General features: G+C 39.2%; 16 protein-coding genes and 1 long non-coding RNA gene across 17 annotated transcripts; 5 read left to right on the plus strand and 12 right to left on the minus strand.

Moving 5' to 3' along the window:
* The first annotated feature begins 19,340 nt into the window (after window positions 1-19,340).
* Window positions 19,341-26,989, plus strand: LOC138355406 (shematrin-like protein 2). Its single transcript, XM_069310297.1, has 5 exons — window positions 19,341-19,510; window positions 19,621-19,816; window positions 21,409-21,488; window positions 26,043-26,114; window positions 26,746-26,989. The coding sequence occupies exons 1-5, from the start codon at window positions 19,499-19,501 to the stop codon at window positions 26,923-26,925; spliced, it is 540 nt and encodes a 179-aa protein (XP_069166398.1). The 5' UTR covers window positions 19,341-19,498; the 3' UTR covers window positions 26,926-26,989.
* Window positions 26,990-34,448: 7,459 nt separating this feature from the next.
* LOC123767837 (neuropeptide-like protein 33) lies at window positions 34,449-35,740 on the minus strand. Its single transcript, XM_045757881.2, has 2 exons — window positions 35,398-35,740; window positions 34,449-35,065 (listed from the first exon to the last, which is right to left on the minus strand). The coding sequence occupies exons 1-2, from the start codon at window positions 35,410-35,412 to the stop codon at window positions 34,739-34,741; spliced, it is 342 nt and encodes a 113-aa protein (XP_045613837.2). The 5' UTR covers window positions 35,413-35,740; the 3' UTR covers window positions 34,449-34,738.
* A 1,720-nt stretch (window positions 35,741-37,460) lies between these two features.
* On the plus strand, window positions 37,461-39,403 carry LOC123767836 (uncharacterized). Its single transcript, XM_045757879.2, has 2 exons — window positions 37,461-37,713; window positions 38,434-39,403. Exons 1-2 carry the CDS (start codon window positions 37,699-37,701, stop codon window positions 38,767-38,769), a joined length of 351 nt encoding a protein of 116 aa, XP_045613835.2. The 5' UTR covers window positions 37,461-37,698; the 3' UTR covers window positions 38,770-39,403.
* Window positions 39,404-42,801: 3,398 nt separating this feature from the next.
* On the minus strand, window positions 42,802-44,609 carry LOC123767835 (uncharacterized). Its single transcript, XM_045757878.2, has 2 exons — window positions 44,595-44,609; window positions 42,802-43,128 (listed from the first exon to the last, which is right to left on the minus strand). The coding sequence occupies exons 1-2, from the start codon at window positions 44,607-44,609 to the stop codon at window positions 42,802-42,804; spliced, it is 342 nt and encodes a 113-aa protein (XP_045613834.2).
* A 1,768-nt stretch (window positions 44,610-46,377) lies between these two features.
* On the plus strand, window positions 46,378-47,645 carry LOC123767834 (uncharacterized). The gene is made up of 2 exons (XM_045757877.2): window positions 46,378-46,580; window positions 47,304-47,645. Exons 1-2 carry the CDS (start codon window positions 46,566-46,568, stop codon window positions 47,643-47,645), a joined length of 357 nt encoding a protein of 118 aa, XP_045613833.1. The 5' UTR covers window positions 46,378-46,565.
* Window positions 47,646-52,801: 5,156 nt separating this feature from the next.
* Window positions 52,802-53,515, minus strand: LOC123767833 (uncharacterized PE-PGRS family protein PE_PGRS24-like). The gene is made up of 2 exons (XM_045757876.2): window positions 53,501-53,515; window positions 52,802-53,167 (listed from the first exon to the last, which is right to left on the minus strand). The coding sequence occupies exons 1-2, from the start codon at window positions 53,513-53,515 to the stop codon at window positions 52,802-52,804; spliced, it is 381 nt and encodes a 126-aa protein (XP_045613832.2).
* A 9,135-nt stretch (window positions 53,516-62,650) lies between these two features.
* Window positions 62,651-63,314, minus strand: LOC123767831 (keratin-associated protein 19-5-like). Its single transcript, XM_045757873.2, has 2 exons — window positions 63,300-63,314; window positions 62,651-62,953 (listed from the first exon to the last, which is right to left on the minus strand). Exons 1-2 carry the CDS (start codon window positions 63,312-63,314, stop codon window positions 62,651-62,653), a joined length of 318 nt encoding a protein of 105 aa, XP_045613829.2.
* A 4,618-nt stretch (window positions 63,315-67,932) lies between these two features.
* LOC123767830 (H/ACA ribonucleoprotein complex subunit 1-like) lies at window positions 67,933-68,704 on the minus strand. The gene is made up of 2 exons (XM_045757872.2): window positions 68,690-68,704; window positions 67,933-68,250 (listed from the first exon to the last, which is right to left on the minus strand). The coding sequence occupies exons 1-2, from the start codon at window positions 68,702-68,704 to the stop codon at window positions 67,933-67,935; spliced, it is 333 nt and encodes a 110-aa protein (XP_045613828.2).
* A 3,683-nt stretch (window positions 68,705-72,387) lies between these two features.
* Window positions 72,388-73,123, plus strand: LOC123767829 (acanthoscurrin-1-like). Its single transcript, XM_045757871.2, has 2 exons — window positions 72,388-72,402; window positions 72,746-73,123. The coding sequence occupies exons 1-2, from the start codon at window positions 72,388-72,390 to the stop codon at window positions 73,121-73,123; spliced, it is 393 nt and encodes a 130-aa protein (XP_045613827.2).
* A 3,234-nt stretch (window positions 73,124-76,357) lies between these two features.
* LOC123767828 (keratin, type II cytoskeletal 2 epidermal-like) lies at window positions 76,358-77,940 on the minus strand. The gene has a single exon (XM_069310206.1). It carries the CDS (start codon window positions 76,902-76,904, stop codon window positions 76,560-76,562), a length of 345 nt encoding a protein of 114 aa, XP_069166307.1. The 5' UTR covers window positions 76,905-77,940; the 3' UTR covers window positions 76,358-76,559.
* Window positions 77,941-80,475: 2,535 nt separating this feature from the next.
* LOC123767827 (keratin-associated protein 19-4-like) lies at window positions 80,476-81,203 on the minus strand. Its single transcript, XM_045757869.2, has 2 exons — window positions 81,189-81,203; window positions 80,476-80,829 (listed from the first exon to the last, which is right to left on the minus strand). Exons 1-2 carry the CDS (start codon window positions 81,201-81,203, stop codon window positions 80,476-80,478), a joined length of 369 nt encoding a protein of 122 aa, XP_045613825.2.
* Window positions 81,204-84,362: 3,159 nt separating this feature from the next.
* On the minus strand, window positions 84,363-85,102 carry LOC123767826 (acanthoscurrin-2-like). Its single transcript, XM_045757868.1, has 2 exons — window positions 85,088-85,102; window positions 84,363-84,725 (listed from the first exon to the last, which is right to left on the minus strand). Exons 1-2 carry the CDS (start codon window positions 85,100-85,102, stop codon window positions 84,363-84,365), a joined length of 378 nt encoding a protein of 125 aa, XP_045613824.1.
* A 7,003-nt stretch (window positions 85,103-92,105) lies between these two features.
* LOC123767824 (uncharacterized) lies at window positions 92,106-92,848 on the minus strand. Its single transcript, XM_045757865.2, has 2 exons — window positions 92,834-92,848; window positions 92,106-92,456 (listed from the first exon to the last, which is right to left on the minus strand). The coding sequence occupies exons 1-2, from the start codon at window positions 92,846-92,848 to the stop codon at window positions 92,106-92,108; spliced, it is 366 nt and encodes a 121-aa protein (XP_045613821.2).
* Window positions 92,849-97,307: 4,459 nt separating this feature from the next.
* LOC123767823 (keratin-associated protein 19-4-like) lies at window positions 97,308-97,903 on the minus strand. The gene is made up of 2 exons (XM_045757864.2): window positions 97,889-97,903; window positions 97,308-97,670 (listed from the first exon to the last, which is right to left on the minus strand). Exons 1-2 carry the CDS (start codon window positions 97,901-97,903, stop codon window positions 97,308-97,310), a joined length of 378 nt encoding a protein of 125 aa, XP_045613820.2.
* Window positions 97,904-115,512: 17,609 nt separating this feature from the next.
* LOC123767513 (uncharacterized) lies at window positions 115,513-119,877 on the plus strand. Its single transcript, XM_045757198.2, has 2 exons — window positions 115,513-115,557; window positions 117,880-119,877. The coding sequence occupies exons 1-2, from the start codon at window positions 115,513-115,515 to the stop codon at window positions 119,875-119,877; spliced, it is 2,043 nt and encodes a 680-aa protein (XP_045613154.2).
* A 4,755-nt stretch (window positions 119,878-124,632) lies between these two features.
* LOC123767822 (uncharacterized) lies at window positions 124,633-126,118 on the minus strand. The gene is made up of 3 exons (XR_006774017.2): window positions 126,063-126,118; window positions 125,664-125,918; window positions 124,633-124,823 (listed from the first exon to the last, which is right to left on the minus strand). It is a non-coding gene; the product is annotated as an uncharacterized lncRNA (long non-coding RNA).
* A 1,764-nt stretch (window positions 126,119-127,882) lies between these two features.
* Window positions 127,883-129,005, minus strand: LOC123767512 (keratin-associated protein 21-1-like). The gene is made up of 2 exons (XM_045757197.2): window positions 128,919-129,005; window positions 127,883-128,329 (listed from the first exon to the last, which is right to left on the minus strand). Exons 1-2 carry the CDS (start codon window positions 129,003-129,005, stop codon window positions 127,883-127,885), a joined length of 534 nt encoding a protein of 177 aa, XP_045613153.2.
* Window positions 129,006-130,942: the final 1,937 nt, after the last annotated feature.

A 130,942-nucleotide genomic window follows, 5' to 3' on the forward strand; every position in this document is an offset into this window, starting at 1 on the left:
CATTTTGCGTTATAATGTTTGAGGCAGTGATCTGGTAGTGGAGCTCTTGGCCCAGGTAAGGAGGAGGAGCCCGGGGAGGGTGATGAGTCCGTGAAGAAGGAGGCGTTTTGAGAGGTATGTTGGATCGAGGGTGGGTGGAGGCGCCTTGGGAGGTATGGTGGGTGGAGGCGCCTTGGGAGGCAGGGTGGGTGCATGCGCCCTGGGAGGTAGGGTGTGTGGATGCGCCCTGGGAGGTAGGGTGTGTGGATGCGCCCTGTGAGGGAGGGTGGGTGGAGGCGGCGCCTTGGGAGGGAGGGTTGGTGGAGGCGCCCTAGGAGGGAGGGTGGGTGGAGGCGCCCTAGGAGGGTGGGTGGGTGGAGGCGCCCTAGGAGGGAGGGTGGGTGGAGGCGCCCTAGGAGGGAGGGTGGGTGGAGGCGCCCTAGGAGGGTGGGTGGGTGGAGGCGCCTTGGGAAGGGAGGGGGGAGAAGGCAATAACCGTTCATGTGAGAGTTGTGTACACCTTCATATGTGAAGACATTGCAAGACATTGCACCACGAGTCCCCAAACCATTCAACGTATGAACAGCAGCAAGTGACACAATGGATACACCACAGGCAGGCACTCCGCAAGGTAGAACTAACCTAAGAGTTTAACAGGGCCGTCCACTCACTAAAATAATTCAACACAATGCAGAAAGTTGGACACTGCTTAGGGAAATGGAACGCAGCATCTTATATATAGACGCCAACTCAAGAAGGTCAATCAAGGGAAGAAGATAGAGATATTCAATTACAAAACATACCAGGTCATCTGAGGTGACCAGGTCAACGACGGAGCAGCAATTACAGTCAGGAGAAACCCACTACACAAAATATTCGATAATTTCAAGGAAAACTTCCAGGCTGTTGAACTCCAAACGATCTTTATTGGAACATGGTACCAAACACCAGGATGGCGCTACCTTCCCATAGTCAACATGAGACTAAATATAAGGAACAGATCCGCCTGTATTCCGGAATATCTGAATGTAAAACACAGAGCCCTGGAACATGGCAATCAGGCAGGAGAAGTCATACACAGAATGGTAAGGATCAGAAATATGATACAAAACCTGGACACTGACTTCCCAACATCCGTCAGTGAAAGTCACACTGGCAAACCAGACATAATATTATCAAACAACCAACACTTTCTAAATACCCGCAACCACCTACTAATAATGCTGACCATATCTACGAACCCAATACTGAAACCCAATCTTCCAAGACTGGAATAAATATCTACTGACTTGCATTGCTTCAACATAATCTAGGAATGAAAGCTCACACAATTAAGTGTATTTATGAACTACATATATATACAGAATATTGGAAATATACGCTTTTCTAGACGAAGAAAACAGGCGTACGTTGATGTCAGTTTGAGTGCTCTAGTGTGATAGAGGCGTACACATTCTACGCTGGCTACACATGGGGGTCGCCCTATGAGTAGCCAGCGTAGAATGTGGGCAATTCACAATTTCATAAATGTGGGCATTTGTGTTGCTCACGTGGCCACCCACAAAGTGAGGTGATTCGATGAAATAACTATGCCCAAGCTTACCACAAAGTGCCGTCGAGATGGTGGGGATATAGCCTCGTTGTTGTTGTTAAAGATTTAGCTACTCAGGACGAAGTGTCCATGTAGCACGGGTTATGGTGAGCCCGTAATTGAGTTTGGTTATACATAATAACCTTTTTCCTGTGATATATTGCCTCGGCTACCAACGTCTTTTGAACAGTCACGGTTGGTCACGTGGTTAAGGTACCATGTACGCCAGTTGCATAGTGTTCCTGGCTGTCTGGGTTCGAGTCATTTCTGGGGTGTGGAGTTTTCAGTTGCATATATGCTTGGGAACGATTCAAGCTTGTTCGCATTTGTGTTACTCACATGGCCCAACAAAATAAGGGGATTCGATGAAATAACTATGCCCAAGCTTACCACCAAGTGCCGTCGGAATGTTTGGGTTATAGCCTCGGCTACCAACGTCTTTTGTACGGTCACGGTTGGTCAAGTGGTTAACGTACCATGTATGCCAGTTGCATAGTGCTCCTGGCTGTCTGGATTCGAGCCACTTCTGGGGTGTGGAGTTTTCTGTTATATATATAACAATCTTTTGACGCAAGTTACATAATTATTAAATATATATAAATGCGTATATATAAATACATATATATATATATATATATATATATATATATATATATATATATATATATATATATATATATATATATATGTCGTACCTAGTAGCCAGAACGCACTTCTCAGCCTACTATGCAAGGCCCGATTTGCCTAGTAAGCCAGGTTTTCATGAATTAATTGTTTTTCGACTACCTAACCTACCTAACCTAACCTAACCTAACTTTTTATGCTACCTAACCTAACCTAACTTATAAAGATAGGATAGGTTAGGTTAGGTAGGGTTGGTTAGGTTCGGTCATATATCTACGTTAATTTTAACTCCAATAAAAAAAATATACCTCATACATAATGAAATGGGTAGCTTTATCATTTCATAAGAAAAAAATTAGAGAAAATATAATAATTCAGGAAAACTTGGCTTATTAGGCAAATCGGGCCTTGCATAGCAGGCCGAGTACGACGTTCTGGCTACTAGGTACGACATATATATATATATATATATATATATATATATATATATATATATATATATATATATATATATATATATATTGTTTAAGAGCCTCATTTTTACCGTACCTGAGTACCTGGAATTTATCACTGTTAAACATCATGTTATTTTCTGTTGCCCAGTCGAAAACTTTATTAATATCTGCTTGAAGTTTTTCAATGTCTTCAGCCGAGGTAATTTTCATGCTGATTTTTGTGTCATCTGCAAAAGATGATACTAAACTGTGACTTGTATTTTTGTCTATATCTGATAAGAGAATAAGGAAAAGCAGTGGTGCAAGCATTGTACCCTGAGGTACAGAGCTTTTGACTGCGCTTGGACTCTATATTATTGACTGTTACTCGTTGTGTCCTGTTTGACAGAAAACTGAGTATCCAGCGTCCTACTTTACCAGTTATTCCCATTGACCTCATTTTATGTGCTATCACTCCATTGTCACATGAAGGCCACCTGTTGTCTAACTGACTTGTACTTTGCTTGTAAAAACTTTAGTCTTACAATATAGTCTTACAACTGTAGTGTTGCACATGTGCGTGTTAACTAACACCCGCGAATGGCCGTCTGCTCAACAATTGGGGCGTTCTAAACGCTTGATCAAAGTGTTTAGCAATTCCCTCTCAGCGATAACTAATCACTAGCCAATGAAACCTTCGAGATTTAGAGCTTGGTTTGGTAATGGTCTATCAACCACATGAGAGTTACTAAGACCACCACAATAACTTACTGACCAACCATTAAATATACTCAAGTCCTGAGCATAGTCCAGAACTAATTAAATCGTGGGGTTATGTACAGAGATGATGCTTGACTGTCTTAGTTTGATGAGGAAGAAGGTGTTCTGTATAAACACATATTACTCTGAAGTGGGACAGATATTTTTAAGATTGACGTAAACGTTACATATATTTTGACAATAAAAAGCCGATTCCATGAGGTCTTTCTTGCTAGTCATTCATTTCATTTTTCTAATTTGACACCCAAGTAAAATATCCGTAGAATAAGCAGTCACCATGCAGAGTTCCCTGAGACCATCCCTCGTTGGTGCCTGAGACCAGCCCTCGGTGGTCCCTGAGACCAGCCTTGGTGGTCCCTGGCGGTGTCTTATATACATTATATTCTCCATATCTGCCACTTTACAGCAGGCTGGATCCCCTCACCTCGGTCTCATTGCTGCTCTGACGTTTTGTGTCGGGAGATTCGTGTCCTCAGTTTTCCTCACTTTAGCACTCTATTATTGTTCTTGTGTGGGTGTCTCTTTATTATCAATTTCGTTCACCATGGTTAAAGTCTCTCATGGTTAGAAACGTTGACATCGTCCGGTTGACAGTTTTTGCTGCTCTCTGATTAATATCTAAGTTACCCTTATATTTTGTCATAACATTCCTGCCCTGTTCTCCTCTTATTCATTGGGAGGCTGTAAATAACCATCAGTACTTTTATCTTCCATCCTGATGTTATCATTCATTTTATAACATCTGTGATTAAAAGTTTGCATTAGCAAACATTCATTCACAGATATTCATTTATCATTGGAGTAAATGTTTGCATTAGTATACCATAACTTGAGGCTTTTCCTAGAAATTCTGCTTCTCTCTTACTTGCGATTGAGTAGGTTTGGGTCTGATGGTCCAGAGTGGAAGAACTCGAGACCTGGATGAGAGTTGGGGATTTCTGAGTCGGGGTACTCACCTAGTGGCGCTTGCGGAGGTTGAGCTTAGGCTCATGGTCCTGCCTCTCAACTGTCAGTCAACTGGTTTACAGATTCCTGAACCTATTGAGCTCTATCATATCTACATTTGAAAGTGTGTATGGGGTGGGGAAAGAATAGTTGGGTGGAGAAGTAGGTAGGTGGGAAAAGAGTAGGAGGGTGAATTCAGTAGGTAGGTGAAGGAGGAGAAGGTGGGTGGGGGAAGAGTTAGATGGGTGAGGCCGCATTGAATATCAAGGGACGACTTTTTTTTCTGTGGGGGGGGGGGGAGGAGTAAAGAGGATGGAGAGGTATAGGTGAAGGGAAGTTTAGAAGTGGGAAATACAGTGAGAGGTATGAAAGCAGGCGGGCTGTCTGCCTTGCTGACACGATGTGTGGGGTGTTGGCAGCTAAGCTAAGCTGGCTCCCTCTTGTCAGGGAGCATGTGAGTGTGTGAGAGGTTCTTCACATGTGTTTCACCATATATGGATGTCTATAGATGAATACTGTGTAGCATTCATATATACACACTCCGATGCTTCCGCACATGTTGTTCTGTTTAAGGCTCTATATTTTATTATTATTATTTATTGAGTTGTTCATACATACACATATATACATACATATACGCAATTATGGGGGAAGGATATCTGGTCAGTTTTTCATCTGGGAATTATGTACTGTGGGGCGGGGTTTTCATCTAGTGAATCAAGGCTCTTGGGCCACCAGCTGTGGGAGCGGGGCGTCTCATCTTGGGCCACCAGCTGTGGGAGCGGGGCGTCTCATCTTGGAGCAATCTTTCTAACATTGGGTCCTCTAACATTTCGATGGTGGTCCACACCCTGATGGCTTGGTGCTGCAGTCTGATGTTTAGTGGCTGTATGTTCAGGAGTTCATGGAGCTCCTGGATTGTCTGATCATATGGTGGACGGTGTTTTGCTGCTCTCCTTAGCGCATTATTTTGCACTGCTTACAGTTTCTGCATGTTAGTTTTCTTTATGGTGTGTAGTGGTACTGGGGGATACTCTAGATGCGGCCGAACTAGAGCCTTATATAGGTGGATCTGAATGTTAGTACTGAGGCTTCGGAATCTCCTCAATTTTCCTAAGGCTGCTTTGGGTTTGTTTAGTCGGTCCCTTACATGAATTTGTATCCCTGTTCTATTTATCATAAGTCCCAGTATTCTTCCTACCTCCGCATATTGGATCGGATGGTTATCAAGGATGATGGGGTCCGGGTTTCTTTTCGCAATGTGTACTATCTGAAACTTTTGTTTGTTGGTGCTACTTTTCCATTGCTTCTCAAAATTGTTTATGAGTTCAATTGCTGCCTTGGTCTTGTCGGCTAGTAGCGGCTTTGATGGTCCCGGTTGGCAAATTATTTGGGTGACATCGTCAGCGTATGTGATGTATTCTTCATGTTGGGGTTGGGGTAGGTCAGCTATATATATGTTGAATAGAGTGGGGAAGAGGGACGACTGATGCGGAATAATTTTAAGGCTGATCTGCTTAGTTACTGAGTCACGCCTGATACTCTGAAATGCCAGTGTATTCAGTGAATGTTGGTAGCTGGTTTGGTCTACCTGGTCTGATCTTGATCTGTTATACTTGGTCTGATCTACCTAGTCTAGTTTACCTGGGCTGATCGACTTGATCTGGTCTACCTACTCTGATCGGCCATACTAGCACTCTGGAAACACTCAGGCAGTCGAGTGAAACACGCACGGTTTCCCAAACCTGGCCAACCGTACCAACGCACATATAAAACATAAATACTCGTCGAAGAGATCAATGCAGCTGTTATTGTTAGTGAATGGCGTATACACAGCAGGTCATTGTGTGAGTCAGACGCTGTTGAGGAAAGCGGCAGCGATTTCCTCATTCACTGTAGAAACGACAAAGTTTCTCAATAAAACTGTGAACACTGTATATTATTTTGATTATATATATGTTAACGAAATTGTTAATGCTGTAATGAACTTGTATATCTGAAAATATTTGTTTACTTGCGTCTTTCTAAATGAAATATGCATCACATAACGTTTTCTATAATATGGGAAAATATTGATTGTGAATATGCCTTCATGTATTGATGTGTATGTTTCGGTGTGTAGATCTATGTATATGCTTCTTTAAAACTGGCCTACGAATGCTTCTTTACATAAGCCTATAAATGCTTCTTTACATAGGTCTATGTATACTACTTTACATAGGTCTGTATATGCTTCTTTACATATGTCTATATATGCTTCTTTACATAGGTCTATATATGCTTCTTTACATAGGTCTATATATGCTTCTTTACATAGATCTATATATGCTTCTTTACATGGGTCTATATATGAATCTTTACATGGGTCTATAAATGCTTCTTTACATAGATCTATATATGCTTCTTTACATGGGTCTATATATGAATCTTTACATGGGTCTATATATGCTTCTTTACATAGGTCTATATATGCTTCTTTACATAGGTCTATATATGCTTCTTTACATGGGTCTACCTTAGGTTTACTTTGAGGTGATTTCGGGGCTCAGCGACCCCGCGGTCCGGTCATCGACCAGGCCTCCTCGTTGCTGGACTGGTCAACCAGGCTGTTGGACACAGCTGCTCGCAGCCTGACGTATGAGTCACAGCCAGGTTGATCAGGTGTCCTTTGTCTATACATATGCTTCTTTACAAAGGTTATTGAATATGATCGAAAGGGTAAGAATAATGATTCTAACACGAATGTTCTCAATATTTCTTATGTATTTTTTCACTGTGGAGTGTAATTGAAAAACTAATTCTTCAAAGTTCATTTTCACTGGTCTGACGCCTAGGGAAGCGTTTCGCAAGTCACTTCTTCCCTTTACAAAGTCAAGTTTTTACATGCAATGTCAAGGCTTATATTCGCTTGAGGTGAAGTGATACAGGACATGATTGAGATGAACAAGTAGATGAAGGGCACATGGGGATTAAAGGTACTGCGTATTCGGTCTTTTTGCTTCAACATTTTCTGTGTTGTTCAGGGTCTTGAAGTGAGTAGAATGTAATTATGTGTTAATTGGCTGTTGATTGCTGGTTTTGACTTTTTGATGTGTAGGGCCTCACTGATGTCGAGTCTCTTGTTGTCGTTGTATCTGTCGATAATTTCTGTGTTGCATGTTAAGATTTCTCTGGTGATGGTCTAGTTGTGTGAGGAGATTATATGCTTCATGACGGAGTCCTGTTGTTTGTGCATTGTTAATCACCTAGAGAGAGACGTTGTTGTCTTGCCTATATACTGAGATCTTTGGGGCTTACAGTAGTCCCCAAGTGGGCATGTGAAGGCTTAGACGACGTTGGTTTCCTTTAAGGCTTCCAGTTTGGTGTCTGGAGAATTCTTCATGAGTAGGTTGGCTGATTCTTGTTTTTTGTAGTAAACTGTTAATTGTATCTTCTGATTTGTGTCTGTGGGGATAACGTTCCTATTAATAATATTTTTCAGGGCACTTTCCTCCGTTTTATGAGCCGTTGAAAAAAAGTTTCTGTAAAACAGTCTAATAGGAAGTACAAGTGTTGTGTTAGTTGATCCTTCAGAGGTTGCATGTCGTTTCACCTTTATTTTAATTATGTCTTCAACGTAGCCGTTAGAGAAGTCAGTGTTGAGTAGGACCTGCCTTACTCAACAGAGTTCTTCGTCGACCTGCTTCCAACCAAAGCTGTATGTGTGAGAGCTTGGTCAACACAGGTGTTGACAACACTCCGCTTGTACCTGTCTGGGCAGTCACTGTTGGCATTAAGGCACTTTCCAATGTTCGTTTCCTTTGTGAAGACTGCAGTGTGGAAGCCACCATTACTTCCCGCGACTGTTACATCTAGAAAGGGCAGCTTCCCATCACTCTCCATCTCGTAAGTAATGGATACAGGTCTATTCTTTACATAGGTCTATATATGCTTCTTTACATAGGGCTATATATATGTTTCTTTACATAGGTCTGTATATGCTTCTTTACATAGGTCTATATATGCTTCTTCACATAGGTCTATATGTGCTTCTATACGGAGGTCTATATATACTTCCTTACATAGGTCTATATATGCTTATTTACAGAGCATAATATACTTATTTACTTATAAGTAATTATTTACTTATTTACTTATATACTTATTTACTTACTTATATATATATTTACTTATATACTTATTATATATACTTATTTACAAATATATGCATATTTATATACATATTTATATATGCTTCTTCATCTAGGTCTATATATGCTTCTTCATCTAGGTCTATATATGCTTCTTCATGACTTTATGTTAGCGTTAAACTGTGCTTATTCCTAAAGTATTCTTGCTGGTTGATCAGTACACTATTGTGGAGATCCCAGAAAACTCTCCAGAGGTTAATAAGCTGTGAGCCCAACACTAAACCAAATTACTACAAAAAAATTAGCTTGTTTGCTTGGGTTCAGTGACTGGCCGAGGTCAATACTGCAGTGACGGCTGGGAAACAGCTGGTACTGGTGACGACATCACTGCTGCTAGTATAAAGGTGGAGCGAGACAACGTTTGAGTCAGTCTGAGCTGCACCTCCTAACCCTCAACATGTTCAAGGCTGTAAGACACACAAAATAAGCTGTCTGAATACTTTGTGAATCTTAACAACGTTGTGTTCAAGTTACAGATGAACTGCTATCTTGAAATTTTATCTCCTTTTTTATCCGCAGGTGTTTGCTGTGTTGTCCATCTTCCTGCTTGTGGCTTCTGCCATGGCCAGCCCCATGCCCGAGCCTGGCCATCGTGGAGGATACGGAGGTGGATATGGCCATGGCGGCCGTGGAGGTGGATATGGCCACGGTGGACGCGGAGGTGGACATGGCCACGGAGGACGAGGAGGTGGATATGGCGGCTATGGATATGGTCGTTGAAGGATCCTCTGATGGTCATGTCTCTGTAATTTCCGTGCCTGTAGCAACCTCCCTTAACCTCAGTCTTTTGTTTAATAAACACAACTCAGATATGAAAGAGCTTCTCAGATTTTACCCTTATTAGTGAACTTTGTTTCTTTATGGTTTTCACACAAGCCATAATTCACTATAGAGCCTCACCCACAAGTTCAAGAACTCTCGAAGACTGCAGGACATAAAAGCACAAACACTATCTGGAGACTTCAGCAGTAGCTGCAATGACTACTTAATGTACATTTGTATAAGGTGTTCTAAATGCCCGAAACGCTATGCGTGCTAGTGGCTGTATAAGAATATAAGAACTCTTGTATATATAGATAAATAAAAAATAAAAAAAAACATTTAAGAATTTTGCGTAAGGAAACAACCAGTTCAATTGGTAGCAAATTCTAGATTTATTGATTTTTGCATTTTGTGTTTAGCCACGGTACAAAATTCACTAAAAACAATACAAAAAATCGCAGGGTGATTAAGGCCACCACAACACCGTACTGAACCAATAACAAGTACATTTTACTTCTGAATATAATTCAGTATTACATAAACGGTGAATATTCTCTGAGAAGTGTCAGGGAAAGGTCAACCTTCTAGAGGTTACATCCTGGGAAAGATCACCAGTTAGTCTAGAATCGAGAGGGACCTCGTACAGGAGGGAACCACATAACTTCCTCGACTGGTATACCTTTATCCCAACACACAGGATGTATATTGTATATATATCCTGTGTGTTATATACCTGTATATACATCCTGCAGTCTTGCACATGCACGTGTTAACTTACACCCGCGAATGATGGTTTCCTCAAGATTTGGGGAGTTCTAAACGCTTGATCAGTGTTCTGCTATTTCCCTCTCAGCGATAACTAGTCACAAGCAAATGAAGGCTTCGAGATTTAGAGCTTTGTTTGGTAATGGCCTATCAACCACATGAGAGTTATTAAGACCGCCACAATAACTTACTGACCAACCATTAAATATACTCTAGTCCTGAGCATAGTTCAAAACTAATTAAATCGTGGGGTTATGTACAGAGATGATGCTTGACTGTCTTAGTTTGATGAGGAAGAAGGTGTTCTGTATAAACACATATTACTCTGAAGTGGGACAGATATTTTTAAGATTGACGTAAACGTTACATATATTTTGACAATAAAAAGCCGATTTCATGAGGTCTTTCTTGCCAGTCATTCATTTCATTTTTCTAATTTGACACCCAAGTAAAATATCCGTAGAATAAGCAGTCATCATGCAGAGTTCCCTGAGACCATCCCTCGTTGGTGCCTGAGACCAGCCCTCGGTGGTCCCTGAGACCAGCCCTTGGTAGTCCCTTTCGGTGTCTTATATACATTATACTCTCCATATCTGCCACTTTACAGCAGGCGGATCCCCTCACCTCGGTCTCATTGCTGCTCTGACGTTTTGTGTCGGGAGATTCGTGTCTTCAGTTTTTCTCACTTTAGCACCCTATTATTGTTCTTGTGTGGGAGTCTCTTTATTATCAATTTAGTTCACCATGGTTGAAGTCTCTCATGGTTAGAAACGTTGACATCGTCCGGTTGACAGTTTATGCTGCTCTCTGATTAATATCTAAGTTGCCCCTATATTTTGTCATATCATTCCTGCCCTGTTCTCCTCTTATTCATTGGGAGGCTGTAACTAACCATCAGTACTTTTATTTTCCATCCTGCTGTAATCATTCTTTTGTTACCATCTCTGAATATATTCATTTAATCAATAAATATTTCCTTAAAGTTTCAACCCTTTCTGTTAAAAGTTCCAAACGTCTAGAGTTTCTGTTTTCTTCCCTTCCTTATGATCCCTTAGTCAACTTTGTGAAAGAGAATACATGCACTCCCTTGAATATTATATTGTAGAATGCCCCATATTGACTGACCTTCGCCCTCCTGGGCTGAGATATGCTAAACTTTGTAAATACTATATGAATACTGGAACACTTGGTGATATATTGGGCTTGTATCCCAAGATTGACTATGTAATACATCTGTTATTCAATGTATTGTACCTATACAATATGTAATATATCTGTTATGCAATGTATTGTACCTATACAATATGTAATACATCCCCTTTGCAATGCATGTACCTGTAACCTGAACTTGTAAAAGCATGTTAATCACCTTCAGTGGTTAGGTGTTTAATATCACACTAGTTTCTATAGAAGCTATCTTACCCTGTCGGTAGTAGTGACATAGATGTATGTATATACATGTAGATATGTGTAGGTATATGTGTATATGTATATGTGTGTGTGTGTATGTATTTGTATACATGGTATGTGGAAGCTGGTCAGAATTGCATTTCTCCTTTGTAAACGCACATTAATGACACTATGTAAAAAGACACCTCGAACACTGTTTATGAAGGACAGACGTAAATCTGTGTGTTTATGTTTGTAGGTTAGCTTAGGGTTTTAAGGTTAGCTTAGGGTTTTAAAAGTATTACAATCACCTTCTGTGGTTGATTACTCAATAAATCACTGAATTACATGTTTAACAGATCTCTAACATTGTCCACAGAGGACAGAAGAAAATGTATATATGCTGATTAGCATTATAAATGTGTGACCACATCTGTATTAGAAAATAATAATAATAAAGAAAGTCCCTTGGGACCAGTTAAATAAAAAAGATTTTCTATGCAGGTCTGATCTCAACTCGTGCTATTACATCAGGATCTGCTTCCCTGAGATTGTCTCGGTGCGTCCCTGTGTTTCCCTGAAATGTTAGAGTAAATGTTTGTATTAGCATACCATAGCTTGAGGTTTTTCCAAAAATCCGGCTACTCCAGAGTGGAAGGGTTCCAGACTTGGATGAGAGTTTTGGATTTTTGAGTCGGGGTTCTCCCCTAGTGGTGCTTGTGGGGGTTGAACTTCAGCTCTTGGTCCTGCCTCTCAACTGTCAGTCAACCGGCTTACAGATTCCTGAACCTGCTGAAGTGGTGCTTGTGGGGGTTAAACTTCAGCTCTTGGTCCTGCCTCTCAACTGTCAGTCAACCGGCTTACAGATTCCTGAACCTGCTGAGCTCTATCATATCTACATTTGAAAGAGTCCACCTCCACCACATCACTGCTTGGGTGATCGCTGGTAGGTGGGTGGGGAAAGAATAGTTGAGTGGGGAAGTAGGTAGGTGGGAAAGGAGTAGGTGGGTGAAGGAAGTAGGTAGGTGAAGGAGGAGAAGGTGTATGGGGGGAAGAATTAGATGGGTGACACCGCATTGAGTATCAAGGGACGACTGATGCGGAATAATTTTCAGGCTGAGCTGCTCAGTCACTGAGTGACGCCTGATACTCTGAAATGCCAGTGTATTCAGTGAGTGTTGGTTGCTGGTTTGGCCTACCTGGTCTGATCTTGATCTGTTATACCATGGTCTGATCTACCTAGTCTAGTTTACCTGGGCTGATGGACTTGATTTGGTCTACCTGGTCTGATCGGCCGTGCTAGCACTCTGGAAACACTCAGGCAGTCGAGTGAAACACTCACCGTATCCCAAACCTGGCCAACCGTACGAACTTACATGTAAAACATAAATACTCGTTGAAGTAGCTGATATTGTCGGAGAACGGCGTATGCACAGCAGGTCATTGTGTGAGTCAGACGCTGTTGAGGAAAGCGGCAGTGATTTCCTCATTCATTGTAGAAACGACAAAGTTTCTCAATAAAACTGTGAACACTGTATATTATTTTGATTATATATATGTTAACGAAATTGTTAATGCTGTAATGAACATGTATATCTGAAAATATTTGTTTGCTTGCTTATTTTTTAAATAAAACTTAACCACATAACGTTTTCTATAATATGGAAAAAATATTGTTTGTGAATATGTCTTTATGTATTGTTGTGTATGCTTCGGTGTGTAAATAATATATATATGTATATATGTATATGTATATATATATATATATATATATATATATATATATATATATATATATATATATATATATATATATATATATATATATATATATATATATACGTGTTTAAAATTGGCCTATGAATGCTACTTTACATTGGTCTATATGCTTCTCTTCATAGGTATATTAACCAGACCACACACTAGAAGGAGAAGGGACGACGACGTTTCGGTCCTTCCTGGACCATTCTCAAATCTCAGTCGACTTGAGAATGGTCCAGGACGGACCGAAACGTCGTCGTCCCTTCACCTTCTAATGTGTGGTCTGGTCAACATACTTTAGCCACGTTATTGTGACTCATCGCCTTCATAGGTATATATATGCTTTACATCGGTCTATATATATGCTTCTTTACATAGGTTTACATATGCTTCTTTACATAGGTCTATATATGCTTCTTTACATAGGTCTATATATATGCCTCTTTACATAGGTCTATTTATGCTTCTTTAAATGTGCTTTTTCACATAGGTCTATATATGCTTCTTCACATAGGTTTATATATGCTTCTTTACATAGGTCTTCATATGCTTCTTTACATAGGTCTATATGTGCTTCTTCATATAGGTTTATATATGCTTCTTTACATAGGTCTTCATATGCTTCTTTACATAGGTCTATATGTGCTTTTTCACATAGGTCTATATATGCTTCTTTACATAGGTTTATATATGCTTCTTTACATAGGTCTATATGTGCTTCTATACAGAGGTCTATATATACTTCCTTACATAGGTCTATATATGCTTCTTTACAAAGGTCTATATGCTTCTTCATCTAGGTCTATATATGCTTCTTCATGACTTTATGTTAGCGTTAAACTGTGCTTATTCCTAAAGTATTCTTGCTGGTTGATCAGTACACTATTGTGGTGATCCCAGAGAACTCTCCAGAGGTTAATAAGCTGTGAGCCCAACACTAAACCAAATTACTACAAAAAAATTAGCGTGTTTGCTTGGGTTCAGTGACTGGCCGAGGTCAATACTGCAGTGACGGCTGGGAAACAGCTGGTACTGGTGACGACATCACTGCTGCTAGTATAAAGGTGGGACGAGATGGCGTTTGAGTCAGTCTGAGCTGCACCTCCCAACCCTCAACATGTTCAAGGCTGTAAGACACACAAAATAAGCTGTCTGAATACTTTGTGAATCTTAACAACGTTGTGCTCAAGTTACAGATGAATTGCTATCTTGAAATTTTATCTCCTTTTTTATCCGCAGGTGTTTGCTGTGTTGTCCATCTTCCTGCTTGTGGCTTCTGCCATGGCCAGCCCCATGCCCGAGCCTGGCCATCGTGGAGGATACGGAGGTGGATATGGCCATGGCGGCCGTGGAGGTGGATATGGCCACGGTGGACGCGGAGGTGGATATGGCCACGGAGGACGAGGAGGTGGATATGGCGGCTATGGATATGGTCGTTGAAGGATCCTCTGATGGTCATGTCTCTGTAATTTCCGTACCTGTAGCAACGTCCCTTAACCTCTGTCTTTTGTTTAATAAACACACAACTCAGTTATGAAAGAACCTCTTAGTTTTACCCTTATTAGTGAACTTTGTTTCTTAATGATTTTCACACAAGCAATAATGCACTATAGAGCATCACCCACAAGTCCAAGAACTCTCGAAAACTGCAGGACATAAAAGCACCAACACTATCTTGAGACTTCAGCAGTAGCTGCAATGACTACCTAATGTACATTAGTATAAGCTATTCTAAATGCCCGAAATATTATGCGTGCTAGTGGCTGTACAAGAATATAAGAACTCCTGTATATATAAATAAATAAAAAATAAAAAAAACATTTAAGAATTTTGCGTAAGGAAACAACCAGTTCAATTGGTAGCAAATTCTCGATTTACTGATTTTTGCATTTTGTGTTTAGCCACGGTACAAAATTCACTAAAAACAATAAAAAAAAATCGGCAAGGTTATCAAGGCCACCACAACACCGTACTGACCCAATAACAAGTATATTTTACTCCTGAACATAATTCAGTATTATATAAACGGTGAATATACTCTGAGAAGTGTGAGAGGAAGGTCAACCTTCTAGAGGTTACATCCTGGGAAAGACCACCAGTTAGTCTAGAACCTAGAGGGACCTCGTAATGGGTGGAACCACATAACTTCCGCGACTGGTACACCTTTATCCCAATACCCAAACACACAGGATGTATATTGTATATACATCCTGTGTGTTATATACATCCTGCAGCCTTGCACATGCGCGTGTTAACTAACACTCGTGAACGATGGTTTGCTCAACAACTGGGGAGTTCTAAACTCTTGATCAGTGTTCTTAGCGATAACTAGTCACAAGCTAATGAAGGCTTCGAGATTTAGAGCTTGGTTTGGTAATGGCCTATCAACCACATGAGAGTTACTAAGACCGCCACAATAACTTACTGACCAACCATTAAATATACTCAAGTCCTGAGCATAGTCCAGAACTAATTAAATCGTGGGGTTATGTACAGAGATAATGCTTGACTGTCTTAATTTGATGAGGAAGGTGATCCGTATAAGCACATATTACTCTGAAGGGACACAGATATTTTTTAGATTGACGTAAACGTTACATAAATTTTGACAATAAAAAGCCGATTCCATGAGGTCTTTCTTGCTGGTCATTCATTTCATTTTTCTAATTTGACACCCAAGTAAAATATCCGAAGAATATGCAGTTACCATGCAGAGTTCCCTGAGACCAGCCCTCGTTGGTGCCTGAGACCAGAACTCGGTGGTCCCTGAGATCAGCCTATGGTGGTCCCTGGCAGTGTCTTGTATACATTACGCTCTCCATATCTGCCACATTACAGCAGGCGGATCCCCTCACCTCGGTCTCATTGCTGCTCTGACGTTTTATGTCGGGATGTTCGTGTCTTTTGTTTTCCTCACTTTAGCACCCTATTATTGTTCTTGTGCAGGAATCTCTTTATTATCTATTTAGTTCACCATGGTTAATATCTCTCATAATTAGAAACGTTGACATCGCCCGGTTGACAGTTTATGCTGCTCTCTGATTAATATCTACGTTGCCCCTATATTTTGTCATACCAGTCCTGCCCTGTTCTCCTGTCATTCATTGGGAGGCTGTAACTAACCATCAGTACTTTTATCATCCTTCCTGCTGTTATCATTCATTTGATAACATCTGTGAATATGTTCATCGAAACAATAAATATTTCCTTAAAGTTTCAACCCTTTCTGTTAAGAGTTCCAAACGTCTAGAGTTTCTGTTTTCTTCCCTTCCTTATGATCCCTTAATCAACTTTGTGAAAGAGAATACATGCACTCCCTTGAATATTATATTGTAGAATGCCCCATATTGACTGACCTTCGCCCTCCTGGGCTGAGATATGCTAAACTCTGTAAATACTATATGAATACTGGAACACTTGGTGATATATTGGGCTTGTATACCAAGATTGACTATGTAATACATCTGTTATTCAATGTGTTGTACCTATACAATATGTAATACATCCCCTATGCAATGCATGTTCCAGTAACCTGAACTTGTAAAAGCATCTTAATAACCTTCAGTGGTTAAGTGTTTAATATCACACTAGTTTCTATAGAAGCTATCTTACACTGTCAGTAGGAGAGACATAGATATATGTATATACATGTAGATATGTGTAGGTATATGGGTATATATGTATATGTGTGTGTGTGTGTATGTATTTGTATACATGGTATGTGGAAGCTGGTCAGAATTGCATTTCTCCTTTGTAAACGCACATTAATGACACTATGTAAAAAGACACCTCGAACACTGTTTATGAAGGACAGACGTAAATCTGTGTGTTTATGTTTGTAGGTTAGCTTAGGGTTTTAAAAGTATTACAATCACCTTCTGTGGTTGATTACTCAATAAATCACTGAATTACATGTTTAACAGATCTCTAACATTGTCTACAGAGGACAGAAGAAAATGTATATATGCTGATTAGCATTATAAATGTGTGACCACATCTGTATTAGAAAATAATAATAATAAAGAAAGTCCCTTGGGACCAGTTAAATAAAAAAGATTTTCTATGCAGGTCTGATCTCAACTCGTGCTATTACATCAGGATCTGCTTCCCTGAGATTGTCTCGGTGCGTCCCTGTGTTTCCCTGAAATGTTAGAGTAAATGTTTGTATTAGCATACCATAGCTTGAGGTTTTTCCAAAAATCCGGCTACTCCAGAGTGGAAGGGTTCCAGACTTGGATGAGAGTTTTGGATTTTTGAGACGGGGTTCTCCCCTAGTGGTGCTTGTGGGGGTTGAACTTCAGCTCTTGGTCCTGCCTCTCAACTGTCAGTCAACCGGCTTACAGATTCCTGAACCTGCTGAGCTCTATCATATCTACATTTGAAAGAGTCCACCTCCACCACATCACTGCTTGGGTGATCGCTGGTAGGTGGGTGGGGAAAGAATAGTTGAGTGGGGAAGTAGGTAGGTGGGAAAGGAGTAGGTGGGTGAAGGAAGTAGGTAGGTGAAGGAGGAGAAGGTGTATGGGGGGAAGAATTAGATGGGTGACACCGCATTGAGTATCAAGGGACGACTGATGCGGAATAATTTTCAGGCTGAGCTGCTCAGTCACTGAGTGACGCCTGATACTCTGAAATGCCATTGTATTCAGTGAGTGTTGGTTGCTGGTTTGGCCTACCTGGTCTGATCTTGATCTGTTATACCTGGTCTGATCTACCTAGTCTAGTTTACCTGGGCTGATCGACTTGATCTGGTCTATTAGGTCTGATCGGCCGTGCTAGAACTCTGGAAACACTCAGGCAGTCGAATGAAACAGGCACCGTTTCCCAAACCTGGCCAACCGTACGAACTTACATGTAAAACATAAATACTCGTTGAAGTAGCTGATATTGTCAGAGAACGGCGTATACACAGCAGGTCATTGTGTGAGTGAGACGCTGTTGAGGAAAGCGGCAGTGATTTCCTCATTCATTGTAGAAACGACAAAGTTTCTCAATAAAACTGTGAACACTCTATATTATTTTGATTATATATATGTTAACGAAATTGTTAATGCTGTAACGAACTTGTATATCTGAAAATATTTGTTTGCTTGCTTATTTTTAAATAAAACATGAACCACATAACGTTTTCTATAATATGGAAAAAATATTGATTGTGAATGTCTTTATGTATTGTTGTGTATGCTTTGTTGTGTGTATATATATATATATATATATATATATATATATATATATATATATATATATATATATATATATATATATATATATATATATATATATATATGCGTGTTTAAAATTGGCCTATGAATGCTACTTTACATAGGTCTATAAATGCTTCGTCACATAGGTCTATATGCTTCTCTTCATAGGTATATTGACCAGACCACACACTAGAAGGAGAAGGGATGACGACGTTTCGGTCCTTCCTGGACCATTCTCAAGTCTCAGTCGACTTGAGAACGGTCCAGGACGGACCGAAACGTCGTCGTCCCTTCACCTTCTAATGTGTGGTCTGGTCAACATACTTTAGCCACGTTATTGTGACTCATCGCCTTCATAGGTATATATATGCTTTACATCGGTCTATATATATGCTTCTTTACATAGGTTTACATATGCTTCTTTACATAGGTCTATATATACTTCTTTACATAGGTCTATATATATGCCTCTTTACATAGGTCTATTTATGCTTCTTTAAATGTGCTTTTTCACATAGGTTTATATATGCTTCTTCACATAGGTTTATATATGCTTCTTTACATAGGTCTTCATATGCTTCTTTACATAGGTCTATATGTGCTTTTTCACATAGGTCTATATATGCTTCTTCACATAGGTTTATATATGCTTCTTTACATAGGTCTTCATATGCTTCTTTACATAGGTCTATATGTGCTTTTTCACATAGGTCTATATATGCTTCTTTACATAGGTCTATATGTGCTTCTTCACATAGGTCTATATATGCTTCTTCATAACTTTATGTTAGAATTAAACTGTTATTTCTAAAGTATTCTTGCTGGTTGATCAGTAAACTATTCTGGAGATCCACGAGGACTCTCCAGAGGTTGATAGGCTATGAGCCCAACACTAAACCAAATTATTGCAATAAATTTAGCGTGGTTGGCCTTGGTTTCAGTGATTAGCCGAGATCAATAGTGGAGTGGCGGCTGGGAGGGAGCTGGAACTGGTGACGACATCACTGCTGCTAGTATAAAGGTGGGACGAGATGACGTTTGAGTCAGTCTGAGCTGCACCTCCTAACCCTCAACATGTTCAAGGCTGTAAGACACACAAAATAAGCTGTCTGAATACTTTGTGAATCTTAACAACGTTGTGCTCAAGTTACAGATGAATTGCTATCTTGAAATTTTATCTTTTTTTTTATCCGCAGGTGTTTGCTGTGTTGTCCATCTTCCTGCTTGTGGCTTCTGCCATGGCCAGCCCCATGCCCGAGCCTGGCCATCGTGGAGGATACGGAGGTGGATATGGCCATGGCGGCCGTGGAGGTGGATATGGCCACGGTGGACGCGGAGGTGGATATGGCCACGGAGGACGAGGAGGTGGATATGGCGGCTATGGATATGGTCGTTGAAGGATCCTCTGATGGTCATGTCTCTGTAATTTCCGTACCTGTAACAACGTCCCTTAACCTCTGTCTTTTGTTTAATAAACACACAACTAATATATGAAAAAGTTTCTTAGTTTTTACCCTTATTAGTGAGCTTTGTTGTTTGTTGTGAGCCTTGTTTCTTACTGATTTTTCACACAAGCAATAATGCACTATAGAGCATCACCCACAAGTCCAAGAACTCTCGAAAACTGCAGGACATAAAAGCACAAACACTATCTGGAGACTTCAGCAGTAGCGACAATGACTACCTAATATTCATTTGTAAAAGCTGTTCTAAATGCCCGAAATATTATGCGTGCTAGTGGCTGTATAAGAATGTAAGAATTCTATATAAATAAATAAAATACCATTTCAGTATTTTTGAGTAAGGAAACAACCAGTTGATAGTTAATTCTCAATTTAATGATTTTTGCGTTTCGAGTTTAGCCACGGTACAAAATTGACTGAAAACAATGCAAAGAACTCTGCAAGGTTATCAAGGCCACCACAACACCGTACTGACCCAATAACAAGTACATTTTAGTCCTGAACGTAATTTAGTATTACTTAAACGGTGAATATACTCTGAGAAGTGTCAGGGTATACAATATACATCTTGTGTGTTTGGGTGTTGGGATTAAGGTGTACCAGTCGCGGAAGTTATGTGGTTCACCCCTGTACGAGGTCCCTCTAGATCCTAGACTAACTGGTGATCCTCCCCAGGATGCATCCCACAACAACTCTTTAACTCCCAGGTAATTATTTATTGCTAGACGAACAGAGGCATCAGGTGAACGGAGACGATACTTAAACGTCTCAATCTCTCCTGCTACTACGTGCTCACCATAGCCCGTGTTACTTGGAACTTTTTGTTCCAGGTAGCGAATCTTTAACAACAACAACAACTCTCCTGCCGCGGGAATCAAAATAAAGGCGTCACGGTTGTCACCGGACTGTGATGACTTTGCTCTATGAGCCCCAAGAGCATATACTGACCAACCAGCAAGTATAGTTTAGTCCTGAATAGAGCTCAAGAATAACGTATACTTACTGTATTATACACCGAGAGGTGCAATCCATACATCAGTGTATAAGTCAGTAGATTGGTAGATAGTCAGTCGAAGGTGATATCTTCTGAGGTCACCAGAGTTTGCCAATGCAGGTAGGACTAAACTATCGTTAGTTGTACTGGGCCATAGCGATTTATTAACATCACTAACTATGTAATAGGGTTACTGCCAGCATGCAGAATTATGTGTTACAAAAAAGTCCGGAGGACCACATGGTGGTTGTTTGTTCCAGATAAATAGTGACTAATTTAACAATGCGAGAGTAAAATTGTCTGTTCTTGGAGAGTAAAAAAACAACTAAGATTATTAGTTCATTTATGGTACATGAAAAACAATAACAATGATAATCAACAACAAAAAATAGCTCACGGTGATGGAGAGTAGGAAGATGTGGTGTTAAAGTCCTATATAGAAAGACTTACACATTAATTACACTGTGTAACACTTTTATGTAGTTACACAGGGAATAGCGCTATTTTCTGATTGTTTTTGCTTCCAGAGTATAGAAAACGGCTGTCATTACTCTCAAACTTTTCTCTGACCTTTGCCCCAGACATGTTTAGGGAAGACGTCTTAAAGGTACTTGCTTGTCCATTTTAAAGAATGAAGAACAATTTTTATTTATATTACTTCTAAGCTGCATCACTAATGAACCCATCCCTGCCCTTGTGTGGTAGTGCACAATAGAAAGTTGTTTTCACATATCCATACATTAAAACATTGATTGTAACCATGATATATATGTGCTTCAGCCTACAGTTTAGACCCTTATGTATGACCCTCTGTCGTGCGTAACAGTGAATACCAGCATTATCCTCACTTTAATAATACTTAATCGAAATCCTCGGATTAGGCAAAATTGTAATCAATTTTGTCAATAAAGATGTTAATAAATAAAAACTTGAAGGCTGCCGGTTTATGAAACAATGTTTCACAGTTCTGGATAAGGAGTCGGCAGCCTTCAAGTAACTTCAAGACGTCTGTCTTCCCTAACCTGTCTGAAGCAGAGGTCAGAGCAAAGTTTGAGGGAAATAATATCCGTTTTCTATACATTGAAGACATAAGCCATCAGATAATAACACTACATAGGAACAAAAATGGTGTTGTTGGTCATTGCAGAGGTGGATAGGTACGCTGGTACGTTGCAACATGGTGAGGCAATTATCTTGGTGATGGCGGCACGACCTCAGTAGCACCTGAGTAAAAGTTTTGTGGGGCCTGTGAAGAGCCAAATACTCTATTGTGAGCCACCACTTAAATTGAGACACCTTCAATTAAGAAAATTGTCTCCACATGCTTGTAGGTATTGAGGTTAAAGCCCTCTCAACAATTTACTGACCAACCCCAAGGTGCATTCTTTAGTCAGCATCATGATTTACTGACTAATGCACATTCTCACTATGTATACTAGAAAATAATAATAATAACAATAAAGACAACGACATTTATTTTTATTATTAAATATTTTGCTGAGTTCTACTGATTAAAATAATCTTCAAATTTTGATTAAAAACTTTCTAACTTCAAAATAAACTCAGTTCAACTGTTTAATTATTTCGATCACCCACTGGGGCTGGACGGTCGGTCTCGCTTCATGCAGGTCGGCGAAATTCCCGACGGTCCAAGTGGTTGGGCACCATTCCTTACCCCCGTCCCACCCAAATCCTTATCCTGTTGCCTTCCAAGCGCTATATAATCATAAAGGTGTGGCGTTTTCTTCTGATCCCTTCCCTGTTTAATTATTTACAAATGACACAAAGATTCGTTATAAGAACATAACCTAAAGGGGACACAGGAACCTCTGAACTGATGTGAACCAAGTCTGTCAATGGTCCATTAAAAATAACATTATGTTCAATGTGGATAAGTTCTAGCTACTTCGTTATAGTAGAAACTAAAAAAAATTACTGAAATCACACTATATAAAAATGTAAGGCAAGATTAGAGAATCTTCATGTCAGAAGTATTAACTTTTAAATACAATAAAGTATCTACCATAACTGTGAGGATTTTTTTATTTGGTTTACAAGAATCTTTTTAATCTATGAGATGCATCATCAATAATGGTACTTTTTAAGGCGCTTCCACTAGGGAGGGATATAGTTACACACAAACAGCCCCATTACATAACTACAGAAGTTGATGATCTGGAGAACGACCCCAGAACTTCTGGCAGAGTATTATCAGATTCGATTTAAAATAATAGGGGACCACTTAAAATACCTAAAACTGTATTAATTCCTTGGATTGCAGGCAATATAGATCATCATAAATTATGTCTGGAAAATATTTCATAACGAGACCAGGAGATATGGCAGGAAGTGCAAAATAATCCTAATGAGAGGTGTAATAGGAACTTCTAAGTGCCATTGCTACAAATATTAAGGGTTCAAGACTTTTCAAACTCCCTCTAAATATGAGGGGCATAGCTTCCCAACGTTTTTCCACGTTCAAAAAGAGCTTTATTAGCATTTCCAAAGGATATCTGATCAACCAGGCTGTTATTCATACACCAAACTGCGTCCAGTGCCTTCAGATATCCTGCTTGACAAGACCGTCAACCAGGAGGCTTTGTTCAGAGACCGGACAGCGGGAACATTGATCCCAGTAGGCACCTAAAGGTAACTTTAGGGTAATCTTTTTCTTACAGCATTGCCAATATCCCCCTGTGAGTCCTATATAAGCTTGTCAATACCTTCCTGTGAAGCTCTGTATAACGTTGCCAATATCTCTCTGTGGGTCCTGTATAACGTTGTGGAAAATTCCACTCATCATGTTAATATTATTATTATCTATGGAATGTATTATTCCATATCATATTTATATATCAGAATCATTATGTATTGATCATATCTACTGTATCTACATCAGCATCCTGTATGTTCATTGGTCAAGTACACTACTGGGGTTAATGCCTGTATACTATTGCAGATGTGGTCACAAGAATCTAGAAGCTTCCATGTAATCCAAAACATTATTGGAACCAAATAATAACTTCCAATGATGTATTTTCAAAATCCTTAATAAAGAACAAAAGGTACTATCAAGTACTGTTAATAATCTTTAAATCCACTAAATGATCATCTTGTGATATAACTTTATCACAACAGTCAGTCTAAATAATACAAATAATAATTTTATAATCATTGCCAGCACCTCCACTGTGAAGGGGACGCCATCAGCAAACGCCCGTGGGGCAGAATCGTCTGGGTACCTGGCGGCCTCGTGTTTACATCCAGGAGTGCGCTCGTGTGTAGGGCTGGAGGCTCTTTTCCAGCAAGATATTATACACACAAACTATTGATAATCTTCAGTGATAAGCTCCCTGAATACTGGGAGAGGTTTTGAACAGTATTATAGGGAGGAATTCCTGGTACATATATCCAAAATCAAGAGTGTGGAGGACCACCGGCTAGTGAGACTCCACCACCACCTCATCTACCAAGTGAGACGCAACGACGTGAACTCTATATTTTAGCAAGCAATTAGAATCCTTATAGCAACGCTGTGACATCCAAATCCGCATCATCAAGCTGTCCATATTCATCATTAAAATATAGAGCCTTGTTTCAGCAAAATGCCATCTGGCTACTGCCAGATAGGCTCCGGTTCTCAATTTCAGGATAAGTTATTAATGGTTTTAGAGCGTAGATTAGCCAATTAGCATGCTTTATAGCATTAATACATCCATATATAAATTGAGAGTCGTTAGGCAGCGAGGCAATGCCTCATCATCTAGTAAGTTCTGACTTAATCTTTTCAGTGAATGAGCTACCTATATTGCTGAATATTTATGTCTTGTGTGTATAATCTTTATTATAACTTATCATGCATTTAATTGTCTTATCCATTATCTTAATTTATCAAGTTAGATTATTTTATTGCATATAATAATTTTTGTATGCAAATTTAAATACACCTTGTGTGCAACAGCACAGATATTCCTTAGGACTAGGCTAGTAGAGTGTATAGTTCAAGATCTTAGCTCATGAACCTCACCAGTGCTTGCAGTCATAGAGCTGTTTTATCATATCCATGTAAAATTACATGTTAAATGTGTGGGTGTACCCACAGGTACATTGTGTTCTGCAATTTCTGAGCCAGATCAGTCTTAAGGACCCTACCTGCTACAGCCCATTACCAGTATCAATGTCACAGAGTAGTGGACTTACAATCCAGGATAGGAACCTGGCATACAGCTAAGAATTTTTATGTTGTACTTATTATCAATTTTAGAATTTATTTAATTTTAAATTCATGGTTCTTGTAGCCTCATTTTGTTCCTATGTCATGTTCCCCTTTACAGTTCCTGTTTCCCCTTTAAGTTCCTATTTTGTTCTCTTCCTCTTCATCAATAATACTGGTATATTCCCCCACAAACGTTGCCAATATCTCTCTGTGGGTCCTGTATAACGTTACCAATATCTCTGTGGGTCCTGTATAACGTTGCCAGTATCTTCCTGTGGGTCCTGTAAACGTTGCCTATATCTCCCTGTGGGTCCTGTATAAAGTTGCCTATATCTCCCTGTGGGTCCTGTATAAAGTTGCCTATACCTCCCTGTGGGTCCTGTATAACGTTGCCAATATCTTCCTGTGGGTCCTGTTCAGCATTGCGCACACCTTCCTAGTTATTCTTCTCTGGTCCTGTTTTGTTTTATTTTTCATTTAACAGTGTTCAAAATTTTCACCGTTTTCATCTTTCAACCTTCGTAAATAATTCTCGTGTTTCAAGGATAAGTGAGCCTGTGTAGAGGTTACAGTGTAAATTACATCTTCTGATTCCTAGCCTGTATTTTCCTGTATTTATACTCAGAGAGGGTTACCCTACTTCTCGGTGTATATTCAGTACACTCGGAGTTTACATTAGTTCTGGTCTATATTTGGGATTATATTATAATAAAGTATATTATAGTAAGGTATATATAAATTATATAAATAAATTGGATACATCACTGAAAGCTTCTGTGATATAGTATCTTGCATCAAGATTTTTTTTCCTAAAATCTGAAAAAAACGAGTTTTACTTTCGTTTTTTTTATTGCTTTGTCTAAAGTAAATAATTAAGTGTTGGTGACCTTGGACTCAGTGATTGGCCGAGGTCAATACTTGCAGTGACGACATCACTGCTGCTAGTATAAAGGTGGAGCGAGACGACGTTCTAGTCAGTCTGAGCTGCACCTCCCAACCCTCAACATGTTCAAGGCTGTAAGACACACAGAATAAGCTGTCTGAATACTTTATGATGCTTACGGGCTATTCATGTCCTATGCCAGCCTCTAGGGTGGCTTAATCTTTCATCACTAACTTTATAAGGATATGCACAATGAGAAGTGTATATACCCAGCTTCTCAGAGTATATATATACACTGAGAGTTTATTTTAGTCCAGGAACTATGTTCAGCACTAAAGTATACTTGCTGGTTGGTCAGTAAACTGTTGTAGTGGCCTTAATAACCATCCAGATGTTGATAGGTTTTAAGCCCAACACCAAATAAAAAAAAATCCTTTTGAATCTGAACTATGTGCTGTTCTTAAACGTAAAATACTACCTTCTTCATATGTACACCGAGAGGTGTACACCACCTCTCGGTTTACAGTACATACACTTGCTCTAGTCCTAGAGGATGCTCACAATAGAGTATATAGTATAATTACTGGACGGCCAGTAAGCTGTTAAAGAAGTTGAATGGCCTGAAACCCAACACTAAAAGCAATACTAACTTTAATCGGAGGGTAGAAAGAGCCTAAGCTACTCTATCTCTTTGAGATGTATTTTATTGTTACACTAAATGTACTTGCTCTTGAACTAACTTTAAACGTTGACTCTTTCCTTCAGGTGTTTGCTGTGTTGTCCATCCTTCTCCTTGTGGCCTCGGCCATGGCCAGCCCCATGGCCAGCCCCATGGCCGAACCTGGCCGTCGTGGATACGGAGGGGGCCATGGCGGTCGTGGAGGTGGATATGGCCATGGCGGCAGACGTGGAGGAGGCCATGGTGGTTATGGATATGGTCGATGAGAATCATAATTATAAACATTAACTGCAGATTGTCCTGTTTCGATATAATAAACATCTAATTGTACTTTTATAGTTTTGTTTCCTCCCAGACCATCTTCCTGTTTTGGTAGTACTTATAGTAAGGATGAGGACCATAGTTTATATACCGCCGTACAACGCAGATAGAATATTGAAATCAGTACTATTGAATTTAGACTAACCGGAAAAGGTTTGTATATATGTTGCAAGGACAATCTAATCTGACTTTCCTAGGCCTAATACACGCTATCTGAGACCTAATATAGTGCATATGTGTGCTATACTAGGCCTAGATTATTTAAGTTTGTTTTTTTTAGCTTCAATTTTTTCTGACTCTTATAAAATGAATTGTACAAAATTTTACTAATTGCTTAGTACATCAATGTTTGTACTGTGGTGCACAAAGTTACAAAAGCAATTATTTAAACAGGAGGATGGGTTGCACCTCTACTGTATGCGAATGAAGTCAGCTATATACAAACCTAAAATAACAAAATTACCGAGTGCCGACTGATAGCAGAAAGTTAAGGAAAACTGAAGCACAATGGAGAGGGTGTCATTAATGAAGGCCAGAGGGTATGTCAGAGTGGACCAGAGACGACTTGTGGGACAGATGATGGTAATATGGCATTTCTGATCAACAGTCTGTCACGACAAGTCGACAACTAGCTATGGATTCGTCTTACCAATCTAACACTCCCATAGCTGGCAGACATTACCCTCCATTATAACATGATGACCCGTGTGTAACTTATGAGAGGTTTCATGTGTAGTATGGGTGAGCTGTGATGAAGTGACTAACCTTGGGCCAGTAAGTGAAGAGAGAGCAAGACGATCTTCAGAGATTAGGATTGTGCAAAGACCGGCGAAGAAGCCGGTCAGTGATTAAAGTAATTAAGACAATGCAAAGTGTTACCGACAAATCTCGTTGACTTCAGGGGTCAAAGTTTTCTGATGTATGTTTGCTGACGATTACGAAACACTGATCATTGGTATGTGGAAAACTCATAAAGACATTGTTACGGTATCGACACCATCGTCGGAGTGTTACGTGGCAACTCCAGTGCCATGTATGAGCCTGCACTCAAATTTCCCTAGTATCAGGCAATATGTAGACAACGCCATCTGTTGGTGGTGGCATGGTGTCGGCAAATGGCTCCAGTTTCCTGCCTTAGTTAGGAAGAGAGATCGATGTGGATGACCTCTGGTGGGTGGCGTGTCACAATCAGCGCCATCTAGGTTGTACCTACAAAGCATAATGTCAACTTTCCCGTGAACGAGGGTTACCTCATGGTTTCCCAGTGTCCTGTCCATCTAATTAATGACGTTTTTATGTCCACAGAAGTGACATGTGGAGGCAGTTGTACTGAGGAAGGCAGTTTACCTTGGGCAGTCCACGAACCTTTAGTTTGGTCATGCAAGAAGACTAAGTAGCCGCCGTCGATCTAAGCAGTGTGTTAGCTGCTAGTATACGCAGTGTTGGTGAAGATCAGCGTACCCTAGGATTGGCTATTAAGGGTTGCAGTGATGTAACTAGCGTGAAGTGCTACTAGCAAGCTAATAGAGGCTTCTGCATGGGGTTAGCTACCCTTGTATGAGTTTGTTTGGGACCCTCTGTCAGCGTGTTGCTGAAGCCCTCTGCCAGTGCGTAGCTGGAGAACGAAGGTGGGGTATAGGCGCATCGTGATACTGTGTGGGGGACTGGCCCATGTAAAAGAGGAACTCGCCAGTGTTGTCCAGTTCAAGTAAACAGGGTACTGTGATTGAGTATAACACTGGAGTTGACGAACACTGCTGAAGTATTTGTATCCTGGGTGAAAGAGGCATTACTGTAAATAAGTGTAGTAGTAATCCATATTAATTACACACATTATATATATATATATATATATATATATATATATATATATATATATATATATATATATATATATATACAGGATATGTGGAAGCTGGTCAGAATTTCATTTTACCTTTGTAAATGTACATTAATAACACAATGTAAAAATACACATCGAACACTTTATGTACGGCCGACGTAAATCTGTATATCTATGTATTTATGTATGTAGGTTAGAGAAGCATTTTAAAAGCACTACAATCACCTTCTGCGGTTGATTGTTCAATAAATCTTTAAACTGTGTGTTTAACAGATCTCTCACCCTGTCCATGGAGGACAGAAGAAAATGTATATATGCTGTTGACCAGACCACACACTAGAAATTGAAGGGACGACGACGTTTCGGTCCGTCCTGGACCATTCTCAAGTCGATTGATTGTGTATATATGCTGATTAGCATTGCAAAATGTATGGCAACGTCTGCGATAGAAAATAATAATGATAAACTATTAAGCTCTACCTGAACAGTCGGCTTCTTGTGGGGTTGCATCCTGGTCGGCGGAGGTCAGTAAATCTGCACTGGGTGGGGGCGAACACCTTGATATAAGCCTATCGGGAATACTCTCTGGCTGCCTGTCCCCCAACACAATTATATTGACATCGCAGCCTAGGAATTGGAGCAAATCCAGAAGTTTGTCGTTAGTTACAAAGAAAATGTAAGAACGTTTAATTTGAGCCGTTTAAGGAGGGACTGAATGAAAGGTAACTTGTATCACCTTCGCTGGCGAGCGACTGGGTAAAGCATTTGATAGTACACTGGTATACACTAATATGCTGGTGTTTGTTGCAACTGGTATGTTGGAATATGCTAGTATACCAGTAAACTAATGTATACTAGTAAAGTTCAAATTTCAGGTGGAAAAAAATCCTCAGAAATAATGGAGCAGACGTTTGACAAGCCGCTGGCTTCCTATCCCCGTCGAGGCCATACAGGTATAAATAAACTTACTTTGCACGAAAAGGCAAATAATTATATTGTCAATGACTAAACATCTGAAAGTCTTACAGTGCATCCGTACTCCACTTCCAGTAGACAAACGTTCAAGTTGTGTATGTAGCTCAGTTACGGCCACTTTGGGCCAGTAACCGGGTTCTTTCTGTTAATGTATCTTATAACCTCTTCGTCTTTATCCAACCCCCAAGTCGGTGGTAAGTTTTCAAGAACTGGCTGTGGCAAGTAGTTGTGCAAAGAATAAAGGGGGGGGGGGGATAAACAATACACAATTATACCTTCACCAATATATTAACACCTTCACCACTATATACATATAAGCATATAAAAAGTATTACTATACATATTTACAAAAGTGTCGCTTTCACTCAGGACACTATACATCAGCAGTGTTCATCAAATCCCAGTGAATCCACTTTCCAGGAACACATCGTCCACACTTAAAGGCAAACACCGGCGAGTTCACCTTCCTCAACATGGGTCAGTCCACCCACACTCTATCATCACGATGTGTCAATACCCCATTTCTGCTCTCCAGATACACACTGGCAGAGGGTTTCAGCCACACGCTGACAGGTTGTCTCAAATAATCACATACAGGGGTAGCTAGCACCCTGGCAGAAGTCTCTAGTTGCTCACTAGCAGCACTTCTGTACAGACGCACCACTGTTGTCTCGTAACTCTTTCTGGCCAATCCCGGGTACGTCGGTCCATACCACATTGCATAAATCAGCAGCCACCTCACTGTTATAACCGACGGCAGCCACTTTGTCCTCTCACAGGACCAAGTCAAGAGTTCTTGGACTGCCCAAGGTGAACTGCCCTCCTCAGCGCAATCGCCTCCTTACGTCACCTCTATGAACATAAAACGTCATTAGCTAGACAGACGGTATACTAGCTGACCTTAGGATAAACCCATTTACCGGGGAACTGAAATTGTGATTGCAGCCACAACCTAGATGGCGTTGATCTTGATACGCCACTCCCCAGAGGTCATCCTCATCGACCTGCCACACCCGTTCCAACAGATGGCGTTGTCTGCATTGCACCTAATACCAGGGAGTTGGAGTGCAGGTCCATAGATGACGCAGGAACTACTATTCCCCACTCTGGTGATGGTGTTGATACCGTAACAAGGTCGGACGACTGACACTTAGGACGTCTTCAACGACCAACCCACATTATTTTGTCACAACGCTTTCTTAGAATCTCCACGCGATCGTTTCGCCAGCAGATGGCTGCACATTCGAGTCAGCACGATCGGTTTGAGTGAGTGGAAACAACGCACCAACTTCCTTCCATGTTACGGGAAGCCAAACATGTGCTTACAATTTGTATTGATTTATTTATATATACAAGAGTTCTTACAGTCTTGTACAGCCACTACCACTTGTAAGTGCTAGTAAGTGCCACTAGCAAGGAGGTCTAACGGCTGAGTGGACAGCGCTCGGTATTCGTAGTCGTAAGGTTCCGGGTTCGATCTCCGGCGGAGGCGGAAACAAACGGGCAGTGTTACTTACTTGTAGCCAAGTCTTGTCTCGTCATATGGTGTTGCGACTATGAGGATCGTGTTGATATTGCCACGTCTGTGGTAATGTGATGATCACGTTGATATTAACACAGCGGTCCAGCCACTACTACAGAGTTCGTGTCACTGCTGACCTCCATATTATCAGGGGGTTGCCAAGAAATATTTTTCTAGACTGCTCCACAAGGTAAATATTGTTTTACTTATGTTGTACTTCTCATTAATTTGATTGTTATAATCATCAATATTTATTTGTTAAATATTGATTTTCCGGTAAATAAAGATTTTGTACTACACGCAAATTACGAGCGTGATTGGGATATTCACACGAGATTTTATTCGTGTGAATATCCCAGATAGGGCACACAATAAACTACCACTCACAGGATGACTATTGGGTAAACAAAAAATTACCACTCACAGGATGAGTATGGGGTGCACAAAAAAAAACAGCCGCTACTGGCGGCAACAACAAATCAAATGTTGCGTTGCATCCTGAGGAAGATCAGTGGTTTATATAAGCTTACTCTATAATAAATGAACCACCGTTTATTAAAAAACTTTTGATTTGAATTAAGTAACTAATATGACATCGATGGATCTAACTGGCATTTTGTCCCCCCACAATGGTAAACCATATCAACAACAAGAAAGACAGTGATAATTAAATAGTTTAACATATCAACAGTAAATAGTTATATACCTTAACGTCTCATTTCCTCTCGCTTTTTTCTACCAAAAGGCCCGTCGCCGCGATCATGTCCACCGCGATCCCGATTTACGACGATGTCGCAACCGCTATAACCGTCATCACCATACGCTACCTCCGGCACCAAGGCCACCATGCTCATCATGACAGCATAATTCACAATGAGCAGCTGAGACAATGGCAGTGACAATATCTTGGGTGATCACAGTAATGGAAGTGGGGAGCAGCACCGCGTCTCCCTTGGTCCAGACATTAGATCCTTGGTAGCGTGTTAAGCAGTCAGGAGACGCTGTGTTGGGTGTCGCCCAGAGAGTCAACCATTTTTCCTCGAAAACACATCACTTCCCCCTCATTTATGTATATATGTATATATATATATATGTATAATATATATATATATATATATATATATATATATATATATATATATATATATATATATATATATATATATATATATATATATATATAATGTCGTACCTACTAGCCAGAACTCACTTTTCAGCCTACTATGCAAGGCCCGATTTGCCCATTATAAATATATATACATATATAATGTCGTACCTAGTAGCCAGAACTCACTTTTCAGCCTACTATGCAAGGCCCGATTTGCCTAATAAGCCTAGTTTTCATGAATTAATTGTTTTTCGACTACCTAACCTACCTAACCTAACCTAACTTTTTCGGCTACCTAACCTAACCTAACCTATAAAGATAGGTTAGGTTAGGTTAGGTAGGGTTGGTTAGGTTCGGTCATATATCTACGTTAATTTTAACTCCAATAAAAAAAAATGACCTCATACATAATGAAATGGGTAGCTTTATCATTTCATAAGAAAAAATTAAAGAAAATCTATTAATTCAGGAAAACTTGGCTTATTAGGCAAATCGGGCCTTGCATAGTAGGCTGAGAAGTGAGTTCTGGCTACTAGGTACGACATATATATATATATATATATATATATATATATATATATATATATATAATGTGTGTGTGTGTGTGTGTGTGTGTGTGTGTGTGTGTGTGTGTGTGAGAAAGCTGCATGAACGCGCAAGCCATACATCACTAAGAACTCTTTGACCCGGCCAGGATTCGAACCCGATCAAAGACGATCATTGGTGCGGTGGTCACGACACTGTGTACGTTTAGTGGTGATGCTAGACGGCATGGGTTCGAATCCTGGCCGGGTCAAAGAGTTCTTAGTGATTATATATATATATATATATATATATATATATATATATATATATATATATATATATATAGGGGAAATGCCTGTTGCGTCTTGGGCACTAGTCCAACTTCAGAGGAATTCGAAGAAGTGTTTGACTTGCAACAATGATCGAACCCGTCTGTGACATTCATCAATGTTTCCCACTGTTGTGTTTTTCAAGAGATCCATAACCTTTAAGCACCTTTAAGCACCTTTTTGCATTATTATTTTTGTATCAACCCATGTATATCTTGTAACCATCAAATATATATATATATATATATATATATATATATATATATATATATATATATATATATATATATATATATATATATATATATATATATACAAGTTAGAATATGAATTCTGATATGATCTGATAATAATACATTATTGATCAATTGTTACAAGACCAGTGTTGAGGTTAAAGCTATGGGAACACCGATAGAGCGCCCATATGCTTCCGGTACTCCATTCCCTCTGCCAATTTGGGTGAAGCTTGAAGCTTGGCCCAACCGTCTGGCCTCCAACTTCGAACAACAGACAGATATTCTCTAATAATATCTATATATGATGTGGAATAACTCTAGACTAGCTGCTGACTCGAATATATGGTCAGAACTAGATTACATTTGGTGATTGATCAGAACATTAGTCACAGCCATAATAACCATCCATAGGATGATATGGTGCTCAATACACTGAGAGGTGTACTCTACCTCCAGGTGTATCTACACTGAGAGTTTACTTTGGTCAAGAACTATGTAGTGGCCTGACAGCTGAGTGGACAGCGCTCGGGATTCGTAGTCCTGAGGTTCCGGGTCTGATCCCGGTGGAAGGCGGAAACAAATAGGCAGTTTCTTTCACCCTCGTACGCCTGTTCACCTAGCAGTAAATAGGTACCTGGAAATTAGACTGCCACTGTGGGATGCTTCCTGGGGTGTGTGTAACAAAGACGAGGCCTGGTTGAGGACCGGGCCGCAGGGACAATAACCCCCGAAATCATCACAAGATAACCTTAATAGCCCCTCTAGAGGCTGTGAGGTCTCAAGCCCAACACTTCACAAAGTATTGGTACAGAAGGAGTTAATGAAGAATATGATACAAGAAATATGTGTGGAGAGTTTATTATCATAAGATCTTCACAGCATCAGCTCACAGCATCAGCCCACAGCATCAGCTCACAACATAAGTTCACAGCGCCAGCTCACAGCAGCGTTGCTGTGTCTCCTGGTGATGCCCCTGTAGCCAGAAAATACATCAACTTACAAAATTATTCTCCTTGTAACCAGCATTTTTTACATTAATAAATTGTAATATTATGAAGTTAACATATTTAAGAGGTGTATGAAGTAGCGAAAATTACAGCTTTGAGTTTTGATGATCTTCCTTATTAAAGTTTCTTGTTTTAATTTATATACTTTTATTCTTGTCTGGGATACCGTATATGTTTACACGTAAGATGTGAGTAATATTAAAGATTACCATTTTACTTTCCGTAGCCGCCATAACCACCACCACCACCACCACCTCCACGGCCGCCGCCTCCATGTCCACCTCCCCCACCTCCGTATCCACGGCCGCCGCCGCCTCCATGTCCACCTCCGCCACCTCCATATCCACGGCCTCCACCACCGCCGCCACCTCCGCCATATCCGCCGCCTCCACCTCCAAATCCACGCCCTCCTCCACCACCATATCCACCACCTCTACCACCACCACCACCACCACCACCACCACCACCATATCTACCACCGGGTTCAGGGTCGGCCATGACTACAGCACAAAAGGTGGCCAGAAGCCCCAGGGCGATGACCTGAGAGAGACAGAAGATGACGCGTGGTGAATCATTTACTGAATCAAGGAAATTTAATAAAATAATATTGGTTAATTCCTACTCCATAAAAACACTTTATGAGACAATATAATAAGATCCTGATGGTGTTAATAATGAATGATTTGCAGCAGAGCAATCAGAAAATATTTAGAATAAATACCAACGAAATAGGGTTAAAACTGTTGATGTATTCATATGAAGAAATTTATCATACTTGAAGTGTAAACATGAAACATGTGAGGATTTATGAGTAGTATTACACAACACCCTAAACCCAGGGTATGTGTCGTGAGGTGTGAGACAAGACCCACCGTCTTGGAGACCATAGTGGTACTCGGGGCGGTCCACTGACAGGTGAGGAAGGTGGAGTCAAGTTAAGGCTCTCCTGTGGGAGTGCCAGCGACGACTGTGCCAGATATGGCTCCGTGGCGGACTATATACCGGCACCAGCAGGAGATGACCCGGCACGATTGTCAAAAAAGGCATCTCATACTACAGCATCATCCAGCAAGGCCAGTTTCCCAACGATCTCAAACTGTCTTCACGACTCCATGATATTGTTCAAAGATCATCGTTAAAAGTTTTAAAAGAGATTTTTCATTCTTTCTGTTTCCTGAAGTGTTAAAGATTTCACAATGTATTCTTTAAACTTACTCATCCCATGATTCACTGGCTCGCTATTGTGAAAGACTCTTACTTGTAACTTCATTGACAAACAGAACAAAAATATCGCTGATGTTAACTATATTGGTAAGAAATATTAAATTGTCTGTAAAATGTATAAATGGCGTATAAAAATATCTGAGAATCAGATAAGAAATAACACCAAAACAAATGAACAATGTAAACAAAGTGTGAGAGAAAGTAAGTTTGTATCTGAGTTACTGGAAACTCATGAACAATGTGAACAGTCTCGTCTCTTACATTAAGTATGTATTATCCTCATGGATGAAGGGTAAGGAAGTAGGGGTTGTGGGTTGTGGTGACAGGATATTTTAGTGAGAGAGAGAGTGGCAAGGTCTAACCCACCTTCTGACTAGTGCAAGAGAGTGCCCGGGCTTTACCCAGCTGCTGGTTGCTGTAAGAAACAGTGTCAGGACTTAACCCACCTGCCGGCTACTGTAGGAGTCAGTGCCAGGGCTTAACCCAGCTGCTCGCTACAGTAAGAGACAGTGCCAGGGCTTAACCTACCTGCTGGCTACTGTAAGAGTCAATGCCAGGGCTTAACCCACCTACTGGTTACTGTAAGAGACAGTGCCAGGGCCTAACCCATCTGCCGGCTACTGTAAGACAGTGCCAGGGCTTAACCCACCTGCTGGCTACTGTAAGAGACAGTGCCAGGGCCTAACCCACCTGCCGGCTACTGTCAGACAGTGCCAGGGCCTAATCCACCTGCTGGCTACTGTAAGAGACAGTGCCAGGGCTTAACCCACCTGCTGGCTACTGTGTCGCGGTAAAGTACTAGTAAATAAGAGATGGAGCAAGTTGGTGTGAGGGTTTTGCTTTCTGTGCCTCAAAATGCAGAATATTTTGATTGTATATTATTCAACCATAAAAATACAAATACTCATATCTGATATTTATTGAGGATTTTCTCTACTCTTCATCTGAAGTGAGTTAGGTTAGCAGACTCGCAATTCTGAGATCTCTTGAGGAAGCCAGAAGGCAGGTGTGTGTGTATGTGTGTGTGTGCGTGTGTGTGTGTGTGTGTGTGTGTGTGTGTGTGTGTGTGTTTGTGTGTGTGTGTGTGTGTGTGTGTGTGTGTGTGTGTGTGTGTGTGTGTGTGTGTGTGTGTGTGTGTGTGTGTGTGTGTGTGTGTGTGTGTGTGTATCCGATGTGTCTGTTGAAGGGTACAGGTATGCAATCAAAATACTTTACATTTTGAGCCTGAGAACACTGACATCAGCTTGTTATCAAATTCGGCGTATTTTGTTTACTTGTTCTGGTGTTTATATTGTTGGTGTGATCTGTTCTGTCGCTTATATTGTTCTAGTGTTCTGTGGTTAATGTGTTTTGTAGTTTGCATTGTTCATGTGTTCTGCAGTTTGCATTGTTCATGTGTTCTGTAGTTCGCATTGTTCAAGTGTTTCTGCCTTTCACGTTGTTCATGTGGCCTGTTAGTGTTCATTGCTACGTCGTCAAAAATCTAAACGATTAAACAAGAATATGTTTTTAATATAATGAGTAATATTACAGACTTTTATTTTAATTTTTCGTGAAAGAATAAATATTGATAAAATGTTGATCTGTTGCAAGCCAGCGATACAGATAAGAATGTTTAAGAGTATACCAAGCAATATATACACTTAACCAAGCACGTAGAATTAAAAACCTGATTAAAAATCTGAAAATATCTTTAATCAGGTCTGTGTGAACAATATTATAATGGAGCTCTGATGACAGTTTGAGATCGTTGGGAAACTGGCCTTGCTGGGTGATGCTGTAGTATGAGGTGTCATTTTTGGCAATCGTGCTGGGTCATTTCCTGATGATGCTGATATATAGTCCGCCACGGAGCCAGGTTTGGCACAGTTATCGCTGGCACTCCTACACGACAGCCTTAACTTGGCTCCATCTTTGTCACCTGTCATTGGACTGACCCGAGGACCACCATGGTCACCAAGACGGTGGGTTCACTCTCACACCTCATGTAACGGGGGCCGGGGTAATGTCTCTCTTTCGTTCACTTCCCAGCCCTTAGTTAACTATACTTAAAGATCCCAGAACTCTACTATAGCCTTCAGTCCACTCCTCGTGATCTTAGACGGTTGGTTGCCTTAGATACTACAAACACGAAAACTGTACTGCCCCCCTAACAAACTCTTGAGACCTTCTCAGCTGCCACAACCAAACCCATGTGATAATGATGATTAATTAATTCTATACTCGCTAATCTTTTAATCTCTGGCGACTGATCTTTTTTACTCCTAACCAGGTAAAAAGTACCCGCTCACTCCACTAGCTTGTGTTCAACGTAAGACCACATGATCTGAGATCTATAAGCTTCTAAAACAAACTTAGCTTATTACACTCAAGACACATACCCTGGGCTTTGGATCTTGTATGATACTACTTATAATTCCTCACATGTTTCATGTTTACACTTCACGTATGATAAATATCTTCATGTGAATACATCAACAGGTTTAACCTTATTTCGTTGGCATTTATTCTGAATATTTTCTGATTGCTCTGCTGCAAATCATTCATTAATAACACCATCAGGAAGTTATTATTTTGTCTCATAAAGTGTTTTAAAATGTCGTAGGAATTAACCAATATTATTTTATTAAATTTCCTTGATTCAGCAAATGATTCACCACACCTAATCTTTCTGTCTCTCTCAGGTCATCGCCCTGGGGCTTCTGGCCACTTTCTGTGCTGTAGTCATGGCCGCCCCTGAACCCGGTGGTAGATATGGTGGCAGTGGTGGTGGTGGTGGTGGTGGAGGGGGAGGACATGGTGGCGGCGGAGGGTATGGTGGTGGAGGAGGGCGTGGATTTGGAGGTGGAGGCGGCGGATACGGTGGTGGTGGAGGAGGTGGTGGTGGAGGCCGTGGCTATGGAGGTGGCGGAGGTGGACATGGAGGCGGTGGCCGAGGATATGGAGGTGGCGGAGGCGGACATGGAGGTGGCGGCCGTGGAGGTGGTGGTGGTGGTGGTTATGGCGGCTATGGAAAATAAAACGGTAAACTTGTATATTACTCAGATATTACGTGTAAACGTTTAGAGTATCTCAGACAAGTATAATAGTATATTAAAACTAAAGAATACTTTAATAAGGAAGATCATCCAAACACAAAGCTATAATTATCTCTACTTCGAACATCTCTTAAATATGTTAGTTTCCTAATATTACAATTTATTAATGTTAAAAATGCTAGTTACAAGGAAAATAATTTTGCAAGTTGAAGTATTTTCTGGCTACAGTGCATTACCAGGAGACACAGCAACGCTGCTGTGAGCTGCCTCTGTGAGCTGATGCTGAGGGCTGATGCTGTGAGCTGATCCTGTGAAGATCTTATGATAATAAACTCTCCACACGTATTTCTTGTATCTTATGCCTCAATAACTCCTTCTGTACCAATACTGTGTGAAGTGTTGGGCTTGAGACCTCGCAGCCTCTGGAGGGCTATTAAGGCCACCACATAGTTCTCGACCAAAGTAAACTCTCAGTGTAGATACACCTGGAAGTAGAGTACACCTCTCTGTGTATATATATCCCTGACCGCTAGTGTGTGGCTCTTCAACCTCTGAATGAGTATAATGTCTATTATATTATTAACTGAGCAACCAGTATGCATTGTTGGAGATAAACAAATCCTCTGAATAGCAAAAAGTACACTGAGAAGCAAAATACACCTTTTAGTTAGGTGTCAAGCTTAAAGCTTATGAATTTCAGGAGGGTTATTCTCTGTGGTCACAGAATCCAAGAGTTGCGTTCGTTCGACAATGAATCAACGTTATCAACGATGTTTCAACACTGATGACGATGATTCATTGATGGTCTCAGATTTTGTTCTCACTGGGCCATGCCGGTGGGAACAATTGTTCTTGGCCACACCAAGAACTGACTGACCACTAAGAGTCATATAGCCTAGGATGAGTAAACTTTTTTGTGTATAATCACCGAAAAGTTGGCTTCGTTTTCAGATGCTGGTTATTTTTATGAGAGTATAAATCATTGAAGTTGCTATCAAAAACAAAAAGCAAATACAAAACAAAAATGTAAATAGAAATTTTCATAATTTACGTATAAATACATCCTGGGTTGTGCTCGCTTACTTATTCCCCTCAAGTGCTTTTACTCCTGATAAAAGCCTTTAAAAACAGGTGGTAAGATTTATATAAACAAACACACAGAAACACCCGCAACAAACTCGCAGGAAATACTTACACTTCTCATGTTTGCGACATGCACACACCTAAACACAAATATACAAAGGGCCAAAGCTCAACCCCCGCTACCACAACTAGGTGAGTACACACTCACACACACATTATCCTTGTTTTAGCTTCTGTTGGGAATTATATAGATTTCAACCCGTCCTCAAATCAAGTCTATTCCATCCAGCGGTCGACCCCAAACTGGCATTCATAAATTTTAACATGCTGTTCATTCAAAATAAGAATTTTCTCAAATATAAATTGATATTATTTTATATTACTATATTGTACATATTTAGACACTGGTTAGGTGTTTAGGTTCTGTTGGCGATTATTTGTATTGGTGGTACGCCTTTGAAGCATTTACCAACCCGTACTTGACTCAAGATCATTACATAAAGCAGTCGACCCCCTCAAACGCATTAATAAATTTTGACTTGCTGTTCATTCAAAACAGGAATTTTCGCAAATAAAAATTAATATTATAATATATTAGCATATTGTGCATATATAGGCATAGGTTAGGTTATGTTTGGTTAGATGTTTAGGTTCTGTTGGCGATTATTTGTATTTGTAGTACGTGGGTGAAGCATTTACAGCGTTGTGGTTCGAACTAAATTCGTCAGTGAAGCACTTGTTCCGTAAGTGTTCGAACGTCAGCAGTTGCTTGTGTGTAAACCGCTTTTCATTCATAAACAGGGGGTTTGGTGTGTGCATGGAATCACTTTTGGGTCTTTGTTTGGAGGACGAGCTGAATGACGTCTGATCACTTCCGGAACAAGTGCTTCGCTGACGACTTTTGGTCAAACTACAACACTGTTAATGCTTCACCCACGTACTACGAATACAAATAATCACCAACAGAACTTAAACGCCTAACTTAACCTGGGCCATAACACAGTAAAATGACAATTTTTCAATTTCAAGCAAACTTTATTTGCTAGTTATATATGAAAAAGGCTTCAACTGGTCGAAGTTTCCGCATCGTAGCATAAATAGGAAAGGAGGAAAAAATATTGAACTATGTTTCAAAAAATTTCCAAAATGATAAAAAATTTACATCAAACACAAGTGACAACTGAAATCATATCTATGACTGTCAGCAATCACAATAGCATATAATAAAGTATTTTAATAATTAGTTTCATGTCAAAATTTGTTTAAAACAAAATATTAGATTTGGTTTTTCTCATTTTTATTTATCGGGCGATTTGCATGAAACTTATGCACCTTACGGAACGTAAGCCTATCTGTAGGGTGCCAATTTTGGAGGAAATTGGTTGATGTCAACATCAACCACAGGTGGCCGAATCTATGACTTTATTTATTGTCATTTATTGTCAATAAAACAGAAAATTTCTAGTCCTCTTTCATTTTTTATTCAGTTTATATGAAACTTACACCTTATATGTAGAGTTTACGTGTCTACAATCTCTCTAAAACCCTTTATTCTAAAGTTTATTTATTGATTTTATAAATATTTCCAAACATGAAATATTAGCATAAATTTTTGGGGAAATTTGACTGTTTGTATTAGTAAAACTAAACATGTTTTGGATAATCCGCTTAGACAAATTCTTTATGATATGCTAATGTGATTGAAGTGTGTCATAGAAATGATTTAATTTGAAACTTGTGGTTGTACGGACTGATTGAAAATGTGAAAAATTAGTTAAATTTGTTTCTCCCTTTCTATTTAGGGTGCGATACTGAAACTTGGAACAGTTGCAGCCCTTTTCATATAAAACTAGCAAAAAAGTTTGATTGAAGTTGAACAACTTTTGCTTATACCGCGTTAAGGCCCCTTAACCTGTGCCTAAATTTGCACAGGATGCTATAATTCCCGGTACTTCGGTACTCTCATGATTGAGATCTCAAGTATCTCAAGTCCCGTATATCATCAAGTGTTCCAGTTTTCAGATAGTATTCACAGAGTTCAGCATATCTCATCCCAAGAAGGAAGGGGTGAGGGCGAAAGTTGGTCAATATGGAACATTCAGCATTAATATAATTCCTTTCTGAATTTTGGGGAAGCTGACCAGCCCATATGCATCCGGAACTCAATTTTCTCTACCAATTTGGGTGAAGCTTGACCCAAACGTCAGACCTCCAACTTCGAACAACAGACAGACATTCTCTTATAATTTCTATATATGATGAGGAATAGATCTGGACTAGCTGCTTACTCGTATATAAGATCAGACATAGATTACATTTGGTGGTTGATCAGAACATTAGAATCACTGCCATAATAACCCTACAAAGGATGATATGGTGCTCAATACACTGAGAGGTGAACCCTACTTCCAAGTGCATCTACATTGAGAGTTTACTATGTTCGAGAACTATGTGGTCGCCTTAGTTTTTTATAGTCCTCCAGAGGCTGAGAGGTCTCAAGCCCAACACTTCACTCAGTATTGGTACAGAAGGATTTAACGAGGCATAATATACAAGGATTATGTGTGGAGAGTTTATTATTATAAGATCTTCACAGCATCAGCTCACAGCATCAGCCCACAGCATCAGCTCACAACATAAGTTCACAGCGCCAGCTCTCAGCTGCGTTGCTGTGTCTCCTGGTGATGCCCTGTAGCCAGAAAATATATCAACTTACAAAACTATTTTCCTTGTAACTAGTATTTTTTACATTATAAATTGAAATATTATGAAACTAACATATTTAAGAGATGTTCGAATTAGAGATAATTACAGCTTTGTTTTTTTATGATCTTCCTTATTAAAGTTTGTTGTTTTATTATACATTTATACATGTCTGACATACCGTATAAGTTTTCATGTAAGATCTGAGTAATATTAAATATTACCGTTTTACTTTCCGTAGCCGCCATAACCACCACCACCACCACCTCCACGGCCGCCACCTCCATGTCCACCTCCGCCACCTCCATATCCACGGCCGCCGCCTCCATGTCCTCCTCCGCCACCTCCATATCCACGGCCTCCACCGCCGCCAACACCACCACCATATCCACCGCCTCCACCTCCAAATCCACGGCCTCCTCCACCACCATACCCTCCGCCGCCACCATGTCCACCTCCTCCACCACCACCACCACCACCACCATATCTACCACCGGGTTCAGGGTCGGCCATGGCTACAGCACAGAAGGTTGCTAGAAGCCCCAGGGCGATGACCTGAGAGAGACAGAAAGATGACGTGTGATGAATCATTTACTGAATCAAGGAAATTTAATAAAATAGTATTGGTTAATTCCTACACCATTTTCACATAGTTTATGAGACAATATAAAGTGTTCCTGATGGTGTTATTAATGAATGATTTGCAGCAGAGCAATCAGAAAATATTCAGAATAAATGCCGACGCAATAGGGTTAAAACTGTTGTTGAATTCACATGAAGAAATGTATCATACATGAAGTGTAAACATTAAACCCTTTACAATTGAGAGGATTTATGAGTAGCATCACACAACACCCAAAGCCCAGTGTATGTGTCGTGAGGCATCATCCCGATGGCAGCACAATTCAAAGAACTATACGAATTAGTAACTGGGCATCCACAATGCAAGCTGAGTTGGTAGCAATACTGGTAGCACTCGAAATTATTGATAACACTGTAGTAGACAGCTTAATTATTTCCGAATCCCTTTCCTCACTACGAGCAATAAACAGTTTGCAATCAAGTAATAACGTGCTTGTCTTGGAAGCTAGACGTAGATATATTAGCATACTTAGCAAGAGGGTAAATATAAAAATGTTGTTGATTCCTTCTCACATTGGCCTGCAGGAACATGACAAAATTGACGCCCTTGCTAAGGCTGCAGTAAAAAATGACAGTATTGAACGGAATCTTGAGTAATCCAATAGGTCTCTTAAAAGTGTCATTAGACGAGAACTCCTGGTTGGATTCGAAGAAAGTAGAACAGTGCAAATTGGAGCTAGCAGGTCCATTGTTCATCACAATGAAATGTGTGAAGTAAAACATGTGTATGGGGCAAGTGATAGAGCGAGTAGACTAACAGACATTGTCACAGCTCGTATAAAACTTGGCTACAAGTATCTCTGGCAGTTTGGCTTGTTTAGGGATCTAGATGAAGTAAAATGTAAAGTGTGATGACAAAGACAGGGACTCACACACTCGAACACTATATCTTGGATTGCAGTAAATTGAGCCATTTAGAGATAAATCTAAGCTCACGGTGTATGATATGGCAACCTATCTTATTTCCATGGATAAATTACCTAAAATTCTTGCACTATATCCATATTTCGCTTCCAGTAGATAAACGACATATGAGATTAAGAAATAAGTTGTGTATTGTGAAGACGAATAATTAAACTTAAGCTCCCCTATGACTAATATCTCCATTGGTCAAACAATTATGTATTAGCGATAAGACCTACCATTAATGTATAATGACTTACTGTAAATATAGAGTTCTAGAAATAGCACTTTCTCTGTAACTAGCAGACATGTAACTATAAGGCGTGAAGGATAGATGAAATTGTTTATGTAATAATCTAAGACGAGGTCTGATAAAGATCTTTTGTGCCCTCTGTAACGCTTTTGCGCTACTGCTCACAGGATGAGTAAAAACTAGCCGCCTCCGGCGGCAACAATCAAGGTGAGACAGGACCCACCGTCTTAGTGACCATGGTGGTCCTCGGGTCGGTCCACTGACAGGTGAGGAAGGTGGAGTCAAGTTAAGGCTCTCCTGTGGGAGTGCCAGCGACGACTGTGCCAGATATGGCTCCGTGGCGGACTATATACCGGCACCAGCAGGAGATGACCCGGAACGATTGTCAAAAAAGGCATCTCATACTACAGCATCATCCAGCAAGGCCAATTTCCCAACGGTCTCAAACTGTCTTCACGACTCCATGATATTGTTCAAAGTTCATCGTTGAAAGTTTTGATAGAGATTTTTCCTTCTTTCTGTTTCCTGGAGTGTTAAAGATTTCATAATGTATTCTTTAAACTTACTCATCCCATGATTCACTGGCTCGACTATTGTGAAAGACTCTTACTTGTAACTTCATTGACAAACAGAACAAAAATATCGCTGATGTTAACTATATTGGTAAGAAATATTAAATTGTGTTTAAAATGTATAAATAGTGTTCTGAGAATCAGGTATGAAATAACACCAAAACAAATGAACAATGTAAACAAAGTGTGAGAGAAAGTAAGTTTGTATCTGAGTTACTGGAAACTCATGAACAATGTGAACAGTCTCGTCTCTTACATTAAGTATATATTATCCTCATGGATGAAGGGTAAGGAAGTAGGGGTTGTGGGTTGTGGTGACAGGATATTTTAGTGAGAGAGAGAGTGGCAAGGTCTAACCCACCTTCTGACTAGTGCAAGAGAGTGCCCGGGCTTTACCCAGCTGCTGGTTGCTGTAAGAAACAGAGTCAGGACTTAACCCACCTGCCGGCTACTGTAGGAGTCAGTGCCAGGGCTTAACCCAGCTGCTCGCTACCGTAAGAGACAGTGCCAGGGCTTAACCCACCTACTGGCTACTGTAAGAGACAGTGCCAGGGCCTAACCCACCTGCCGGCTACTGTAAGACAGTGCCATGGGCTTAACCCACCTGCTGGCTACTGTGTCGCAGTAAAGTACTAGTAAGTACTAGTAAGTAAGAGATGAAGCAAGTTGGTGTGAGGGTTTTGCTTTCTGTGCCTCAAAATGCAGAATATTTTGAATTGTATATTATTCAACCATAAAAATACAAATTATTCATATCTGATATTTATTGAGGATTTTCTCTACTCTTCATCTGAAGTGAGTTAGGTTAGCTGACTCGCAATTCTGAGATCTCCTGAGGAAGCCAGAAGGCAGGTGTGTGTGTATGTGTGTGTGTGTGTGCGTGTGTGTGTGTGTGTGTCCGATGTGTTTGTAAGGGTACAGGTATGCTATCAAAATACTTTACATTTTGAGCCTGAGAACACTGATATCAGCTTGTTATCAAATTCGGCGTATTTTGTTCACTTGTTCTGGTGTTTATATAGTTGGTGCGATCTGCTGGTCGTGTGTTCTGTCACTCATATTGTTCTAGTGTTCTGTAGTTCGCATTGTTCATGTATTTCTGTCTGTCACGTTGTTCATATGCTTTGTCAGTGTTCATTGCCACGTTTTCGAAAAACTACACGATTAAACAAGAATATGTTTTTAATATAATGAATAATGTTACAGACTTTTATTTTAATTTTTCGTGAAAGATTAAATATTGATAAAATGTTGATTTGTTGCAAGCCAGCGATGCAGATAAGAATGTTTAAGAGTATACCAAGCAATATATACACTCAAGCAAGCACGTAGAATTAAAAACCTGATTAAAAATCTGAAAATATCTTTAATCAGGTCTGTGTGAACAATATTATAATGGAGCTCTGATGACAGTTCGAGATCGTTGGGAAACTGGCCTTGCTGGGTTATGCTGTAGTATGAGGTGTCATTTTTGGCAATCGTGCTGGGTCATCTCCTGATGATGCTAATATATAGTCCGCCACGGAGCCAGGTTTGGCACAGTCGTCGCTGGCACTCCTACACGACAGCCTTAACTTGGCTCCATCTTTGTCACCTGTCATTGGACTGACCCGAGGACCACCATGGTCACCAAGACGGTGGGTTCACTCTCACATTACATTACATGTAACGGGGGCCGGAGTAATGTCTCTCTTTCGTTCACTTCCCAGCCCTTAGTTAACTATACTTAAAGATCCCAGAACTCTACTATAGCCTTCAGTCCACTCCTCGTGATCTTAGACGGTTGGTTGCCTTAGATACTACAAACAAGAAAACTACTGCCCCCCCTAACAAACTCTTGAGACCTTCTCAGCTGCCACAACCAAACCCATGTGATAATGATGATTAATTAATTCTATCCTCGCTAATCTATTAATCTCTGGCGACTGATCTTTTTTACTCCTAACCAGGTAAAAAGTACCCGCTCACTCCACTAGCTTGTGTTCAATGTAAGACCATATGATCTGAGATCTATAAGCTTCTAAAACAAACTTAGCTTATTGCACTCAAGACACATACCCTGGGCTTTGGATCTTGTATGATACTACTTATAAACCCTCACATATTTCATGTTTACACTTCACGTATGATAAATATCTTCATGTGAATACATCAACAGGTTTAACCTTATTTCGTTGGCATTTATTCTGAATATTTCTGATTGCTCTGCTGCAAATTATTCATTAATAACACCATCAGGAAGTTATTATTTTGTCTCATAAAGTGTTTTAAAATGGCGTAGGAATTAACCAATATTATTTTATTAAATTTCCTTGATTCAGCAATTGATTCACCACACCTAATCTTTCTGTCTCTCTCAGGTCATCGCCCTGGGGCTTCTGGCCACTTTCTGTGCTGTAGTCATGGCCGCCCCTGAACCCGGTGGTAGATATGGTGGCGGTGGTGGTGGTGGTGGTGGTGGAGGGGGAGGACATGGTGGCGGCGGAGGGTATGGTGGTGGAGGAGGGCGTGGATTTGGAGGTGGAGGCGGCGGATACGGTGGTGGTGGAGGAGGTGGCGGCGGTGGTGGAGGCCGTGGCTATGGAGGTGGCGGAGGTGGACATGGAGGCGGTGGCCGAGGATATGGAGGTGGCGGTGGTGGACATGGAGGTGGCGGCCGTGGAGGTGGTGGTGGTGGTGGTTATGGCGGCTATGGAAAATAAAACGGTAACTTGTATATTACTCAGATATTACGTGTAAACGTTTAGAGTATCTCAGACAAGTATAATAGTATATTAAAACTGAAAAATACTTTAATAAATAAGATCATCAAAATACAAAGCTGTAAATTATCTCTACTTCATACATCTCTTAAATATGTTAGTTTCCTAATATTACAATTTATTAATGTTAAAAATGCTAGTTACAAGGAAAATAATTTTGCAAGTTGATGTATATTCTGGCTACAGGGCATTACCAGGAGACACAGCAACGCTGCTGTGAGCTGATGTTGTGAGCTGATGCTGAGGGCTGATGCTGTGAAGATCTTATGATAATAAACTCTCCACACGTATTTCTTGTATCTTATGCCTCAACAACTCCATCTGTACCAATACTGTGTGAAGTGTTGGGCTTGTCACCTCCCAGCCTCTGGAGGGCTATTAAGGCCACCACATAGTTCTCGACCAAAGTAAACTCTCAGTGTAGCTACACCTAGAAGTAGAGTATTACTTAACTGAGCAACCAGTATGCATATTTGGAAATAAACAAACTATCTGAACATATACACTGAGAAGAAAAGTACACCTCTTAGTTTGGTGTCATGTTTAAAGATTATGAATATCAGGAGCGTTATTCTCAGTGGTCACAATATCCAGGAGTTGCGTTGGATCGATAACGAATCAACGTTATCAACGCTGTTTCAACACGGATGCCGATGATTCGTTGATGGTCTTGGATTTTGTTCCCACTGGGCCACACCGGTGGGAACAATTGTTCTTGGCCACACCAAGAACTGACTGACCACTATAAGTCATATAGTCCAGGATTAGAGTAATATTTTTGTGTATAATCACCGAAAAGTTGACTTCGTTTTTGGATGCTGGTGATTTATATCAGAGTATAGATCATTGAATTTGCTATAAAAAACAAAAACAAATACAAAACAAATATGTAAATAGAAAACTTCATAATTTACATATAAATACTTGTTGGGTTGTGCTCTCTTACTTATTCCCTCTAGTGCTTCTACGCCTGATAGAAACCAATAAAAACCAGGTGATAAGATTTATATAAACAAATACACAGAAACACCTGCCACAAACTCGCAGAAAATACTTACACTCCCCAAGTTTGCGACATGCACACACCTAAACACAAACATACACACACACATTATCCTTGTTTTAGCTTCTGTTGGGAATTATATAGATTTCAACCAGACTCTAAAGACGCCCAAGACTTTTCAGCACATTCCCGCTACACGTAAGGAGCACAACTGGCCGACCTCTCACGGTGTTCAAGAGAGAACTCGACAAACACCTCCAAAGAATATCTGATCAACTGGGAGAATTGATCCCCGGAAGCTACACAAGGTAGACACAAAGTAGTAGGTTCTGTTCCCGATATTTTTTATTTTTAGTACATGGGTGAAGCATTTATAGCGTTGTGGCTCGAACAAAAGTCGTCAGCGAAGCACTTGATTGAGAAGTGTTCGAACATTATTAGTTGTGATTCGTGTGAAAAGTATTTTTAATTCATAAACAGGGGGTTTGGTGGGTGCATGGAATGGACTTTGGCCTTTATTCATGAGAACGGGCTGCATTAACCAGACCATCCTCATAAATAAAGGCCAAAGTCCATTCCATGCACCCGCCAAACCCCCAATTTATGAATGAAAAACAATTTACACACGACTCACAACTGATGATGCAACCAGTCCTCTGACCACATCCATTCCATCCAGCGGTCGACCCCAAAGAGGCATTCATAAATTTTAACATGCTGTTAACTCAAAACAGGAATTTTCTCAAATATAAATTTATATTACCATTTTCTACATATTTAGGCACTGGTTAGGTTAGGTTAGGTCTTTAGGTTCTGCTGGCGGTTATTTGCATTTGTGGTATGCTGGGGAAGCATTTACAGCATTGTGGTTCGAACAAAATTCATCTGTGAAGCACTTGTTCCAGAAGTGTTCGAACGTCATCAGTTGTAAGTAGTATGTAAACCGTTTTTCATTCATAAACAGGGGGTTTGGTGGGTGCATGAAATGGACTTTGGGTCTCTGTTTAGAGAACGGGCTGGATGACGTCTGAATACTTTGGGAACCAAGTGCTTCGCTGACGACAATTGTTTGAACCACAATGCTGTTACTGCTTCATCCACATACTACAAATACAAATAATCGCCAACAGAACTGAAACACCTAACCTAACCTGTGCCTAACTATACACAGTATGCTAATATATAACAATATTAATTTAGAGTTGAGAAATTTTCTATTTTAATGAGAACCGTGTTTAAATTGATGAATGCGTCATTGGGTTTGACTGCTGGGTTGCATTAGCTCAGAACTGGAGAACGGACATGGCCACTCGCCGCGCCTGCAGCCCGTCCTCCAAACAAAGATCCAAAAGTGATTACATGCACCCGCCAAACCCCCTGTTTATGAATGAAAAGCGGTTTACACACGACTCACAACTGCTGACGTTCGAACATATCCGGAACAAGTGTTTCACTGACGAATTTTGTTCGAATCACAACGCTATAAATGCTTCACCCACGTACTACAAATACAAATAATCGCCAACAGAACCTAAACACCTAACCTAACCTAACCTATGCCTATATATGCACAATATGCTAATATATTATAATATTAATTTATACTTGAGAAAATTCCCGTTTTGAATGAACAGCATATTAAAATTTATGAATGCGTCTGTGGGGTCGACCGCTGGATGTAATGGACTTGAGTCGAGGACGGGTTGGGCTCGGCAACAAACGTGACGTCCAGCTGGAAAGCTATTAGGACACTGAATCTTTTCATCATGGAAGGTTTTGGCAGATGGGACCAATAAAGATGGTTGTAATAGTAACTGTCTCTCTTACTACCAAAAGTACTAGCTCGGACGTGCTTTAACTGAAATAAGTACTAGTTCGGACTTGGCTGGTGAAGACTATCATGACACAGTAGGCTGGTGTAGACTACTAGCATTATCCTCACTTTAATAAGACCTATCAAAATCCTCAGATTAGGCAAAATTGTAATTAATTTTGTCAATAAAGATGTTAATAATAATAAGTTCGGACTTGCTGATTTGCTCGCTGGCCGCTAGTGGGAGTGGATGTACTCTGGTGTTGCTCCCCATAAAACGACCCGAGCGTGGTGGTGGTGGTAGTTGGTGGCTGTTCCCGTGGCCTTTGTTGTACCCTCCGTGTGCAGGTTATGTTTTTGTTTTACGATCGAGTCATCGCTTCATCTTAAATTATTGTCCTCAGTGGAACTAGAGTTTTCGATGCCTGTTGACCGTACACTGATTGGTGTTATGCTGGTAGATGTGCTACGTGTGCAGATGACCGACCTTTTGGGTGTACAGATGTTTCAACTTCACAGAGTAGTGGTGAAATTACTGGAAGTGTTCAGGCATTTCCTTGATCGGTGAGAGGGGTTGCATTTTCCCTATGCCGGATGGTGCTGGTAGGGTGCATGTGGTGAACTAGAGTGTGACGTTAACATACATGGCGGCGCGTGTTGCACTGTTTGAAATTACGGATTTGCTGTTAACAAGGCTAGCTGTTTAGGTGGTATGAGAAGGTGTTAAGTGTGAGGTGGAAAAGTTTCCGCTGGTTATTGTAAGGGACTGCTAGCTGGCACCGGGACGCTGACGATGTCCCTGACATGGGATATCCAATCGTCGTTATCACTGATGGGGTTCATACTCCACTGCATGTACTCAGGTCAGTTCCGAACATGTTATTGGTGTGGTCTACTGGGTAATCTGGCAGCGGCTCACGACGTGGGAGCTGCTGCTCATGTAAATATCTTCCGGGAAGATGATATTCTGCCCCCAGGGGAAATCTACGGACGTGATGGCGGCTGATGCTGTCTATGATATATATATGTGCTTCAGCTTACAGTTTAGACCTATTTTCTTGTATGTGATCCTCTGTCCTGTGTGCCAGTGAATACCAGCATTATCCTCACATCTCAATCAAGCATCTCAAGTCCCGTATATCATCAAGTGTTCCAGTTTTGTGATAGTATTAACAGAGTTCAGCATATCTCATCCCAAGGAGGAAGGGCAGGGGGCGAAAGTTGGTCATTATGGGACATTCAGCATTAATATAATTCCCTTCTGAAATCTAGGGAACCCGACCAGCCCATATGAATCCGGTTCTCCATTCCTTCTGCCAGTTTGGGTGTAACTTGGCCCAAACGTCTGGCCTCCAACCTCGAACAACAGACAGACATTCTCTTATAATATCTATATATGATGAGGAATAAATCTAAACTAGCTGCTTACTCGTATATATGATCAGAACTAGATTACATTTAGTGGTTGATCAGAATATTAGAGGCACAGCCATAATAACCCTCCATAGGATGATATTGTGATAAACTGAGAGGTGTACCCTACTTCCAAGTGTAGCTACACTGAGAGTTTACTTTGGTCGAGAACTATGTGGTGGCCTTAATAGCCCTCCAGAGGCTGGGAGATCTCAAGCCCAACACTTCACACAGTATTGGTACAGAAGAAGTTAATGAGGTATAAGGTACAAGGAAGTAGGAGTTAATGAGGCATAAGATACAAGGAAGCAGGAGTTAATGAGGCATAAGATACAAGGAAGCAGGAGTTAATGAGGCATAAGATACAAGGAAGCAGGAGTTAATGAGGCATAAGATACAAGGAAGCAGGAGTTAATGAGGCATAAGATACAAGGAAGCAGGAGTTAATGAGGCATAAGATACAAGGAATATGTGTGGAGAGTTTATTATCATAAGATCTTCACAACATCAGCCCTAAGCATCAGCTCACAGCATCAGCCCTCAGCATCAGCTCACAGCATCAGCCCTCAGCATCAGCTCACTGCGGCAGCTCACAGCAGCGTTGCTGTGTCTCTTGGTGATGCCCTGTAGCCAGAAATTACATCAACTTACAAAGTTATTTTCCTTGTAACTAGAATCTTTTACATTAATAAATTGCAATATTTTGAAACTAACATATTTAAGAGATGTATGAAGTAGAGATAATTACACCTGTGTGTTTTGATGATCTGCCTTATTAAAGTTTCTTGTTTTAATATACTTTTATACTTGTCTGAGATACCGTATATGTTTACACGTAAGATCTGAGTAATATTAGAGATTACCGTTTTACTTTCCGTAGCCGCCATAACCACCACCACCACCACCACCTCCACGGCCGCCGCCTCCATGTCCACCTCCGCCACCTCCATAACGACGTCCGCCGCCTCCAAATCCACCTCCGCCGCCTCCATGTCCACCTCCGCCACCTCCATATCCACGGCCTCCACCACCGCCGCCGCCACCCCCACCATATCCGCCGCCTCCACCTCCAAATCCACGGCCTCCTCCACCACCATATCCTCCGCCGCCACCATGTCCACCTCCACCACCACCACCACCACCACCACCACCACCGCCACCATATCTACCACCGGGTTCAGGGGCGGCCATGACTACAGCACAAAAGGTGGCCAAAAGCCCAAGGGCGATGACCTGAAAGAGACAGAAAGACGACGCATGGTGAATCATTTACTGAATCAAGGAAATTTAATATAATTATATTGGTTAATTCCTACGCCATTTTAAACACTTTATGAGCCAATATAATAAGATCCTGATGATGTTAATAATGAATGATTTGCAGCAGAGCAATCAGAAAATATTCAGAATAAATGACTGACGAAATAGGATTAAAACTTGTTGCATTCACTTGAAGATATTTATCATACTTGAAGTGTAAACATGAAACATGTGAGGATTTATTAGTAGTATCACACAACACCCAACTCTCTGGGTATGAGTCGTGAGGTGTGAGACAAGACCCACCGTTTTAGTGACCATGGTAATCCTCAGGTCGGTCCACTCACAGGTGAGGAAGTTGGAGTCAAGTTAAGGCTCTCGTGTGGGAGTGTCCAGCGACGACTGTGCCAGACGTGGCTCCGTGGCGGACTATATACCGGCACCAGCAGGAGATGACCCGTCACGATTGTCAAAAATGACATCTCATACTACAGCATCATCCAGCAAGGCCAGTTTCCCAACGATGTCAAGCTGTCATCAGAGCTCCATTATCATATTGTTCGCACAGACCTGATTAAAGTTATTTTCAGATTTTTAATCAGGTTTTTAATTCTACATACTTGCTTGAGTGTTAATATTGCACGGTACACTCTTAAACATTCTCATCTGCATCGCTGGCTTGCAACTGATCAACTTTTTATCAATATTTACTCCTTCGTGAAAAATTGAAATAAGTCTGTAATATTATTCATTATATTAAAAGCATATCATTCATGTTTAATCGTTTAGTTTTTTGACGACGAGGCAATGAACACTGACAGAGCGCATGAACAATGTGAACGACAAAACACATGCACAACAGAACACATTAGCTATATGAACGACAGAACATATGCACAACAGAAAACAGAAAAAATATGAGCGACAGAACACACGACCAGCAGACTGCATCAACAACATGAACACCAGAACACATGAACAAAATACACAGAAGCATAGAACAAGCTGATGTCAGTGTTCTTTGGCTCAAAATGCAGAGTATTTTGATTGTATACATGTACCCTTCAATAGACTCATCGGACACACGCAAACACACACACACACACCTGACTTCTGGCTTCCTCAAGTGAGTTCAGAATTGCGAGTCTGTTAACCTAGCTCACTTCAAATGAAGAGTAAAGAAAATCCTCTATATATAATGCATCAGATATGAGAATATGTATTTATTATGATTGAATAATATACAATCAAAATATTCTGCATTTTGAGGCACAGAAAGCAAAACCCTCACATCGTCTTGCTTCATCTAACAGCCTTTTTTGCGTCCCCTTCTAGGCACGTTGACCTGATAACATTAGTTCTAGTCTTCCAGTAATATGTTACTGTTACTATGTACTGTACCGAACAACTATTGTTGCAACTATGGCTTAATGCGGTGCTATGCATCTCTACTGGTACTGTATCTGCGACTCAGTAGCCAGCACCTGGGTTAAGCCCTGGTACAGTCTCTTATAGTAGCTAGCAGGTGGGTTAAGCCTTTTCACTGTCTCTTACAGTAGCTAGCAGGTAGGTTAAGCCCTGAGACTGTCACCTTACAGTAGCCAGCAGGTGGGTTAGGCCCTGGCACTGTCTCTTACAGTAGCCAGCAGGTGGGTTAGGCCATGGCACTCTATTTCACTAAAATATCCCGTCACCGAAACTTGTTATTTCCCTACTTCCTTACCCTTCATCCATAAGTATAATATATACTTAATGTAAGAGACGAGACTGTTCAGATTGTTCACGTGTTTCCAGTAACACAGTCACAAAGTTACTTACTCTCACACTTTGTTCACATTGTTCATATGTTTTGGTGTTATTTCTTTCCTGATTCTCAGAACACTAATTATACATTTTAAAATCAATTTAATACTTCTTTGCAATGTAGTTAATATCAGCGATATTTTTGTTCTGTTTGTCAAAGAAGTTACAAGTAAGAGTCTTTCACAATAGTCGAGCCAGTGAATCATGGGATAAGTAAGTTTAAAGAATACATTAGTGAAATCTTTAACACTCCAGGAAACAGAAAGAATGAAAAATCTCTATCAAAGCTTTCAACGATGAACTTTGAACAATATCATGGAGTCGTGAAGACAGTTTGAGATCGTTGGGAAACTGGCCTTGCTGGATGATGCTGTAGTATGAGATGCCTTTTTTGACAATCGTGCCGGGTCATCTCCTGCTGGTGCCGGTATATAGTCCGCCACGGAGCCATATCTGGCACAGTCGTCGCTGGCACTCCCACAGGAGAGCCTTAACTTGACTCCACCTTCCTCACCTGTCAGTGAACCGACCCGAGGACCACCATGGTCACCAAGACGGTGGGTCCTGTCTCACACCTCACAACACATACCCTGGGCTTTGGGTGTTGTGTGATATATACTACTCATAAATCCATGAGTAGTATCCACATGTAGTAGAATAAATCCACATGTTTTACGTCTACACTTCAAGTACGATAAATATCTTCGAGTGAATTCAACAACAATTTTAACCCTATTTCGTCGTCATTTATTTTGAACATATTTATTTTGTTCTGCTGCAAATCGTTCATTATTAGCACCAACAGGAACTCATTACATTGTTTCGTTAAGAGTCAGACAGTGTTTTAAAATGGCGTTGGAATTGACCAATATTATTTTATAAATTTTCCTTGTTTCAGTAAATGATTTGCCACACGTCATCTTTCTGTCTCTTTCAGGTCATCGCCCTGGGGCTTCTGGCCACCTTCTGTGCTGTAGTCCATGGCCGACCCTGAACCCGGTGGTAGATATGGTGGCGGGGGGTGGTGGTGGTGGTGGACATGGTGGCGGCGGAGGATATGGTGGTGGAGGAGGACGTGGATTTGGAGGTGGAGGCGGCGGATACGGTGGTGGTGGCGGAGGTGGACATGGAGGTGGCGGCCGTGGAGGTGGTGGTGGTTATGGTGGCTACGGAAAGTAAAACAGTAAGCTTTAATATTACTCAGATATTATGTGTAAACATATACGGTTTCTCAGAAAAGAATAGGAGTATATTAAAACAAGAAACTTTAATAATGAAGATTATTAAAATCTTTAATTATGTCCAATTCGTACATCTCATAAATATGTTTGTTTCATAATATTAGAATTTATGTAAATAAATGCCAGTTACAAGAAAAATCATTATGTATTTTCATGCATTTTCTGGCTGCAGGACGTCCCTAGGAGACACAGCAAGGCTGCTGTGAGCTGCCGCTGTGATCTGATGTTGTGAGCTAATGCTGTGAGCTGATGCCGAGGGCTGATGCTGTGAGCTGATGCTGAGGGCTGATGCTGTGAGCTAATGCTGAGGGCTGATGCCGTGAGCTGATGCTGTGAAAATCTTATGATAATAAACTTCTCGCACATATTCCTCGTATCTTATGCCTCAATAACTTCTATACCAATACTGTGTGAAGAGTTGGGTTTGAGACCTCCCAGCCTCTCGAGGGCTATTAAGGCCAACACATAGATCTCGATCAAAGTAAACTCTCAGTGTAGATACACCTGGAAGTAGGGTACACCTCTCTCTATATATCCCTGACCGCTAGTGTGTTGCTCCTGAGTGATTATAATGACATGATACTACTTAACTGAGCAACCAGCATGCATATTTGGAGATAAACACACTCTCTGAGTATATACACTAAGAAGCGAAGTTTGGTGTCAGGTTCAAAGCTTTTGAATCTCTGGAGAGTTATTCTCAGTGGTCACAGTATTGCTCAGTAATCACAGTAAATCAACGCTATATCAACACTGATGACGATGATTCGATGATGGTCTTGGATTTTGTTCCCACTGAGCCACACCGGTGGGGACAATTGTTCTTGGCCACACCAAGAACTGACTGACCGCTATGAACCATATAGCCCAGGATGAGTGTAATCTTTTTGTGTATAATCACAGAAAAGTTGGCTTCGTTTTTAGGTATATATAGATGCCGGTGATTTATATCAGAGTATAAATAATTGAATTTGCTTTAAAACACTACGAAACAAATATGTATACAGAAAACTTCATAATTTCCTAATTCCTGACTCAGCAGGCTGACTCAAGTGACGAGTCAGATGGAGGGAATGACCCTCTGTCAACTCTCATCAGTAGTCAAGTGCACTCTCGTCACCCCATGGTAACAAGATCTCGCACTGTACAGTAAAGGTTAAAGTAACTCCCTTAGTTAGTATTATTTAGGATTCATTACACTTTCCTGTTGAGGTAATGATGTGGATTTCTTAACTGTGCTTAACTCGGATAGCAGGCTTTACCTTGCTCTGGGGTTTCCAACTTCCAACAAACCCATAGTTATATCCATGCTTCCGCTATGTTGTTATCTGTCTTTTCCCAGGTCGGAATTGTACACCTGCCCAGTTGTTCCAGCCACACGTGAACCCAGTAGGGATGTCAATCCTAATCTGAGAAGATCAAGGGGGAGGCACGTTACACATAGTCCTCCCCGACCAGACCCAGTAACTAGCCAATTGGTTACTTGGGGTTGGTGACAATACACCAGTCACCCCACGTCATTAACGAGGTTGTCTTGGCTCAGTATGCTGTCTACAATGATGCAGTCACCAGATGTCAACGTTTTAGACCATCGTGGGTAGCTGTCTCGACGTCATCCCCACCCACCAGCTGCGTCGTCAAGACTGCAAGCAGACCGGAAGTAAATGTAGGAAAATCGGAGAGGGAACCAGCATGTAGCAGTACTAATTATTCTCGTTGATGGATCCATGGTTACATCGTCTACTGTAACGCAAGCGGAACGAGGCGGACACTAGATGAACGACACGGCCTCCCTACAGAGTACAGTTGACTCGCCATAGAAGGGGGGCCAAAGCGCCTCCCTCGGCCCAAGGTTAACTGTACAAGGGTATACACGAATGATGTTTACGGTCTAGTAGTCTGGTGTCCTCAAGAAACACCTGAAATGAAGTGAACCATTGGTGACTAAAAATTGGGAGCCACTTGTTTTGTCAACACACCACCCACCTCAACGTGTTTCTGCAGCTACTTCCGTCACGAGACATCGTTGGGGGTTTAAGTCCTGCACTTCTGTGGTTCAGTTGCAGCATCCAGTTACGGGCTGTCACTGGTCACTCAACACTCAAGTATCAGACAGTCTGTTGTCCTTCAGCGGTAACTAGAATGAAGTACAAGAGCACCAGGATTATTTACAGCAAACAACTGATGGTCGTTGGAACTACAATCGACTAATCGTCAGTCTTCTAACATCATCATCGATTTTTTGTTTGTGTGTGTGTTTATGGACAATTGTGGAAAAAGAAAAGTAAATGTCATCTTTGCTCAATAATACTAATGTAATGCTTCGGAATACCTAGGAACGTGAGTTTAGAAAAATAATGTTTAAATGTTGAAACTAAGAAAATAAGTACGTAAAATTCTGGAGGAAGGAAATATGGAATTTTTTAAAATAACACTGTCTAATGAAAACCTATTGCGCGGTGCCTACAACAACTGGTACTACGAAAATTCAGTTTTTTTATTTTTTAGTTTTTGTAGTGATATTCCTGCGCGGACCCTGTGCTTTGAGGGCAAGAGGGGCGAACTTTATAAACATTGACACTTAGTGATAGTGTGAACATTTTATTGCTGTAATTTCAGCTAAGAACTGTGATATTAGACGTAGTATTGATAAATAAATAAAATATTGTGTTTTATCAACCTGTCCTCTTAAAAAGAACGTCGCTTTTGGCCGTTTGTCCGTATGGCCGAATTTGGACGTAATTTGGAAATGAAAAAAAATGAAAATAAATTTGGGATTTTTTTTCCAACAACAGTAAGTTAAGGGTCCTCTGATAGGTTAGGTGGGCAGGAAATTCTCATAAAGTTTCAAAACGTTATGAAAAACGTGAATTTAAAGTGTCCTCTTATAACCTCTGCGCGTACGCCGGACGACTCAAATAGAAAACGGAACAGAACGTCACTTTTGTGAGTCGATTTCATTTCAAATTACGTCCAAATTTGGCCATAGTGCGCATACGAGCCAAAAGTGACGTTCTTTTTAAGAGGACGGGTTGGTTTTATTGGTTACTCACAGAGAATATCACGTGGGACATTACATTTTGAATAAAAAGAGTGAACACATGGATGAACTTTGTGGAGTTCAGTGTTCCTCTCCTGAAAGACTGAGATTTCAGTCTGTGTTTTAAATTCTCATGTTCTAGATGGATGGAAAACGTGGATGGCTAATGGAGAGCCAATGATTTTTGCTAGCTAGCTTATGCTGAAAGATTAGGGATATTGCATTTAGTTATATCAGTTTAGGGATGGGATGTTTTTTCTTCATATATATAATTGTGAAAATTACTGGGCTGTCAACAGGATAGTCGAGATTCACATCCCTGGATTTGCAATTGTGTATTAATGATTATTGCTGTACAACCTGCTGGTTGTCATTGATTGTTAGATAGGATAGTTTTTGTTATTTTTGGAGGCTTTGGTTCAGATTGTTAGTTAGAAAGTAATGGATTGGGATAAGAAACTTCGTGCTAAATAGTTTAACACAAAGTTTCTTAAATACTTGAGCGAGGGGGTTGTAACAGTAGAACTGTTAATATAGAAGGTTATCTTGAGATGATTTCGGGGCTTAGCGTCCCCGCGGCCCGGTCCTCGATCAGGCCTCCTTTTTTGTTACTCACCCCCTAGGAAGCAGCCCGTAGCAGCTGTCTAACTCCCTGGTACCTATTTACTGCTAGGTAATAGGGGCATCAGGGTGAAAGAAACATTTTACCCATTTGTCTCCGCCTCCACCGTGGATCGAACTCGGAACCTCAGGACTACGAATCCGAAGCGCTGTCCACCCAGCTGTCAGGCGCCAATGAAGACCATAGATCTAACATTAAAAGTTGTTGCTCACTAGAAAGGAGGATACGCTCTTTGTAAACATATGGAGTGAGTTTTGGTGGTTGACCTGACAGGCTTGGGTCCCCCCCCCCCCCGAGGGATTAGAGCTCACTGTGTAAACAAGCATGGTTAAGTACTTATGTTAAAAGTAACGTCGATTGATAATAAAGAATATGCCTCGTATGTAATCAAAGAAGCATGTGACTTCAGTAAGAATATGGTATCTCGTTACTTGGAAAATATGTACCTACTAGCTTGCTTGTTAATAGAGTTAAATTAGTGAAATGCAAGTGCTATTGAATATTGTAATTAGCCTGCCTCAAGTATCTAGATAATTCCCAATTGTTTTGGGAATTATCACCTTTTGGGAATATAAGTCACCTTCAGTGACGAGTACAGGATTTTACTTAGTAATCTTCTTCAAAAATTAATTTGGCAACTGAGCTAAGGTCAGCCTCATCGAGGTCAGTGGAGAAATAAGTCAGTGTGGACTGGGTAGCAACTGGAGGCGGTACTGCTCCCTGGAGCCGAGGCAGAACATCTAGGCCTGACTGTGGTATTTTACTAACCATAGTTATTTTACTGCGTGTCTGAGTTATTGCAGTTGTAGAATCCACATTATTTGTTGAAGTCAATTATCATTTGCCTCAGTTAGGAATATATTCAGTTTAGGAAGTCTTCAGATAGGGCGTGTTTTTTTTTATTTTCATTGATAATCTTTGATTAATAAATTTTGTTTAGAATTTATAGTGTTTAGTGGAATTTCTCCCCCCAATTGGGAGCCGGTCGGCCGAGCGGACAGCACACTGGACTTGTGATCCTGTGGTCCTGGGTTCGATCCCAGGCGCCGGCGAGAAACAATGGGCAAAGTTTCTTTCACCCTATGCCCCTGTTACCTAGCAGTAAAATAGGTACCTGGGTGTTAGTCAGCTGTCACGGGCTGCTTTCTGGGGGTGGAGGCCTGGTCGAGGACCGGGCCGCGGGGACACGAAAGCCCCGAAATCATCTCAAGATAACCTCAAGATATAACGGTTATTTTACATTCTGTTGATGGGCTCATGTCCCCATGCTTGGGACTAGCACCCTCTGTAAGCCTGCAAGGAGTTATTTAATACTTCAGAGAATCCCTTTGTACTTTGGTTTAATTCCACATTTAATGTAAATCTTATCCCTCCATTTCTGATAACTGGGGATCCATTTTCGGGGTTTATGCCTGATTGACGGTATCCTGCTTCACCGTCAATTGAGGGAATTACTCAGTGGGTAGATGTTGCAGGCTGCATCAACCAGCACATCCTTATAAATAAAGGCCAAAGTCTATTCATGCATTTGCCAAACCCCCCCCCCTGTTTATGAATGAAAAACGGTTTACACACGACTTACAATTGATGACGTTCGAACACTTCCGGAACAAGTGCTTCGCTGAAGAGTTTTGTTCGAACCACAACGCTGTAAATGCTTCACCCGCGTATTACAAATACGTATAATCGCCAACAGAACCTAAACACTTAATCTAACCTAACAAATGCCTAAATATGCACAGAATGCTAATATAGAGTAATATTGATTTAGATATGAGAAAATTCCTGTTTTGAATGAAGAAGTTAAATATAGAAGTTATTATGAAACGCGTTCAGGCGTCGTGTCAGACTAGAAATAAAAAATTAATTTTGGAGAATTGATTTTTTAATTACCATCGACAGTGAAAAGAAACATAAGAAATATTGAGAAAATTAGTGTTAGAATTATTAATCTTATCTTTTCGGTCATATTTAACAGCATATGTTTACAAGAAAGACTGCTACCAAAATATACTTATATATATATATATATATATATATATATATATATATATATATATATATATATATATATATATAAACATATATGGGGGTGGTAGGAGAAAAGCACACAGAAACTGTATTGGAGGGGACCCACATTCCCTCCAATGCGTTATGTGTGGTTTCCTCCGAGGCTATGGGTCCCCCTTCTTCCAGCCAGAGGTGGTACTCCCTTCCCTATTTAAAAATATATATATATATATATATATATATATATATATATATATATATATATATATATATATATATATATATATATATATATATATATATATATATATATTATTGTTATGATTCACAAGGCAACTGTTGATAGAACTTTTTTTTCAAATAATATTTTATGATTTTTGGGGAAGGTAATAACAGCCCAAGTTTATATAAAAAATATTTATTTACATAAAGAATCGGTGCTTCCCGGCATAGTAATAGCCGCAATCGTGTTCATCTCCAGAAGATGATCTGCAATACAGACATATCAGAGACATCAAGGTCGACCTCACATGGTTTTGCCGCACCTGGTAAAATATGTTCCTAACGAAGATATAATAACTTTTTTTAATATTTTATGTATTAATAAATTTATCTCCAGATGGAAAAAGCAATGCTTATTAAATTGCAATAATTAGGAACTACTATGGTACAACTGAACAAATTGTGTAATATAATATTCGTTTGAGTAATTCATTTGGGAACTTTTAAGAATTACCTTTTTACTTTCCATAACCACCATAGCCGCCTCCTCCGTAGCCGCCGCCATAGCCACCACCACCATATCCGCCGCCATAGCCACCACCACCATATCCGCCTCCATAACCGCCACCACCATAACCTCCGCCTCCATATCCACCCCCGCGGCCACCTCCATAACCGCCACCGCCATATCCACCACCGCCATATCCACCACCGCCATATCCACCACCACCATATCCTCCACCGCCATGTCCACCACCGCCGGGTTCAGGGGCGGCCATGGCTACAGCACAGAAGGTGGCCAGGAGCCCCAGGGCGATGACCTGAGAGAGACAGTAATGTTTCACACACACAAATAGACCATCCAAATTGTCAATGAAAATTACTACAAACTATGCATTAATTTAGAGCAATTATTAATACAAAAAAAGATAGAACGAATAATTATCCTCTCAGTGAAGCATTATAGAGCAAAGAATGAGTCCTAATTACATAATACTTCCGTTGAAGGATATGAAAACTGCAAATGTCTAAAATTAGTGTTAAAATCATTTGTAAAAGAACGTCTAAGATTGCACGAATTCTCAGATATATCATGTTTTAAGTCATTTCATTGATTCTCTTGATTTTAAAATATATCAGTGTGGTGAGGTGTGAGACAGAACCCACCGTCTTGGTGACCATAGTGGTCCTCGGATCGGTCCACTGACAGGTGAGGAAGGTGGAGTCAAGTTAAGGTTCTCGTGTGGGAGTGCCAGCGACGACTGTGCCAGACCTGGCTCCGTGGCGGACTATATACTGGCACCTATCACAGGAACCAGGCCATCCCCAGCAGCAACAGAGGATGATCTGGCATAATGTTTTACAAAGACCTTACACATCAACAACTATTAAGATCAGTTTTCCGGAAATTTCAGTTTGTCAAGTCGATATTATCATCAATTGTTCTGTTACTTTCTTCCTGTTATTTTTAGAATTTGACTTTGATTTTGCCGCAGGAATAGTAGAGCAAATAATTAAATATTTGTAGTAGAGTTCGCAGTTACCCTGTGTGTGCCAAACTCTCGCTTTCCAGCAGACATCTGGATGGTGTTCGAGCAGACACCTGGATGGTGTTCCGAGCAGACACCTGGATGGTGTTCCAGCAGACACCTGGATGGTGTTCTCAGTAGACACCTGGATGGTGTTCCGGCAGACACCTGGATGGTGTTCCAGCAGACACCTGGATGATGTTCCAGCAGACACCTGGATGGTATTCCAGCAGACACCTGGATGGTGCTCGAGCAGACACCTGGATGGTGTTCTCAGTAGACACCTGGATGATGTTCCAGCAGACACCTGGATGGTGTTCTCAGTAGACACCTGGATGGTGCTCGAGCAGATACCTGGATGGCGTTCTCAGTAGACACCTGGATGGTGTTCCAGCAGACACCTGGATAGTTTTACTGGATGGAACAAGAATTCATGATAACTACGTGATATACAGCTATAACATATTCATTTACGTAATATAATCTAGATAACATGCTCGATAACATCATCAGGACAAATGGGGGGGGGGGACCTTTGACTAATCGCCGGCTTTCTGTTCTCGTCGAAGACACTAGAGAGAGATAGTGGCCCCTCAGGTAAAGAACACACAACTACGTAACACACAACTACGCAACACACATCTACGTAACACACAACTACGCAATACATATCTACGTAACACACATTTCCTGACCCACAGATGATATTTGAAGCTCGCGCGAAAGTCAATTAAAAAGATAAACCAGATGCTCTTGCCAAACAACAATAGTTTTGTCACATGTTTGTAGTAAGAGTGACGGCACTTTCACACACTCCGGGATCTCTTGTTATATGTTTATTTTGCTCTAGAAGTTGATTGGTTGGGAAGAATTCCGCCTTCAGTTGCTATTATATAGAGTATTTTGCCTCACTGTACCAGCGTATTCCGACACATCCTCTTTAAGTGATGGTACTTTTGGTAACTATGTGGTCGATCGTGCCAATATGTAGTGATGGAGCCCAAATAAGCCCTTTTTGAACATTTTTTTTTATTGAGTCTGGAAAAGATAAAGCTAAAAATCAAACATAAATTTCCCTAGGCCTAGTATAACACATGTGTGTATTATATGTGTTATACAAGGCCTAATATATCTGTTAAGATGAGCATGCGGTTCTTGGGATCTTGGGATCTTGGGAGGGTTTGGTAGGCTATGGCTATTAATTATTTTCAGTTGGCGAGATCTAGAAACCTTTTCAGTATCCCCCTAAGGCCAACTACTGACCTTTCTCAGGATGCAACCCACAACAATCGGCTAACTCTAGGATGCCTACAATTCCTGCTAGATCAACAGAGACATCATGTGAGGGCCTATTGGCCCATACTTCCTCTTGATGCTTCTATATTGGTACGGAGTCTTGAAGTGGGTAGAATATAGTTGTGCATTAATTGGCTGTTGATTGCTGGTGTTGACTTTTTGATGTGTAGTGCCTCGCAGATGTCAAGCCGCTTGCTATCGCTGTATCTATCGATGATTTCTGTGTTGTTTGTTAAGACTTCTCTGGTGATGGTCTGGTTATGGGAAGAGATTATATGTTCCTTGATGGAGCCCTGTTGTTTATGCGTTGTTAATCGCCTGGAAAGAGACGTTGTTGTCTTGCCTATATATTGAGTTCTTTGGGGCTTACAGTCCCCAAGTGGGCATTTGAAGGCATAGACGACGTTGGTCTCCTTTTAGGCGTTCTGCTTTGTGTCTGGAGAGTTTTTCATGAGTAGGCTGGCCGTTTTTTTTGGTTTTATAGTAAATCGTCAATTGTATTTTCTGATTTTTGTCTGTAGGGATAACGTTCCTATCAACAATATCTTTCAGGACACTTTTCTCCGTTTTATGAGCTGTCGAAAAGAAGTTCCTGTAAAATAGTCTAATAGCGGGTACATGTGTTGTTCTAATTGACTTTTCAGAGGTTGCATGCCGTTTCACCTTTCTTTTTATGATGTCTTCAACAAAACCATTAGAGAAGCCGTTGTTGACTAGGACCTGCCTTACCCAGCAGAGTTCTTCATCGACTTGCTTCCAGCCTGAGCTGTGGCTGAGAGCTCGGTCGACGTAAGCGTTGACAACACTCCTCTTGTACCTGTCTGGGCAGTCACTATTAGCATTGAGGCACATTCCTATGTCTGTTTCCTTAGTGTAGACTGCAGTGTGGAAGCCTCCTACTCCTTTCCGTGACTATTACGTCAAGAAAGGGCAGCTTCCCATCCTTCTCCATCTCGTAAGTGAAACTCAACGCAGAATTCCGCTCAAATGCCTCCTTCAGCTCCTGCAGACGTCTGCAGGAGTTTTAAATTTTAATAGGAATATAGAGAAAATAGAGTCATTATTGCTACGTATTGGTGTTTGCTAACAATGTTAAGACTATGTAATCTTGCTACATATTGGTGTCTGTTAACTATATAAGACTATGGTATCTTGCTACATACTTGTGACTGTTATTGCAATAAGACTGGATATAAGACAGTGGAGCCAATCTCCTGAATGGGTGGTTATAGAGAAAGGTAACTTTGATTAGGTGCCATACGTCGTCCGTTAATCACTCAGTTGCTCAAATTGGTCTTCGTTTTAATCAAATAATAGAATCTACACACTCTAGCATTTTGGTTAGGCAAAATTGGCTGGAGTTATTATACTGTGCTTAGCGTGGTTAGAATGTTGCGTTCAGATAGTTTAAGAATATTTGCGTTTGCTAGATAAGAATATCCTAATTTGCTAGCCAAGAATATTCTCCATTGCTAGGTAAGAATATTTTAATTTGCTAGGTAAGAATATTTTCACTAGGTAGGTAAGAATATTCTCAACTACCAAGTAAGAATATTGCAGTGTGTACATAGTGTTGCAGATCTCTCAACTGCCATCGTGTTTCAAATGTTAACAAGTGCTAATGTGAGCGTTGGGCACCAGTCATGTATAGCACTTTATCACCAGTCATGTATAGCACTTGAGCACATCCTGTGAGTCCACTTATATAAGGCTTAATTTGGCTTTTTTATTTTACATTTTGTACTTTTGGCATTTTTAATTAAGGATTTCTCTCCTCATTTTAGGCCTTCAATATTACAGCCGCAAAACTTACCAAGATTATAACATTACCAAGCATGGAAATACGTGAAGATATTGAGGGAAATTATCAGTTATGAAAATACGTGCAAATATTGGAGATGATTGTACTTATGTTGATCAAGGTAGGGAACGAAGGTGATTAACAGGCAGGATTTGTTTAAGGGATTGTTTATTTACATTACTCACTGTAGCGTTGAAATCACAAATCAATTGTTCTTGTAGTAGTGCTGCTGTTCAACAGTGGTGCTATTGTTCTAGTAGTGCTATTGTTCTACGGAGTCTTTGTAGTAGTGCTACTGTTGAACAGAACTTTTGTACTAGTGCTACTGTTCAACAAAACACTTGTAGTATCATTACTGTTCAACCGAGCTCTGGTAGTAGAATTGCTGTTCACTAGAGCTCTTGTACTAGTGGTACTGTTTAACAGAGCTCTTGTACTAGTGGTACTGTTTAACAGAGCTCTTGTACTAGTGGTACTGTTTAACAGAGCTCTTGTACTAGTGGTACTGTTCAACAGAGCTCTTGTACTAGTGGTACTGTTCAACAAAACTCTTGTACTAGTGGTACTGTTCAACAGAGCTCTTGTACTAGTGCTACTGTTCAACAAAACTCTTTTACTAGTGCTACTGTTCAACAGAGCTCTTGTACTAGTGCTACTGTTCAACAGAGCTCTTGTACTAGTGGTACTGTTCAACAGAGCTCTTGTACTAGTGGTACTGTTCAACAAAACTCTTGTACTAGTGGTACTGTTCAACAGAGCTCTTGTACTAGTGGTACTGTTCAACAAAACTCTTGTACTAGTGGTACTGTTCAACAGAGCTCTTGTACTAGTGGTACTGTTTAACAGAGCTCTTGTACTAGTGCTACTGTTCAACAGGAATACTGCAGTGGAGCTGCAGCCTCTCAGGAGGGCGGTGACCTGGATTACAAAACATCAAACTATAAGTTCAGGTTAACATGCGTTGAAGGGGTATCTTGATAATATATATACATCTTTTGATAGTGTAGAATATATATGAATACAGCATCTATTGCGGTTATTTTTATTATGATGGACAAATAAATTAATTATATGGTGAGAAATTGAAGTATTTCAATTAACTTTCCAGTTAATTCAAATATTTCTTTGAGTTAACTAGAAAGAAAAGAAGAGATATTTAAGAAAACTTGCCTTTCTACTTCCCGTATCCTCCGTAACCGCCTCCACCACGGCCTCCTCCACCATAGCCGCCACCTCCATGTCCGCCGCCACGGCCACCTCCATAGCCACCACCTCCATATCCGCCGCCACCATATCCGCCACCGCCACCACCATACCCACGCCCTCCTCCTCCATATCCACCACCACCGCCATAGCCACCACCGCCATATCCACCACCGCCATATCCACCACCACCACCATATCCTCCACCACCACCACCATATCTACCGCCGGGTTCTGGGGCGGCCATGGCTACAGCACAGAAGGTGGCCAGGAGCCCCAGGGCGATGACCTGAGAGAGAGAGAGCTGACCATATAAGGCGCCATAGGGTCCGTAAACTACTTTAAACTTGGAAAAACCTTAAAATTTTTGAAAAAATTTAAATTTATAACATAAATTAATTGTATACACACATTTAAATTTATATAAAAAATACTTTCATAAAAAAATTATAAGAAAATTTAAATTTATAAGAAAATTTAAATTTATAAGAAAATTTAAATTTATAAGATAAGAAAATTTAAATTTATAAGAAAATTTAAATTTATAAGAAAATTTAAATTGATATAAAAATATAAATTTATAAAAAAAATCATAAAAATAATTTTTATTTGTTCCATAAAATGAAATAAAATTAAGTGGTACAAAACAATTTACTTGATAGACCGAGTACAACACGAAAGGAACACAGTATATAAGTGAGTTTGGTGAGGTGTGAGACAAGACCCACCGTCTTGGTGACCATGGTGGTCCTCAGGTAGATCCACTGACAGGTGAGGAAAGTGGAGTGAAGTTAAGGCTCTCGTGTGGGAGTGCCAGCGACGACTGTGCCAGACCTGGCTCCGTGGCGGACTATATACTGGCACCATCACAGGAACCAGGCCATCCCCAGCAACAGCAGCAGCAGCAGGGGATGACCTGGCATGATGTGTCAGACTTTATGCCTCAGTACTGCGAAGGCCACACTTCCGGAACTCCCAATTGGTCATGACGATAAATGGTACGATTGTTCTCGATTATTGTGTGAAAAATGTAGCACAGGATTTACGAACATTTGGACAGAAACAAATAGTGTATTGTGAAGACTAATAATAAACAGCAGCTCCACTATGACTGTGTAATATCTTCACTGCTCAAGCAATTGTGTATTAGCGATAAGACTTACCATGCATGTATAATGACTTACTGTTATATAACCCTTGAAATAGAACATTCTTTGTAACTAGCTGACATTGTAATTATAAGGTGTGAAGGATAAATTAAATTGTTTATGTAATAATCTAAGTTGAGGTCTGATAAAGACCTTTTGTGCCCTCTGTAATGCTTTTTTGCGCTACCGCTCACAGGATGAGTATGGGGTGCACAATAAACTAGCCGCCTCTGGCGGCAACAATCAATTTGGACAGGACGTCCCGCTCTTGGTTACAATTGAGGCAGATTTCCTCTTGTGCAGTCCGAGATCATTCTTAAATAATTCATCACCCTTTCGTCCATAATAGATCACCCATTTGCTTACAATAGACCAAGCAATTCCTCACAACAGACCACCCATTTACTCACAACAGACCATCCATTTACTCACAACAGACCATCCATTTACTCACAACAGATCATCCATTTACTCACAACAGACCATCCATTTACTCACAACAGACCATCCATTTACTCACAACAGACCATCCATTTACTCACAACAGACCACCCATTTACTCACAACAGACCACCCATTTACTCACAACAGATCACCCATTTACTCACAACAGATCATCCATTTACTCACAACAGACCACTCATTTACTCACAACAGATCACCCATTTACTCATAAGAGACCACCCATCTACTCATAACAGACCACCCAATTACTCACAACAGATCACCCATTTACTCACAACAGACCACCCATTTACTCACAACAGATCACCCATTTACTCACAACAGACCATCCATTTACTCACAACAGACCATCCATTTACTCACAACAGACCACCCATTTACTCACAACAGACCACCCATTTACTCACAACAGATCACCCATTTACTCACAACAGACCATCCATTTACTCACAACAGACCATCCATTTACTCACAACAGACCACCCATTTACTCACAACAGACCACCCATTTACTCACAACAGATCACCCATTTACTCACAACAGACCACCCATTTACTCACAACAGATCATCCATTTACTCACAACAGACCACTCATTTACTCACAACAGATCACCCATTTACTCATAACAGACCACCCATTTACTCACAACAGACCACCCATTTACTCACAACAGATCACCCATTTTCTCACAACAGACCACCCATTTACTCACAACAGATCACCCATTTACTCACAACATACCACCCATTTACTCACATCAGACCACCCATTTACTCACATTAACAGATCACCCATTCACGCCTAGCGTGTCTCAGTACTGTTCATCACTTACAGCACAGGTTATTCAAAATGTAAAAATTATTGAAGGAGAAGGAATGACCCAATATATTCGTAAGTGTATTATAAATGCAATTCCCGTGGTGTGGTTGGTAAGACGCTCGCCTGGCGTTTCGTGAGCGCTTTGTCCTGGGTTCGTATCCTGGCCGGGAAGCCAGGATAACTGTAGCCTCTGTTTACCCAACAGTAAAATGAATACCTGGTGGTTAAACGATTTGGCGAGGACGTATTCCGGGGAATATTGGATTAAGGACTTGCCCGAAACGCTATGCGTGCTAGTGGCTGTACAAGAATGTAAGAACTCTTGTATAGATATATATAAATAAATAAATAAATAAACCAATTTTTCGGATATAATCTACATCCTTTCTTAAGGTGTTGTATACAATATTCTGAACAAGATTCTTGAAGTTTGTTTTCATAGACGTCAGAACATTGCATACAACACCTTGAGAAGAGATGTAGGTTAAGAAAAGATAAAGGTTACATCCGAAAATTTGCTTGATAATACACTTACGCATATATTGGGTCTTTCAGTCACCTTCATTCAATCACTACGACACTGTAGTAAGTTTTCAAATATTATGTCTCATTAGTCAAAACCCCGTCTGTTTCACCCTGGTGATAAGATTCTTATGAAACCATTTTAACTGCAACTCTTAAGTCTCTATTACTACGATAAAAGTGGGTCATTTTCCTCCAGCAGACAACGAATGTACGCCTTCAGGATATGGACGGTGAATTACATTCTGCATTCAGACTCCAAATCGACTGGTTTTTTTTTTTGGATAGGCGGCTGAGTGAAAGAAAAGTATTGGACTCTTACATGGCCTGGATGTTCGATCGACTTTATTCCCCGCTCTCATCCACGGATGTCATTCATTGATCTAATGACTCGTTTGGTGTGTTGAAGAGACATCTTTAACACAGCTTCTTGTAATATAAATCCCAAAACAGTATTTTTTATGCATACTACATCGATCGTCTATTAGTTTAATAATATTAAACAAAACATTTTGTATATATCTCGTAAAAGTCAATACAATAAATCTGTTGCCAATTACTAATAATGTTTGACGTTGAGTGTTACAAAGTGACAATACTCACATTGGATGACTGTTTCCTTTTGTGTTAATGTGCAAGAGAAGTTGAATCATTTGCGTGACTGACATCTCAATTCTAGTTATTGACAATATGACAGACAATTCACGTTAGGTGTTTCACGCTCTGCTTCATCCTCTTCCGTAAACCAACAGCAGTATGTTGCAGTGTAACCTAACACCTTAGTTACAGTCTAGAACTATAGATATAATCTACCATCTTAGTTATAACATGACATCTCAGTCTCCTGAGCCTTGCCTCAGAGCGTATGTATATATTCATAAGAGCAATTACACTCGTAACTTCTGTATCAGTTTTCCAGACCAAAACAACCATCTTCTGATTTCATATCAGAAAATCGATTTGAAAGATCTAGGGTTCTGGGGGGACCCTTAGTGTAGTAGCTCTGGGGTCCCCTTGGATTGAAGAGAAATAAATCAGAATACGGGTGGAGGTAAAGGATGGAGTAGAGCCGTTTACCCCCCCCCCCCCGTTATAACGGGGGTCATCCCAAATTGTACCACATGGACGAAGAGGATAAAAAGAACATTTCTGAACTTTAAGCACATTCTAACTACCATTCCACACACCAAAAGCGGGAGCAGTTTAGAACAAAAGAGTCTTTTTCTGCTTGAAAAGATCAGAGTTCCGGAAAAGTGGCCTTGAAGGATGCTGAAATATTGTGTTTGTGAGATATCATGCCAGGTCATCCCATGCTGCTGCTGCTGGGAATGGTCAGGTTTCTGAGAGGGTGCCGGTATATAGTCCGCCACGGAGCCAGGTCTGGCACAGTCGTCGCTGGCACTCCCACACGAGAACCTTAACTTGACTCCACCTTCCTCACCTGTCAGTGGACCGACCCGAGGACCACCATGGTCACCAAGACGGTAGGTCCTCTCTCATACCTCACTAATTACTCGACATAAATCACTCTTAATCTTAATATTTATATCTTAATATTGAAGTAAACTTATATCGTATCTCTGATAACAACACTCTATTACCCCGAATAATCGTTAGGCACCTCAGGCTTTTTTTTTAACGCAATTTAAAAATCCTTCAAACAGAGCCTCGTGGATTTAGAATTCCTTCTTTGCAATATATCGCATAAGAAAGAATAATTTATTTTTACCTTTTGTAAATTATTAATTTATATGAAAATAGAGTTTACAGCCACAGTCCATAACATTATGGCTGGTCCGCCATGTGTGATATTCTTGTCTCTCTCAGATCATCGCCCTGGGGCTCCTGGCCACCTTCTGTGCTGTAGCAATGGCCGCCCCTGAACCAGGCGGCAGATATGGGGGTGGTGGATATGGTGGAGGTGGTGGATATGGTGGTGGTGGTGGATATGGTGGTGGTGGTGGTGGATATGGCGGCGGAGGATACGGTGGTGGTGGTCATGGAGGTGGAGGATATGGGGGCGGCTATGGTGGTGGATATGGGGGAGGTGGATACGGTGGCGGCGGCCGTGGTGGTGGACATGGAGGTGGAGGCTATGGCGGTGGTGGCTATGGAGGCGGCGGATACGGAGGCGGTCGAGGTGGATATGGTGGTGGTGGTGGTGGATATGGAGGCGGCGGCTATGGTGGCGGATATGGAAAGTAATAAGGTAAGCTTAATCTGTTCTTAATCGATGACTTCAGGTCGTACATTATTCTACAAATTATTTGTTATTCTTTCTGTAAACGGTGATATGGGAAAATATTTAGTTATAAAACTTTATCCTCCTCATTTCACTTTAACAGTTTATCTTTCCCATTTCATTTTAACCTCCGCATTTTATTCATTTTTACAAAGTTTGCCAAAAGAGTAATTATCCAAACAATTGCAATCCTTAAGCTTACGTTTACATAATAAATATATTATACAACATGCGTTGATGTTAAGATCAACTATCATATATGATGTGTGTATATTTCAGGTCTTCACCATGAGTACCTTCGTCACCGGGCGTCACCAGTCGTCACTGAGCGTAACTTCGATACTTCCACGTTACTATTATATAAATAAACGTATTCTTTAATCCTTTTGTATTCGTTGTCTCCTTCACCTAGACGTCACTAACTACTCAAAGCTCCCTTAACGGGTGAAATAAGCTTTACATTATGATAAATGGAAAAGCTTGGCCATGAACTATACAACTTAGCCTAAATATAGGAATTCAAAATAGAGATCCAAAAGAAATCAGTTGACAAAACTGAAAATGTGGGTAGAAACATGTTAATACCAAGGCTGTTTATGGATTGCATCAAATATGACATGGATAAAGGGTTGGATTACCTCTAGATACCTTACTTGTGTTCCTGGGAAGGTTTAGTCTCAGTTGGGTACTAGGAAGGTAATTTTTTGAGATTCTATCGTATTCTGAGTTTCCATGGTCTAATTGGTACGACAATGGTCTCATATTTTTTAGGCCTGAGTTCGAATCTTTGATGATTCAAATGAATAAAATGCCACTACCTATGGTTTTGTGTTTTCATACGTATATTTATGTCAACCATGTCATTAAAAAATTATAGTATTATAGTCATTATTGGTCGAACGTATGAAAGTCAACTGATGCACCCCAAAACATTCACATTTTTATTTTTAGAAGGCACAAGAAAGAAAGCATCAAAGATAACTTGAAAGGAAAGCATTGTGTGTATATATATATATATATATATATATATATATATATATATATATATATATATATATATATATATATATATATATATATATATAACTGAAAACTCACACCCCAGAAGTGACACCCCAGAAGTTATAGTCCTGGGGACCATTCAGGCTTGTTTGCATATATATATATATATATATATATATATATATATATATATATATATATATATATATATATATATATATCGCCAGTTTCCTCTTTCAGCGCCTTAGTGTGGCGATCCAGAGAGGAAATGCTCACTGCATCCATGGTTCCTGCCCGCCATCTGAGGAGCTGGAGGAACTCTACAAGCTGAGACGAGTAGCCTTGTACCCGGCATGTAACCAATGTAACCAATGTTGTAACCTTTTTGTGTAATGAAATTTTAAATAAAGAGAGTTTATATATATATATATATATATATATATATATATATATATATATATATATATATATATATATATATATATATATATACTAAAAGAATAGGGGTGGTAGGAGAAGACAATATCAAAGTATTCAGTGAGTGAATAGTTACACAAATATAAACTCGGTAAATGACATGTTACACCCTCCATAGTTTTGTATCATCTGATGTCGAACAGGGTTGCCACGTTAAGGCGCTGGCAAAAAAGCCGGCTGCTCTTAGATTTCTTGTTGTTTCGATGAGCTTGGAGCCCAGATTCATGAGAAAGTTCATGACTTCCCTGCTGGTAGCAGCTTCGCCTTCATGACGTGTGCCAGGGCTCAGGTGTAGGTGTCAGCTAGAGTAGACAGCCATGTCTAGTCTCGTACACCATCTGCTTACCGGTCTTCATTGCAGGTCATTTAATTCCAACTAAAGTACATACTTATCTATTTGGCATGTTAACTTTTCTCCTCGCATGTCCTTCTGACAGATTGGTGAGTCTTCAGGGCGGACCTCCAATATTGAAATTTAGTTTGAATAAAAAATTATAATTATAATTAATTCGTATTGTTTTCACTTGTATGTCACTTATTTTGGTTGTTGTTTTAATTTCTCAGAATCATCCATTATGAAGACCTTCCTGTCTTAATATTTTGGTTTCAGATAAATGTTGTACTATGATCTTATATTTAATTTTTTTAGTAAATCAATATATATTATCTACTTATAAATATTTAATTCTGTATTTCTTTATTTATTAGTTCCTGGTAATGATGTAAAAATACATCGATACTTCGATATGAACATAAATCTTCTACATTTTAAAGCTTTCTTCCTGCCTTCTACACTTTGTAGAAGGCAGGAGGTATATACTAATGTTGTTATATAATGATTGAAGGAGAGACAAGTGGCGTGCTATTTCTTGGATTAAATAATAAACTGAATTAAACCGCAAATCCTGTATTTTTGTAAAGTATTTTGTAAATTGTGATGTTTTTGATGCAATCATCCAGACGTTTACTATTTACATACCTGTTAAAATTAGTCAAAAAATGACTGTCACTGTTTCTCAAAACAGTTCTTTAAATATATAACATAGATCTTACTCAAACTTTAGGAGGTGAAGCAAAATATTGTTTAATAGTTTTGATTGATAAATTCCCTTCCCTTTGCCTTAGCTTCAGGTGTATAAGATAACGTTCCTATTAGTCAACGTGTTGTATAATTAATTCATAAAGACAAAAAATTCATAAAGACAATTCATAAAGCAGCAAAAATGATGCTATTATAAACATTAAATACTTCTCAGCTATATTTTCGTCCTGACGGTATTACATTATCAAAGTTAAAGACTTGAACAGCAATAACGACCAATTGAAACAAATGAAAACGTCTGAACGAGGATATATAGAGGAAAAAATAAAATGAAGCAATAAAACAAACCATGCTTTTTTAAAGACTTTATCAAAGTATATGAATAAAAGGGCTCTTATTTGCAGGGCAATTATGGGTACGGCTTCTGTTTTGATAACTCTGTTTTTTTTAGCATCGTTATTTCGTTATTATACCCAATGATTTTTCTAGTTATCGTGGTTAGGAGCACATTTCACCAATTAAGGGAGCTTTGAGTAGTTAGTGACGTTCAATTGAAGGTGATAATAGATACAAATGGATTACAGGATAAGTTTATTCTATATAATAGTAATGTGGAAGAATCAATGTGACGCTCGATGACACTCAATAGCGATAGATGATGAACGTAATACTTCTGACGACCTGAAATATACAGCCAGAGTGAACAAACCTCATCTTACTTAATGTCAATATGCAAATACATATTTAAAAATATTTTTGTTATAATTACTGCGTAAGGCAAATTTTACAAAATTTATTTATGGTAAGATTAACAAATAGTTTTAGAAATTATTTAGGTTCTTATGTCAGTGATATGAGAAATTATTAAGCTTACCTTATTACTTTCCATATCCTCCACCATAGCCACCGCCGCCGTGTCCACCGCCACCATATCCCCCTCGACCGCCTCCGTATCCGCCGCCTCCGTATCCTCCTCCACCATATCCCCCTCGACCGCCTCCGTATCCGCCGCCTCCGTATCCTCCTCCACCATATCCCCCTCGACCGCCTCCGTATCCGCCTCCTCCATAGCCACCTCCACCTCCCCCATAGCCACCACCTCCATAGCCGCCGCCACCTCCATATCCACGACCTCCACCATATCCACCACCGCCACCATATCCACCACCGCCACCATATCCACCACCACCACCATATCTACCGCCGGGTTCAGGGGCGGCCATGGCTACAGCACAGAAGGTGGCCAGGAGCCCCAGGGCGATGACCTGAGAGACACAGGAGTATCATACATGGCGGACCAGACATATTATGGACTGTGGCTATAAACTTTGTTTTGCGATAAAGAAATATTTTGCAAAACGTTGCAAAATAGGTAATTAAAAAATTGCAATATATATTAGAGAGAAGGATTTCTAACTCCAAAAGGCTCTGTTTGAAGATTTTATAAATTACATTGAAAGAGCCTGAGGTACCTAACGATTATTCAGGGGCAATAAAGTGCTATTATCAGAGATACGGCAAAGTTTAGTTTAACATTCAGTCAAAATGGAATTTAAGTCAATTTTCAAGACAATGCTGATTATTATTAGTGTGAAGTGAACCCACCGTCTTGGTGACCATGGTGGTCCTCGGGTCGGTCTACTGACAGGTTAGGAAGGGGGAGTCAAGTTAAGGCTCTCGTGTGGGAGTGCCAGCGACGACTGTGCTAGACCTGGCTCCGTGGCGGACTATATACCACCAGCCTCTCAGGAACCTGGCCATTCCCAGCAGCAGCAGCAGCAAGGGATGACCTGGCATGATATATAACAAAGACAATATTTCAGCATCCATCAAGGTCACTTCTCCGGAACTCTGATCTTTTCAAACCGATAGAAGATTGCAGAATCTTAAGCAGCTCCATCCTATCGTTTGTGGAATTGGTAGTTATCATTTTGATTAAGGTTCAATAATGAACATTATATCTCTGCGGCCTTTTTCTTCATATGTGCACCAGATTGCATTATTTTATGCTCCTAACTGAGATATTTTATGCTCTTAAGGATTGCTATATTTCCTTAATATTAGTTTCCATTATTATAATATGCTACATAGTCTTAAAGGCTTGAGGCCTTCTTCTGATAACTTACTTGTTTAATGTATCAAGCTGATCAATTTATCGTGTCTTAATATTCGTCCTGAAACCCTATGCAAAATTGGCTTAAAAAACATCTGATACGTGTTCTGAGACTGTATTATCTTGAATTAAAGTGATGACCTTTAGGCCAGTCCCAAAGGCCTTCCATATGGACTAAAATTCATGTATTACGAGGGCCCTCCCTTCCAGGTCCTAGGGCTTTCCCAGAACGCCTTCTTGAGTATTCTTAAAATCATTTTTTTCCTGGATCTTAGTTGTAACCAGTTGTTTTCAGAACTTCATTTTATTCTTGTCCTCCTCACATGATAGAGAACCTTCACAGAATCTTTAATATTGCATCTAAATTTGCTGCTTAGCTTTGTTTTAACATGTATAAAAATCCTGAAATATATTTGTTTTTCCTTGTATTTCATCTGTTTATAGGAACAGTCCAGCAATTTTTAAAACTTTCCTATCTATATATTTTGATTATGGTAAAATTTTATGTGCAATTTTGTTTATATTTTGGTAAATCGATGTAAAATTAAATTTGAATGTTTAGTCCTTAATTTATGCTTTTTACAAATATTATTGCTGTTGTATATTGATTAAAGGAGAGATAAGTTGCTTGGATTAAATGATAAACTGAATTAAGCTACAAATTATGTTCATATATAGGCAATTATGTATATTTGTGTTATTTTTGACTGTTGCAAGAAACTTAAATCACATTTATACAGCACACTTTCATGTTAAAATTGATCAACAATTGACTGTAATTTATTAAAATGCTTTATTTTTTATCAGATGCATTAAATTTACTCAAACTTAATCATATTAAAAATATTGATTTATCGTTTCGAAAGATTGGAAAAATATAGACAAAATTAACATCTTGAAAATTTGTTTATTCACATTTAATAACGTAAAGTGTGAGAGAGAGTAAAAAGTCTCCCGAAGACGTGATGATTTTAGTAATAGCTGATATGCTCTGTACACATGTGGTACACAATCCGTTTACACTGTTACATTAGGTACACATTCCGTCTCCATCGTGCACATGGTGTACACAATCCGTTTCCACCGTATTCATGTAGTATACAATCCGTCTCAACCCTACACATGTGGCACACAATTCGTTTACACTGTTCATATTAGGTACACAATCCGTTTCCACCGTACACATGTGGTACACAATACATCTCCACCGTACACATGTGATTCACAATTCAGTTTCACTTGACAGTATCTCAGTTTACTGGCAGCTCCCAAAATAAAACTATATTGTTCATACGAACTGCCATCGTAGTTGCTAAGTCCCTTCAAGTTTTGTGAGATCTGCGTCTCTATTAAACTTGACATTAATGATAATCTTCCTCAAATCACCTAAAGTTTAATTGAATAGGTTTTATTTTCGATGAGTTATTATGCATTGTATATATAACTAATTCACGAAGACACACACACACGTAAGAATATTTATGAAATCCAAATGAGTACCATTTGTTTCTTGTGAGTTTTACCTGACAAATAATTCGTCATCAAGGATAAGTTATACAAGCTTTATTTTAAATTAGTTAATTTATAATGAACATCATATATTTATTCATCAAGGAATATGAACACAAGACAAAAACCCGCATTTCGGTGTTTATACACAGAAAGTTCACTTAAGTTCAGGACTAAAGTACACGTGTTCATTAATCTGTAATATATTGTGGTGGCCTTAACATACCTTCAGAGGTTGACAGGTCTTTAAGCCCAACTCCAAACTCAATATATTCACATAGGTATTCTTATTGGAATATACATTAAATGCTAATGATATTAACATTATACTCAAAATAAGCGTCAAGATTTATGATAGCTCAAAGAGTATGAGGAAAAATCCAGAGTGTAATGAATGAAAGAAGAGAGTGAACCAAGTCTCCGAGGAACGGCTCTGTTCAACAAACATAAGCAATTTAAGAAAAAAAGTAAAGTTTATCAGACGTTCGTTCTCGTTATCAGCTCTGATTTTGTTAATTATTTTTGGCTTTCTCGATGTATTTGTTTTAGATTGTACTATGAGCTTCTGTCACCTCGCACCTGTATTGTCCCATATATTGGCTGTATAGATTTTCGGGGTTGACGCATTCTTTTCATGGATATTTATTAGAATGTAGATACTGAACATCTTATTCTGTTTTTTATTTTTTGGGCAGCAGATTTCTTCCTTTCAATAAATTGTTCTGCTTCACTGATATATTTACTTCAAGCTTTCGTATTCTTTGTCAAATTCCACATTGTTAAGGGTTTATGTTTGATATTGTTTGGTGGCACATTGTTGGGGAAGACTTTAATTGGAAGAGAAGGTAATTTATCGAAGGTGATAATAAATCAAGCTTTACAAATAAAACGTTTATTTAGAGCGTCGCAGCATCACATTTTAGCATCATCAGAGTTGTAGTCGTGCTTATCTCCTGGTGATGACCTGAGATTTAAGGACAAATTAGTCTTCAAGGTCAACGTCTTATGGTTTGATGAATCTAGAAAAATATATTAAAATCCCAGTGTTAAATATATTAGATTTTTATACTATTTTAACTATTACAGTAAACGAATCTTGAATAGAATAATTATTATGGTAGGTTGTTATATTAATAACTGCACTTACCTTATTTTTGTAATGGTTTGGGGCATTACTTTCCGTAGCCATACCCACCGCCACCATAGCCGCCTCCTCCATATCCACCTCGACCGCCACCATATCCTCCGCCTCCATAGCCACCACCACCACCACCATAGCCACCTCCCCCATATCCGCCACCACGGCCGCCTCCATATCCACCTCCTCCATATCCGCCGCCTCCATATCCACCACCTCCATAACCGCCGCCTCCATATCCACGCCCTCCACCACCACCACCATGTCCACCACCGCCATATCCACCACCGCCGCCATATCCACCACCACCACCACCATATCTACCGCCGGGTTCAGGGGCGGCCATGGCTACAGCACAGAAGGTGGCCAGGAGCCCCAGGGCGATGACCTGAGAGACACAGGAATATCACACATGGCAGACCAGCCATAATATTATGGACTGTAGCTGTAAACTCTATTTTTATATAAATTAATAATTTACAAAAGTTTAAAAATAAATAATTTTATACTTATGCAATATATTGCAAGGAAGAAATTCTAACTCCACAAAGTTCTGCTTTAATTTATGAACTGTGCTGCAAAAGCCTGAGGTACCTAACGATTATTCAAGGCAATAAAGTGTCATTATCAGAGATACGGCAAAACAAGTTTAGCTCAACATTTGGAGCCAAAATGTGATTTACGTAAAGTTTCAAAACAATGCTGATTATTATTAGTGAGTGTCGTGAGGTGTGAGAGTAAACCTACCGTCTTGGTGACCATGGTGGTCCTCGGGTAGGTCCACTGACAGGTGAGGAAGGTGGAATCAAGTTAAGGCTCTCGTGTGGGAGTGCCAGCGACGACTGTGCTAGACCTGGCTCTGTGGCGGACTATATACCGGCACCATCACAGGAACAGACCATCCCCAGCAGCAGCAGCAGCAGCAGCAGGGGATGACCTGGCATGATATATAACAAAGACAATATTTCAGCATCCATCAAGGTCACTTCTCCGGAACTCTGATCTTTTCAAACCGATAGAAGATTGCGGAATCTTAAGCAGCTCCATCCTATCGTTTGTGGAACATGGTAGTTATCATTTTGGTTAAGGTTCAATAATGAACATTATTTCTTTGCGGCCTTTTTCTTACATGTGCACCAGATTGTATTATTTTATGCTCCTAGGGAGTTATTTTATGCTCCTAAGGATTACTATATTTCTCTAGTATTAGTTTCCATTACTATAACATGCGATATAGTCATCCATTTTTGGGGCCTTCTTTTGATAATTACTTGTCTAATATAACAAGCTGATCGGTTTATCGTGTCTTAATATTTGTCTGAATCCGGTGCAAAATTGGCTTAAAAAACATCTGATACGGTCTCTGAAACTGTATTATCTTTAATTAAAGTGATGACCTGTAGGTAAGTCCCAAAGGCCTTCCTTTGGGACCAGAACTCATGAATTACGAGGGCCCCCTTGCAGGTTCTAGGGCTTTCCAGGAACTCCTTTAGTATTCTTAAAATCAGTTTTTTCCTGGTTCTTAGTTGTAACCGGTTGTTTTCATAACTTCATTCTCTTCTTGTCCTCCTCACAAAATAAAGAACCTTTACAGTATCTTCTATATTGTATCCAAATTTACTGCTTTGCTTTGTTTTAACATGTATAATAGTCATAAGATATATTTGTTTTCCTTGCATTTTATCTGTTTCTCGGAACTGTCCAGCAATATTAAAAACTTTCCTATCTTTATATGTTGTTTAAGGTAAAATTATATGAGCAATTTTGTTTATTTTATAGGAAATCGATGTTAAATTAAATTTGAATGTTTATTCATTAATTTATGCGTTTTACAAAATTATTCCTGCTTTATATTGATTATAGGAGAGATAAGTTGCTTGGATTAAATAATAAACTGAATTATGCTGCAAATTATGTTCCTATATAGAAAATTATTTATATTTGGGTTATTTTTTACTGTTGCAAGCAACTTAAATCACATTTATACAGCACACTTTCTTGTTAAAATTGATCAACAGTTGAGTGTAATTTATTAAAATGCCATATTTTTTATCTGATGCATTAAATTTACTCAAAATTAATTATATTAAAAATAGTGATGTATCGTTTCGAAAGATTGGAAAAATATAGACAAAATTAACCTCTCGAACATTTGTTGATTTACATTTAATAACGTTAAGTGTGAGAGAGAAAAAAAAGAATCCTAGCAGACGTGATTATTTTAGTAATAACTGATATGATAAGCAACACGTATCCCCCGTACTCATGTGGTACACAATCCGTCTACCCCTTACACATGTGGAACAAATTACGTTTACACTGTTCACATTAGGTACACAATTCGTCTCCACCATACACATGCGGTACACAATCCGTCTCCATCGAGCACATGTGGTACAAAATCCGTTTACACTGTTCACATTAGGTACACAATCCGTGTCCATTGTAACACATGTGGTACACAATCCAGCTTCACTTCACACTAGTCTCAGTTTACTTGCAGCTCCCAAAACAAAGCTATATTTTTCATACGAACTGCCATCGTAGTTGCTAAGTCCGTCCAAGTTTTGTGAGATCTGCGTCTCTATTAAACTTGACATTAATGATAATCTTCCTTAAGTCACCTAAAGTTGAATTGTATAGATTTTATTTTTGGTGAGGTATTATGCATTGTATATAACAAATTCATGTAGACATACACACGTTAGAATATTTATGAAATCCAAATGAGTACCATTTGTTTCTTGTGAGTTTTACCTGACAAATAATTCATCATCAAGGATGAGTTATACAAGCTATTTTTATATTAATTTATAATGAATATCATATGTTTATTCATCAAGGAATATGAACACCAGGACAAAAATCCGCATTTTGGTGTTTAAGCACTAAAAGTTCGCTGACGTTTAAGTTCAGGACTATAGTACACGTGTTGGTTAGTCTGGAAAATATTGTGGTGGCCTTAATATCCCTTCAGAAGTTGACCGGTCTCTAAGCCCAACTTTAAACCTAATATATTCATAGGTATTCTTATTGGTGTATACATTAAATTTGCAATATACATGCTAATGATATTAACATTATACTAAAAATAAGCGTCAAGATTCATGATAGCTCAAAGAATTTGATGAAAAATGCAGAGTGTAATGAATGAAAGTAAAGAGTGAACCAATTCTACGACGAACTGCTCTGTTAATGAACAAAAGCAATTTAATAAAAAAGTAAAGTTGATCAGACGTTCGATCTCTTTATCAGCTCTATTTTTGTTAATTGTTTTTGGCTTTCTCGATGTATTTGTTTTGAGTATACCATGAACTTCTGCCACCTCTCACCAGCATTGTCTCATAATGGGCTGTATAGATTTTCGGGCTTGACGCCTTCTGTTCATAGATATTTATTAGAATGTAGATATTGAACATCTAATTCTGTTTTATATTTTTGTGCAGATGATTTCTTCCTTTAAATATATTGCTCTGCTTCACTGATATATTTACTTCAAGTTTTCGTATTCTTTGTCAAATTCCACATTGTTAAGGGTTTATGTTTGCTATTGTTTGGTGGCACATTGTTGGGGAAGACTTTAATTGGAAGAGAAGGTAATTTATCGAAGGTGATAATAAACCAAGCTTTACAAATAAAACGTTTATTTAGAATGTCGCAGCATCACATTTTAGCATCATCAGAGAAGCAGTCGTGCTCATCTCCAGCCGATGACCTGAAATTTAGACACATCAGTCTTCATGATCAGCTTTTTATGGTTTGATGAATCTAAAAAAATATATTAAAATACCAGTGTTAAATATATTAGATTTTTACACTATTTTGACTATTACAGTAAATGAATCTTGAATAAAATAAATATTATGATAGGTTGTTAAATTATTAACTGCACTTACCATTTTGTTGTAATGGTTTGAGATATTACTTTCCGTAGCCGCCACCATACCCACCGCCACCATAGCCGCCTCCTCCATATCCACCTCGACCGCCACCATATCCACCACCCCCATATCCTCCGCCTCCATAGCCACCACCACCACCATAGCCACCTCCCCCATATCCGCCACCACGACCGCCTCCATATCCACCTCCTCCATATCCGCCGCCTCCATATCCACCACCTCCATGACCGCCGCCTCCATATCCACGCCCTCCACCACCACCGTGTCCACCTCCGCCATATCCACCACCGCCGCCATATCCACCACCACCATATCTACGGCCGGGTTCAGGGGTGGCCATGGCTACAGCACAGAAGGTGGCCAGGAGCCCCAGGGCGATGACCTGAGAGACACAGGAATATCACACATGGCGGACCAGCCATAAAATTATGGACTGTGGTTGTAAACTTTGTTTTCATATAAATAAATAATTTACTAAAGCTTAAAAATAAATAATTTTATACATATACAATATATTGCAAAGAAGAAATTCTAACTTCACAAAGTTCTGCATTAATAATTTATGAACTGTGCTGCAAAAGCCTGAGGTACCTAACGATTATTCAAGGCAATAAAGTGTTTTTATCAGAGATACGGCAAAACTAGTTTAGCTGAACATTTGGAGTCAAAATGTGAAAAACGTAAAGTTTCAAAACAATGTTGATTATTATTAGTGAGTGTCGTGAGGTGTGAGAGTGAACCCACCGTCTTGGTGACCATGATGGTCCTCGGGTCGGTCCACTGACAGGTGAGGAAGGTGGAGTGAAGTTAAGGCTCTCGTGTGGGAGTGCCAGCGATGACTGTGCTAGACCTGGCTCCGTGGCGGACTATATACTGGCACCATCACAGGAACCTGGCCATTCCCAGCAGCAGCAGCAGCAAGGGATGACCTGGCATGATATATAACAAAGACAATATTTCAGCATCCATCAAGGTCACTTCTCCGGAACTCTTATATTTTCAAACCGAGAGAAGATTGCATAATCTTAAACAGTTCCATCCTATCGTTTGGGGAATTGGTAGTTATCTTTTTGGTTAAAGTTCAGTAATGAACATTATTTCTTTGCGGCCTTTTTCTTCACATGTGCACCAGATTGTAATGTTTTATGCTTCTAGGGAGTTATTTTATGCTCCTAAGGATTGCTATATTTCTCTAGTGTTAGTTTCCATTACAATAATATGCTACATAGTCTTTAAGGCTTGGGGCCTTCTTCTGATAATTACTTGTGTAATGTAACAAGCTGATCGATTCATCGTGTCTTAATATTCGTCTGAAACCCTGGGCAAAATTGACTTAAAAAACATCCGATACGTGCTTTGAAACTGTATTATCTTTAATTAAAGGGATGACCTGTAGGCCAATCCCAAAGGCCTTCCTTAGGGACCAGAACTCAAGTATTACGAGTGGCCCCTTGCAGGTCCTACGGCTTTCCCAGAACGCCTTTATGAGTATTCTTAAAATCAGTTTTTTTTCCTGGTTCTTAGTTGTAACCAGTTGTTTTCATAACTTCATTCTATTCTTGTCCTCCTCACATAATAGAGAACCTTCACAGTAGCTTCTATATTGCATCCAAATTTACTGTTTTGCTTTGTTTTAACATGTATAATAATCATTAGATATATTTGTTTTTCCTTGTATTTTACCTGCTTATCGGAACCGACCAGCAATTTTGAAAACTTTCCTAACTTTATATTTTGGTTAAGGTAAAATTTTATGTGCAATTTTGTTTATATTTTGGTAAATCAATGTTAAATTAAATTTGAATGTTTATTCCATAATTTATGTTTTTTGCAAATATTATTCCTGCTGTTTATTGATTAAAGGAGAGATGAGTTGCTTGGATTAAAAGATAAACTGAATTAAGCTGCAAGTTATGTTCCTATATAGGCAATTATGTATATATATATTTTTTTTAGAGTTGCAAGCAACTTAAATCATATATATACAGCACACTTTCATGTTAAAATTGATCAACAATTGAGTGCAATTTATTAAAATGCCATATTTTTTATCTGATGCATTAAATTTACTCAGAATTAATCATATTAAAAATATTGATGTATCGTTCGAAAGATTGGAAAAATTAGTCAAAATTATCCTCGTGAACATTTATTTATTCACGTTTAATAACGTTAAGGGTGAGAGAGAAAAAATACTTGAGCAGACGTGATGATTTTAATAATAGCTTATATGATAAGCAACACGTCTCTCCGTACGCATGTGGTACACAATCCAATTACACTGTTAACATTAAGTACACAATCCGTCCCCACCGTACACATGTGGTATACAATCCGTCTATCCCGTTCTCATGCAGTACGCAATCCGTCTCCACCTTACACATGTGGTACACAATCCATTTACACTGTTCACATTTGGTACACATTCCGTTTCCACCGTACACATGTGGTACAGAATCCGTCTCTACCGTACATTTGTGATACAAAATCCGTTTACACTGTTCACATTACGTACACAATCCGTCTCCATTGTACACATGTGGTACACAATCCAGCTTCACTCCACACTATCTCAATTTACTTGCAGCTCCCAAAACAAAACTATATATTTCATTTGAACTGCAATCGTAGTTGCTAAGTCCGTCCAAGTTTTGTTAGATCTGCGGACTATATATTGGCACCCTCTCAGGAACCTGGCCACCTATTAAACTTGTCATTAATGATAATCTTTCTCAAATCACCTAAAGTTTAATTGTACAGGTTTTATTTTCGATGAGTTATTATGTATAGGAAATTACTAATTCACGCAGACACACACACGTTAGAATATATATGAAATCCAAATGAGTACCATTTGATTCTTGTGAGTATTACCTGACAAATAATTCATCGTCAAGGATGAGTTAAACAAGCTATATTTTACATTAGTTAATTTACAATGAGCATTATATTTTTATTCATCAAGGAATATTAACACCAAGACGAAAACCAGCATTTCGGAGTTTATGCACTGAAAGTTCACTTAAGTTTAGGACTAAAGTACACGTGTTGTTTGTCTCGAATATATTGTGGTGGCCTTAATGTCCCTTCAGAGGTTGACGGGGTCTCTAAGCCCAACTCCAAACTAAATATATTCATATAGGCATGCTTAGTGGAATATACATTAAATGCTAATGATATTATCATTATACTAAAAATAATTGTCAAGATTCATGATAGCTCAAAGAATATGATGAAATATCTAGAGTGTAATAATCGAAAGTAGAGAGGGAACCAAGTCGCCGATGAACTGCTCTCTTTAACGAACATAAACAATTTAAGAAAAGAAGTAAAGTTGATTAGACATTCGTTCTCGTCATCAGCTCTTTTTTCGTTAATTATTATTGGCTTTCTGATATTGAAGTGAAGGTAGTAAAGGTAATTTGTCGAACGTGATAATAAACCAAGATTTACAAATAAAACGTTTATTTAGAGCGTTTCAGCATCACATTTTAGCATCATCAGAGTTGCAGTCGTGCTCATCTCCTGGTGATGACCTAAAATTTAGGGACACATCAGTCTTCATGGTCAGCCTTTTGTGGTTTGATGAATCTGGAAAAATATATTAAAATACCAGTGTTAAATATATTAGATTTTTATACTATTTTAACTATTACAGTAAATGAATCTCAAATAAAATAATTATTATGATAGGTTGTTAAATTAATAATTGCACTTACCATATTGTTATACTGGTTTGAGATATTACTTTCCGTAGCCGCCACCATACCCACCGCCACCATAGCCGCCTCCTCCGTATCCACCTCGACCGCCACCATATCCGCCACCACCATATCCTCCGCCTCCATAGCCACCTCCACGACCACCTCCCCCATATCCGCCCCCACGGCCGCCTCCATATCCACCTCCTCCATATCCGCCGCCTCCATATCCACCACCTCCATAACCGCCGCCTCCATATCCACGCCCTCCACCACCACCGTATCCACCACCACCATATCCACCACCACCATATCTACCGCCGGGTTCAGGGGCGGCCATGGCTACAGCACAGAAGGTGGCCAGGAGCCCCAGGGCGATGATCTGAGAGACACAGGAATATCACATATGTGGACCAGCCATAATATTATGGACTGTAACTGTAAACTTTATTTTCATATAAATTAATAATTTACAAAAGCTGAACAATAAATAATTTTATACATATGCAATATTTTGCAAAGAAGAAATTCTAACTCCACAAACATCCGCTCTAATAATTTATGAATTGTGTTGTAAAAACCTGAGGTACCTAACGATTATTCAAGGCGATAAAGTGTTATTATCAGAGAGATACGGCAAAATTTAGATCAACATTCAGAGTCAAAATGTGTTAAGTTTCAAAACAATGCTGATTATTATTTGTGAGTGTCGTGAGGTGTGAGAGAACCCACCGTCTTGGTGACCATGGTAGTCCTCGGGTCGGTCCACTGACAGGTGAGGAAGATGGAGTCAAGTTAAGGCTCTCGTGTTGGAGTGCCAGTGACGACTGTGCCAAACCTCGCTCCGTGGCGGACTATATACCGACACGCTCTCAGGAACATGACCATCCTCAGGAACAGCAACAGCAAGGAATGACCTGGCATGATATCTCACAAAGACAATATTTCAGCATCCATCAAGGCCACTTTTCCAGAACTCTGATCTTTCCAAAGCGATAGATGATTACATAATCTTAAACAGCTTCATCTTATCGTTTGAGGAATTGGTGGTTATTATTTTGGTTAAGGTTCAATAATGAACATTATTTCTTTGCGGCCTTTTTTCTTCATATGTGCACCAGATTGTATTATTTTATGCTCCTAGGGAATTATCTTATGCTCCTAAGGAATACTGTATTTCTCTAGTATTAGTTTCCATTATTATAACATGCAAAATAGTCTTCCAGGCTTGGTGCCTTCTGTTGACAATTACTTGTTTATTGTAACAGGCTGATCCATTTATCGTGTCTCGATATTCGTTTGAAAGCCTGTGCAAAACTGGCTTCAAAAATAATCTGATACATGCTCCGAAACTGGATTATGTTTAATTAAAGTGAAGAAGTGGAGACCAGTTCCACAGACTTTCCTTAGGGACCAAAACCTATGTGTTACGAGGACCTCTTGCAGGTCTCCACGAACTGCTGGTCTTTGAATCCACTTCCTGTGTATTCCTTGAATCTCTATTTTCCCCTGGTACTTAGTTGAAACCAGATGTCTTGTAAACTTCATTTCAGTCTTGTCCTTCTCACAGAGTAGAGAACCTTCAAAATATCTCCTATATGGCATTTAAATTTACTTTAACATATATTTTAATCAGTAGATGTATATAATTATATTACATGTTTTAGCAGATTCTCGCATCCATCCAACTTATTTAAAAACTTTCCTGTCTTCGTATTATGGTTAAGGTAAATTTTATGTGAAATTTTGTTTATATTTAAATAAATCGACATTAATCTAATTTTGCTTGTTTAATCTTAAATTTACGCTTTTATGAATTCAGTTGCTGTTTAATATTGATTAAATTAGAGATAAATTGTGTGCAACTGCTTGGATTAAATGATAAACTGAATTAAGCCACCATATTCCTATATATATTGTATATATATTGGTACCAAATATATATACATATGGGTACAAAAATAATCCCAATATATATACTTATGTACATTGGGATTATTTTGACTGACGCAAGCAACTTAAAGTCACATATATACAGTACATTTTCATGTTAAAACTGATAAAAATTGACTAATTTATTATAATGCATCTTTTATATACTGCATCAATTTTATTCAAAATTAATCATAAAAAAATATTGTTTGATCATTTCAAAAGACTGGAAAAAAATATAGAAAAAATTAACTTTTTGATATACTGTTTATTCGCATGTAATACGGGTAAGTGTGAGAGAGTAGAAAGACTCCCACAAACGTGAGGATTTTTGTGACATCTAATATGACAAGTAATCCATCTCCACCGTGCACATGTGGTACACAATCCATCTCCATTGTACACATATGGTACACAATCCATCTCCACCGTGCACATGTGGTACACAATCCATCTCCATTGTACACATATGGTACACAATCCGTCTCCACCGTACATATGTGATTCTCAATCCGTTTCCACTGTACACATGTGGTACACAATCCGTCTCCATTGTACACAATCCGTCTCCATTGTACACATGTGGTACACAATCCGTCTCTACTGTACACATGTGGTACACAATCCGTCTCTACTGTACACATGTGGTACACAATCCGTCTCTACTGTACACATGTGGTACCAAATCCAGCTTCACTCCACACTATCTCAGTTTACTTGCAGCTCACAAAACTAAACTATATTTCTATATGAACTCCCATCGTAGTTGCTAAGTCCGTCCATGTCTTGTGAGATCTGCGTCTCTCCGTTAAACTTGACGTGAATGATATCCGTATTTAAATCACTTAAAGTTTGTCTGTATAGGTTTAATTTTCGATGAGCTAGTATGTATTGTATATAAATAATGCACCCGTTACACTCGTATAACACACGTTAGAATTTTATGAAATCAAATGAGTACCATTTAATTCTTGTGAGCTTTACCTGACAAATAATTCATCATCAAGGATGAGTTATACAAGCTACATTATATTAGTCAATATATAACGAACATCACATATTTATTCATCAAGGAATATGAACACACAAAAAAATACGCATTTTGGTGTTTATACACTGAAAGTTCACTTAAGTTCAGGACTAAAGCACACGTGTTGGTTAGTCAGAAATATATTGTGGTGGCCTTAATATCCCTTGAGTGGTTGACTGGTCTTTAAGCCCAACTCTAAACTAAATATATTCAGATAGTTATCTTTTGGAATATACATTAAATGCTAATGATACTGACATTATACAAAAATGCACTTCAAGATTCATGACATCTCAAAGAATATAATGAAAAATCGTAAGTGTGATGAACAAAAGTAGAGACTGAACCAAGTCGCCGAGGAACTGCTCTGTATAACGAACAAAAGCAATTTAAGATAAAAAGTAGAGTTTATTAGACGTTCGTTCTCATTATCAGTTCTGTTTTAGTTAAGTGTTTTTGACTTCCTCTATGTATTTATTTTGATTGTACCAAGAGCTTAATCTGTCATCTCTCTCACCAGCCTTGCCTCATATATGGGCTGTACAGTTTTTCGGGCTTGACGCCTTGTTTTGATAATAACTTATTAAAATGTGGATATTGAGCATCTAGCTCCGTTTGATATTTTTTGGGCAGTTTATTTCTTCTATTCAATAAATTTCTCTGCTTCAATAATATATTTACTTCAGGATTTCATATTCTTTGTCAAAATACCACTTTGTTAAGGGTTTTTGTTTGCTATCACATTGTTGGGGGAGTCTTCAATTGGTAGTGAAGGTAATTTATCGAAGGTGATAGTAAAGCAAGTTTTTACAAATAAAACGTTTATTTAGAGCGTCGCATCATCACATTTTAGCATCATCAGAGTTGCAGTCATACTCATCTGGTGACGATCTGAAATTTCAGAGACACATCAGTCTTCACGGTCAGCCTTTCATGGTTTGAAGAATCTGAGAAAATATATTAAAATTCCAGTGTTAAATATATAGATGTTGATACTATTTTAACTTTAACAGTAAATTAATCTTAAATCAAATTTATATTATGATAGATTGTTAAATTAATAACTGCACTTACTATATTTTTGTAATGGTTTGAGATATTATTTTCCGTAGCCGCCACCATACCCACCGCCACCATAGCCGCCTCCTCCATATCCACCTCGACCGCCACCATACCCACCACCACCATATCCTCCGCCTCCATAGCCACCACCACCATGACCACCTCCCCCATATCCGCCACCACGGCCGCCTCCATATCCACCACCTCCATATCCGCCGCCTCCATATCCACCACCTCCATATCCGCCTCCTCCATATCTACGCCCTCCACCACCATATCCACCACCACCACCACCGTATCCACCCCCACCACCACCATATCTACCGCCGGGTTCAGGGGCGGCCATGGCTACAGCACAGAAGGTGACCAGGAGCCCCAGGGCGATGACCTGAGAGACACAGGAATATCACACATGCCGGACCAGCCGTAATATTATGGACTGTAGCTGTAAACTCTATTTTCATATAAATAAATAATTTACAAAAGTTGAAAAATAAATAATTTTATACCTATGCAATATTTTGCAAAGAAGAATTTCAAACTCCACAAAGTTCTGCTTGAATAATTTATGAATTTATGAATAATTTATGAATTTTGTTGAAAGAGCCTGAGGTACCTAACGAGTATTCAAGGCAATAAAGTGTTATTATCGGAGATTCGGCAAAGTTTAGGTCAACATTCAGAGTCAAAATGTGATTTACGTAAAGTCTCAAGACAATGTTGATTATTATTAGTGAGTGTCATGAGGTGTGAGAGATGACCCACCGTCTTGGTGACCATGGTGGTCCTCGGGTCGGTCCACTGACAGGTGAGGAAGGTGAAGTCAAGTTAAGGCTCTCGTGTGGGAGTGCCAGCGACGACTGTGCCAGACCTGGCTCCGTGGCGGACTATATACTGGCACCATCACAGGAACCAGGCCATCCGCAGCAGCAGCAGCAGCAGTCACATCAGCAGCAGCAGCTGCAACAACACAACCACCACCATCTAATACAACCGGTACAACATAGCTAGGAGGTTGGACCTCACTTCCCCATAGTCACTGATAACCAAGCCCCATCACCACCACCATATCTAACACCCATATACTACCATCATTGTTTTTGTTACGTGTGTTGTTTCCCCCATTGTGAATGGTGCAATCATTGTCAGGAACTTGATTCTCATATATAAATTTATTACAATCAAAATTATAAAAATTAGGTTTGGTGTTTTTTTAATGCCAATAACCTCGAGAAGAGTTATTAAATTAATGCCCTAAAGTGTATCTGCATTTTTCCAGTCGCTGTTTCTCGCTAAAATTGTAAGTGCTGAATGACCCCCGTCATAATTCTCTGTCATATCAAATATGCTATACAAACCGTCCTTAGTGACAAGTCTCGTTATTCTCCTGCCGTAGTCATCAGTATATTACAACAGAACTTATCATCTTTGTGATATGTTCATGCACTATGAAGTACATATTTCATCCGCCAGCCTTTAGGTAGATTGCTATATTGGCTAATGTTAACATACATCAGGTGTGTAGGATTTGTAATACTCCCAGTAATCTGTATTGCTTAAATACACTGAGAGGTATTACCTCGCTTCTTGGCGTCTATGCACTGAAAGTTTACTTTAGTCGTGGACCATGTGCAGGACTAAAGTATACTTGTTGGTTGGTCATTAAGGGATTGTGGCATTAATAATATTCCTTCAGAGGTCAATAGGCCGTCACCCCAACATCAAACTTGTTCAAATCGTTGCAATTCGGTTACCGCATAAGTAGTCCATTGTTGACTTAAATATGTTACCGGAGATGCATTGCACAATTTATCGTAGTACTTCTGTCTTGTTGTTGCATAATGATATCAAATTATGAAATGCAATTAGTGCTAAATACAAATACAACCCGTCCTCAGCATCCCGCCCTTAGGCTATGCTCATATAATCGGTGACTGACCCCACAGACGCATTCGTCAAGTTTAACATACTGTTTATTCATATAATTGTATATTTCTCAAAACAAAATTTATGTTATTATATATTAGAATTTATGTATATTTAGGGCCTAAATTAGATTTGGTGTTTAGATTCAGTGAGTAATTATTTATATTTATAGTACCTAGGAGAAGCAGTTTACATGGGCAGTTCAGAAGACAGCTAAGCACTCTTCGAGAAAACTGGAACGTCATCAGATGAATCGTGTGTAAAGTGCTCATTTATGACCACTTATATACTGAGAGGTGTACTCCGCTTATCGGTGTGTATACACTGAGAGTTTACCTTAGTTCTGGACTATGTTCAAGATTAAAGTATACTTCCTGGTTGATCAGAAACCTTAATAACCCTCTAGAGGTTGATAGGCATTAAGCCCAACCATAAATAGTGGGGATGGTGTTGGTGGCTAAATTAAAAAACATTTGTCTTTTGTTTATGAGGACTAGCTGGCTAAATTATATGAAATTAATACCAAGATTCACCATGCATCGTGAGGCAGATATAATCTCTGCATCGAACCCAGGAACCTAAAAAAGAGAGTCGAATAAACCCCATTGATGGAAGCATTCGAAACCTTAACTCGTCAACCCAATTAGACAAAGGTTTATTGACAGTTGAGAGGCGGGACCAAAGAGCCCAAGCTCAACCTGCGCCTGCACAGCTAGGTGAGTACTCATTAACGTCAACACTCCCACCACACTCCACGCCCCCTCCACAAAATCAAAACAACCTGAGATGAGTTCAATCTTTACCTGGGCCACAAACTTTGTAATTATCGTGGACGCTGATTGGCTGAGATATCTATTGTCTTCTTGTTGTTTTGTTCCGTTTTCTTTTGTATCTCTTATTTCTTTTTGTTCCTTTTATCTGAGTTCTCGTATTTTTTACTGTACAGGAGAGAAAGTGGGCAGCATCACCTCTGACTCAGACCACAGTATACATCTCACATCTTAGCACCAATATATATACACTGAGAGGTGGACCTCGCTTCTTGGTGTATATACACTAGTTTACTTTACTTCTGGACTAAAGTATTTTTGCCGGTTGTTTAGAAAGCTGTTGTAGTGGCGTTAATAACCCTCCAGAGGTTGATTGATCTTAAACCCACCAAACCAGCCACGAGCATAATTTGGGGTCTCCTGTAAAAACTGTCACGATCATAGCGATTGGTCTGTTGTAGCTGTTGCAGAAGCTGCCACATTTAGAATTAAACACCTTTCCATGCGTCTAAGTGTTTCAGTGTTTGCAATGCTCACGGGAAGCTCTGAGTTTATTGTGTGTGTGTTTAAGGCCTCCCAACTTTGGGAAGGAATATTATGACCTCCATAGGGGGCTCATGTTCAGGAAGTATATTTTACATGAACATATTCCAGGACCTAAGTATACTCTTCGAGTATATAAACTGAGATATGGGTTACAACTCTAACGTTATATATTTTTGCTTGTAATCTGTTTGGGGTTAGGTTTAAGGCCTATTAAACCTCTGGAAGGTTATCAAGGCCACCATAATAACCTACTGATCAACAAACAAGTATACTTTAGTCCTGAATATAGTACTGGACTGAAACCCACTTTCAGTGTATATACACAAAGAAGCTAGATGCACTTCTCGGTGTACACATGTAGTCCTGCTCATGTGCCAGGTAATTCCACTACGGGCTCACCATAGCCAGTGCTACTTGGAACTTTGAGTTCCTGGAAGCTAATTCTAAAACAACAACAACAACTTATCGGTGGATATATATCCTTGTTGCCCTGGGTAGGTATATCTGGATGTTTCACTGATATGTATCATCCCAGGACATATGTAAGTGTATATCCATATTATCCGTACACTTGCGAGTGTATATCCATATTATCTGTACACTTGCGAGTGTATATCCATATTATCCGGATACTTGCGAGTGAATATCCATATTATCCGGACACTTTCTAGAATGTAGCCACATTTTTCAGACAAGTTACAGTATATATATTCCTATTTTTCGACAGATTCGGGTGTGAACACAATTTTCAGACACGTGCAAGCATGTACCCGTATGTAACACTGTTGATCCACCCAATTAAACGTTACAGTAAATTGTACTTTATTCATGAATTGGATTTTACATGCAAAGATATTTTTAATGTTGATTACCAATATTAATTAATAAAGATATTACAGTAGACTTAAAAGCGAGAAGTGCTTGTTAATACATCGCATTCAGCTTTTTCTTAAGCTGGAGAAAGACATTACTTTCGAATTAATAAATGAATTACAATTTTCCCTTAGTTAAATGGCTCCTTTTATATATACATTAAACTGTGTAACTAGCATATCAAGACTGTAACTTGCTTAGCTAAATGCATGTTTGGGTTCAGTCGTTGAGTCTATTAATGAACTATACTAAACCTAGTTAAAAACACATCAACTTCGTGTGCAATTTGTACTATTGATAAATGGTGATAATAAACCACGTGAGATAAAGGAAAATTTTTATTTATACATAAAAATAATAGCATTAATGCCACGCCCACAACACACTTGGTGTTGGACTGAAGGCCTATGAACCTTCCGAGGATTATTAAGGCCACCAAAATAACTTACTGTCTTATCAGCAAGAATAATTTAGTTCCGGATGTAGGACCAAGAGTAAAATAAACTCAGTGTATATATATACCGAGAAGCGAAGTACACCTCTCGGGGCACATATCCCTTTCTTCATCATTGATAGATTGATTGATGAAAATTAAGCCACCCAAGAGGTGGCACGGGCATGAATAGTCCGTAAGTGGTAGATTTTTTGGAGTGAATGTAATCTTTGGTCGCGAATTCTTCATCAAATTGGAGTCGATGTTTATATCACAGTTTTCCCTGATGACCTGGAACATATGTAAATTATAATTTAAGATTAAGCTCTAATATTGTTGTTGTTTTAGATTCAGCTACTCGGGAGTAAAAACCCCGTGCAGCACGGGCTATGGTGAACCCGTAATCGCTTATATGATGTAAGCTCTAATGGTTTTGATGGTGACTTATACCTAATGTTCTAAGGGAGGCGATTAATTTTTTGCGGGGTTAATGTTAATAATTATAGTTATAATGAAGGTAAAAGAAAGATTTAATACATGAGTAAGTGCAATATTGAACCAATTTTTTAGGTGAACCCTAAATGTTTATGGTAGCTACATTGTAGATGTTAATTATAGAATTTGCAAATTCTCATAAAATTTGTATATTGTATTTTCGTTATCGATTCTAGAACTGATCTAATTTACCTTCTTATCTTCCATATCCGCCTCCATATCCTCCACCGCGGCCACCTCCGTATCCTCCACCATAGCCGCCGCCTCCATATCCACCACCATACCCACCGCCACCATATCCGCGGCCGCCTCCATATCCACCACCACCATACCCACCGCCACCATATCCACCACCGCGGCCGCCTCCGTATCCACCGCCACCATATCCGCGGCCGCCTCCATATCCTCCACCACCATACCCACGCCCTCCTCCATATCCACCGCCGCCACCATATCCGCCACCACCGCCATATCCACCACCACCACCATATCTACCGCCGGGTTCAGGGGTGGCCATAGCTACAGCACAAAAGGTGGCCAGGAGCCCCAGGGCGATGACCTGAGAGACAGAAATATGACATTAAAAACAAAAACATTATTTTGATATGGCTACAAGCAGATATGTATTGAAATATGAAATTTGTTTGGTGTTATACCAATCTTTTCATGCCAAACTGAATGCAAAATTATAAATAATATTTTGCTATTGATATCCAAGTGCAACCAACAGGAACAAAATATATTAGTGAGTGTCGTGTGGTGTGGGTGAGAACCCACCGTCTTGGTGACCATGATGGTCCTCGGGTCGGTCCACTGACAGGTGAGGAAGGTGGAGTCAAGTTAAAGGCTCTCGTGTGGGAAGTGCCAGCGACGACTGTGCCAGACCTAGCTCCGTGGCGGACTATATACCAGCACAGGAACCTGGTCATACCCAGCAGCAGCAGCAATGGATGACCTGGCGTGATCACCCAACAAAAGACCCTCATACTAAGAGCAAGGCCAGTTTCCCAACACTCCCAAGTTGTCATGGAGACTTAAAGCCATTGTCCAATATTCAGTGTTAAAAATTGGGTTCTAATTGTTTGTGGCTTCCTGGTTACCGCCCCCAAGACGGCAGCTCTTGCTGCTGCTCCTCTCTATGTATCTTTGCATATACAAATATTAAATGAAACTTCGCATAATTATACTAGTAACCACTGCAATACAGCATAATTCAATTTTCATAACGAGAGGTTGTTATCACAAGCTGTGGGCTCAGGTTCTCTTAACAGGTAGTGGTCACAGGCTGTGATCAAATATCAGAGGTCAAGGTTGAGCAAAGAAATAGTTCATTGAACGTTCGTTAAATAATTATTTGAATAAATCTAAAACATGCTCATACAAATACGCTGACTTGAATGAGCGAAGGGATTATGTATGTTTCTTCAGGGGTAAGGTTGAACACACAGGGGTAAGATTGCGAGTTACATACTCGGTAAAATAATGAGTAAAATGCACTTCGAGTGCCAGTGAGTGGAATGCAAAAGCCCTTAGACTGCGATATATGTCAATTACCGTATTAGAATGCTCAGAATCACACCAAGGCTAATTAATGTAACTTGACGTTTAACACTGCAGTAAATCAAGGCAACTAAGCTCTACTTATAAATTACTAAAATTCCCAAGAGCTGAGGTATCTCTGATTATTATTGCTCATCAGGAAGGTAAATCTTGCTATCATACATACATACAAATAAGATGGAGTTTTGTCGTATTACTAATATTATTTTCTAATTTTTATAAGCTAAATAACCTAACATTAAGAGGCAACTTTTGATACAAAATGAATGATATAATTAACCCTTTAAGAACGTTGCATTCCCGATGCATAATTAGTTTGGTGTTGCGCTTAAATTAATCCCTCTCAACCTCTGGAGGGTTATTAGGGCCACATTATAGCTTACTAACCAGCCAGCAAGTATATTTTAGTACGTCAACATAGTCTCGGACTAAAGTAAAATCAGCATATACGCTGAGAAGGACGGGTATATTTTTCGTTGTATATCACTGTGATGCGTAATTTGAAATATATTATTTAATGAGATAAATAATTAACAATAACATGTTAAATTAAGAAGAATGTGTAAACAAATGATTAACTTAAAATTCGATGTTTCCGTAAGTATACATAATTGTATATAGATTTACATACACAGTATGCCACTGAACCATCGAATTTGAAAGCTCATACAATTTAACTGCTGGTGTAGGTTAACTGCACAGCAGAGGAGACGTACTGATTCTGTAACCCAATTATGACGTGATTAAACGATCGCTAACGAAATCATTACAGACAGAATCTGACGACAGTCAACAATCTCAACCTAACTTTCACTTCTTGTGAACTCCTTTAAGTATAGAATTTCTTTCCACATATATACAAACGTTTTTAATTATTAAATTAACAAAGTGTTGACAATATTGATAATAAATAAATGTATTAAAATTTGTATTAATTAAAGAAAACTGACAGCACACATTTCTTCAAAGGAAGGAAATTGTATGTCCTAATATTGGGTGTATATTAACCCTAAATTAGGTTTTAGTATAAATGCACTGATACATATGAATCGATAAAGATTTCTTTGTGTACTAAATACAGAATTCAGTATCAGTGGGCAGGGTATTGAAGAATCTATGATACTTTGTTTCAAAGACCCGCCCACCATTTTTTTTCTGGAAGAAATCCAAAGCGATCCATCTAGGGCAGATAACATGATCATCTGACCAACAGTAGCCTATAAGGAGGGTTCTTGGGCTGCCGGTCTCATTCCCGCGTTCGCATTTCATTGGTCGAAACCCTACATTAACATTTACCTCAATAGCCAATCACAGGACAGAATCATTTGATAGCTCCGCCTAGTTAATGACATTTCTCAAAAGTTTAACATTACCTTAATGCTTGTTTATGACGTACCATTTTTTCAATACAATTATATTTAAAATTATATTGTTATTTTTAATAATAATTAAATATTATAGGCTTTAACAGTTGATACAAAATAATGTTGCATCAAGTCTAGTACGAAGCCTCGCACACTCATATCATTATATTTGCACTTAGAGAAACTTCTATGAACTCTGAAATTATTTTCCATTTCTGCCATTAGAAACCTTTACCTCCAAATCGGAAAACTGGGAAATATATTAGGAAACCTGACAGTCCATCGAGGAATAGCCAAAATTTATCAGGAAACCCTGACGCCTTAATAAACGGCCCATCCAAAATTTGCCTGGAACCCCCGACGGCTTCAACGGCCCATCCCCCCCTCCAAAAAAATGGGCATTTTAATGCTTCATCTCTACTACTACATATTGCTCCTTTTGCCACTAGATGGAACAGTTTGTCAGGTAACACTGAGGTAGTGATGATATCACAGATTAAGCAGCCCAGCAGTTCATTTATATCAACGTTTATATCCAACAAATAACATTTAATATTACATTTAATTATTACATATGTCGAAAAATGCACATTTAAATGTATCTGGGATGAAACAGTATGTCATAAGAAAGGTTGACAATACGAACACTGGAGCTTCTATTTGATTTCTTCCTGTGATTGGTTGTTGGGTGAACGTCAACATAAAACTTCTACCAATGAAATGTGAGCGCACAGGAATAGAACCTTCAACATTACAACCCATTATACACAGAAATCACAATAGCGTGATGCATCAAATGAACAAATCCACAAAGGCCGTGACGAGGATTCGAACCTACGTCCAGGAGCGTCCCAGACGCTGCCTTAATCGACTGAGTTACGACATGGTCAAAAGAATTGAAGCCAGAAGAAAGTTCAGTAGAACTTCTGGTTTCAATTCTTTTGACCATGTCGTAACTCAGTCGATTAAGGCAGCGTCTGGGATGCTTCCGGACGTAGGTTCGAATCCTCGTCACGGCCCTTGTGGATTTGTTCATTTACAACCCATCTCATGGACAGCTATTGTCCTGTTAATAGTGTCATTTGTTGTCCCTAGAGTTATTTTGCTCTGCTATTTTGCACCTCAGTATTTTGAGGTACGAAGTATGTTGTGTACGCACACACACACACACACACACACACACACACACACACACACACACACACACACACACACCGAAGCTAATACATAAATCTCAATCCAAGTAAGTAAAGCATGGGACCTGAGTCCATTGCATTAAATTGAAAATATTTAGAAGGCGTGGCAATAAGCCGAAGCTAGACCCAGCAAGTATACCTAAGTATGTCCAGGTGAGTAAACACATATTACATGGTGGAAATATTAGGCGACGTATACTTTTTTCACTTACGTCTATCTTGAGCCCATAATTTGCTAGCCAGAGATTGTGAGTCTTTCGCTAAGTGTTAAGTGAGACACTGAGGAAACCACATGGTTTGTGAAGGTGGAACAGGAGTGGGAGTGTGGCAAGTGTTGTGGCGGCGTTGTGGTACATTCCTCCTGTCAGTGGTTACGTGTGAGTGACTACGGGGAAGTGAGGTCTTATAACCCGCCACTAGCCTCGACGTACCCGTTGTGTAGTAACTTTAATATTCTCATGTTTACATTCTTTGTCATATCTGGTTTTCAAGTTGTGAATGAAGGTCGCTTCCACATATGTTTCCAGTTCATTCCACTTGTACTGAATGTGCGTGTTTATGTCTGAATGTGTGTGTATATGTATCTGAGTGTGTGTATTCACCTAGTTGTGCTTGCGGGGGTTGAGCTCTGCTCTTTCGGCCCCCCTCTCAACTGTCAGTCAACTGTTACTAACTACTAACTAATTCCCCCCCCCCCCTCCACACACACAGGAAGTAGCCCGTAACAGCTGTCTAACTCCCAGGTACCTATTTACTGCTAGGTAACAGGGGGCATCAGGGTGAACGAAACTCTGCCATTTTTGTTTCTCTCCGGCGCCAGGAATCGAACCCGGGCCACAGGATTACGTTTCCAGCGTGCTGTCCAAACAGCCACCCGCGCCGTGTGTATGTCTCTCTGAGTGTGTACTCACCTATTTATGTATGCGGCTCGAGCTCTAGTTTTTTAATCCCATCGTTCCCGCATACGGTTGTCTAATGTAATGACGCCTGACCTATTTGCCTATCGTATAAAATTATGAATGGAGTTCGCACCACTGATCGAGGCGGTGTTAGAGGCGTTTGTGGTAGTGTTAATAAGTGTTAGAGGCTGTAGTGGTGATGATGGCGGTGCTGGAGGCGTTAGTGATGGTGTTAGTAAGTGTTGAAGGCGTTAGTGGTAGTGTTAATAAGTGTTGGAGGCTGTGGTGGTGACGATGGCGGTGCTGAAAGCATAGTGGTGGTGACGATGGCGGTGCTGAAAGCATAGTGGTGGTGTTAGTAACCTGTCAAGGACACCATAATTGTGTACTGTAGTATACTATAAACATGCAGAAGCTGTGTTTGTAACAGATTTGAACCCGGTGGTGCCCGGGTCAACCAGAGCAACTTAAATCTGTATTTAATCAGTCTTTCTTCCAATTGTTCTCTCTCTCTCTCTCTCTCTCTCTCTCTCTCTCTCTCTCTCTCTCTCTCTCTCTCTCTCTCTCTCTCTCTCTCTCTCTCTCTCTCTCTCTCTCTCTCTCTCTCTCTCTCTCTTTCTCTCTCTCTCTCTCTCTCTCTCTCTCTCTCTCTCTCTCTCTCTCTCTCTCTCTCTCTCTCTCTCTCTCTCTCTCTCTCTCTCTCTCTCTCTCTCTCTCTCTCTCTCTCTCTCTCTCTCTCTCTCTTTCTTACAATATCTCTATTAGAGCACATGTTAGCATGTCTATTTAATTAATGAAATATTCAAATAATAACGCGTTCTCTAATTGCTTTGAAGCTGTGGGAGGGAGGTTTGGTTATTAAGTTATGTGTTTTCCCCCATTATGGCCAAAGTATGATAAAAAAATATTTTTTTAATTTTACTAAGATCGGTTCATAATGTTTGAAAATTTGATGTAAGGAAAAATTAATTTTAATTTGTTTAAGTATTTAGAGAAAAGGACACCGGTGGCATTGCTATTATCGTCGTGGGGGGGGGGGGGGGATAATAGTACGTGCCCGTCATACGCTGTTCCTTTATAAATTCTGGCGACCCCAAACTGACCATGTTGGGCACGTACCCCACAGGATTCAAAGTGCAAAGTTGTGTGAGGCTAGCCCCAAGAGTCCTCCAACCTCGGACAGACAAAATAAAATATTTCAATAGCGCAAATATTTTTTTCCGCAAGTCCTTTTTTTTGCACGTTTCATTCATAGTAGCTGAAAAATACTATCATCTATGGATGACAGATTGTTTCTAGGTCAGTAGCCTTGTTTCACAGCCTTAATAAGACGTATGCCGTTAATAGGCTTAAGCCCACCACCAAACCAAGCTATGCATTGGTATTAGAGATTTATACCATGAGTAGAGTACCCAGCTTCTTTTTGTATATACACTGCGAAGTATACCCTACTTCTCGTTGTATATACACTGAGTATTGTATCCCGGTTCTCGGTATATGTACACTGAGTAGTGTACCCCGCTTCTCGGTGTATATACACTGCGAAGTATACCCTACTTCTCGGTGTATATACACTGAATATTGTACCCCGGTTTCCGGTATATATACACTGAGTAGTGTACCCCGCTTCTTGGTTTATATACAATCAGAGGTCACTTTTGTCCTGGACAATATTCAGGACAAAACTGTTCTTGTAGTCTGCTCAGTGAGCTATTATGGCGGCCTTAATACCCTTACAGGGAATGATAAGCTTAAAGCCCAACTCCTAACTTTGTATTGACAATATACCTTAAAATTCAAGTACGTTTAATGAGAAAAGTAAATACTTGTGAAAGGGATAGAGTAGCTTAGGCTGTTTCTACCCCCGTTCTAAACACCATTTGTTTTATACATCGTTTTTGGTGGTGTGTGGTAGCATGTATCTGCTAAGTGTTGTTGTATATTGATTTTTTTGTACATTGCTTTAAAATCAAAAACAAAAAAAAGTGATTTGATATATTTAAATGTTGCCATATCCTTCTTTTTCTCTTGATACGTGTTCACTTAATTTATTAGTTTTGTGTGCGGCAAAAGACTGGAAAGACAAAGTTAGAGAAGATTCAACAGTATGCCACCAGATACGTCCCGGAACTGAGAGGTATGAGCTAAGAGGAAAGGCTAAAAAGCTGAACCTTACGTCCCTGGAAACAAAAGAGTAAGGGAAGACATGATAACCCCTACAAAATTCTCAGGGAAATTGATGTTATGGACAAAGACAAACCCTTCAGCACAGGTGGAACATAACCAAGGGGACACAGGTGGAAACTTAGTACCCAGATGAGCCACAGAGACTATTAGAAAGAATTTTTTCAGTGTCAGAGTAGTTAATAAATGGAATGCACTAGGAAGTGATGTGGTGGCTGTGTATGGCTGACTCCATACACAGTTTCAAATGTAGATATGATAGAGCCCAGTAGGCTCAGAACCACTTGAGCCTACTGGGCTCAAGTGGTTCTGAGCCTACTGTACACCACTTGATTGAAGGTTGTACACCACTTGATTGAAGGTTGAGAGGCGGGACCAAAGAGACAAAGCTCAACCCCCCACAAGCACAACTAGGCGAGTACATAAGCGGAGAGCCCAGGGACCGGCCCAAGAACCCCTTACCTATGGCAGTGACCTGACCTAACCTAACCTAACCTAACCTAACCAAGTGGGTAGACTCCGTGTCATTGTTGGTGGGGTAAGGCAAAATTAGGACCTACCTTACCTTACGGTTACCTTGCGATGATTTCCGGGCTCAACGTCCCCGCGGCCCGTTCCCTGACTAGGTTTCCTGGTTGCTAGACTAATCAACCAGGCTGTTGGATGCAGCTGCTCGCACTCTGATGTAGGAATCACAGCTTGGGTGATCAGGTATCCTTTGGAGGCCAAGTTCTATCAAGTTCTCTCTCGAAGCACTGCGAGGAACAGATGAGGCTTAGAAGTTTTCCAGAATGACCAAAACAAGGTGGTTAGATACATGCATGGATACTTGATTTCAATGGCAGCTGGTGTAAGATGACAAGAATATAAGTAGGAGATCACCAGGACGGTACACAGTGAGGGAGAATCACCTTTCTGAGACAGCTGAGGAAAAATACCAAGAAATAGACAATATACACCAGGTATGCACACTCGTGCACACTAGGTATACACACTCGTGCATACCGGGTATACACTGAGTATACACACTGGAGCCCAGCAGGTATATACCCGGTATACACACTCGTGCACAGCAGGTATACACACTCGTGCACATCAAGTATATACCAGGTATACACCGGGTATACACACTCGTGTATACATAAACCCCATAACGACGAACTGCCGAACATCAGAAAAGTCTTGAGGAACCTCAGTAAGAATTCCTTCAGAATACTGTGTTTCCACCTACGAGAGAAGAGACTTAGAGTATGCAGCGCCGCTGTCGAGTCATCACCTCAAACACTCACAATTAAGTTTGAAAATAAACAGAGGTTAAAAACGAGGCTCGTCACAATGTCACTGGGATGGGGTATTAAAAATAGCTGAAAAACCTGGACTTAACGACACAACAAAAAATGGAAAAAAAAGAGAAACTAGAGAGGAGACATGATCGAGACATACAATATTTATCGGAATTAACAGGGAGGAGGAAAAAAAGAGGAAATGTTCACAATGAAAACCAATAAATGGGCCATGGAGATGTAAGAGCATTATTATTTATTAGGAGGGAAGTAGAATATATTGGATGAGGATGTACAAGTTAACTCTATGCAAAATTTTAAAACTAATATTATAGGATAAATCCTAGTCTGTAGTCATTTCATTATATGATCGGCAGCTGGAAAAGTGGGGGCCCAAGAGCTGAGGCACAACCCTATAGACACAAATTTGTGAGTACACACGAAATAGATGAGGTTGTCGAAGCCAATCAGCATAGTTATAAATTTATTTATTTATTTATCTATTTATTAATTTTAAATATAAATAAAATAAAAAACGAGCGAAATGAGTCACTGCATTCAACTAATGATGGTCGAGTGGCAGATGCTCGACCCTGTAAGCACAACTAGATGAGTCCAACTAAGTGCGCACACATGACTCACCCACACACACATGACTGCATCAAGTGTGACTCCCTGGGAAACTTTCACTACGTCCATTGAGCACCTCCACCCTCCCCTTACAAGCTTCACTAACCAGACCTTCACATGTTACGCTCAAACACCTGCTAAAAATAAATATCCCCGGATTAGCAGCGGTAAACTTTGCGTAATAGCAACACCGCCGAGATTTTGCGAAATCATTGCGATTTTTGTATATTGTAAAACATTTTTCTGTCTTTGTTTTAGAAGTGCATTGTTCTTTTATTTAAGATCTGTGTGCAATGGTATTGTTGCGACTACGGTTTGGTAAAGTTTGTCCGGTAAACAATATGTGTGGCCGGTTGATGTTCCACAGGTCGCTTGTCACGCTGTGAGGACCAGACGCTACACAAGGGAGAGAGAGGGAGAGGCTGAGTGAGAGGGGAGGGGTAGAGGGAGAGGCAGAGGGGTTACAATGAGAGGGGAAGAGGTCAAGTGACAGCAGGAGGGGCAATATATATGGAGCGGAAATTGGCACTTGATTCTCATCATCAATTATTTTTATATCCATATGTCAATTAAAAATATTTATGTATTTTTCTATTATTTTCATTATTTTCACACAAATTTGTTTGATCTATTGTTACACAAGTTTGTTTGGTTAATTGGTACACAAGTTTATTTGGTCTATTGGTACACAAGTTTGTTAGATCTATTGATACACAAGTTTGTTTTGTCTATTGTTATACAATTTTGTTAGATATACTGTATTATTATACAAGTGTGTTTGATCTATTGTTGCAAAAGTTTGTTTGAACTATTATTACAAAAGTTTATTTGGTCAATTGTTACACAAGATTGTTTGATCTAGTGTTGCACAAGTTCGTTAGAACTATTGGTACACAAGTTAAACTAGACTATACATAGATACAGGTATTTAGTAATATGTATATACATATGTATACAAGAACTACTGCCGATTTTCAACAGTGGAATCATGTCATGGGAGATTCAGCGTGTTTGAATATTTGCTTGAGATATGTATGATTGAATGCTTGATATGTATGAATAAGTAGTTGTCGTATGTATGAATGCGTAGTTGTTGTATGTATGACTGAATGTTTATATATATATGAGTAGTTGTCGTATGTATGATTGAATGCATTTCATGAATGAGTAAGTTGGGATATATAATAATGAAATCATTGTTATATACATAGTATCCGTGTGTATTTCAATTCACGCAGGTCTGACTGCTGAAGTTTATTTTACATTAATGCTACGATATTTTACAGAAATATTTCTGATATTCTAGGAAAACTCGAAAATTCATAGAATACTCTTCTAATATGCAGAGTATTAAAATAGTACAAAATCATTATGCAATCAATTTGCAGAGGTTATGTGTAATTAGTTAATAAATATATTATTTATTTAATAGATTTATTTATTAATTATTTAATTATATATTGTTAAATTATTTACTAGTAAATTATTTATTCCAAAACTATTTATTAATTCATAAATTATTTATTGATTTTTTAAATTATTTATTATTAAATTTATGAATGAATGAATGAATTAACTATTAATTGTTAAATTTATTAATTATCAAATTAATTATGTAATAAATGCATTTAATTATTGCATTTATTAATTAATAAATTCTTAATTATTTAATGTATTAATTATTAAATTTATTAATTATCAATTTATTAATTATTAAATTTATAAACTATTATTAAATTATTTATAATGTTTTATTAATTCATGAATTTAACAAGTTTAAATAATTTAATAAACAAGGTAGAAAATAATACTCTTGAAACTATTAGAAGAATGTTTCTGGAATACTGGAAAACTGAAATATAGCATTATTAATATTTTTTAATTATCAGTTGATATTAGTTTCTGTGGCTTACAATTACTAGTCAAATAAAGAATAATTCGTTCCCAACTTCCAAGAGCCAAAACTCTTACCAACTATTTTAGTTTTGCTTCAAGTCCCTGGAAACAACAATATTTAACAACTTTTATCCAGATGTTCTTGGAGGTGAAACATTTTAATCAACATACGTTACTTCCAGGCATTTGGAGCATCAATTCCTTTTCCCTTGACTATGGAGCGCCAGAGTCTTTCATCCAATGAGTGCTCAAAGTGAGTATTTACCAGTATAATCAATTTCTGGAGCGATGATTGTTTTATATAAAACAATACAAATGTTAAGTCTCGTTTAGGTGACTAAGAGGTGTTTGGATTTGTGAGTAGCACTGCTGTTAAAACCTAATGATAACATTCAGTAATTGGATGAAATATTTCTTTGATACACGCTGAAGCAGGTCTCTACCTAACATAAAATATTCCTTAATCAAATTAGAAAATTTGAGAAAGCCTGTGTACCATTTCACTGTACCCCGTTAATACAGCTATACCCTGAACATACGGTCTAACAACGAACTGGCGTGCTTGTATATTCTGTTCAAAATTCCCTCAACGTTCGTTCAGAATGGTAAGGCTGGGACCACAACAATGGAGTACAAACCACATACCAATATCAGTATTTTACCTCAGGTTATAACACTTCTGCTTTTCAAGAACTGTATCTCGTTCATTCCATGAATTTCTTCTTCCATCACAAGAACCATTAGTGGTACGCTCGCAAGCCTCTGTGTGGTCAAATGAGATGTTAACTCCATAAGGAAGTCATTTATTACAATGGGACGTCATCTGCAGAAGTCTCGGTCTTTCTCTGTTGTTTTTTAAGAAAGACTTGAGGTCATTAGGAATGGTACTAATGTTCTTAAATGAAACTGCAAGCTAACAGCTGTTATCCTACACCAGCTTATCTAAAGTCTGATCCTAGAAACTGTTATGTGTAATTAGTTTTCATTAGGAATGAATTATATTCATTAAGTTACAGTTGTATTAAGTACAACTTAAAGCTGGATGTAACTGCGTGCCAGAGCCTTCGTATGATCAAGTTCATTAGATTTCATGTGTATCAACGTATTGAGAGAATAAATGCGAGATGCAAGGAAATAAGAATGGAGACAAGAGGACAGAGGGACTATACAAGTAATCTACCTCAGTCAAAGGAGGAAAAATACCTAGGAGTAGATATAATGTATCTATGCAAAACAGTCAAGACTTGGGACAGTTTTCAGGAACCTGAACAAAGCTCTTGAGACTAAAAGCACTAGAGTATGAAGCACCAGCTAGCTACCCGCTCCTTCAGGAGGCCCATTAACTAGTAACACAATTAAGAGGAAAAAGAACACTTTAAGAGGCTAATGGATCTGAACCTCGCAATGAAGTTGACGGAGAACAAAAGGAGATATGATCGAAACATACATGATTTTTGGATAGTAAAAGAGACCAAGCAGAAGACTGGGATAAAATTTAGTTACCAGATGTGTATTAAATGGACTATAGGAAACATTTCTTTAGTGAAAAAGTAGTGACCAAGTGGAACCAACTACGTGAGAGATGGTACTGGACTAATTCCAAACAATGAAAATTAGATATAACAATCAGAAAAAAAACTCAGTCTGGAGCGATTGCCTCAGTTTACTGGTGGTTGGTAAGGCGGCTCAGGAGCTAATTTTTGACTCTTCAAACTCCACGAAGGTAAAAACTACCAGGTGATTACACCTCTGGCCGTGCTAGCTGATGCATTAACCACAACAATCTGTTATGATGTCAATTACTTAAACAATCTCACACTGCAGTTTATCACAATTCAACTCCTTTTTTCTTGTTTTTTTTTACAATTTATTATGATCTACAATGATATTCTCAGAGTGAACACTACGAGTGTACAGTAGGAGTGAACACTATGAGTGAATAATACAAGTGTCCATTTGTACTGAACATTTCCATTTGTTGTTAGTGTTATGAGTGTTTGTCCTTGTTGCCAGTGATTGAGAGCTTGTTGTTATAGTTTTTGAGTGCGTGTTGTTAGTTCTTGTTGTTATAGTGCTTCGAACGCTTGTTCATACGGCCTGAATGCTTATAGTTAATGCTTTAGTGCTTGCTGTTAGTTCCTGAGTGCTTAATAGTGTTTGAATGCTGTTACTGATTCATGTGCGTTTGTTGGTGGTGCTTGAGTAATTATTGTTTGTGCTTCAATGCCTTGTTGTTAATGTTTGAGTGATTGTTTTCAATGTCCTGAGTGCTATTTTAATGTTCTAGTGCTTCCTTTAATGTTCGAGGGTTTGTTGTTAGTGCTTGCTGTTAGAGAAAGTGCCTAATCCAGCTGACAGTGCCTCGAGGGTTAGCTGCGTAAGGCAGTGGAACCCCTGGCACTGTGAAGTCACACTCTGGCCCTGTGAACGTCCACACAGAGGACCTGTGATATCCATTTGCCGTACACTGTGAGTGAGCTAGGTCTTTGTACTATTATAAGAGAGAATGTATGTCCGTCTGTTCGAAGTTGGAGGCCAGACACTCGGGGTTAGCTTCACCCAAATTTACAGAGGGAATGGTCTGAGGTCTGGGATGAACATAGGCTGGGCGTGGTCTCTCCAAAATTCAAAAGTGAACAGCGTGGCAGGGCCACATTCAGACTCCCACTACGATTTTGGGTACTACCCGCCAGCTACATCGCTAAATATTTTCAAAATCAAACTTAAAAAAAAAAATATCTTACAGTATTGTGCAAAATTATTCGCTGATCTCAGAAAAGTTAACAGAAATTTTCTGCTGAACATCTTTTGCCTGTACTCGCATAAGATAAACAAATCTCCAACACCGTCAAAGATTTCTCAGGCCACGGCTGTTCTCCTAGTGAAGGGGTAACTATTCTGGTCTGTGGTATTTCACACCTCTGAGATCAACTCGCTGCCGACAACCCAAATATTAAAGATTATATTTTGTTTATAAAAGACAGACAGAGACAGGGCAGAGACAGACTGAGACGGAGAGATGATAGAAAGATAGATAGATAGATAGATAGATAGATAGATAGATAGATAGATAGATAGATAGATAGATAGATAGATACCTAAATAGATAAACAGTTGGATAGATAAATGGATAAATGAAGAAATAGATGGACAGATGATTAATTGACTGATGGATATATATATATATATATATATATATATATATATATATATATATATATATATATTTATATATATATATATATATATATATATATATATATAAACCTAGAAGGGGTACCACCTCTGGTGCAAGTGTAGGGACCCACAGCCTCGGAGAAGAAAATAAAGAGTACCCAGAGAAGACCTTGTGGATCCTCACTGAACACTTTATAATATAATGGCCAGAACCGCATTACTTGGCCTAGTTGAAAGTCCGGATTTACTTAACAAGCAGAGTGAATTTTGTTATTATCCATTATTTTTTCCAATTAATATTTTTATATTACATTAGGAACATGAAATACTGATATAATTAGGTTAAATTGAATTATGTTTCATCAAATTTCTGTTAGTTTTACAGGAAATGTAAACAAAAATCAAATCATATGTAATGTCGCTTAATCGTTCCATAAGAAAAAAATGTAAAAATGTTATATATCAGGAAAATTCGGCTTGTTTGTGAACTTGGCCTATTATGTACAATATATATATATATATATATATATATATATATATATATATATATATATATATATATATATATATATATATATATATATATATATATATATATATATATGTGTGTATATCACGAAAATAAACACGTGATTAAGAATGTGAATTAAGAACGTGATTAAGAATATATATATATATATATATATATATATATATATATATATATATATATATATATATATATATATATATATATATATATATATATATATATATGTCGTACCTAGTAGCCAGAACGCACTTCTCAGCCTACTATGCAAGGCCCGATTTGCCTAATAACCCAAGTTTTCATGAATTAATGTTTTTTCGGCTACCTAACCTAACTTTTTCGGCTACCTAACCTATAAAGATAGGTTAGGTTAGGTTAGGTAGGGTTGGTTAGGTTCGGTCATATATCTACGTTAATTTTAACTCCAATAAAAAAAAATTGACCTTATACATAATGAAATGGGTAGCTTTATCATTTCATAAGAAAAACATTTGAGAAAATATATTAATTCATGAAAACTTGGCTAATTAGGCAAATCAGGCCTTGCATAGTAGGCTGAGAAGTGCGTTCTGGCTACTAGGTACGACATATATATATATATATATATATATATATATATATATATATATATATATATATGTCGTACCTAATAGCCAGAACGCACTTCTCAGCCAACTATGCATGGCCCAATTTGCCTAATAAGCCAAGTTTTCATGAATTAATGTTTTTTCGACTACCTAACCTACCTAACCTAACCTAACCTAACTTTTTCTGCTACCTAACCTAACCTAACCGATAGAGATAGGTTAGGTTAGGTTACGTAGGGTTGATTAGGTTCGGTCATATATCTACGTTAATTTTAACTTCAATAAAAAAAATTGACCTCATACATAATGAAATGGGTAGCTTTATCACTTCATAAGGAAAAAATTAGAAAAAATATATTAATTCAGGAAAACTTGGCTTATTAGGCAAATCGGGCCTTGCATAGTAGGCTGAGAAGTGCGTTCTGGCTATTAGGTACGACATATATATATATATATATATATATATATATATATATATATATATATATATATATATATATATATATATATATATATATATATACGACCAAAGTTGGAGGCTAGACGCTTGGGCCTAGCCTCATCCGAATTGGCGAGAATGGTCTGGGATCCGGGATGAACAGAGGCTGATCGGGGTCGCCAGAATTCAAAAGTAAACAACGTACCAATGCCACATTTAGACCCTCGCGGCGAATTTTGGCACTGTTTGCCACTATTCCTACGAAAATATCTTGAAATGAAATATTCTAAACTGATTCTTTTTCTTAATGGAATACACTACTCTTCATTGATTTCAGGATAATTAACATAAATTTCGTGCTATTTAAACACGGCCATTATCCCATAAAATGTGTAATTTATATTCTGAAATTAACTTCCCCTTATCACTGAGTTTGATTAAAATGCATTTTCACGTAAAAACAATAACATAAGCGTGTCTCAACCGCCAAAAACTGGGTTAACTGTGAAGTCGTGGGCGTTGGACTCTATTGAACCGTGCCTGTACCGCTGCGCTCCAGCAGGCCCACGTGCATCCCACTGAGTGTCGTGTTGCCAAGCGCACACTGTCACCCCGTCGGGAAACATTCTCATAAGCACTTTTGCGTAATTGTTGAGAGAAAGGTATATCTCCGTGACAATCTGGCAACGATATACTGTCTGGTAATTATTTTTTGATTGTGCAAAAAAATATCAGTTGCGAATTGCGTCGTTTGATAACTTTTAAAATATATGAAATATCTGTCTTTAACAGATTTTGACGTATTCAGTACATATGTAGCCTGAGGTTTCCCTGTGACTTACGACAGATGAGACTATATACATATATATATATATATATATATATATATATATATATATATATATATATATATATATATATATATATATATATATATATATATATATATGTATATATATATATATATATACACATATATATATATATATATATATATATATATATATATATATATATATATATATATATATATATATATATATATATTGCGCATTCAGAGCTAAATGACAAGTTTTTCTCTGAATGTTCTGTGTTCCCTTCTTCCTTTTTCTTTCCCCTACAATTGCACCAGAGGTGGTACCCCCCTTTATATATATATATATATATATATATATATATATATATATATATATATATATATATATATATATATATATATATATATATCTGTGTGTGTGTGAGTGTGTGTGTGTGTGTGTGTGTGTGTGTGTGTGTGTGTGTGTGTGTGTGTGTGTGTGTGTGTGTGTGTGTGTGTGTGTGTGTGTGTGTGTGTGTGTGTGTGTGTGTGTGTGTGTGTGTGTGTGTGTGTGTGTGTGTGTATGTGTGTGTGTGTGTGTGTGTGTAAAGAGAAAGTGTTTGTCTGAACTTCTGGCATTCCAAGTTTCTAGTAATCAGTTTACCTTCGCTTTCAATTTGGCAGAAAAAGCCATCGCTATCCATTTAAACTTAATTGATCAGAGACGCTGAGGTTCATTTTCTCAATATATTCATCCTCTTTGAGAATAACATATTGGCGGCATATTGCTTCTTCTAACAACTGCTTACTTATTATACAAAGAAACAGAGCAGAGGCAGAAGCTGCATGTGCATGTAATGCATCCTTAGGGGTGACGTCCCCCTGTGCCTCGCGGTCGAGTATGTCATCTAGCAAGATCTCCAACTTCACCTTACGGGTCATCTCGCTTGGTCTGGACACAACGTGGTAGATAATGTCCAGACTTGAGTGTAGTGTTGTCCTCAATGAGCTAGGTTCCGGGGGAGTTACTGATGCCTTATGATAGTGAAGCAGAGACAATGGGCGTTGGTCCTTGTGATAGTGAAGGAGAAGAGAGAGAATAACGGATTAAGATGCATGTCTAATAACTAATCAGATAAAATTTTGAAATCAGTCACATACTGGATAGTCTCACGCATGCGCGTGTTCAATACTAGCGGGAAATTACATTATTCTCAGCAATCCACATTTTTTGAACGATCTTATCTAAGAATTCGCACAATTTGAGTACGGAATCGTCTGGTCACCTTGTCTAAGTCTTGAGAGGAATTTCTAGCAAATTTGTCTGTGTTTTATCAATACGCATCCAACCGCTCTCGTCAGGTCGGTACAGTGACCGTCTCTTTTTTTGCACGATCAATGCTCGATCCCTGATGGTTCGAGTGGCTAGGCACTGTTTCTTTTATTCTATCCTCGACCTCCAGCTCCTTTTCCCCATACTCCCTCGAAGTACTATATAATCATACAGGCTTACCTTACTCGCCTGATAATTATTTTACTTTATATCAAATAGATATCTTATGATTTAACAGGAAATGCAGGTAAGTTAGAATCATTTAGTCATATATATCATCAATATATCGCAACGAAGTTATGTTAAGTAGTATTAATTTGGGAAGGAAATTAATAGAAAGTCCATATTGTGATGACGTAGTTATTATTAGGTTTCATTGCCAATTAGGTTGATATCACCTTTTGGTTTTATTGAAAAATAATCTGCATGAATGGGTGAAAAAGTATTCCATAACACACTAATTTTAAGAAATTCAGGTACATGAACTTGATCTGAGAACGCTGGAACATGGCCAGATAACGCTAGAACATGGCCAGAGAACACTGGGACATGGCCAGAGAACGCTGGGACATGGTCAGAGAACAGTAGGACATGGCCGGAGAACGCTGGAACATAGCCAAAGAACGCTGGAACATGGCCAGAGAAAGCTAGAATACGATGGCAACAGAATTTTGAAACATTACAAATAAAATGTATGTTTGGCAGATCAAGATTTGGACGGTTTCAGAGAAAAAATATTATTTTATAATATAATATTATTTCAAAATTAGAGAGAAAAACAGAAAAACCCTTCTGTACCATAATTATATTAAATTTTGCTTCTTGTAACTTATTTTGTTCTCAACAATGCAGTTACTATCAAACGAGCACTTTCTATTTCGATAAACATATACGACAAATCTAAAGCCAATTTGTTTTAACAATAAAAATATGATAAATATCAGTAAAATTGGTTTTGATTGCTTACGAAATACATATTGAAATAATATATATTGTTCCGTAAACTATGCTGGCGAAACAATGGAATAGTTGTGCCCTGCGTGTCTTTTTTGCCTTCAATTGTATTTCAAGTGTCAAATTGTTTCATAATTCTTATAGTTTATTTCAGAAGTTTTAATCCACAAGCCATGAGTGTGTAAGACTGATTGTATACAGTTCTTTAAGCACGAGCAGTATAGTTTCTCGAAGACAAGCTTAACGAAAGAGAACGCTGTTATTAGACATGTAAATGAAAACGCCTTAACCATTCAGGTGAAAGAAAATACTATCATACAGATGCAAATAAAAATAACGCTCACAATATACTGAAGTATTTTGCTAGTAAAATCTTTGAATTCATGTCCGTACAATTGTCCTATAAATGACTGAATAAATGAATCAACGTGGCCTCATTTAACCTTCATACCGGAAATATCTTGAGATCCTAAGACCAGCGGCGGATCTTGTTCCTAAAGAAAATGTGATTTTCTCCATGTTAAACTCTTTATTTTAATGATAATTATTGTCATTATTATGTATATACTATTGGCTTCAGATACAATATATCCATTTCTTTTGTGTTTAAGGTAAAATACATTTTAAGATAAATTTGTACATTTTAAGATAACAATTAATATATATATATATATGTTTGATCATTTTTAACTATATAATTTAAAAAATTACAAATTTGCATGTCAAAAACTATGTTCCAATAGATGTATGAAGAATACTCAAAACTTCCCACAAAGATACCCGAAGTCACTTGTGAACGAAACAATGTATAAACTGCGAGATGTATCCTTTTCTGTATGTGTATATACTTGAGGCTTCTTTAGTCCTGGAATATATTCAGGACAAAAGGTTTATTGCTAATTGATCATTAATGATCGTAGTGGTATTGGTAGTGTTGGTGGTGTTAGTACAAGTGCTCAAATCTGAACACAGAAAACAAGTTGTCAAACAGACCAGAAATCCTGAGACTCATGGAGCTATCGAGCCGACACGCCCTTCCGGGTAAACCTCCTCTCGTTGCTAAAGAGAAATAAATCTTCGAGAAAGGCGGAAGGCGATCAAGAACCACTATCGAGGCGTAGCGCCAGCTGCCACATTGAAGAATGGATTCTTCTAGTGCTGGGTCATCCACGTTGATGATGTGTGTGACCAGAGCGAAGATGGGTTTATATAAAGTGCTTCAGACTTAGCATTGTTACCACTGTGGGCTCTGACATCCTGGCAACTGGACACCAACAAGTCGCTAAGATGGTTTCTAGAACTGTGAGTGAACGAACATCTTTACTGTGAGAATACTAATCAGCAGCTGGTGTTATTTCCCTCTTGAGATTGTCTGGTGTTCAAGATTTGTTGGGACAAGCTGGTTTTGCCGTATTGGAGACCACCTGGCACAGACGTGTGCTAAAACGGTAGGCATAGCTCTCTCCTCCTGAAGCAACTCCAACAGGAAGAGGATAACTCGAACTCCATCTTGATATCTCTACCAAGAATTGTACAGACAATCCATTCTCTACTGCTTGATGGTTTGGTGTTGGGATTAAACGTCTATGGAAACTTATTAAGACAACAAAATTTTAATGACCAATGAACACAAAAAAGTTGTAGCCCTAGACATAGTCCAAGATTTGTTTATCAATTTTAATGACATATAAGCCAATGTAAAGTGATCGGTCTCCTGACCTTAATTTATAATCCAAATTATTATTTTATTATTATATATCTAATTGTATTATATTATTATAAATACTAATACTTTACTATTGATATGGAATTATCATTATTATTATTTTATTTTATTATATTATTATTAGTACTGTTATTTTATGTTATTATTATTATTATTATTATTATTATTTATTATCATTATTATTATTTATTATTATTATTATTATTATTTTTCAGATACTACTTCTGTCGGCACTGTTACTCTGGGTCTCCAGCACGGCCAACCCTGGACCACTCTTTTTAAGAGGCAGATATGGCACAAGAGGTGGATATGGAAAGGGCCACGGTGGTGGATATGGCAAAGGCCATGGTGGTGGCTATGGCAAGGGACATAGTGGTGGATATGGAATGGGCCACGGTGGTGGATATGGCAAAGGCCATGATGGTGGCTATGGAAAGGGACATGGTGGTGGATATGGAATGGGCTACGGTGGTGGATATGGCAAAGCCCATGGTGGTGGCTATGGAAAGGGACATGGTGGTGGATATGGTGGAGGTGGCCATAGTGGTGGATATGGCGGAGGTGGCCATAGTGGTGGATATGGCGGAGGTGGCCATAGTGGTGGATATGGCGGAGGTGGCCATAGTGGTGGATATGGCGGAGGTGGCCATAGTGGTGGATATGGCGGAAGTGGCCATAGTGGTGGATATGGCGGAGGTGGCCACAGTGGTGGATATGGCGGCGGTGCCCATAGTGGTGGATATGGCGGAGGTGGTCATAGTGGTGGATATGGTAGTGGTGGCCATGGGGGTGTATATGGTGGAAGTGGCCATGGGAGTGGATATGGTGGAGGGGGCAATGCAGGTGGATATGGCACTAGTGGATATGGAGGAGGTGGCTATGGGGGTGGATATGGTAATAGTGTATATGGTGGAGGTAGCCATGGTGGTGGATATGGTGGGGGCCACGGGAATGGGTATGGTAATAGTGAATATGGTGGAAGTGGCCATGGAAATGGATATGGAAAAGGTAGCCATGGAGGTGGATATGGAAGTAGTGTTTCGGGGGGAAGTGGATATAGTAGCAGCGGTGTATATGATAGTGATGGATATGGAGGCGGAAGTAATGAGGAGGAATATGGTGATGATGAATATGAAGGTGGATATGGAAGTGGTAGTTCTGTGGGAGGCGGAAATAATGGCAATATTTATAGCAGTAGTGGATATGGTGGAGGGAGCCATGGGGGTGGATATGGCAGCAGTGGATACGGCAATAGTGGATATGGTAGCAGTGGATATGACGCAGTATATGGTGAAGTTGGGTATGGCGAAAGTGATTATAAGAGTGGTGGTCATGGAACTGAGTATGGCAATGACAATGGATATGGCAAAGGAGGTGGATATGGCAAAGGAAATGGATATGACAAAGGATATGGATATGGCAAAGGAGGTGGATATGGCAAAGGTGTATATGGTAAAGGAGGTGGATATGGCAAAGGAGGTGGAAATGGCAAAGGAGATGATTATAGCAAAGGAGATGGATATGGCAATGGAGGTGGATATGGCATAGGAGATAATAATGGCAAAGGAGATGAATATGGCAAAGGAGATGTATATGGCAAAGGAGAGGGTTATGGTAAAGGAGATGGATATGGCAAAGGAGATGGATATGGCAAAGGAAGTGGATATGGCGAAGATGATTATGGTAATGGAGATGGGTATGGCAAAGGAAATGGATACAGCAAAGGTGATGTATATGGCAAAGGTGATGCATATGGCAAAGGAGATGAATATGGCAAAGAAGATGGATATGACAAAGGTGAAGGATATGGCAGTAACGGTGGATATAGCTATGGATACAGAAAAGAAAATGTATATGGAAAAAGTGATGGATATAGTTACTATGATGAATCCATTAATGCTGATGAATATGACAAGACTAATGGACACGTCAATGCTGATGTCAAGTCCGATGGATATAGTAATGTTGATCAGCATATCAAGGCTGATGGATATATCAATGCTGATCCGCATATCAAGATTGATGGATATGGGAATGCTGATCAGCATATCAAGGCCGATGGATATGGCAATACTGATCAGCATATCAAGGCTGATGGATATGGCAACGCTGATCATCATATCAAAGCCGATGAATATATCAACGCCGATCAGCATGTCAAGGCCGATGCCGATCAACATATCAAGCATAACGAGAACATCAAAGACAATTGAAGAGACGGACACGGGTATTAATGTGCTCTCTGTGAGGTGAGTGCCACGGGAACACCGTTCCAATTCTTTCCTCTTGTTTTCATTGATATGTTATATATCCTTCCTGTAAGACATGGGGGACAGGGTATGTTATATGCCGTCGTGGATATGTGGATGTATTCTTACCTATTTCATTTATTTAAAACTTTCATCTTAAAAAGGGCTCTTTCTAGACATCTTTGTGACGCTTCTGTGTATTTAGTTTTCCTCACTTTGAACCGTGATCCTTTGTCTATCCAATTTGTTCCGTCGTGTCTCAAGTATGGTGAGGGTTTCATTAACTTATCCTCGAAGAGCTGTGGCGAGCCTTGTAGTAACTTTTCTGATGAATATTCCAAGCCGAGACTATATACTCAGGACTTGGTCTCAAGTAGGCTGTATTCAGGGTTTGGAAGGCTCATTTGTCTCTGTTTCTGAAGAGTATCAAGACGTGTGTCAGTATTACATTCACCTGTGAATATACACCTCGGGGTTATGTTTGGGGTTTCCTGAATATACTTAACAAGTGAGGTTAGGGGTTTTACCTGTCCTTAACTACATTGAAGAACAAGCTACTAACCTATAGGGTGTTTTCCGACGACTTGTTGCATCTAATAGTTTAAAGGCGTCTGCACTTGTCCTTTTATACATAAACTGGTATTATTTTCTCCGTTTGATTCTCCGTTAGGGTTCAGGCCACCCCAAGTGCTTATTGATCAACTAGCAAGTATACTTCAGCTCTAGAAATAAGCCAAAGCAAAATCTGTATATATACGAATTTGCGTATATTTACCTGTTGTGGGAGACAGGTCAGGTGCTGCTTACCCCGGCCTGACTGCTAATCAGTTACTCTCCGATTAAATATAAGCATAACGAACAAAAGAAAATAGTTAACATTAAGTATTTAATACATAAACAAAGTTAAATAATTCCTAAGTAAATATAACTAAATATAATACTAATATATATAATACATATAGAATACTAGAAGGGATACCCGGCGGTGCTTGGGGTCTCTGTCTCTTTCTCTCGACGGCGTGGATGGGAAAACTTCGGATACATTATGAATGCATCCTCAAAAGTGTATACAGTAATTGCAGAGCTCCAGGTACCTAATATCAGCAGGGATATGAACTAAGAGATTTGTACATTCCGTAATTTAATTCCATTCTGGTTTATGGGGAATACAGAGGTAATAATACAACTGCTTCCATCTATCGGTAGAAAATAACACTAACAGTAGACCTGGCCAAAATTAGCCATAAGATACAGCATACGCCATCTATCGGAATAAAGTTACGCTATCAAACAGGCCAACCTGCAAAATAAATCATACGCCATCCAACCAGCCCATAAGGCGTATGCCACTAGGTCCGCTTATGATATTATGTTTAAACTTTAATCTAACGAAAGAGCGACCATTTCAAATTGTTAATTAAGTAATAATAAAATATTGTAGGAGATAACTGCTGTTGTACAAAAGTGGCCCCGGGTACCTAGCGTGTGACGTCATCAGTTGGTGTACTTCACACTAAATTCTGCTGCTCCCCCGTTCCCCACCATCCCCCTTCCCTCATCCTGCCCACGTCCGAATTATGAATATCAGAAATATTCTGTTAATTTTCCCGACATTAGTGAATAATGCTGTATGTTATTATAACAACAAAAATAATTGATTCGAAGGTTTTGCTTTCAAAATGTTTACAACTAGGTACCCATTTTACTGTTGGATTAAACAACTCTACAGTTAAGGATTTTCGCCCAGGACAAATTGCTCGTGAAACGCAGACGAGCGTCTAAACCACTACACCACGGAGACTGCCCTGTTTACCCCGCCCTGCCTATGTTTATCCCGGATCCCAGACCATTATCTCTTGTCAATTTAGATGCAGCTTGGCCCACGCGAGATATAGAGAACAGACAGACAGTATACATATTTTTCTAATACCAGTCTGTTAGAGCCAAAATCAAATCTGTTATAGTTCCCCATTAATATAAAATTTTTAAGCCTGCATGTAATGCACGTTTTCTCTATATCTCATTTTCAGAAGCAGAGCGCAAGAACTGATGGGTGGATATGAAGTAACTAATCAATGACGCTACAAACTAAACTAATTTTATGTATATACACCATATTATACAAATCCACAAAACAATAAATTGTAAAATAAAATGTTATTAAGTACAAATTTGTGTTATAATCACAAAATTTTTTATCTTTACATAAAAACATTATGTTTTTAAAAAAAAAATAAAATAAAAAAATAAAAAAAAACACGTAAACAGTTTGTTCTATATCTCCTATGCCAGGTAAGTAAAACGGGGTTTAGCATAGTCTGTGCTGCGTTCTGAGTAGCTAAATCTAAAAAATCTGCATTTTCAGAAGCAGAGCGCTAAAACTGATGGGTGGATATGAAGTGACTAATCAATGGTGCTACAAACTAAACTAATTTTATGTATATACACCATATTATATAAATCCACAAAACAATAAAGTGTAAAATAAAATATTATTAAATTAATTAAGTAGCAATTTGTGTCATGATCACAAAGAAATATATCTTTTCATAAAAACATTGTTTTTATAAAAAAGAAAAGAAAAAATACGAATAAGTTTACGTTCCTTATCTCCTATGCCAGGTAAGTACAACAGGGTTTAGCATAGTCTGTGCTGCGTTCCGAGTAGCTAAATCTAAAAAAGACACATGCTAACCATCTCTCTTCCTTTACTGTGTTTGAAGATACTTAAGTATGTTAAGGTTCACTCCATGGTACGTAATAGGTGTTCTCTTCATAAGTGTTTGTCCCCTAACTCTCCTTGCCACTTCGGGTGGGTATAGTGTTTTTATGTAGTTTCAGGGCATGGTGAGAAGGCATACCTAATTTCTCTATCAACACAAACTAAAACATCTTAAAATGATAGATGAAAATTTCCACCCACAAGAGTTAAGATGATAATAACACGGAACGTTATTTTGTTTTTCTTATATGAGACACAGCACACAAAGGGAAAGTTGCACAGTATATCATTAAAAATTACTAAAGCTGAGGGCAACACAACAAACTGCCTAAGCGGCAAGATTGGTGACGTGACAGCATCATACACGGGAAAACAATTCAAAGCGGAAGCTCCTAGCAAGGCCCCGGAGCGAGAGAGAGGTCATGTATGGGGTCCCTACGGCCTTCGCCATACCCACTCGTGGACTCCGGCCAGGTCATCCACCCTCCTGTGAGGAAGCATTTGGAGAAGTGGTACTTCAAATGACATTGTTATTGACAAAATTTTATGTACAATTTTGCATAATCTGAGGATTTCAATTAAGTCTTAATAAAGTGAGGATAATGCTGATATTCACTATCACAGGACAGAGGGTCATAAACAAGACAATAGGTCTGAACTGTAGGCTGAAGCATATATATATAATATCACAATTACAGTTTGTGTAACTATGGTTACACACTTGATGATACAATAGGTCAGGTCTAAAAAAAAAATGTTTCACATTCAACCATATAGTGTTCTAGGGAATTCACTAAAGGTTTGTCTCAGAGTTTACAATCTGAATATTCTGGTAGTGGATCAGCCTCACTAACCTGTCAGATGTGCCTATAGCCAAGGCGAATTTTGCACAATGACTACATCACATTGCCTGGTCCGGTTACTGTGCTGACCATACAAATACCTATTATTACAAAAGTTGTCATAGCTTTTAATACTGCAGCTTACAGGTCTCTGGGCATTTCTTAGTTCTTCTAAATCTGAATTAATTACTTTAATTTGAATATTTCTTATAATTGCATTAGATAGTCCAGTCATAATCAGTGTTTTCTTTCCTGCAAGTATCATTGGCCAATCGATCTACTAAGTCATGTTTTCCAACTCCAACATGGGATGGGATCTACACGAATTTTATACAATAGTTATTATCATTGGCAAAAATTACATTCCATTTAATATTACAACTACTTCAGACATAAACTGTGATGGATTATTTAAGGACTGTAGGTCACTTTTTTGTTACAGAATTTCACTCTACCACCATTGAGTTTAATTAGATATTCAATATCTGGCTGTTGGCTCTTGTTAATATTAAAGGCGGTTATCGTCGAAGACTTTCATCCACGGACTGTGTTAATATATGCCCTATATCATACCTATGTTGCGTGTGGAGAGAGCTCGTCCTCTCGAACGTTCACGTTACTTAAATGAAGTATTATATGGCCCGAACTTAACCTGATCGAGGATTCACGAATAGAAACGGGACATCTCGTCAATTTTGCGAGTCGCTTTGATTTTTAAAACTCTTACTTTAACGTTGGGGATTTGTTTATCCTCTCACATAACTCGTAACACGATGTGTTATGCAAGAGGACAGTTTGCGCAAGCTTACTATCTCGTTGATATGAGGACATCCGCAAGTCGCTGAAAGGGTCTCCAGGTGAGGGATCAGTTCCACTTTCACCGAGACGACTGACTCAGTGAGTCAGATGATGATGTGTGACTCATTCCCAGTGATGTTGGGTCATTATCAGTTGAAGCCTCATGGCTCAGTCAGGTTATGTATTTTTACGTTTGGTAACCCAAAATAATATTCCATTCACCTGGGCTGTATGAGCCTCGAACGGTCGAGGTATATAGAGTGTCGGCCTCACACTGTTCGAGATCCATACAGCCCAGGTGAATGGAATGTTTATTTCCACGAAAGTGTGGATGTTAATTTATACAAAATATTATTTGCATATTATTTATTATTGTTTATTTTACGAGACTAATTCCAATAAATTATGACATATAAGTTATAAATATATTCTCTTGTTCCATTATCACTTATTTCAGCTCAGGGTGTCTTGGAAGGACGGGTTCCGGAGCGTTGGGTGCCAGATGTGGTAGAAGCCTCCGTCTCTTGGGCCTTCAACACTCCAAGACCCTTGGAAGGAAAACAAGGTAAAACAGTTATCAGGAGACAGAGCTGAGCTTAACCGTTTAACACAAAGCACAACTAGGTGAGTGCACACACACACGCACACAACGCTTCAAAATCAAACGCTAAATAGTTTTTCCGGATAAATCGTTGCCAGATAACCCTGACAAGAGAGAAACCTTCCCTACGGATGTAGGATTATTTTGTTTTTTTTACATGGGTTCTGGTATCGTTCTAGAATAATCTCAATAAGAGCATGAAAACAAAACTATCTCTAACTAAACCTATCTCATCGCAGAGCTTAACTGTTTACGAGTCCAAGTCTCGTAAACTCCTGGGTACCTATTTACTGCTAGGTGAACAGATGCATTAGGTGATAGGAAACGCACCAAATCTGTTCTGTCCCACCCGAGATTCGAACCCAGAATTCCCTATTGAGTCAAGAACGAACCCGACTGTACTACCGGGCCCATCTGACATGAAGATAAGGTGAGACATGAGAACAAAGAACTGGAATATGAGTACCAGGAACTGCCATATGAGTACAAGGAGCTTGGATATAAATATAATGAGTGGATACATGAGCTTGAAGTGAAGGAACGGTGCCCAATTACTTGGACTATCAGGGATCTAACCTGTTACCATGCAAGAAGTGATGCAGTCGCTGTACAAACTACATTTCAACGTGAAATCTAGCTTAAGTAAGAAATATTGATCTGCAACAGACCAACCAACCAACCGATTAATCCATATTTTTTGTCGACAAATATATAGAAGAAATAACGAAGACTTGGTGAAAGGTAACGTATGTCTTAGACATGCAGGTGTTGTAAAGATTTCTCTCACCTGGGATAACTAGATCTAGCGGCCGTAGCCATAGCCACCAAGGCCGACGCCGAGTCCATATCCACCTCCAAATCCACCAAATCTGTAACCATATCCACCGAATCTACGGCCATATCCCCCATATCCACCGTATCCGCCATATCCGTCATATCCACCGTATCCGCCATATAAGGATCCACTAGGAGCAGCCTCTGCATGGGTTAATGCCGACAACAAAAGGCCTCCCACCAATACCACCATCAGCAAGAACTGAAACTAAGAAATCAGCAAAAAACTTCATACATAGCAAATAAATTTAATACATAATCAACATGAAAAAAAATATTTTGCAAAGACAGTAAAGATGCACAAGCCTCAACAGCCAGTCAGTCCCTCTCAGCCTGAGTGTATGTCACTCACAGTTCTGGAGACCATCGTCAAAGATGTCCTCTTGACAGGGAGTCACAGTCGACACTGTCCAACACCGTTTTCCACCTCTTTATATATACTAAACACCTGGGCTTCCACCAGTAATTACCGGCTACCACACTCCGGACTGGATCATGGAAATTTCTTTCTGTGGGAATGTCGAGAAGAGTGATAATTACGAGAGAAGTGTCCTTGAGGCGGCGCTTGGTAACACTACTCCACAAGGCTCGTGTGAACATTGGCAAGAGAGTGAGGTGAAAATAAGTAAAGGTGAATACATATACTGTATGTATTCACATGTGTGTGAATACATATACTGTATATGTATATATATGTATACACATATCCAATAGTGTAACTGTTGATGACAAGGACTTGCCTTACTTTACCGAGTTCCTTCTCAACCTGCTTCCAACTGTAGCTGTGTGAAATAGCACGGTTAACGTAGGCAACCACAACACTTAATCATATACTAATAAAACAATAATGTTATTTTTCTTAAGTGTAGACTGAAGCATTGAAGGTATTATTCCTTTTTGTGACTGTTAAGTCTAATAAAGGCAGCTTGACTTCACTTTCCATCCCCCTAAGAAAACTTAAAGAAAAAAATTTGTTAAAAAACTTTCTTGAGTATCAGCAAGCTATACCGGAAGAATATTTCAATATACCAGGAGACCTGAGGTTTCAAGTCCAGGTCATCAAGGACTTTCTCCTCAATGGTACTCATATAAAATGTTAAGAATGAAATACGTATAGTGGAAACCATGACAACGCCATTACTTGTTTATTCAGACTATCAGGGTTCAGGAAAGGTGCCTGTCTAGTACATGCATCGAGTAGGTAGGAAATTGTACGATTTTGAGTCCTCAAGTAGAGAAAAATTGAATCTCAGTAGACTTTGTCAATTACCAGGCCAATATAATTTATCCAGTGGCACGTTGGTAAACATTTAGAGATGGTCTTATACTAGCATGATCTCTTACTAACATGATCACTTACTAGCATGATCACTTATTTATGATCTGGCAATCAGTTAAGAAATTTCTCTGGAGACTAAAGGCTGAATGCACATGACACAAATAGTTTGACATTGAGCATTAGCTGGGTAACTGTGTGATTGCATGGCTGATTGTGTGGTTGGATGGGTGATTGTGTGGCTGAATAACTACTTAGAAGAAGAAATGGCTAGCGACCTGGTTTTGTGAATAACCGGATATCTGCTCGTTTAAGCGATTGTATTAAGAGTTTTCGAAAGTCAAAATTTGATGTGTGAGTTTTGTGTACTGATAAGCGCAAACGACGACTTGTAAACCGGCGTCGACTGTGGAAAGTTAGAGACTCAAGATTTTGTCAGGCCGCAAGGGGAAACCTTGGCTGTTTAAGCAGATATATATATATATATATATATATATATATATATATATATATATATATATATATATATATATATATATATATATATATATATATATATATATATATATATATATATATATATATATATGCGAACAAGCCTGAATGGTCCCCAGGACATATGCAACTGTATTTAATACATAATATTTTACTGAGTACTCTCAAATGCTTTATTTTTTAAATATATGTACATTAGTATATAAGTTCATTGTATTCTCAAAAATATACATTCTAACAATTATCAGTCTATCACGATGAAAAAATATTAAGAGTAATTATAATTAAATTAGTAGTTTATGACATTTTTCCAGAAAATTATTGCTCAAATTTTCCAGACTGACTAACCAAAATATAAATAAAAATTGCAAAGACTGTATATGTTGTTCATTTAAATGTACTTAGCGGCCATATCCGTGAACTCCAGAGACACCACCATATCCGCTTCCATATCCGTAACCTCCAGAGACACCACCATAGCCGCTTCCATAGCCACCGCCATATCCACCACCGTAGCTGCTACCGTAGCCACCACCATATCCACCACCGTAGCTGCTTCCGTAGCCACCGCCATATCCACCACCGTAGCCACCGCCATATCCACCACCGTAGCCACCGCCATATCCACCACCGTAGCCGCTTCCGTAGCCACCGCCGTAGCCATATCTACGTGCAGACCCTCCATACCCACCGGATATCCCACGGAACCCTCCAAAGCCACTGTAACTGCCTAAACTACTGCCAAATCCGCCATACCCTCTGCCGTAGCCGGCAGCTACCCCAGCAACTGCTTCCGGGTTTGCAAGAGCCGCCACCGCGAAGCCGGACACCACCAATGTAATCATTATCTGCAAACAAATAAGCATTTACTTGATACAGTGTTTACATGTGTGTATATTATATTATTGTTAACACAATAACTTAATCAAGAATATGCAAAGATATATAAAACGTTAGACATGATCACAAAATATAAAATACTTAAGGTTTCATGCTTAGAATTGTCGAGGACAAGAAGCCCGTAAGGATTATCGAGGTCTGATTAGTCCTAGGCAACGACTAGGTGAATAGAGGAATCAGGTGTAAGGAAACGTGAACTGTTCTTATGTGAGCCAGTGAAATAAGGAAGAATTTCTTCGGTGTAGCGTAAGGAGAGATCAATAGAAGTTAGTAATCTGTAGTCAGATTTATAATATCAGACATGACAATAAACAAGGTCATTTGATCAGGTTCCCGACACCTAAATCGGCTCAGGAACAGATGCTCGTATCATGCAAACAAATTTAAGCAACAACCCATACTTATTAGAGAGAACATTCAGTCGGTTCATTAGAGCAACAGAGTAGTTCAAACTACACTGTTTTTAACATTAAATGTAATGATCAACGGTTTTCAAGCAGTGTCTCAGCATTAATATTAACAATCTCCGCGACTTACAGCCCTGGAGACCATCTTGGGGACCTGAAGGTGTTCACTTGTCAGGGAGTCACAGTCCACACTGTCCACCACCCATCGTCTCCACATTATATACCTCCGACGCCCCATCTGGCACCTGGTCCTTAACCACTAATCACTCGGTGCCACACACTGATCTGTACTGCCAATTCACACCGGGAGGGAAAACTGTGGTCCAGTACTTGCGAGAGATGGAGACCAACAGTAATGAGAAATTTCAACAACAGCTGCGGTGTGATCTTGAGAATTTCGTCACACGTACACCGATATGATCTAAATACCTGTGCCGGTATGAACATTATGGCGTCATAGGGACACATCACACACCATTTATAAGACACAAAATGTTATTTCATATTTTTGTTAGATTAGGTTTGTTTAAAAAGAGTATCGATGACGTAAGGGGGGGGGGGGGTACATTATTTCCACAGATCTTAGATCCTACTCAGTCACACATCATCACCTGGTCCATCCACCTTTAGCAGGTTATTAAGATCACCACAATTGCTTACTGGCCAACCAGCAAGCATACTTTATTCTTGAACATAATCCAGAACTAAAGTAAACTCAGTGTATATACATCGAGAAGTGGGAAACTCCTCTAAGTGTATATATTCCTTATCACATTATCATGGTTTGGAGTTGGGCTTCAAGCCTATCAACTTTTGGAAGGTTATTCAGGCCACAACAATTGGTAACTCATCAACCAGCAAAAAGTCCTGAACATATTCCAAGACTCATGTAAATTGTAAATTGAAAACATATATACCGAAAAGCAAGTGTCACTCTGTGTGTATATATCCCATGACACATTATTATTCATGAACACAGAATATTATAGGTCCAGACTCAGGCCCAAAAAAGTGTCCATTACAACAAAATTACCGAAGAACACAGTCCATGTTCCAACTATTACAAATGTGTTATTCACAACACAAAATTGTAAGAACACGTTATATTAAAGACTTACGAATAAATAGCATGGTGATGGGATTCCGACCTAGAGGTTTATTAGGACAACACTAGTGCTTACTGACCAACCTATTGGCATACTATTCACCGAGAAGCGGGGTACACCGGTGAAGTTCACGTCTGTATATAACAAAATGTATAATAATTAAAATAAAAGTATATTTCAGGTACTGACTGCAGTCATGGTATGCTTATGAATATAATTTAAAAAACAGTTTATTATAGGTATTGATTGCAGTCATGGACTACAAAAAGACTTTTTATTGCCATGCTATTGACTACAAAAAGCATTTTAGAACATGAAATTGTTTGGTTCAATCCCTTTTTAATTATATTGTACGAAAAAAGTATAGTGATCCTCTGTTATTCGGAAACATCCATCCAGCCATCCAATCGTTTTTACAGGCCACATCCTGTAACAATTAATTATAATACGAATTCATTGCTAATATTTTATATTAATACCTTTCGAGATACAACATAAATTCATTTAATATGTCGTCCGTGTTAAATGACCTACAACACTGATCGCATTAATGCCACAGTTAACCACACTGAAAGATGATGTAATGCTATAACGCTTCTAACCCAATATGAGGCCTTCTTCAGTAGCCCAACTATTCTTCAGCAGCTACTGATGATGATCACCTACTGGGCTGAAAGTGCTGTAACATTCTCTCATCTTTCAGTGTGGTAACTGTGGCATCTGTATATGATACAGTGATGATAGTTGTTAAAGATGAAGAAGGATAACATCTTAAAAGATAAAGATGTTAGAGGGATGAAGATAGTGTATAGTTAAGATTGTTACAGTGATGAAGATAATGTGTAGTGAAGCTGTGGTTTCCATTTCCCGAGAAGTGTCAGTACCCTTCTAGTATGCAAATAAAACAAGTCTATGTATGGTATACATATATACTGACTTGTTTCAGTAGAAATGTGTCGCTCTAGCAAGCAGTAAAAGGAGTTAATATCTGCATGTGAAGTAACACCAAAGATCATATAGAAGGTCTTCGAACACTTCTCGCTATTTT

Source organism: Procambarus clarkii, chromosome 67, assembly GCF_040958095.1.
Source record: "Procambarus clarkii isolate CNS0578487 chromosome 67, FALCON_Pclarkii_2.0, whole genome shotgun sequence".
Lineage (NCBI taxonomy): Eukaryota > Metazoa > Arthropoda > Malacostraca > Decapoda > Cambaridae > Procambarus > Procambarus clarkii.

What these genes read in the sequence shown, in the direction of transcription:
- LOC138355406 (XM_069310297.1), top strand. An exon ending in TTAGGGAAGACGTCTTAAAG is followed by an intron (nt 21,489 to 26,042) that starts GTACTTGCTTGT and finishes CACTGCTGCTAG; the next exon opens with TATAAAGGTGGAGCGAGACG. An exon ending in CCCTCAACATGTTCAAGGCT is followed by an intron (nt 26,115 to 26,745) that starts GTAAGACACACA and finishes TCTTTCCTTCAG; the next exon opens with GTGTTTGCTGTGTTGTCCAT.
- LOC123767828 (XM_069310206.1), bottom strand. Translation starts at nt 76,904, where the DNA reads ATGGCCGCCCCTGAACCCGGCGGTAGATATGGTGGTGGTGGTGGATAT.
- LOC123767512 (XM_045757197.2), bottom strand. Translation starts at nt 129,005, where the DNA reads ATGTGGAGACGATGGGTGGTGGACAGTGTGGACTGTGACTCCCTGACA. An exon ending in CCAAGATGGTCTCCAGGGCT is followed by an intron (nt 128,330 to 128,918) that starts GTAAGTCGCGGA and finishes ATTTGTTTGCAG; the next exon opens with ATAATGATTACATTGGTGGT.
- LOC123767513 (XM_045757198.2), top strand. Translation starts at nt 115,513, where the DNA reads ATGGCCAGAGAACACTGGGACATGGCCAGAGAACGCTGGGACATG. An exon ending in CCAGAGAACGCTGGGACATG is followed by an intron (nt 115,558 to 117,879) that starts GTCAGAGAACAG and finishes ATTATTTTTCAG; the next exon opens with ATACTACTTCTGTCGGCACT.